Source organism: Oncorhynchus kisutch, linkage group LG17 (assembly GCF_002021735.2).
Source record: "Oncorhynchus kisutch isolate 150728-3 linkage group LG17, Okis_V2, whole genome shotgun sequence".
Classification (NCBI taxonomy): Eukaryota; Metazoa; Chordata; class Actinopteri; order Salmoniformes; family Salmonidae; genus Oncorhynchus; species Oncorhynchus kisutch.
In genome coordinates, this window is record NC_034190.2 from 86,584,577 (window position 1) to 86,728,755 (window position 144,179).

Here is a 144,179-nt window from a genome sequence, read left to right on the forward strand (position 1 = left end):
AGTCCTAGTGGAGGGTAGACTACCAGCAGTACTGTAGTGGAGGGTAGACTACCAGCAGTACTGTAGTCCTAGTGGAGAGTAGACTACCAGCAGTACTGTAGTCCTAGTGGAGGGTAGACTACCAGTAGTACTGTAGTGGAGGGTAGACTACCAGCAGTACTGTAGTCCAGGGTAGACTACCAGCAGTACTGTAGTCCTAGTGGAGGGTAGACTACCAGCAGTACTGTAGTAGAGGGTAGACTACCAGCAGTACTGTAGTCCTAGTGGAGGGTAGACTACCAGTAGAACTGTAGTGGAGGGTAGACTACCAGCAGTACTGTAGTCCTAGTGGAGGGTAGACTACCAGTAGTACTGTAGTGGAGGGTAGACTACCAGCAGTACTGTAGTCCTAGTGGAGGGTAGACTACCAGCAGTACTGTAGTCCTAGTGGAGGGTAGACTACCAGCAGTACTGTAGTAGAGGGTAGACTACCAGCAGTACTGTAGTCCTAGTGGAGGGTAGACTACCAGCAGTACTGTAGTCCTAGTGGAGGGTAGACTACCAGTAGTACTGTAGTGGAGGGTAGACTACCAGCAGTACTGTAGTGGAGGGTAGACTACCAGCAGTACTGTAGTGGAGGGTAGACTACCAGCAGTACTGTAGTCCTAGTGGAGAGTAGACTACCAGGAGTACTGTAGTCCTAGTGGAGGGTAGACTACCAGGAGTACTGTAGTCCTAGTGGAGGGTAGACTACCAGCAGTACTGTAGTGGAGGGTAGACTACCAGCAGTACTGTAGTCCTAGTGGAGAGTAGACTACCAGCAGTACTGTAGTCCTAGTGGAGGGTAGACTACCAGCAGTACTGTAGTCCTAGTGGAGGGTAGACTACCAGCAGTACTGTAGTCCTAGTGGAGGGTAGACTACCGGCAGTACTGTAGTGGAGGGTAGACTACCAGCAGTACTGTAGTGGAGGGTAGACTACCAGCAGTACTGTAGTCCTAGTGGAGGGTAGACTACCAGCAGTACTGTAGTAGAGGGTAGACTACCAGCAGTACTGTAGTGGAGGGTAGACTACCAGCAGTACTGTAGTGGAGGGTAGACTACCAGCAGTACTGTAGTGGAGGGTAGACTACCAGCAGTACTGTAGTGGAGGGTAGACTACCAGCAGTACTGTAGTGGAGGGTAGACTACCAGCAGTACTGTAGTGGAGGGTAGACTACCAGCAGTACTGTAGTCCTAGTGGAGAGTAGACTACCAGCAGTACTGTAGTCCTAGTGGAGAGTAGACTACCAGCAGTACTGTAGTCCTAGTGGAGGGTAGACTACCATCAGTACTGTAGTAGAGGGTAGACTACCAGCAGTACTGTAGTGGAGGGTAGACTACCAGCAGTACTGTAGTGGAGGGTAGACTACCAGCAGTACTGTAGTGGAGGGTAGACTACCAGCAGTACTGTAGTCCTGGTGGAGAGTAGACTACCAGCAGTACTGTAGTCCTAGTGGAGGGTAGACTACCAGCAGTACTGTAGTCCTAGTGGAGGGTAGACTACCAGCAGTACTGTAGTCCTAGTGGAGGGTAGACTACCAGCAGTACTGTAGTCCGAGTGGAGGGTAGACTACCAGCAGTACTGTAGTAGAGGGTAGACTACCAGCAGTACTGTAGTAGAGGGTAGACTACCAGCAGTACTGTAGTCCTAGTGGAGAGTAGACTACCAGCAGTACTGTAGTCCTAGTGGAGGGTAGACTACCAGCAGTTCTGTAGTCCTAGTGGAGAGTAGACTACCAGCAGTACTGTAGTCCTAGTGGAGGGTAGACTACCAGCAGTACTGTAGTAGAGGGTAGACTACCAGCAGTACTGTAGTAGAGGGTAGACTACCAGCAGTACTGTAGTGGAGGGTAGACTACCAGCAGTACTTTAGTGGAGGGTAGACTACCAGCAGTACTGTAGTCCTAGTGGAGGGTAGACTACCAGCAGTACTGTAGTAGAGGGTAGACTACCAGCAGTACTGTAGTAGAGGGTAGACTACCAGCAGTACTGTAGTGGAGGGTAGACTACCAGCAGTACTTTAGTGGAGGGTAGACTACCAGCAGTACTGTAGTCCTAGTGGAGGGTAGACTACCAGCAGTACTGTAGTCCTAGTGGAGGGTAGACTACCAGTAGTACTGTAGTAGAGGGTAGACTACCAGCAGTACTGTAGTGGAGGGTAGACTACCAGTAGTATTGTAGTGGAGGGTAGACTACCAGTAGTATTGTAGTGGAGGGTAGACTACCAGCAGTACTGTAGTCCTAGTGGAGGGTAGACTACCAGCAGTTCTGTAGTAGAGGGTAGACTACCAGCAATACTGTAGTCCTAGTGGAGGGTAGACTACCGGCAGTACTGTAGTGGAGGGTAGACTACCAGCAGTTCTGTAGTGGAGGGTAGACTACCAGTAGTACTGTAGTGGAGGGTAGACTACCAGTAGTACTGTAGTAGAGGGTAGACTACCAGCAGTACTGTAGTGGAGGGTAGACTACCGGCAGTACTGTAGTGGAGGGTAGACTACCAGTAGTATTGTAGTGGAGGGTAGACTACCAGTAGTACTGTAGTGGAGGGTAGACTACCAGTAGTATTGTAGTGGAGGGTAGACTACCAGCACTACTGTAGTGGAGGGTAGACTACCAGCAGTACTGTAGTGGAGAGTAGACTGCCAGCAGTACTGTAGTCCTAGTGGAGGGTAGGCTACCGGCAGTACTGTAGTGGAGGGTAGACTACCGGCAGTACTGTAGTGGAGGGTAGACTACCAGTAGTATTATAGTGGAGGGTAGACTACCAGCAATACTGTAGTCCTAGTGGAGGGTAGACTACCAGCAATACTGTAGTCCTAGTGGAGGGTAGACTACCGGCAGTACTGTAGTGGAGGGTAGACTACCAGCAGTTCTGTAGTGGAGGGTAGACTACCAGTAGTACTGTAGTGGAGGGTAGACTACCAGTAGTATTGTAGTGGAGGGTAGACTACCGGCAGTACTGTAGTGGAGGGTAGACTACCGGCAGTACTGTAGTGGAGGGTAGACTACCAGCAGTACTGTAGTGGAGGGTAGACTACCGGCAGTACTGTAGTGGAGGGTAGACTACCGGCAGCACTGTAGTGGAGGGTAGACTACCGGCAGTACTGTAGTGGAGGGTAGACTACCGGCAGTACTGTAGTGGAGGGTAGACTACCGGCAGCACTGTAGTGGAGGGTAGACTACCGGCAGTACTGTAGTGGAGGGTAGACTACCGGCAGTACTGTAGTGGAGGGTAGACTACCGGCAGTACTGTAGTGGAGGGTAGACTACCGGCAGTACTGTAGTGGAGGGTAGACTACCGGCAGTACTGTAGTGGAGGGTAGACTACCGGCAGTACTGTAGTGGAGGGTAGACTACCGGCAGTACTGTAGTGGAGGGTAGACTACCGGCAGTACTGTAGTGGAGGGTAGACTACCGGCAGCACTGTAGTGGAGGGTAGACTACCGGCAGCACTGTAGTGGAGGGTAGACTACCGGCAGTACTGTAGTGGAGGGTAGACTACCAGCAGTACTGTAGTCCTAGTGGAGGGTAGACTACCAGCAGTTCTGTAGTCCTAGTGGAGGGTAGACTACCAGCAGTTCTGTAGTCCTAGTGGAGGGTAGACTACCAGCAGTTCTGTAGTCCTAGTGGAGGGTAGACTACCAGCAGTTCTGTAGTCCTAGTGTAGGGTAGACTACCAGCAGTTCTGTAGTCCTAGTGAAGGGTAGACTACCAGCAGTACTGTAGTCCTAGTGGAGGGTAGACTACCAGCAGTTCTGTAGTCCTAGTGGAGGGTATAATATCAGGTAGGGCTGTATAATATCAGGTAGGGCTGAATAATATCAGGTAGGGCTGTATAATATCAGGTAGGGCTGTTCTGGTGTATAATATCAGGTAGGGCTGTATAATATCAGGTAGGGCTGTATAATATCAGGTAGGGCTGTACGGCTGTATAATATCAGGTAGGGCTGTTCTGGTGTATAATATCAGGTAGGGCTGTTCTGGTGTATAATATCAGGTAGGGCTGTATAATATCAGGTAGGGCTGTTCTGGTGTATAATATCAGGTAGGGCTGTATAATATCAGGTAGGGCTGTTCTGGTGTATAATATCAGGTAGGGCTGTACGGCTGTATAATATCAGGTAGGGCTGTATAATATCAGGTAGGGCTGTACTGGTGTATAATATCAGGTAGGGCTGTATAATATCAGGTAGGGCTGTTCTGGTGTATAATATCAGGTAGGGCTGTATAATATCAGGTAGGGCTGTTCTGGTGTATAATATCAGGTAGGGCTGTACGGCTGTATAATATCAGGTAGGGCTGTATAATATCAGGTAGGGCTGTACTGGTGTATAATATCAGGTAGGGCTGTATAATATCAGGTAGGGCTGTTCTGGTGTATAATATCAGGTAGGGCTGTACGGCTGTATAATATCAGGTAGGGCTGTACTGCTGAAATGTATTGAGTCAGTAAGTATTCAACCCCTTTGTTATGGGAAGCCTAAATAAGTTCAGGAGTAAAAATAATTTTAACAAGTCACATAAGAAATTGCATGGACTCTCTCTGTGTGCAATAATAGTCTTTAACATGATGTTTGAATTACTACCTTATCTCTGTACCCCATACATACAATTGTCGGTAAGGTCCCTCAGTCAAGCAGTGAATTTCAAACAGAATCAAACACAAAAACCAGGGATATTTTCCAATGTCTCGCAAAGAAGGGCACCTATTGGTAGATGGGTAAAGAAAACAGCAGACATTGAATATCCCTTTGAGCATGGTGAAGTTATTAATTACACTTTGGATGGTGTATCAATACACCCAGTCACTACAAAGATACAGGCGTCCTTCATAACCCAGTTGCTGGAGAGGAAAGAAACTGCTCAGGGATTTCACCATGAGGCCAATGGCGACTTTAAAACAGTGACAGAGTTTAATTGCTGTGATAGGAGAAAACTGAGGATGGATCAACAACATTGTAGTTACTCCACAATATGAACCTAAATGACAGAGTGAAAAGAAGGAAGCCTGTACAGAATTGAAATATTCCAAAATATACATCCAGTTTACAACAAGGCACTAAAGTAAAACTGCACAAAATTTGGCAAAGCAATTAACTTCTTGTCCTGAATAAAAAGTGTTATGTTTGGGGCAAATCCAATGCAACATATTACTGAGTACCATCATCCATATTTTCAAGCATAGTGGTGGCTGCATAATGTTATGGGTATGCTTGTAATTATTAAGGACCGGGGTTTTCAGGATAAAAAAGAAATGGAATGGAGCTAAGCACAGGCAAAATCCTAGAGGAAAACTTGGTTCAGTCTGTTTTCCACCAGACACTGGGAGATGAATTCCCCTTTCAGCAGGACAATATCCCCAAACACAAGGCCAAATCTACGCTTAATTTGCTTACCAAGAAGACAGTGAATGTTCCTGAGTGGCCAAGTTACAGTTTTGACTGAATCTACTTGAAAATCTACAGCAAAACTTGAAAATGGCAGTCTAGCAATGATCAACAACCAATTTGACAGATCTTGAAGTATTTTGAAAAGAATAATGGGTAAATGTTGCACAATCTAGATGTGGAAAGCTCTTAGATACTTACCCAGAAAGACACGCAACTGTAATCCCTCTTAGAGACTATTATTATACTACTTACCCAGAAAGACTCACAGCTATAATCACTCTTAGAGACTCACCCAGAAAGACTCACAGCTGTAATCACTCTTAGAGACTTACCAAGAAACCCTCACAGCTGTAATCACTCTCAGAGACTTACCCAGAAAGACTCACAGCTGTAATCACTCTCAGAGGCTTACCCAGAAAGACTCACAGCTGTAATCCCTCTCAGAGACTTACCCAGAAAGACTCACAGCTATAATCACTCTTAGAGACTTACCCAGAAAGACTCACAGCTGTAATCCCTCTCAGAGACTTACCCAGAAAGACTCACAGCTATAATCACTCTTAGAGACTTACAGCTGTAATCCCTCTCAGAGACGTACCCAGAAAGACACACAGCTATAATCGTTGCCAAAGGTGCTTCTACAAGGTATTGACTCAGGGGTGTAAAAACGTATGTAAAATGAGATATTTCTGTATTTCACTTCCAATACATTTGCCAACATGTATAAAAACTTGTTTTCACATTACACTATGAGGTATTGTGTGTAGTGGATGAGAAACAAAAACTATTTCATCCATTTTGAATTCAGGCTGTAACAACAAAATATGGAATAAGTCAAGGAGTGTGAAAACTTTCTGAACACACTGTAGATAATATCCCCAAAGTCTGAAATAGACATAAAAGTGGCCTGGACAAATGTCCTTCCTATCATCAAAAGGCAGACATGCTTAGTTTCTGTAAAAGAAACCAACCTTAAACTTCCATTTCTTCACCAGCTCAGTGACATTATTTTTATGACAGTTTGTCATCGAGCCACAGATACAATGATATTTGTAAGGAAGGAACTTGCTCAATTTGTGTACCGTTCAAACATGTCATTACAAGTTATTTTAAATCTGGGTTGTGTGGACAAAGAAAAAAGCATGCATTTTGTTTTGTTTGCATTCAGCACTAAGTTTTGGAGGACAGCTTATCCAACCCTGTGGAGGACAGCTTATCCAACCCTGTGGAGGACAGCTTATCCAACCCTGTGGAGGACAGCTTATCCAACCCCGTGGAGGACAGCTTATCCAACCCCGTGGAGGACACCTTATCCAACCCCGTAGAGGACAGCTTATCCAACCCCATAGAGGACACCTTATCCAACCCCATACAGGACACCTTATCCAACCCTGTGGAGGACAGCTTATCCAACCCTGTGGAGGACAGCTTATCCAACCCTGTGGAGGACAGCTTATCCAACCCTGTGGAGGACAGCTTATCCAACCCTGTGGAGGACAGCTTATCCAACCCTGTGGAGGACAGCTTATCCAACCCTGTGGAGGACAGCTTATCCAACCCCGTGGAGGACACCTTATCCAACCCCGTAGAGGACACCTTATCCAACCCCGTAGAGGACACCTTATCCAACCCTGTGGAGGACAGCTTATCCAACCCTGTAGAGGACACCTTATCCAACCCTGTGGAGGACAGCTTATCCAACCCTGTGGAGGACAGCTTATCCAACCCTGTGGAGGACAGCTTATCCAACCCTGTGGAGGACAGCTTATCCAACCCTGTGGAGGACAGCTTATCCAACCCTGTGGAGGACAGCTTATCCAACCCTGTGGAGGACAGCTTATCCAACCCTGTAGAGGACACCTTATCCAACCCTGTGGAGGACAGCTTATCCAACCCTGTGGAGGACAGCTTATCCAACCCTGTGGAGGACAGCTTATCCAACCCTGTGGAGGACAGCTTATCCAACCCTGTGGAGGACAGCTTATCCAACCCTGTGGAGGACAGCTTATCCAACCCTGTGGAGGACAGCTTATCCAACCCCATAGATGACACCTTATCCAACAGAATAACATTCTGTCATCCAAGGCATTTACAACAAGCACGGTTGCCATGGTGCTGTTAATAACGTCTGAATCCAGATTGATTAACATTAAGAAAATCATTTACATACAGAAAATGTAGCCGATAAGTTGACCAGTGATTCGAATAGTTTCTCAAGGGAGCCTGGAAATTAGTCGATAATTATCAAGATCACTACAATCCCAGACCTTACGGAGTGGCAGCATAAAAGCTGCTTTTTACACACTTTAGGGATATTTCCTGATACTAAAGTTCAATATAAAATGTAGTGTTACTGAGCCAACAATGAGAGGCGCTGTGTACTTAATTAAAGACAGGTCCGAATTGTCAGCCCCTAGTGACTTCTGGGTTGTCAATACCTAATAAGGGAGCAGGAACTTCAGTTTCTGTGAGTTTGACTACCGGCTTGACTACCGGTTCCTAAATCACTTGAGGTTGATTGATCATCCATTGAGGCAACTGGAGGCTGTATGAGGGAGGAACAGACAGCTGGAGGCTGTATGAGGGAGGAACAGTCAGCTGGAGGCTGTATGGGGGAGGAACAGACAGCTGGAGGCTGTATGGGGGAAGAACAGACAGCTGGAGGCTGTGTGGGGGAGGAACAGAAGAACAGCTGTAAAATGCTGATTAAAAGAATCACAGAACTTTTTCATTAATTTTAAGGAATGACGCAGGACTCTAAAACTACTTGACTAGACAGGGAGGAATGACGCAGGACTCTAAAACTACTTGACTAGACAGGGAGGAATGACGCAGGACTCTAAAACTACTTGACTAGACAGGGAGGAATGACGCAGGACTCTAAAACTACTTGACTAGACAGGGAGGAATGACGCAGGACTCTAAAACTACTTGACTAGACAGGGAGGAATGACGCAGGACTCTAAAACTACTTGACTAGACAGGGAGGAATGACGCAGGACTCTAAAACTACTTGACTAGACAGGGAGGAATGACGCAGGACTCTAACACTACTTGACTAGACAGGGAGGAATGACCCACCGCTTCAGTGAATTAGCGGTTTTCCAGAATCTAGAGGGATCACTAGCAGTCTGTCATAGCACTAAGGAGTTTCATTCAGCCTGTTTAACAGTCTGTCATAGCGCTAAGGAGTTTCATTCAGCCTGTTTAACAGTCTGTCATAGCTCTAAGGAAGTAGTTTCATTCAGCCTGTTTAACAGAGTCTGTCATAGCTCTAAGTAGTTAGTTTCATTCAGCCTGTTTAACAGTCTGTCATAGCTCTAAGGAAGTAGTTTCATTTGGCTCTGTCTCAGGGGTCTAAGGCTCCGTCTCAGGGGTCTAAGGCTCCGTCTCAGGGGTCTAAGACACTGCATCGCAGTGCTAGCTGTGCCAATAGAGATTCTGGGTTCTAGTCCAGGCTCTGTCGCAGCCAGCCGCGACCGGGAGACCCATGGGGGAGGGTTTGTACGGTGTTTCCTCCAACATATTGGTATGGCTGGCTTCCGGGATAAGCGGGCATTGTGTCAAGAAGCAGTGCGGCTTGGTTGGGCCGTGTTTTGGAGGACGCACGGCTCTCGACCTTCGCCTCTCCCGAGTCCGTACGAGAGTAGCAGCGATGAGACAATTGGATACCACAAAATTGGGGAGAAAAACGGGGTAAAATATTTTTTTTACTGGATGAGCCACAATGGACTTCCTGATTGGATTAAACGTTAGTAGAATAGTAGAAAACAGGTAAATGTGCACAACATTACTGTTGAGGAGCTGGGAGTGAGAAAGGTGAGAGATAGGGGGAGATGGAGAGAGAACGGGAGAGAGATAGGGGGAGATGGAGAGAGATGGGAGAGAGAACGGAAGAGAGATGGGAGAGAGAACGGGAGAGCGATGGAGAGAGATGGGAGAGAGATAGGGGGAGAACGGGAGAGAGATAGGGGGAGATGGAGAGAGAACGGGAGAGAGATAGGGGGAGATGGAGAGAGAACAGGAGAGAGATGGGGAGATGGAGAGAGAACAGGAGAGAGATGGGGAGATGGAGAGAGAACAGGAGAGAGATGGGGAGATGGAGAGAGAACGGGAGAGAGATGGGGAGATGGAGAGAGAACGGGAGAGAGATAGGGGGAGATGGAGAGAGATGGGAGAGAGATAGGGGGAGAACGGGAGAGAGATGGGAGAGAGAACGGGAGAGAGATGGAGAGATGGGAGAGAGAACGGGAGAGAGATGGAGAGATGGGAGAGAGAACGGGAGAGAGATGGAGAGATGGGAGAGAGATAGGGGGAGAACGGGAGAGAGATGGGAGAGAGAACGGGAGAGAGATGGAGAGAGATGGGAGAGAGATAGGGGGAGAACGGGAGAGAGATGGGAGAGAGAACGGGAGAGAGATGGGAGAGAGATAGGGGGAGAACGGGAGAGAGATAGGGGGAGAACGGGAGAGAGATGGAGAGAGAACGGGAGAGAGATAGGGGGAGATGGAGAGAGAACGGGAGAGAGATAGGGGGAGATGGAGAGAGAACGGGAGAGAGATAGGGGGAGATGGAGAGAGAACGGGAGAGAGATAGGGGGAGATGGAGAGAGAACGGGAGAGAGATAGGGGGAGATGGAGAGAGAACGGGAGAGAGATAGGGGGAGATGGAGAGAGAACGGGAGAGAGATAGGGGGAGATGGAGAGAGAACGGGAGAGAGATATGGGAGATGGAGAGAGAACGGAGAGATATGGGGAGATGGAAGAGAAGGGAGAGAGATATGGGGAGATGGAGAGAGAACGGGAGAGAGATATGGGGAGATGGAGAGAGAACGGGAGAGAGATATGGGGAGATGGAGAGAGAACAGGAGAGAGATATGGGGAGATGGAGAGAGAACAGGAGAGAGATATGGGGAGATGGAGAGAGAACAGGAGAGAGATATGGGGAGATGGAGAGAGAACAGGAGAGAGATATGGGGAGATGGAGAGAGAACAGGAGAGAGATATGGGGAGATGGAGAGAGAACAGGAGAGAGATATGGGGAGATGGAGAGAGAACAGGAGAGAGATATGGGGAGATGGAGAGAGAACAGGAGAGAGATATGGGGAGATGGAGAGAGAACAGGAGAGAGATATGGGGAGATGGAGAGAGAACAGGAGAGAGATATGGGGAGATGGAGAGAGAACAGGAGAGAGATATGGGGAGATGGAGAGAGAACAGGAGAGAGATATGGGGAGATGGAGAGAGAACAGGAGAGAGATATGGGGAGATGGAGAGAGAACAGGAGAGAGATATGGGGAGATGGAGAGAGAACAGGAGAGAGATATGGGGAGATGGAGAGAGAACAGGAGAGAGATATGGGGAGATGGGAGAGAGAACAGGAGAGAGATATGGGGAGATGGAGAGAGAACAGGAGAGAGATATGGGGAGATGGAGAGAGAACAGGAGAGAGATATGGGGAGATGGAGAGAGAACAGGAGAGAGATATGGGGAGATGGAGAGAGAACAGGAGAGAGATATGGGGAGATGGAGAGAGAACAGGAGAGAGATATGGGGAGATGGAGAGAGAACAGGAGAGAGATATGGGGAGATGGAGAGAGAACAGGAGAGAGATATGGGGAGATGGAGAGAGAACAGGAGAGAGATATGGGGAGATGGAGAGAGAACAGGAGAGAGATATGGGAAGATGGAGAGAGAACAGGAGAGAGATATGGGAAGATGGAGAGAGAACAGGAGAGAGATAGGGGGAGAGAGAACAGGAGAGAGATAGGGGGAGAGAGAACAGGAGAGAGATAGGGGGAGAGAGAGAGAATGGGAGAGAGATAAGGGGAGATGGAGAGAGAACGGGAGAGAGAGAGAACGGGAGAGAGATAGGGGGAGAGAGAACAGGAGAGAGATAGGGGGAGAGAGAGAGAATGGGAGAGAGATAGGGGGAGAGAGAGAGAATGGGAGAGAGAACGGGAGAGAGATAGGGGGAGAAAGAGAGAATGGGAGAGAGATAGGGGGAGAGAGAGAGAATGGGAGAGAGATAGGGGGAGAATGGGAGAGAGATAGGGGGAGCTGGAGAGTGATAGGGGGAGATGGAGAGAGAATGGGAGAGAGAACAGGAGAGAGATAGGTGGAGAACAGAAGAGAGAGAGTGTCTGAGATAATCATCCCTAATCTTTTCCCTCTGGATCTTACCATCGAAACGTAGCTGTAATTTTGTCCCTAACCTTACTGTAAAGACCAGATGGGAACACATGGGATTCTCACAGCTGAGAGGGAGAGAGGAATTGTATGTATTTTTTGTTTAACCTTTATTAAACTCGGCAAGTCAGTTAAGAACATATTATTATTTACAATGACGGCCTGGGAACAGTGGGTTAACTGCCTTGTTCAGGGGCAGAACGACAGGTTTTTACCTTGTCAGCTCGGGGGATTCCATCTAGCAACCTTTCGGTTAAAGAACTAACACTCTAACCACAAGGCGTCATAGATATTTAAGTTTATTAGCAACAAGTAAAATAAAAAAACTATAAAAAAATAAAAAAATACCCACTTAACATTTACTTTCATTTTCATTGCCTTGAATCTGTACAGGTTATCAATGTGATCTATAATCACAGCTAACATCGCAAGGGAGTTTAAACATCTACATGGCACAAAGACCGTTCTCTAGGCATTTTCACATCCTATTCCAGAAGACGTCTGATGATGGAATCGTTTGGAACTTGATTGACTCCAGAGCTCCCAAAGTATGTTCTCCTCGTCCCAGATCTCCGTGGTCATTGTTCTGCATGACGATTCCACAAGGAGTTGAGACAAGAGAGCACAAACAGCCTGGCACCCAGGCTAGAAGGCACATTACATAACGAGCCAATATAACATCACCCACCCCCCCCCTCTCCCCTTATAAAACTGTACTGACCAGCGTACACATCCTTCATGTTTAACATCACTACCACCTCCAAATGCATCATGGGACTATTGCTAAGCAATTAGTTGATCAGTCTTTGATTGGATTGGTCTAGTCTGTCTGTCACGGATCACTCTGCTCGGGTCATTGACTGCTCTGGTCTGCCATCTCGGTGTCTGAGCTCAGACTCAGCTCTGCGATGTGGTACAGGGCGAAGTCTGGGGAGAGGCGGGACGACAGCGGAGATTGGCTGACCTGGGCGTCCCTGTCTCGTGATTGGACCATGGCCTGACGCAGGCAGGAGATCCACTGCTGCTTGTTGAATGAGTCGTTGGCCTGGAGACTGTGAGACTGGGCCTTGGAGCGCCCCCTACTGGACACCCTGAGACAGTTACGTACTGACAGAGAGAGAGAGAATGAGGATCAGTAACAGTCTAACACTCAGTAACACTCTAACACTCTGTAACACTCTGTAACACTCTGTAACACTCTGTAACACTCTGTAACAGTCTGTAACACCCAGTAACAGTCTGTAACACCCAGTAACAGTCTGTAACACCCAGTAACAGTCTGTAACACCCAGTAACAGTCTGTAACACCCAGTAACACTCAGTAACAGTCAGTAACAGTCAGTAACACCCAGTAACAGTAACACTCAGTAACAGTAACACTCAGTAACAGTAACAGTAACAGTCTGTAACACCCAGTAACAGTCAGTAACAGTCAGTAACACCCAGTAACACTCAGTAACACTCAGTAACACTCAGTAACACTCAGTAACACTCAGTAACACTCAGTAACACTCAGTAACACTCAGTAACACTCAGTAACACTCAGTAACACTCAGTAACACTCAGTAACAGTCTGTAACAGTAACACTCAGTAACACCCAGTAACAGTCTGTAACACCCAGTAACAGTCTGTAACACCCAGTAACAGTCTGTAACACCCAGTAACAGTCTGTAACACCCAGTAACAGTCTGTAACACCCAGTAACAGTCTGTAACACCCAGTAACAGTCTGTAACACCCAGTAACAGTCTGTAACACCCAGTAACAGTCTGTAACACCCAGTAACAGTCTGTAACACCCAGTAACAGTCTGTAACACCCAGTAACAGTCTGTAACACCCAGTAACACCCAGTAACACCCAGTAACACTCAGTAACACTCAGTAACACTCAGTAACACTCAGTAACACTCAGTAACACTCAGTAACACTCAGTAACTCAGTAACACTCAGTAACAGTCAGTAACACCCAGTAACAGTAACACTCAGTAACAGTAACACTCAGTAACAGTCTGTAACACTCAGTAACAGTCAGTAACAGTCAGTAACAGTAACACTCAGTAACAGTCTGTAACAGTAACACTCAGTAACACTCAGTAACAGTCTAACAGTAACAGTCTGTAACAGTAACACTCTGTAACAGTCTGTAACAGTAAGTCTGTAACAGTAACAGTCTGTAACAGTAACTCAGTAACAGTCTAACGGTAACAGTCTGTAACAGTAACAGTCTGTAACAGTAACAGTCTGTAACAGTCTGTAACAGTAACACTCAGTAACACTCCATACCTTTGTCGTTGCCGCTGGTGAAGGCCCCCCTGAAGGCCCCTCCACCGCCGCCCTCCCCGTCGGGTAGGTCTTCTAGGTGGAGTGTGGCGGTGGGGAGGGGCTGGCGGTACACCTGAAAGACCACGCCCCCTTCTTTGTCCTCCACCGAGCGGGTCAGAACCAGACACAGCTCAAACAGGAACACATGGAGCTTCTACAGGAGGACGGATATACAATGTGTTCAGAAAGTATTCAGACCCCTTGACTTTTTCCACATTGTTACATTCATCTTAATTTAAATTTGATTCAATTAATTGTTTTTCTCATCAATCTACACACAATACCCCATAATGACAAAGCAAAAACTGGTATATAGAAATTGTAGTTTTCACTTTGTCATTATGGGGTATTGTGTGTAGATTGATGAGGAAAACAATTAATTGAATCAAATTTAAATTAAGATGAATGTAACAATGTGGAAAAAGTCAAGGGGTCTGAATACTTTCTGAACGCACTGTATATAATATTAACCTCAGGAACAATTGGGGCGGCAGGTAGTGGTTAGAGGCAGGTAGCCTAGTGGTTAGAGGCAGGTAGCCTAGTGGTTAGAGGGGGCAGGTAGCCTAGTGGTTAGAGGGGGCAGGTAGCCTAGTGGTTAGAGGGGGCAGGTAGCCTAGTGGTTAGAGGCGGCAGGTAGCCTAGTGGTTAGAGGCGGCAGGTAGCCTAGTGGTTAGAGGCAGGTAGCCTAGTGGTTAGAGGTGGCAGGTAGCCTAGTGGTTAGAGGTGGCAGGTAGCCTAGTGGTTAGAGGCGGCAGGTAGCCTAGTGGTTAGAGGCAGGTAGCCTAGTGGTTAGAGGCAGGTAGCCTAGTGGTTAGAGGCAGGTAGCCTAGTGGTTAGAGGCAGGTAGCCTAGTGGTTAGAGGCAGGTAGCCTAGTGGTTAGAGGCAGGTAGCCTAGTGGTTAGAGGCAGGTAGCCTAGTGGTTAGAGGCAGGTAGCCTAGTGGTTAGAGGAGGTAGCCTAGTGGTTAGAGGGAGGTAGCCTAGTGGTTAGAGGCAGGTAGCCTAGTGGTTAGAGGCAGGTAGCCTAGTGGTTAGAGGCAGGTAGCCTAGTGGTTAGAGGCAGGTAGCCTAGTGGTTAGAGGCAGGTAGCCTAGTGGTTAGAGGCAGGTAGCCTAGTGGTTAGAGCAGGTAGCCTAGTGGTTAGAGGCAGGTAGCCTAGTGGTTAGAGGGGGCAGGTAGCCTAGTGGTTAGAGGAGGCAGGTAGCCTAGTGGTTAGAGGAGGCAGGTAGCCTAGTGGTTAGAGGAGGCAGGTAGCCTAGTGGTTAGAGGAGGCAGGTAGCCTAGTGGTTAGAGGAGGCAGGTAGCCTAGTGGTTAGAGGAGGCAGGTAGCCTAGTGGTTAGAGGAGGCAGGTAGCCTAGTGGTTAGAGGGGGCAGGTAGCCCAGTGGTTAGAGATTGGCAGGTAGCCTAGTGGTTAGAGGAGGCAGGTAGCCTAGTGGTTAGAGGAGGCAGGTAGTCTAGTGGTTAGAGGAGGCAGGTAGTCTAGTGGTTAGAGGAGGCAGGTAGTCTAGTGGTTAGAGGAGGCAGGTAGCCTAGTGGTTAGAGGAGGCAGGTAGCCTAGTGGTTAGAGGAGGCAGGTAGCCTAGTGGTTAGAGGAGGCAGGTAGCCTAGTGGTTAGAGGAGGCAGGTAGCCTAGTGGTTAGAGGAGGCAGGTAGCCTAGTGGTTAGAGGAGGCAGGTAGCCTAGTGGTTAGAGGGGTTCCCCTATATATATATAGTTTTTTTTTACCCCGTTTCCTCCCCAATTGGTAGTTACAGTCTTGTCTCATCGCTGCAACTTCCGTACAGACTCGGGAGAGGTGAAGGTTGAGAGCCGTGCGTCCTCAGAAACACGACCCAACCAAGCCTCACTGCTTCTTGACACAATGCCCGCTTAACCCGGAAGCCAGCCGCACCAATGTGTCAGAGGAAACACCGTACACCTGGCGACCGTGTCAGCGTGGACTGTGCCCGGCCCGCCACAGGATTAGCTAGTGAGTGATGGGACAAGGACATCCCTGCGGGTCATACCCTCCCCCTAAGCCGGACGACGCCCCCGCATTGGTCTCCCGGTCGCGGCCGGCTGCAACAGAGCCTGGACTCGAACCCAGAATCCTTAGTGGCACAGCTAGCACTGCGATGCAGTGTTTTAGACCCCTGCGCCACTCGGGAGGCCCCAGCGAGTTCTGCAGGTTATTCCAAAAATGGGGGACATTATTTACCTAACTCGGTGGAGACCCGAGGAAAGATAGACAGTACCTGTCCCTTGTTGTTCTTCAGTTCTCCGTGGCAGTAGAGGAATCGTGACAGCTGGATCTCAGGGAGCCTTTGGCCCTCCTCCAGGTAAGCCAAGCCCCTCCTATAGAACTGACACTCCGCCTCCCCGGTCTTTCTGTCCACCTCTGATACGATGGACTGGACCAACTCCAACTGGGGGGGGGGGGGGGGGGGGGGGGACATAAAAAAAAAAAAATGTTTAACATTTATTTAACTAGCAAAGTCAGTTAAGAACAAATTCTTAATTACAATGATGGCCATATCTGATACGATGGACTGGACAAACTGGGGGGGAGTGATGGGAGTGTGTGTATCAACTAATCAATCAGGCGACCCATCAATCAGCCAATAAATAAATGAATGAAACAACCAGTCAATGTGTGTGTATCCTCACAGCGTCAGGCAGTGTGTCTTCATCGGGGTGATCTGGTGGCGTGCTCTTCAGAATCTCCCGTAGCAACAGCGGGTATTTGACCAATCGGCTGCGAGGGAGGTCCAGGAAGTTCCAGAGGTCCAACTTCCTGCTAAAAGACGACTCCTGGCACAGACGAAGGAATTGCTCCACTCGTTTCTGCTGCTTCTTCATGTCCAACAGGGCCTTAATCAATACAATCAATAAACCTTCAAACAGTGCATCAATTAACCAATCCACCAACTGATTAAGCTAAATATAAATCAATCAATCAGCCAATCAGTTAGTCAGTCAATAAATCAGCCAATGAACAGCTAACCTAATATGATGACAGTGACAGGTAAAAACTGGCTAGGAACAAACCTTGACAGGAAACACTCACCTTAGCCTCCACCTGGTTACAACAATATGTCACATACGCCTCTAGACAGGGGAACTATAAAAGAGAGAGAGAGAGAGGGAGATTGGGAGAAAGAGAGAGGGAGGGAGGGAAAAAGAGAGAGAGGGAGAGATTGGGAGAGAGAAATAGAAGGAGAGAGAAATAGAGAGAGAGTGGAGAAATAGAGGCGGAGAGAAATAGAGAGAGAGAAAGAGGGAGAGCAACAGAAGTAGAGAGACAGAGGGGAGAGATAGGGAGAGAGAGAGAGGGGAGAGAGAAATAAGGAGAAGGGAGAAATAGAGGGAGGGAGAGAGACAGAGGGAGGGAGAGATGGAGAGAGAAATAAGGAGAAGGGAGAAATAGAGGGAGGGAGGGAGGGAGAAATAAGGAGAAGGGAGAAATAGAGGTGGGGGGAGACAGAGGGAGAGAGGGAGGGAGGGAGGGATGAAGACATGGTTCACAAAGTGCATTCCCTTCTCCCTCTTCTCTTTCAGTCCTCAGTTTCCATGGTGACGGTTTCTCACCCAATTGAAGAGTGTTACTCCAACTGCCCCAACAGTCTTTTCTGATCCTCTCAGGCGTTCCAGCCGAGCCAAGAGATCTACAACAAGACCAGAGCAAACAAACACAGAACCATCCAGATAAATACACCTTCAATCTGAATACAGACAGGAAATGAGACCTTAAAGAGGAGGATTGTGGGTTACCTTCGTGGAGAGGTATGAGAGAGTCCAGAGTACCAAAGATCTGCCCTAGTTCACTCTCGGTCATGATGTCCAACTTCAGCATGGGCTCATAGTACACCTGGAACACCACAGAGTTAGTTCCTAAAATACCTGGAACACCACAGAGTTAGTTCCTGGAACACCACAGAGTTAGTTCCTGGAACACCACAGAGTTAGTTCCTGGAATACCTGGAACAGCACAGAGGTAGTTCCTAGAACACCACAGAGTTAGTTTCTAGAACACCTGGAACACCACAGAGTTAGTTCCTAGAACACCACAGAGGTAGTTCCTAGAACACCTGGAACACCACAGAGTTGACAGGTACCTTTTTAACCAGACTGAGGTCCTCGATCAGCTGTCTCTCTCCCTCCGTCAACTCATAGATCACCTAGTAGTGGGGAGACACCGAGAGAGAGAGAGAGAGATTATTTACTCAGCACTGACTTTTACATGAGAGGGGACACAAGCCTCATGGGTTACTAGACTGTAGATTCTGTTTAATCCTCATGGGTTACTAGACTGTAGATTATGTTAAAGCCTCATGGGTTACTAGACTGTAGATTCTGTTTAAGCCTCATGGGTTACTAGACTGTAGATTCTGTTTAATCCTCATGGGTTACTAGACTGTAGATTCTGTTTAAGCCTCACGGGTTACTTGACTGTAGATTCTGTTTAAGCCTCACGGGTTACTGGACTGTAGATTCTGTTTAAGCCTCACGGGTTACTAGACTGTAGATTCTGTTTAAGCCTCATGGGTTACTAGACTGTAGATTCTGTTTAAGCCTCACGGGTTACTAGACTGTAGATTCTGTTTAAGCCTCACGGGTTACTAGACTGTAGATTCTGTTTAAGCCTCACGGGTTACTAGACTGTAGATTCTGTTTAAGCCTACACAACCATTGTTCACTGAAAACCAAAACACCTCATCACAAAAAAAATGCAAAAACACACACACTTCCACAGAAACAGGCACACAGAGGTACCACAGTTGATCAGTTAGAATTTCTGAAACAGGAAGTTCTACCAGCTCACTTCCTCATTCATCTCACCCGGCAGAGGCCTTTAACAGGAAATGAAACCGCAACTGATGCCCCACCCAGACAGGACACCGTACAGTCTCTACTACCCTGTACCACACCACAGCCCCAGGCCTGGGTTAGATTACTCAGGCGTGTTTGTTAGTGTTGTGCTGGAACACAACATGCACACACTGGCCTGTAGCTCTCCACAACTACCATAGGAGACCACTTGACCTGGTGCAACGTCATAAACAAGTCTACAACCACATCCCAAGCTCCTAACTGCCTCCCTGAGTGCATCCCAACATTATCTCCCTTCTCCCAAAGTGTTCACTACTTCCTACAAACCTAATAGTGTTCACTACTTCCTACAAACCTAAGTGTTCACTACTTCCTACAAACCTAATAGTGTTCACTACTTCCTACAAACCTAAGTGTTCACTACTTCCTACAAACCTAAGTGTTCACTACTCCCTACAAACCTAATAGTGTTCACTACTCCCTACAAACCTAATAGTGTTCACTACTCCCTACAAACCTAGTGTTCACTACTTCCTACAAACCTAAGTGTTCACTACTTCCTACAAACCTAAGTGTTCACTACTCCCTACAAACCTAATAGTGTTCACTACTCCCTACAAACCTAATAGTGTTCACTACTCCCTACAAACCTAATAGTGTTCACTACTTCCTACAAACCTAATAGTGTTCACTACTTCCCACAAACCTAATAGTGTTCACTACTCCCTACAAACCTAATAGTGTTCACTACTCCCTACAAACCTAAAGGCATTGGATTGGTGTAGACACGGACTAGTGGATTGGTGTAGACACAGACTAGTGGATTGGTGTAGACACAGACTAGTGGACTAGTGGATTGGTGCAGACACAGACTAGTGGACTAGTGGATTGGTGTAGACACAGACTAGTGGACTAGTGGATTGGTGTAGATACGGACTAGTGTAGACACAGACTAGTGGACTAGTGGATTGGTGTAGACACAGACTAGTGGACTAGTGGATTGGTGTAGACACAGACTAGTGGACTAGTGGATTGGTGTAGATACGGACTAGTGTAGACACAGACTAGTGGATTGGTGTAGACACAGACTAGTGGACTAATGGATTGGTGTAGATACGGACTAGTGGATTGGTGTAGACACAGACTAGTGGATTGGTGTAGACACGGACTAGTGGATTAGTGTAGACACAGACTAGTGGACTAGTGTAGATACAGACTAGTGGACTAGTGGATTGGTGTAGACACAGACTAGTGGACTAGTGGATTGGTATAGACACGGACTAGTGGATTGGTGTAGACACAGACTAGTGGATTGGTGTAGATACAGACTAGTGGATTGGTGTAGACACAGACTAGTGGATTGGTGTAGACACAGACTAGTGGATTGGTGTAGACACAGACTAGTGGACTAGTGGATTGGTGTAGACACAGACTAGTGGACTAGTGGATTGGTGTAGATACAGACTAGTGGACTAGTGGATTGGTGTAGACACAGACTAGTGGACTGGTATAGACACGGACTAGTGGACTAGTGGATTGGTGTAGATACAGACTAGTGGATTGGTGTAGACACGGACTAGTGGATTGGTGTAGATACAGACTAGTGGATTGGTGTAGATACAGACTAGTGGATTGGTGTAGATACAGACTAGTGGATTGGTGTAGAGACAGACTAGTGGACTAGTGGATTGGTGTAGATACAGACTAGTGGACTAGTGGATTGGTGTAGATACAGACTAGTGGATTGGTGTAGATACAGACTAGTGGATTGGTGTAGACACGGACTAGTGGATTGGTGTAGACACAGACTAGTGGACTAGTGGATTGGTGTAGACACAAATCAAATCAAATTTATTTATATAGCCCTTCGTACATCAGCTGATATCTCAAAGTGCTGTACAGAAACCCAGCCTAAAACCCCAAACAGCAAGCAATGCAGGTGGAGAAGCACGGACACAGACTAGTGGATTGGTGTAGACACGGACTAGTGGATTGGTGTAGACACAGACTAGTGGATTGGTGTAGACACAGACTAGTGGATTGGTGTAGACACAGACTAGTGGATTGGTGTAGACACAGACTAGTGGATTGGTGTAGACACAGACTAGTGGATTGGTGTAGACACGGACTAGTGGACTAGTGGATTGGTGTAGACACAGACTAGTGGATTGGTGTAGACACAGACTAGTGGATTGGTGTAGACACAGACTAGTGGATTGGTGTAGACACAGACTAGTGGATTGGTGTAGACACAGACTAGTGGATTGGTGTAGACACAGACTAGTGGATTGGTGTAGACACAGACTAGTGGATTGGTGTAGACACAGACTAGTGGATTGGTGTAGACACAGACTAGTGGATTGGTGTAGACACAGACTAGTGGATTGGTGTAGACACAGACTAGTGGATTGGTGTAGACACAGACTAGTGGATTGGTGTAGACACAGACTAGTGGATTGGTGTAGACACAGACTAGTGGAATTCTCACCACCTTGTTTCTTAAAGCAGTTTACTTTTGTTTCCTTTCAAATCAGTGAATGGAAGAGAACGAGTGCACACTTTGGGAGGAAGGAGAAATAATTGGAACCCCTGATCTCCAACCCCTGACCTCCAACCCCTGTAAGACTAAACCCCTGTAAGACTAAACCCCTGTAAGACTAAACCCCTGTAAGACTAAACCCCTGTAAGACTAAACCCCTGTAAGACTAAACCCCTGTAAGACTAAACCCCTGACCTCTTGTCGTTTGATCTCCTTGGCCGTGAGGTCGTGACTGTCCACTGTGTCACTCCAGCATTGGCTACTGCGTCGCCGCGGGAACGACGAGGCCTTCTGCCGCGAGCGAATAGGAGCAGGGGGCAAAGGTCGTGCCTCTGTCCGGAAACTGATGGACCTCTGAGGGGAGAGAGACACACACACACACTAAGAGATGAGACATGCATATTACACATATTTGAATTTAGACATTTAGAATTTAGTTTCCTCAATCTCTGGTGTACTAGAGCGGACTTCCCCAATGCTAGTCTGGAAGATTGTGCGTGTGTATACTTATGTGTAAGAGAGTGTGTGTGTTTTTTATTTTTTTTATTTAACCAGGTAGGCTAGTTGAGAACACCTTTATTTAACCAGGTAGGCTAGTTGAGAACACCTTTATTTAACCAGGTAGGCTAGTTGAGAACACCTTTATTTAACCAGGTAGGCTAGTTGAGAACACCTTTATTTAACCAGGTAGGCTAGTTGAGAACACCTTTATTTAACCAGGTAGGCTAGTTGAGAACACCTTAATTTAACCAGGTAGGCCAGTTGAGAACACCTTTATTTAACCAGGTAGGCTAGTTGAGAACACCTTAATTTAACCAGGTAGGCTAGTTGAGAACACCTTAATTTAACCAGGTAGGCTAGTTGAGAACACCTTAATTTAACCAGGTAGGCCAGTTGAGAACACCTTAATTTAACCAGGTAGGCCAGTTGAGAACACCTTAATTTAACCAGGTAGGCTAGTTGAGAACACCTTAATTTAACCAGGTAGGCCAGTTGAGAACACCTTAATTTAACCAGGTAGGCCAGTTGAGAACAAGTTCTCATTTACAACTGCGACCTGGCCAAGATAAAGCAAAGCAGTGCGACACAAACAACAACACAGAGTTACACATGGAATAAACAAACATACAGTCACTAACACAATAGAAAAAGTCTATGTACAATGTGTGCAAATGAGGCAGGATAAGGGAGTTAAGGCAATAAATAGGCCATGGTGGCGAAATAATTACAATATAGCAATTAAACACTGGAATGATAGATGTGCAGAAGATGAATGTGCATGTAGAGATACTGGGGTGCAAAGGAGCAAAATAAATAAAATAAATAACAGTATGGGGATGAGGTAGTTGGATGGGCTATTTACAGATGGGCTATGAGCAGGTGCAGTGATCTGCTCTGACAGCTGGTGCTTAAAGCTAGTGAGGGAGTGATATGAGTCTCCAGCGTCAGTGATTTTTGCAGTGTGTTCCAGTCATTGGCAGCAGAGAAAGGTGACCGAAGTAGGAATAGGCTTTGAGGGTGACCAGTGAGATATACCTGCTGGAGCGCGTGCTATGTGTGGGTGCTGCTATGGTGACCAGTGAAATATACCTGCTGGAGTGCGTGCTACGGGTGGGTGCTGCTATGGTGACCAGTGAGCTGAGATAAGGTAGGGCTTTACCTAGCAAAGACTTATAGATGACCTGGAGCCAGTGGGTTTGGCGAAGAATATGAAGCGAGGTCCAGCCAACGAGAGCATACAGGTCGCAGTGGTGGGTGGTATATGGGGCTTTAGTGACAAAACGGATGGCACTGTGATAGACTGCATCCAGTTTGCTGAGTAGAGTGTTGGAAGCCATTTTGTAGATGACATCGCCAAAGTCAAGGATCGGTAGGATAGTCAGTTTTACAAGGGTATGTTTGGCAGCATGAGTGAAGGATGCTTTGTTGCGAAAAAGGAAGCCAATTCTAGATTTAATTTTGGATTGGAGATGTTTAATGTGAGTCTGGAAGGAGAGTTTACAGTCTAAGTCAGAACCGTCCAGAGTAGTGATGCTAGTCGGGCGGGAGGGTGTGGGCAGTGATCGATTGAAGAGCATACATTTAGTTTTACTTGCATTTAAGAGCAGTTGGAGGCCACGGAAGGAGAGTTGTATGGCATTGAAGCTCGTCTGGAGGTTAGTTAACACAGTGTCCAAAAAAGGGCCAGAAGTATACAGAATGGTGTCGTCTGCGTAGAGGTTGATCAAAGAATCACCAGCAGCAAGAGCGACATTATTGATGTATACAGAGAAAAGAGTCTGGAACCCTGTGGCACCCCCATAGAGACTGCCAGAGGTCCGGACAACAGGCCCTCCGATTTGACACACTGAACTCGTTCTGAGAAGTAGTTGGTGAACCAGCCCAGGCAGTCATTTGAGAAATCAAGGCTGTTGAGTCTGCTGATAAGAATGTGGTGAATGACAGAGTCGAAAGCCTTGGCCAGGTCGATGAATACAGCTGCACAGTATTGTCTCTTATCGATGATATTGTTTAGGACCTTGAGCGTGGCTGAGGTGTACCCATGACCAGCTCTGAAACCAGATTACATAGCAGAGAAGGTACGGTGAGATTCAAAATGGTCGTTGATTGGTTTGTTAACTTGGCTTTTGAAGACCTTAGAAAGGCAGGGTAGGATAGATATAGGTCTGTAGCAGTTTGGATCTAGAGTGTCTCCCCCTTTGAAGAGGGGGATGACCGCGACAGCTTTCCAATCTTTGGGGATCTCGGACGATACAAAAGAGAGGTTGAACAGGCTAGTAATAGGGGTTGCAACAATTTTGGCTGATCATTTTAGAAAGAGAGGGTCCAGATTGTCTAGCCCAGCTGATTTGTAGGGGTCCAGATTTTGCAGCTCTTTCAGAACATCAGCTATCTGGATTTGGGTGAAGGAGAAATGGGGGAGGCTTGGGCAAGTTGCTGTGGGGGGTACAGGGCTGTTGACCGGGGTAGGGGTAGCCAGTTGGAAAGCATGGCCAGTCGTGGAAAAATGCTTATTGAAATTCTCAATTATCACGGATTTATCGGTGGTGACAGTGTTTCCTATCCTCAGTGCAGTGGGCAGCTGGGAGGAGGTGCTCTTATTCTCCATGGACTTTAGTGTCCCAGAACTTTTTTGAGTTTGTGCTACAGGATGCAAATTTCTGTTTCAAAAAGCTAGCCTTTGCTTTCCTAACTGCCTGTGTATATTGGTTCCTAACTTCCCTGAAAAGTTGCATATCACGGGGGCTATTTGATGCTAATGCAGAATGCCACAGGATGTTTTTTTGCTGGTCAAGGGTAGTCAGGTCTGGAGTGAACCAAGGGCTATATCTGTTCCTGGTTCTACATTTATTGAACGGGGCATGCTTATTTAAGATGGTGAGGAAGTTACTTTTAAAGAATAACCAGGCATCCTCTACTGACGGGATGAGGTCAATATCTTTCCAGGATACCCGGGCCAGGTCGATTAGAAAGGCCTGCTCGCTGATGTGTTTTAGGGAGCATTTGACAGTGATGAGGGGTGGTCGTTTGACCGCAGACCCATTATGGACGCAGGAAATGATTTAATGATCGCTGAGATCCTGGTTGAAGACAGCAGAGGTGCATTTGGAGGGCAGGTTGGTCAGGACGATATCTATGAGGGTGGCCATGTTTACGGATAATTTGTGTGTGATTGAGGCCATCAAGCTTAGATTGTAGGATGGCCAGGATGTGAAGCATGTCCCAGTTTAGGTCACCTAACAGCACGAGCTCTGATGATGGGGGGCAATCAATTCACATATGGTGTCCGTGGCACAGCTGGGGGCAGAAGGTGGTCTATAGCAAACGGCAACCTTGAGACTTGTTTCTAGAAAGGTGGATTTTTAAAAGTAGAAGATCACATTTTTTGAGCATAGACCTGGAGAGTAAGACAGCCTGCAGAGTTCTATCTCTGCAGTAGATTGCAACTCCGCCCCCTTTGGCAGTTCTATCTTGTCGGAAAATGTTATAGTTAGGGATGGAAATTTCAGGGTTTTTGTTGGTCTTCCTAAGCCAGGATTCAGACACGGCTAGGACATCCGGATTGGCAGAATGTGCTAAAGCAGTGAATAAAACATAATAATAAAAACTGAGGGAGGAGGCTTCTAATGTTAACATGCATGAAACCAAGGCTTTTACGGTTACAGAAGTCAACAAATGAGAGCGCCTGGGGAGTGGGAGTGGAGCTAGGCACTGCAGGGCCTGGATTCCCCTCTACATCGCCAGAGGAACAGAGGAGGAGTAGGATAAGGGTACAACTAAAGGCTATAAGAACTGATCGTCTAGTGCGTTTGGAACAGAGAGTAAAAGGAGGTTTCTGGGCACGGTAGAATAGATTTGAGGCATAATGTACAGACAAAGGTATGGTAGGATGTGAATACAGTGGAGGTAAACCTAGGCATTGAGTGATGATGAGAGCGATATTGTCTCTAGAAACATCATTGAAACCAGGAGATGTCATCGCATGTGTGGGGGGTGGAACTGAAAGATTGGATAAGGTATAATGAGCAGGGCTAGAGGCTCTACAGTGAAATAAGCCAATAAACACTAACCAGAACAGCAATGGACAAGGCATATTGACATTAAGGAGAGGCATGCGTAGCCGGGTGATCATAAGGGTCCAGTGAGTGGCTTGGCGGGCTGGAGACACAGCGATTCAGACAGCTAGCAGACGGGCCTTAGAGGGACGTCGCAAAGTCTGTTACGTCGGCAGACCAGTCGTATGCTCTAGACAGCTAGCGGGCCGTGGCTAGCAGGCTAGCAGATAGGCATTCAGGGGACGTCGCGACGGAGGAGCCAGCTGAAAAAACCCCTCGGGCGAATCACGTCAGTAGTCCAGTCGGCGGGGCTCCATGTCGACAGTACATGGGGTCCAGGCAAATTGGCAAAATAGGTATTGTAGCCCAAGGAGTGGTTGATGGACCTCTTTGGCTAGCCGGGAGATGGGCCAAGCAAAGGCTAGCTCCAGGCTAATTGGTTCTTGCTTCAGGACAGACACATTAGCCAGGAGTTGATTACACACAGGTGGATTGTATTTATCATCATTAGTCATTTAGGTCAACATTGGATCATTCAGGGATCCTCACTGAACTTCTGGAGAGAGTTTGCTGCACTGAAAGTAAAGGGGCTGAATAATTTTGCACGCCCAATTTTTCAGTTTTTGATTTGTTAAAAAAGTTTAAAATATCCAATAAATGTCGTTCCACTTCATGATTGTGTCCCACTTGTTGTTGATTCTTCACAAAAAAATACAGTTTTATATCTTTATGTTTGAAGCCTGAAATGTGGCAAAAGGTCGCAAAGTTCAAGGGGGCCGAATACTTTCGCAAGGCACTGTATATACATGGAACACGACAAGACGAAGACAAAAGACGTCTGACTGCTACGCCATCTTGGATTCAGCCATTGTATTCGTGTTCTCTGTGTGCGTGTGTGTTCTCTGTGTGCGTGTGTGTTCCCTGTGTGCGTGTGTGTTCCCTGTGTGCGTGTGTGTTCCCTCTGTGCGTGTGTGTTCTCTCTGTGCGTGTGTGTTCTCTCTGTGCGTGTGTGTTCTCTCTGTGCGTGTGTGTTCTCTCTGTGCGTGTGTGTTCTCTCTGTGCGTGTGTGTTCTCTCTGTGCGTGTGTGTTCTCTCTGTGCGTGTGTGTTCTCTCTGTGCGTGTGTGTTCTCTCTGTGCGTGTGTGTTCTCTCTGTGCGTGTGTGTTCTCTCTGTGCGTGTGTGTTCTCTCTGTGCGTGTGTGTTCTCTCTGTGCGTGTGTGTTCTCTCTGTGCGTGTGTGTTCTCTCTGTGCGTGTGTGTTCTCTCTGTGCGTGTGTGTTCTCTCTGTGCGTGTGTGTTCTCTCTGTGCGTGTGTGTTCTCTCTGTGCGTGTGTGTTCTCTCTGTGCGTGTGTGTTCTCTCTGTGCGTGTGTGTTCTCTCTGTGCGTGTGTGTTCTCTCTGTGCGTGTGTGTTCTCTCTGTGCGTGTGTGCGTGCGTGCGTGTGTGTTCTCTCTGTGCGTGTGTGCGTGCGTGCGTGCGTGTGTGTGCGTGCGTGTGTGTGCGTGTTACCGTTATGCTCTTTCCCAGGCGTTTCAGGGCAGGTGTTTTGACTGGGGTGATGATGCCTGTGACTCCTCCCCCTTTCCCCACTGGCTTAACCCTTTTATTACTCGGCTCCTGCAGAGACGTGGAACATACAGTACCTCAGAGATGTGGAACATACAGTACCTCAGAGACGCGGAACATACAGTACATCAGAAACACGGAACATACAGTACATCAGAAACACGAAACATCCCATTAGACTACACCTCCCCATGGTTGACGTCATCCCCTTAGACTACACCTCCCCATGGTTGACATCATCCCCTAGCCGTTAGACTACACCTCCCCATGGTTGACGTCATCCCGTTAGACTACACCTCCCCATGCTTGACGTCACCCCATTAGACTACACCTCCCCATGGTTGACGTCATCCCCTTAGACTACACCTCCCCATGGTTGACGTCATCCCCTTAGACTACACCTCCCCATGGTTGACATCATCGCCCTTAGCCATTAGACTACACCTCCCCATGGTTGACGTCATCCCCCTAGCCGTTAGACTACACCTCCCCATGGTTGACGTCATCCCCTTAGTCGTTAGTCTACACCTCCCCATGGTTGACGTCATCCCCTAAGACTACACCTCCCCATGGTTGACGTCATCCCCTAGCCGTTAGACTACACCTCCCCATGGTTGACGTCATCCCCTAGCCGTTAGACTACACCTCCCCATGGTTGACGTCACCCCATTAGACTACACCTCCCCATGGTTGACGTCATCCCCTACACGTTAGACTACACCTCCCCATGGTTGACATCATCCCCCTAGCCGTTAGACTACACCTCCCCATGGTTGACATCATCCCCCTAGCCGTTAGACTACACCTCCCCATGGTTGACATCATCCCCCTAGTCGTTAGACTACACCTCCCCATGGTTGACGTCATCCCCCTTAGCCATTAGACTACACCTCCCCATGGTTGACGTCATCCCCTACACGTTAGACTACACCTCCCCATGGTTGACGTCATCCCCTACACGTTAGACTACACCTCCCCATGGTTGACGTCATCCCCCTAGCCGTTAGACTACACCTCCCCATGGTTGACGTCACCCCATTAGACTACACCTCCATGGTTGACGTCATCCCCTACACGTTAGACTACACCTCCCCATGGTTGACATCATCACCCTAGCCGTTAGACTACACCTCGCCATGGTTGACGTCATCCCCCTTAGCCATTAGACTACACCTCCCCATGGTTGACGTCATCCCCTTAGACTACACCTCCCCATGGTTGACGTCACCCCATTAGACTACACCTCCATGGTTGACGTCATCCCCTACACGTTAGACTACACCTCCCCATGGTTGACATCATCCCCCTAGCCGTTAGACTACACCTCCCCATGGTTGACATCATCCCCCTAGTCGTTAGACTACACCTCCCCATGGTTGACGTCATCCCCCTAGTCGTTAGACTACACCTCCCCATGGTTGACGTCATCCCCCTTAGCCATTAGACTACACCTCCCCATGGTTGACGTCATCCCCCTTAGCCATTAGACTACACCTCCCCATGGTTGACGTCATCCCCTTAGTCTACACCTCCCCATGGTTGACGTCACCCCATTAGACTACACCTCCATGGTTGACGTCATCCCCTACACGTTAGACTACACCTCCCCATGGTTGACGTCATCCCCCTTAGCCATTAGACTACACCTCCCCATGGTTGACGTCATCCCCCTAGCCGTTAGACTACACCTCCCCATGGTTGACATCATCCCATTAGACTACACCTCCCCATGGTTGACGTCATCCCCTAGCCGTTAGACTAAACCTCCCCATGGTTGACATCATCCCCTAGCCGTTAGACTACTCCTCCCCATGGTTGACGTCATCCCCTTAGACTACACCTCCCCATGGTTGACGTCATCCCCTTAGTCGTTAGACTACACCTCCCCATGGTTGACGTCACCCCTAGCCGTTAGACTACACCTCCCCATGGTTGACGTCATCCCCCTAGCCGTTAGACTACACCTCCCCATGGTTGACATCATCCCCTTAGACTACACCTCCCCATGGTTGACGTCATCCCCTTAGACTACACCTCCCCATGGTTGACGTCATCCCCTTAGACTACACCTCCCCATGGTTGACGTCATCCCCTAGCCGTTAGAATACACCTCCCCATGGTTGACGTCATCCCCTTAGACTACACCTCCCCATGGTTGACGTCATCCTGTTAGACTACACCTCCCCATGGTTGACGTCATCCCCTTAGACAACACCTCCCCATAGTTGACGTCATCCCCATAGTTGACGTCATCCCCCTAGCCGTTAGACTACACCTCGCCATGGTTGACGTCATCCCCCTAGCCGTTAGACTACACCTCCCCATGGTTGACGTCATCCCCCTAGCCGTTAGACTACACCTCCCCATGCTTGACGTCATCCCCTAGCCGTTCGACTACACCTCCCCATGGTTGACGTCATCCCCTTAGACTACACCTCCCCATGGTTGACGTCACCCCATTAGACTACACCTCCATGGTTGACGTCATCCCCTACACGTTAGACTACACCTCCCCATGGTTGACATCATCCCCCTAGCCGTTAGACTACACCTCCCCATGGTTGACATCATCCCCCTAGCCGTTAGACTACACCTCCCCATGGTTGACATCATCCCCCTAGTCGTTAGACTACACCTCCCCATGGTTGACGTCATCCCCCTTAGCCATTAGACTACACCTCCCCATGGTTGACGTCATCCCCTACACGTTAGACTACACCTCCCCATGGTTGACGTCATCCCCTACACGTTAGACTACACCTCCCCATGGTTGACGTCATCCCCCTAGCCGTTAGACTACACCTCCCCATGGTTGACGTCACCCCATTAGACTACACCTCCATGGTTGACGTCATCCCCTACACGTTAGACTACACCTCCCCATGGTTGACATCATCACCCTAGCCGTTAGACTACACCTCGCCATGGTTGACGTCATCCCCCTTAGCCATTAGACTACACCTCCCCATGGTTGACGTCATCCCCTTAGACTACACCTCCCCATGGTTGACGTCACCCCATTAGACTACACCTCCATGGTTGACGTCATCCCCTACACGTTAGACTACACCTCCCCATGGTTGACATCATCCCCCTAGCCGTTAGACTACACCTCCCCATGGTTGACATCATCCCCCTAGTCGTTAGACTACACCTCCCCATGGTTGACGTCATCCCCCTAGTCGTTAGACTACACCTCCCCATGGTTGACGTCATCCCCCTTAGCCATTAGACTACACCTCCCCATGGTTGACGTCATCCCCCTTAGCCATTAGACTACACCTCCCCATGGTTGACGTCATCCCCTTAGTCTACACCTCCCCATGGTTGACGTCACCCCATTAGACTACACCTCCATGGTTGACGTCATCCCCTACACGTTAGACTACACCTCCCCATGGTTGACGTCATCCCCCTTAGCCATTAGACTACACCTCCCCATGGTTGACGTCATCCCCCTAGCCGTTAGACTACACCTCCCCATGGTTGACATCATCCCATTAGACTACACCTCCCCATGGTTGACGTCATCCCCTAGCCGTTAGACTAAACCTCCCCATGGTTGACATCATCCCCTAGCCGTTAGACTACTCCTCCCCATGGTTGACGTCATCCCCTTAGACTACACCTCCCCATGGTTGACGTCATCCCCTTAGTCGTTAGACTACACCTCCCCATGGTTGACGTCACCCCTAGCCGTTAGACTACACCTCCCCATGGTTGACGTCATCCCCCTAGCCGTTAGACTACACCTCCCCATGGTTGACATCATCCCCTTAGACTACACCTCCCCATGGTTGACGTCATCCCCTTAGACTACACCTCCCCATGGTTGACGTCATCCCCTTAGACTACACCTCCCCATGGTTGACGTCATCCCCTAGCCGTTAGAATACACCTCCCCATGGTTGACGTCATCCCCTTAGACTACACCTCCCCATGGTTGACGTCATCCTGTTAGACTACACCTCCCCATGGTTGACGTCATCCCCTTAGACAACACCTCCCCATAGTTGACGTCATCCCCATAGTTGACGTCATCCCCCTAGCCGTTAGACTACACCTCGCCATGGTTGACGTCATCCCCCTAGCCGTTAGACTACACCTCCCCATGGTTGACGTCATCCCCCTAGCCGTTAGACTACACCTCCCCATGCTTGACGTCATCCCCTAGCCGTTCGACTACACCTCCCCATGGTTGACGTCATCCCCTTAGACTACACCTCCCCATGGTTGACGTCATCCCCTTAGTCGTTAGACTACACCTCCCCATGGTTGACGTCACCCCTAGCCGTTAGACTACACCTCCCCATGGTTGACGTCATCCCCCTAGCCGTTAGACTACACCTCCCCATGGTTGACGTCATCCCCTTAGACTACACCTCCCCATGGTTGACGTCATCCCCCTAGCCGATAGACTACACCTCCCCATGGTTGACGTCATCCCCTAGCCGTTAGACTACACCTCCCCATGGTTGACGTCATCCCCCTAGCCGATAGACTACACCTCCCCATGGTTGACGTCATCCCGTTAGACTACACCTCCCCATGCTTGACGTCACCCCATTAGACTACACCTCCCCATGGTTGACGTCATCCCCTTAGACTACACCTCCCCATGGTTGACGTCATCCCCTTAGACTACACCTCCCCATGGTTGACGTCATCCCCTTAGACTACACCTCCCCATGGTTGACATCATCCCCCTTAGCCATTAGACTACACCTCCCCATGGTTGACGTCATCCCCTTAGACTACACCTCCCCATGGTTGACATCATCCCCCTTAGCCATTAGACTACACCTCCCCATGGTTGACGTCATCCCCCTAGCCGTTAGACTACACCTACCCATGGTTGACGTCATCCCCTTAGTCGTTAGACTACACCTCCCCATGGTTGACGTCATCCCCTAAGACTACACCTCCCCATGGTTGACGTCATCCCCTAGCCGTTAGACTACACCTCCCCATGGTTGACGTCATCCCCTAGCCGTTAGACTACACCTCCCCATGGTTGACGTCACCCCATTAGACTACACCTCCCCATGGTTGACGTCATCCCCTACACGTTAGACTACACCTCCCCATGGTTGACATCATCCCCCTAGCCGTTAGACTACACCTCCCCATGGTTGACATCATCCCCCTAGCCGTTAGACTACACCTCCCCATGGTTGACATCATCCCCCTAGCCGTTAGACTACACCTCCCCATGGTTGACATCATCCCCCTAGTCGTTAGACTACACCTCCCCATGGTTGACGTCATCCCCCTTAGCCATTAGACTACACCTCCCCATGGTTGACGTCATCCCCTACACGTTAGACTACACCTCCCCATGGTTGACGTCATCCCCTACACGTTAGACTACACCTCCCCATGGTTGACGTCATCCCCCTAGCCGTTAGACTACACCTCCCCATGGTTGACGTCACCCCATTAGACTACACCTCCATGGTTGACGTCATCCCCTACACGTTAGACTACACCTCCCCATGGTTGACATCATCACCCTAGCCGTTAGACTACACCTCGCCATGGTTGACGTCATCCCCCTTAGCCATTAGACTACACCTCCCCATGGTTGACGTCATCCCCTTAGACTACACCTCCCAATGGTTGACGTCACCCCATTAGACTACACCTCCATGGTTGACGTCATCCCCTACACGTTAGACTACACCTCCCCATGGTTGACATCATCCCCCTAGCCGTTAGACTACACCTCCCCATGGTTGACGTCATCCCCCTAGTCGTTAGACTACACCTCCCCATGGTTGACGTCATCCCCCTTAGCCGTTAGACTACACCTCCCCATGGTTGACGTCATCCCCCTTAGCCATTAGACTACACCTCCCCATGGTTGACGTCATCCCCCTAGCCGTTAGACTACACCTCCCCATGGTTGACATCATCCCATTAGACTACACCTCCCCATGGTTGACGTCATCCCCTAGCCGTTAGACTAAACCTCCCCATGGTTGACATCATCCCCTAGCCGTTAGACTACTCCTCCCCATGGTTGACGTCATCCCCTTAGACTACACCTCCCCATGGTTGACGTCATCCCCTTAGACTACACCTCCCCATGGTTGACGTCATCCCCTAGCCGTTAGAATACACCTCCCCATGGTTGACGTCATCCCCTTAGACTACACCTCCCCATGGTTGACGTCATCCTGTTAGACTACACCTCCCCATGGTTGACGTCATCCCCTTAGACAACACCTCCCCATAGTTGACGTCATCCCCATAGTTGACGTCATCCCCCTAGCCGTTAGACTACACCTCGCCATGGTTGACGTCATCCCCCTAGCCGTTAGACTACACCTCCCCATGGTTGACGTCATCCCCCTAGCCGTTAGACTACACCTCCCCATGCTTGACGTCATCCCCTAGCCGTTCGACTACACCTCCCCATGGTTGACGTCATCCCCTTAGACTACACCTCCCCATGGTTGACGTCATCCCCTTAGTCGTTAGACTACACCTCCCCATGGTTGACGTCATCCCCTACACGTTAGACTACACCTCCCCATGGTTGACGTCATCCCCCTAGCCGTTAGACTACACCTCCCCATGGTTGACGTCACCCCATTAGACTACACCTCCATGGTTGACGTCATCCCCTACACGTTAGACTACACCTCCCCATGGTTGACATCATCACCCTAGCCGTTAGACTACACCTCGCCATGGTTGACGTCATCCCCCTTAGCCATTAGACTACACCTCCCCATGGTTGACGTCATCCCCTTAGACTACACCTCCCAATGGTTGACGTCACCCCATTAGACTACACCTCCATGGTTGACGTCATCCCCTACACGTTAGACTACACCTCCCCATGGTTGACATCATCCCCCTAGCCGTTAGACTACACCTCCCCATGGTTGACGTCATCCCCCTAGTCGTTAGACTACACCTCCCCATGGTTGACGTCATCCCCCTTAGCCGTTAGACTACACCTCCCCATGGTTGACGTCATCCCCCTTAGCCATTAGACTACACCTCCCCATGGTTGACGTCATCCCCCTAGCCGTTAGACTACACCTCCCCATGGTTGACATCATCCCATTAGACTACACCTCCCCATGGTTGACGTCATCCCCTAGCCGTTAGACTAAACCTCCCCATGGTTGACATCATCCCCTAGCCGTTAGACTACTCCTCCCCATGGTTGACGTCATCCCCTTAGACTACACCTCCCCATGGTTGACGTCATCCCCTTAGACTACACCTCCCCATGGTTGACGTCATCCCCTAGCCGTTAGAATACACCTCCCCATGGTTGACGTCATCCCCTTAGACTACACCTCCCCATGGTTGACGTCATCCTGTTAGACTACACCTCCCCATGGTTGACGTCATCCCCTTAGACAACACCTCCCCATAGTTGACGTCATCCCCATAGTTGACGTCATCCCCCTAGCCGTTAGACTACACCTCGCCATGGTTGACGTCATCCCCCTAGCCGTTAGACTACACCTCCCCATGGTTGACGTCATCCCCCTAGCCGTTAGACTACACCTCCCCATGCTTGACGTCATCCCCTAGCCGTTCGACTACACCTCCCCATGGTTGACGTCATCCCCTTAGACTACACCTCCCCATGGTTGACGTCATCCCCTTAGTCGTTAGACTACACCTCCCCATGGTTGACGTCACCCCTAGCCGTTAGACTACACCTCCCCATGGTTGACGTCATCCCCCTAGCCGTTAGACTACACCTCCCCATGGTTGACATCATCCCCTTAGACTACACCTCCCCATGGTTGACGTCATCCCCTTAGACTACACCTCCCCATGGTTGACGTCATCCCCTTAGTCGTTAGACTACACCTCCCCATGGTTGACGTCACCCCTAGCCGTTAGACTACACCTCCCCATGGTTGACGTCATCCCCCTAGCCGATAGACTACACCTCCCCATGGTTGACGTCATCCCCTAGCCGTTAGACTACACCTCCCCATGGTTGACGTCATCCCCTTAGACTACACCTCCCCATGGTTGACGTCATCCCCTTAGTCGTTAGACTACACCTCCCCATGGTTGACGTCACCCCTAGCCGTTAGACTACACCTCCCCATGGTTGACGTCATCCCCCTAGCCGATAGACTACACCTCCCCATGGTTGACGTCATCCCCTAGCCGTTAGACTACACCTCCCCATGGTTGACGTCATCCCCCTAGCCGATAGACTACACCTCCCCATGGTTGACGTCATCCCGTTAGACTACACCTCCCCATGCTTGACGTCACCCCATTAGACTACACCTCCCCATGGTTGACGTCATCCCCTTAGACTACACCTCCCCATGGTTGACGTCATCCCCTTAGACTACACCTCCCCATGGTTGACGTCATCCCCTTAGACTACACCTCCCCATGGTTGACATCATCCCCCTTAGCCATTAGACTACACCTCCCCATGGTTGACGTCATCCCCCTAGCCGTTAGACTACACCTCCCCATGGTTGACGTCATCCCCTTAGTCGTTAGACTACACCTCCCCATGGTTGACGTCATCCCCTAAGACTACACCTCCCCATGGTTGACGTCATCCCCTAGCCGTTAGACTACACCTCCCCATGGTTGACGTCATCCCCTAGCCGTTAGACTACACCTCCCCATGGTTGACGTCACCCCATTAGACTACACCTCCCCATGGTTGACGTCATCCCCTACACGTTAGACTACACCTCCCCATGGTTGACATCATCCCCCTAGCCGTTAGACTACACCTCCCCATGGTTGACATCATCCCCCTAGCCGTTAGACTACACCTCCCCATGGTTGACATCATCCCCCTAGTCGTTAGACTACACCTCCCCATGGTTGACGTCATCCCCCTTAGCCATTAGACTACACCTCCCCATGGTTGACGTCATCCCCTACACGTTAGACTACACCTCCCCATGGTTGACGTCATCCCCTACACGTTAGACTACACCTCCCCATGGTTGACGTCATCCCCCTAGCCGTTAGACTACACCTCCCCATGGTTGACGTCACCCCATTAGACTACACCTCCATGGTTGACGTCATCCCCTACACGTTAGACTACACCTCCCCATGGTTGACATCATCACCCTAGCCGTTAGACTACACCTCGCCATGGTTGACGTCATCCCCCTTAGCCATTAGACTACACCTCCCCATGGTTGACGTCATCCCCTTAGACTACACCTCCCCATGGTTGACGTCACCCCATTAGACTACACCTCCATGGTTGACGTCATCCCCTACACGTTAGACTACACCTCCCCATGGTTGACATCATCCCCCTAGCCGTTAGACTACACCTCCCCATGGTTGACATCATCCCCCTAGCCGTTAGACTACACCTCCCCATGGTTGACATCATCCCCCTAGTCGTTAGACTACACCTCCCCATGGTTGACGTCATCCCCCTTAGCCATTAGACTACACCTCCCCATGGTTGACGTCATCCCCTTAGACTACACCTCCCCATGGTTGACGTCACCCCATTAGACTACACCTCCCCATGGTTGACGTCATCCCCTTAGACTACACCTCCCCATGGTTGACGTCATCCTGTTAGACTACACCTCCCCATGGTTGACGTCATCCCCTTAGACAACACCTCCCCATAGTTGACGTCATCCCCATAGTTGACGTCATCCCCCTAGCCGTTAGACTACACCTCGCCATGGTTGACGTCATCCCCCTAGCCGTTAGACTACACCTCCCCATGGTTGACGTCATCCCCCTAGCCGTTAGACTACACCTCCCCATGCTTGACGTCATCCCCTAGCCGTTCGACTACACCTCCCCATGGTTGACGTCATCCCCTTAGACTACACCTCCCCATGGTTGACGTCATCCCCTTAGTCGTTAGACTACACCTCCCCATGGTTGACGTCACCCCTAGCCGTTAGACTACACCTCCCCATGGTTGACGTCATCCCCCTAGCCGTTAGACTACACCTCCCCATGGTTGACATCATCCCCTTAGACTACACCTCCCCATGGTTGACGTCATCCCCTTAGACTACACCTCCCCATGGTTGACGTCATCCCCTTAGTCGTTAGACTACACCTCCCCATGGTTGACGTCACCCCTAGCCGTTAGACTACACCTCCCCATGGTTGACGTCATCCCCCTAGCCGATAGACTACACCTCCCCATGGTTGACGTCATCCCCTAGCCGTTAGACTACACCTCCCCATGGTTGACGTCATCCCCTTAGACTACACCTCCCCATGGTTGACGTCATCCCCTTAGTCGTTAGACTACACCTCCCCATGGTTGACGTCACCCCTAGCCGTTAGACTACACCTCCCCATGGTTGACGTCATCCCCCTAGCCGATAGACTACACCTCCCCATGGTTGACGTCATCCCCTAGCCGTTAGACTACACCTCCCCATGGTTGACGTCATCCCCCTAGCCGATAGACTACACCTCCCCATGGTTGACGTCATCCCGTTAGACTACACCTCCCCATGCTTGACGTCACCCCATTAGACTACACCTCCCCATGGTTGACGTCATCCCCTTAGACTACACCTCCCCATGGTTGACGTCATCCCCTTAGACTACACCTCCCCATGGTTGACGTCATCCCCTTAGACTACACCTCCCCATGGTTGACATCATCCCCCTTAGCCATTAGACTACACCTCCCCATGGTTGACGTCATCCCCCTAGCCGTTAGACTACACCTCCCCATGGTTGACGTCATCCCCTTAGTCGTTAGACTACACCTCCCCATGGTTGACGTCATCCCCTAAGACTACACCTCCCCATGGTTGACGTCATCCCCTAGCCGTTAGACTACACCTCCCCATGGTTGACGTCATCCCCTAGCCGTTAGACTACACCTCCCCATGGTTGACGTCACCCCATTAGACTACACCTCCCCATGGTTGACGTCATCCCCTACACGTTAGACTACACCTCCCCATGGTTGACATCATCCCCCTAGCCGTTAGACTACACCTCCCCATGGTTGACATCATCCCCCTAGCCGTTAGACTACACCTCCCCATGGTTGACATCATCCCCCTAGTCGTTAGACTACACCTCCCCATGGTTGACGTCATCCCCCTTAGCCATTAGACTACACCTCCCCATGGTTGACGTCATCCCCTACACGTTAGACTACACCTCCCCATGGTTGACGTCATCCCCTACACGTTAGACTACACCTCCCCATGGTTGACGTCATCCCCCTAGCCGTTAGACTACACCTCCCCATGGTTGACGTCACCCCATTAGACTACACCTCCATGGTTGACGTCATCCCCTACACGTTAGACTACACCTCCCCATGGTTGACATCATCACCCTAGCCGTTAGACTACACCTCGCCATGGTTGACGTCATCCCCCTTAGCCATTAGACTACACCTCCCCATGGTTGACGTCATCCCCTTAGACTACACCTCCCCATGGTTGACGTCACCCCATTAGACTACACCTCCATGGTTGACGTCATCCCCTACACGTTAGACTACACCTCCCCATGGTTGACATCATCCCCCTAGCCGTTAGACTACACCTCCCCATGGTTGACATCATCCCCCTAGCCGTTAGACTACACCTCCCCATGGTTGACATCATCCCCCTAGTCGTTAGACTACACCTCCCCATGGTTGACGTCATCCCCCTTAGCCATTAGACTACACCTCCCCATGGTTGACGTCATCCCCTTAGACTACACCTCCCCATGGTTGACGTCATCCCCTACACGTTAGACTACACCTCCCCATGGTTGACGTCATCCCCTACACGTTAGACTACACCTCCCCATGGTTGACGTCATCCCCCTAGCCGTTAGACTACACCTCCCCATGGTTGACGTCACCCCATTAGACTACACCTCCATGGTTGACGTCATCCCCTACACGTTAGACTACACCTCCCCATGGTTGACGTCATCCCCCTTAGCCATTAGACTACACCTCCCCATGGTTGACGTCATCCCCCTAGCCGTTAGACTACACCTCCCCATGGTTGACATCATCCCATTAGACTACACCTCCCCATGGTTGACGTCATCCCCCTAGCCGTTAGACTACACCTCCCCATGGTTGACATCATCCCCTAGCCGTTAGACTACTCCTCCCCATGGTTGACGTCATCCCCCTAGCCGTTAGAATACACCTCCCCATGGTTGACGTCATCCCCTTAGACTACACCTCCCCATGGTTGACGTCATCCTGTTAGACTACACCTCCCCATGGTTGACGTCATCCCCTTAGACAACACCTCCCCATAGTTGACGTCATCCCCATAGTTGACGTCATCCCCCTAGCCGTTAGACTACACCTCCGCATGGTTGACGTCATCCCCTTAGCCTTTAGACTACACCTCCCCATGGTTGACGTCATACCCCTAGCCGTTAGACTACACCTCCCCGTGGTTGACGTCATCCCCCTAGCCGTTAGACTACACCTCCCCGTGGTTGACGTCATCCCCTTAGACTACACCTCCCCATGGTTGACGTCATCCCCTTAGACTACACCTCCCCATGGTTGACGTCATCCCCTTAGCCGTTAGACTACACCTCGCCATGGTTGACGTCATCCCCCTAGCCGTTAGACTACACCTCCCCATGGTTGACGTCATCCCCCTAGCCGTTAGACTACACCTCCCCATGGTTGACGTCATCCCCTAGCCGTTCGACTACACCTCCCCATGGTTGACGTCATCCCCTTAGACTACACCTCCCCATGGTTGACGTCATCCCCTTAGTCGTTAGACTACACCTCCCCATGGTTGACGTCATCCCCTAGCCGTTAGACTACACCTCCCCATGGTTGACGTCATCCCCTTAGTCGTTAGACTACACCTCCCCATGGTTGACGTCACCCCTAGCCGTTAGACTACACCTCCCCATGGTTGACGTCATCCCCCTAGCCGTTAGACTACACCTCCCCATGGTTGACATCATCCCCTTAGACTACACCTCCCCATGGTTGACGTCATCCCCTTAGACTACACCTCCCCATGGTTGACGTCATCCCCCTAGCCGATAGACTACACCTCCCCATGGTTGACGTCATCCCCTAGCCGTTAGACTACACCTCCCCATGGTTGACGTCATCCCCTAGCCGTTAGACTACACCTCCCCATGGTTGACGTCATCCCCTAGCCGTTAGACTACACCTCCCCATGATTGACGTCATCCCCTAGCCGTTAGACTACACCTCCCCATGGTTGACGTCATCCCCTAGCCGTTAGAATACACCTCCCCATGGTTGACGTCATCCCCTAGCCGTTAGAATACACCTCCCCATGGTTGACGTCATCCCCTAGCCGTTAGACTACACGTTGACATCATCCCGTTAGACTACACCTCCCCATGGTTGACATCATCCCGTTAGACTACACCTCCCCATGGTTGACGTCATCCCCTAGCCGTTAGACTACACCTCCCCATGGTTGACACGTCATACAGCACACACACCTCAGAGTCCTTCATCAGGTCTGACGTCATATCGTCATCATCGTCATCATCCTCGTCATCCTGCCAGAAATAACCAATCACAGAAGAGAATGAAGTCAGTCAAAATCAAAGTTTACTGGTCACGTACACATGGAGCAAGATGATTAAACCAGAAAATAGATATAAATAAATTAAGAAATATCAGAACGAGCAAAGTCAGAGACCAGAATATAAATATATACATATATATAATATCAATCAATCAATGAGCTAGAGGGAGATAGAGACAGAAAGAGGAGAGATGGCGAGAGAGAGATGGCCTAGGGACAGAGACAGAAGATATTGTTGCAGGCTCAGTTCCTGTTTCCTGTGCGAGTCTCTAGAAGAGGAAGAGGAAGACGAGTTGAGTCAAATCTGAAATGGCTGCTGGTAACACTTAGTTACCACGTCTACTACAGCTGCTAGTGACTGAAACACAATCTATTTATATATTGTGTGTGTGTGTGTGTGTGTGTGTGTGTGTGTGTGCGTGTGTGTGTGTGTGTGAGCACCATAATGAAAACATAATCCTGTCCGTTCAGCTATCGGCGATGAGGAGAGGAAAACACGTTTCGGTAGAGACAGAGAGCAGAGATGAACAGAGTGTTCAGTGTTTCTGTCTCAACAGCCTGTTCTGCTGAGGTTTCTGTCTCTGTTCGAGTCTGTGGCTGCAGAGGCGACGCTCAGTTTCCGCTACAACAGACAGAGAGCGAGAAAGAGATTGATGAAGAGAAGGAGAGAGAGAAAGAGCGAGAGGAAAAGAGAGAGCCGGGAAGTGTATAACAGAGATAGAGAGCGAGATGTAGATAGGTTTCTGAGACGGCATATCACTCACTCGGTCCTCTGTGATTCTGACGATGGTCTCAGAACCTGGATCCTGCTTCCTCTTTTTCTACACAGACACAAACTAACTTAGTGATAGACAGAGACCAATCAGGGGTTCTCAGTGGTTAGTATATCAATATCAAATCATTTCTGATAACTATGAAGTACCTTACTATGCAGTGCCTGCCTGAGATAACTATGCAGTGCCTGCCTGAGATAACTATGCAGTGCCTGCCTGAGATAACTATGAAGTACCTGACTGAGAGAACTGTGAAGTACCTGACTGAGAGAACTATGAAGTACCTGACTGAGATAACTATGAAGTACCTGACTGAGATAACTGTGAAGTACCTGACTGAGATAACTATGAAGTACCTTACTGAGATAACTATGAAGTACCAGACTGAGATAACTATGAAGTACCTGACTGAGATAACTATGAAGTACCTGACTGAGATAACTGTGAAGTACCTGACTGAGATAACTGTGAAGTACCTGACTGAGATAACTGTGAAGTACCTGACTGAGATAACTGTGAAGTACATGACTGAGATAACTGTGAAGTACATGACTGAGATAACTGTGAAGTACCTGACTGAGATGACTGTGAAGTACCTGACTGAGATAACTATGAAGTACCTGACTGAGATAACTGTGAAGTACCTGACTGAGATAACTGTGAAGTACCTGACTGAGATAACTGTGAAGTACCTGACTGAGATAACTGTGAAGTACCTGACTGAGATAACTGTGAAGTACCTGACTGAGATAACTGTGAAGTACCTGACTGAGATAACTGTGAAGTACCTGACTGAGATAACTGTGAAGTACCTGACTGAGATAACTGTGAAGTCCCTGACTGAGATAACTATGAAGTACCTGACTGAGATAACTATGAAGTACCTGACTGAGATAACTATGAAGTACCTGACTGAGATAACTATGAAGTACCTGACTGAGATCGTTTTCAATTAAAATGGTAAAAGATAAACCAAAACAATAAACCAAAAGCATAAACCATCATAGCACAAATTACCACTGGAATGAATATTACTAACAGCAGATGAAATAACTTTTGTCCAAGGGATCTGTGGAATAAGATTAAAGTGTATAATACAATGTGATTACCCTGCTATTTCTGTTCTTAACCCTGGGCAACATGAGTATGAGAGGCTCACAGGGATAGTGGTATCCACAGTACTTTTTTTAATAACATAAATGTACTGTTCTTTAAGCTTTAAAAAGTGCAAAGTTCTCTCTGCCTCGTGGCAAAATGTGTAGAAATTGCAGGATATTTAGCTTCAAAAGCTGCAACGACAAATCTCTCTCTGCCCCATGACAAAAACAATTGTGTGGATTTAGCAGGAAATGAGTTTGAAAAGCGCTAAATGTTCTCTCCGACGCCAAGAGGAAAGCCGTCTCAAAAGGTATTTCTCTGGACCCTAGACTTGGTTCGTCCAGCCATGCAGTCATCATAGTAAATAAAACTCCTTGTAGACTTTTTATTGCTATACTTGGTTCTGATTATGATGGAGGGGGGGGGGGGGGGGGTCCCCCTGATGAATGTCCTGCTCACATTAGAGGTAAGCAACCATGATAAACTTACTCCTGCATGGTCTGGGGGGCTGGTGGAGTGGGTAGCCCTTTGTACATCAGACCTACAAAACACATCAAAACAGACACAGAAAGACAAGAGGCAGAATGATGTTAAACTTGCACGTCATTGTTAATATGGTCATTAGAGCAGAAGACAGAAAGCGCAGTGAGAAGTAAAACCAGAAACTACCTACACCTTTAGACGAACCCCAGGCCTCGTCCCAATACTAATAACATGCAGCCCTCCTCCAGGGCCCCGTCCCAATACTAATAACATGCAGCCCTCCTCCAGGGCCCCGTCCCAATACTACTAACATGCAGCCCTCCTCCAGGGCCCCGTCCCAATACTACTAACATGCAGCCCTCCTCCAGGGCCTCGTCCCAATACTAATAACATGCAGCCCTCCTCCAGGGCCCCATCCCAATACTACTAACATGCAGCCCTCCTCCAGGGCCCCGTCCCAATACTACTAACATGCAGCCCTCCTCCAGGGCCTCGTCCCAATACTACTAACATGCAGCCCTCCTCCGGGGCCTCGTCCCAATACTATTAACATGCAGCCCTCCTCCAGGGCTCCGTCCCAAAACTACTAACATGCAGCCCTCCTCCAGGGCCCCGTCCCAATACTAATAACATGCAGCCCTCCTCCGGGGCCTCGTCCCAATACTATTAACATGCAGCCCTCCTCCAGGGCTCCGTCCCAAAACTACTAACATGCAGCCCTCCTCCAGGGCCCCGTCCCATTACTACTAACATGCAGCCCTCCTCCAGGGCCTCGTCCCAATACTACTAACATGCAGCCCTCCTCCAGGGCCCCGTCCCAATACTACTAACATGCAGCCCTCCTCCAGGGCCCCGTCCCAATACTACCAACATGCAACCCTCCTCTCACTTCTTCCTTGTTGTATTTCTAACATGCGCCGACATGAAAAAGTAAAAGTGTCTGGTCCATCTTCAATAGTCAGTAAGACCAAGGAAGTAGGATAGGCATTTGAGATATTGGTACAAGGTCCATTTTAATAACCCCAGCAGACAAAACCTCGTAACAATGCTCTATATGACATCGAGTAGGGTGAGAGAGGAAAGAGAGAGCTCAGTGAGGGGAAACAAGAGAACATACCAGGAAGTCCGAGTGTAGCCTTCAGTCTCATCTCTCTCCATCATCCCTCGCTTTCTCTCTCATCAAAGCATTGTCTCCAACACACAGACCATCCTCCCAAGACACTCTAAAACACAAGTTAAAACAACAACTGGATCCTAACCTCAGTCCTCTCCTCCTTCCAATACGCTCACCTGTCGCTCATCTATTCTGGTTCTTCCCAGAGATGGCGAGAGAGAGAGAGAGAGAGAGAGAGAGAGAGAACAGACTCCTCCCTTCCTCCCCCTCTCTTCCCCTTGCTCTCTCGTACCAAAACCACATCCTCTGACAGAACATCTTCATGTATCCGCTGTGTTCGGTTTCCAACACGAGGCTCAGACAACTGAACCCTGTTAACGCTACTGACTCACACTGTACAGATGACTGGTCAATGAAATGCATCAGAAATACCGATCCTAGAGCCATGACAGTGTTGTCAGATAAAGGAAGTGAGCCAGTTGGCCTAGTTCACGACCTGATAAAGGCTTTGACAACATGAACAAAGCAACATCATATTGGTTCCCCTAGCCTGGTTAGATGTCAGTATGTGCCAAACAGAAGGGGAGGGACCTAGCTAAATTCGGCCAACAATAAACGCTCGTTACTACAGTATGCACTTATGATTACAATCCTGCTGCTCTAAACCACAGTGTTGAGCAGGTACAATCCTGCTGCTCTAAACCACAGAGTGTTGAGCAGGTACAATCCTGCTGCTCTAAACCACAGAGTGTTGAGCAGGTACAATCCTGCTGCTCTAAACCACAGAGTGTTGAGCAGGTACAATCCTGCTGCTCTAAACCACAGAGTGTTGAGCAGGTACAATCCTGCTGCTCTAAACCACAGAGTGTTGAGCAGGTACAATCCTGCTGCTCTAAACCACAGAGTGTTGAGCAGGTACAATCCTGCTGCTCTAAACCACAGAGTGTTGAGCAGGTACAATCCTGCAGCTCTAAACCACAGAGTGTTGAGCAGGTACAATCCTGCAACAGATTTGAAACGTTGAGATACATATGCTGAGTTGCCACAGGCAGCCCCATTCTGATCTTTTATCCACTATCTGACAGATCAGATTAGCTTTTTTGTTGCAAAAGATCAGAATTGAGCTGCCTGTGTAAAGGCAGCCAAAGTAGACAAAGTGACTAATAAAGTTGACCATTTGCTCCTCTGTCATAATACATTTCACAAGGACTTGGCCAAAGCAGAAACAAACCCAAAAGAAACCAGGTTATGGTTCCCTCTCTGAAAATAGCATAATCACAATCAAAATGACTTTGGGTTTTCTAAAAAAGCTGCACTGTACAACTACCCCTGGGTGACTTGTCACATTACACTCACACCCGATGGGTGACTCATCATCACATTACACCACCACCCCATGAGTGACTCGTCACATTACATCACTAGCCCTAGGTGAACCATTAATACCCTACATCACTAGCCCTGGGTGGACCAGTAAATACCCTACATCACTAGCCCTGGGTGGACCAGTAATACCCTACATCACTAGCCCTGGGTGGACCATTAATACCCTACATCACTAGCCCTGGGTGGACCAGTAATACCCTACACCACTAGCCCTGGGTGGACCAGTAATACCCTACATCACTAGCCCTGGGTGGACCAGTAATACCCTACATCACTAGCCCTGGGTGGACCAGTAATACCCTACATCACTAGCCCTGGGTGGACCATTAATACCCTACATCACTAGCCCTGGGTGGACCAGTAATACCCTACATCACTAGCCCTGGGTGGACCATTAATACCCTACATCACTATCCCTGGGTGGACCAGTAATACCCTACATCACTAGCCCTGGGTGGACCATTAATACCCTACATCACTAGCCCTGGGTGGACCATTAATACCCTACATCACTAGCCATAGGTGAACCATTAAAACCCTACATCACTAGCCCTGGGTGAACAATTAAAACCCTACATCACTAGCCCTGGGTGAACCATTAATACAGATCACTAGCCCTGGGTGGACCATTAATACCCTACATCACGAGCCCTGGGTGGACCATTAATACCCTACATCACGAGCCCTGGGTGGACCATTAATACCCTACATCACTAGCCCTGGGTGGACCAGTAATACCCTACATCACTAGCCCTGGGTGAACCATTAATACACATCACTAGCCCTGGGTGAACCATTAAAACCCTACATCACGAGCCCTGGGTGGACCATTAAAACCCTACATCACGAGCCCTGGGTGAACCATTCATACAGATCACGAGCCCTCGGTGGACCATTAATACCCTACATCACGAGCCCTGGGTGGACCATTAATACCCTACATCACGAGTCCTGGGTGGACCATTAATACCCTACATCACTAGCTCTGGGTGGACCAGTAATACCCTACATCACTACAAGACAAACAGATCTGGGACCAGGCTAGAGGATGAAGACAGGACAGACAGATCTGGGAACAGGCTAGAGGATGAAGACAGGACAGACAGATCTGGGACCAGGCTAGAGGATGAAGACAGGACAGACAGATCTGGGACCAGGCTAGAGGATGAAGACAGGACAGACAGATCTGGGACCAGGCTAGAGGATGAAGACAGGACAGACAGATCTGGGACCAGGCTAGAGGATGAAGACAGGACAGACAGATCTGGGAACAGGCTAGAGGATGAAGACAGGACAGACAGATCTGGGAACAGGCTAGAGGATTAAGACAGGACAGACAGATCTGGGAACAGGCTAGAGGATGAAGACAGGACAGACAGATCTGGGACCAGGCTAGCACTGCAATAGAAACCCAGGGCAGGAAGTCCCATATTTGTAGAAGTTGTGTGTGTGTGTGTGTGTGTTAGTGAACAGAACAGAGGAGACACACCATGTTTTACATCTTTATTCATCACTATTCATCACACAAAGTGCTCCCATGACAACTATACCAAAACTACTACACCTCCCACTCTGCCACCACTCTAATGGGTCACTGGAGTTCACAAACAAATCAGGAATCAGGGCTGATGATCCTAAAAGGTGCAGACTAGTCCGTCCCGAAAGGAATCAGGAAACAGCGCTGATGATCCTAAAAGGTGCAGACTAGTCCGTCCCGAAAGGAAACAGGGCTGATGATCCTAAAAGGTGCAGACTAGTCCATCCCGAAAGGAATCAGGAAACAGCGCTGATGATCCTAAAAGGTGCAGACTAGTCCGTCCCGAAAGGAAACAGGGCTGATGATCCTAAAAGGTGCAGACTAGTCCGTCCCGAAAGGAATCAGGAAACAGCGCTGATGATCCTAAAAGGTGCAGACTAGTCCGTCCCGAAAAGGAAACAGGAAACAGCGCTGATGATCCTAAAAGGTGCAGACTAGTCCGTCCCGAAAAGGAATCAGGAAACAAATGGAAAAACAAGCTCAAGTGATGTGACCCCTTTCCCTTAAAGCCTGATAGAAGGCAGTAGTCAGACCTGTTACAGGACCAACCCTGGGGGGGGGGGGGGGTCCCATCTCAGGGGTTAGAGGCCAGGACTGGCAGGGGTTCATTCACCACATATCTGTATTTACAGTCAAACTACAATGCAAGGCAGTGATTTTGATTTGGGAGAAAAATGGTGGTCTTTCTTGTTATACAAATTTGATCATGAAGACCCTGAATGAGTTTTTTTGGCGTAACTGGGTCATGACTTGTGTTTTAAAATGCAAAAAGCAACAGGGGAGAAGAGAGAGAGAGGTAGGGTACAGGGAACCAGAGCGGTCGGGGTACAGGGAACCAGAGCGGTAGGGTACAGGGAACCAGGAGGTAGATGGTACAGGAACCAGAGCGGTAGGGTACGGGAACCAGAGCGGTAGGGTACAGGGAACCAGAGCGGTAGGGTACAGGGAACAGAGCGGTAGGGTACAGGGAACCAGAGCGGTAGGGTACAGGGAACCAGAGCGGTAGGGTACAGGGAACAGAGCGGTAGGGTACAGGGAACCAGAGCGGTTAGGGTACAGGGAACCAGAGCGGTAGGGTACAGGGAACCAGAGCGGTAGGGTACAGGGAACCAGAGCGGTAGGGTACAGGGAACAGAGCGGTAGGGTACAGGGAACCAGAGCGGTAGGGTAAGGGAACCAGAGCGGTAGGGTACAGGGAACCAGAGCGGTAGGGTACAGGGAACCAGAGCGGTAGGGTACAGGGAACCAGAGCGGTAGGGTACAGGGAACCAGAGCGGTAGGGTACAGGGAACCAGAGCGGTAGGGTACAGGGAACCAGAGCGGTAGGGTACAGGGAACCAGAGCGTAGGGTACAGGGAACCAGAGCGGTAGGGTACAGGGAACCAGAGCGGTAGGGTACAGGGAACCAGAGCGGTAGGGTACAGGGAACCAGAGCGGTAGGGTACAGGGAACCAGAGCGGGTAGGGTACAGGGAACCAGAGCGGTAGGGTACAGGACCAGAGCGGTAGGGTACAGGGAACCAGAGCGGTAGGGTACAGGGAACCAGAGCGGTAGGGTACAGGGAACCAGAGCGGTAGGGTACAGGGAACCAGAGCGGTAGGGTACAGGGAACCAGAGCGGTAGGGTACAGGGAACCAGAGCGGTAGGGTACAGGGAACCAGAGCGGTAGGGTAAAGGGAACCAGAGCGGTAGGGTACAGGGAACCAGAGCGGTAGGGTACAGGGAACCAGAGCGGTAGGGTACAGGAACCAGAGCGGTAGGGTACAGGGAACCAGAGCGGTAGGGTACAGGGAACCAGAGCGTAGGGTACAGGTAGGGTACAGGGAACCAGAGCGGTAGGGTACAGGGAACCAGAGCGGTAGGGTACAGGGAACCAGAGCGGTAGGGTACAGGGAACCAGAGCGGTAGGGTACAGGGAACCAGAGCGGTAGGGTACAGGGAACCAGAGCGGTAGGGTACAGGGAACCAGAGCGGTTAGGGTACAGGGAACCAGAGCGGTAGGGTACAGGGAACCAGAGCGGTAGGGTACAGGGAACCAGAGCGGTAGGGTACAGGGAACCAGAGCGGTAGGGTACAGGGAACCAGAGCGGTAGGGTACAGGGAACCAGAGCGGTAGGGTACAGGGAACCAGAGCGGTAGGGTACAGGGAACCAGAGCGGTAGGGTACAGGGAGAGGGTAGAGACACTAAACCCTTAATAGCATTAAAATAAGCAGATACACAGAAAGTCTAAAAAGTCCAATATACAAACTCCTTCATCCCTCAACACATCACATCACAGCGCCTGGTAACACCAGCCCCAATGACACGCTATACAATACAACACTTTGAGTGGTCAAAAGTCGTGCACTATATAGGGAATAGGGTGCCATTTTGGACTCATCCTCTCAACCAATCAGTGCTCCAATAACCATTTAAACCAAGTGACTTATCCAAAGCCTTCTCTTCTCTCCTCCCTCAGTGATTCCCCGGTGTGTGTGTGTGTGTGTGTGTGTTGGTTCAGCGGATGGTGTATCTGACGTAGGGAACCTCCACATCTTCGTCAGTCAGGTCGTTGCAGCACAGCTCAAATACCAGGGCTTTAACATGCTTCCCCAGCTTCTTCTTAGAAACCTTGGTCACAATCTCTGTCATCCTGGAGAGGAGAGAGGAGGTGGGAGCAAGGGAGAGAACAGACTCAACATTTTAAACAAGCCATCTCCACTAAATGGAGAAACTGTTTTAAGTTCTGCTCCTTCCTGTTGTTAACTGTCAATAAAATATTTGATTCTTCCATTTCAGACATGCCTCTCAATCAGGGCTGGAAGTCCCATATTTCTGAACACAAACCACGGAACTCACGGTAACAGCAGCCTCTCCTTGAGTTTAGCTGCAGGCATGAAGAAGGAGTAGAGCATCGAGACTCCCTGAGACAGCATGGTGATCTCCAACTGATGCTCATTCTACAGGGGAGACAGAGAGGAGGAGAGCACCGAGACAGCAGGGTGAGAGGAGGAAGAGCACCGAGACAGCAGGGTAACAGGAGGAAGAGCACCGAGACAGCAGGGTGAGAGGAGGAAGAGAAAGTTCACCGAAGCACAGAAACTCAGGGGTACCTTGAAGTAGTCCAGGAACTGTCGGAGAGTCATCTCCTCTCCATTGGCCTGCAGACCCTTCACCTCAAAACGATCCCACAGAGACCAGTCAATCTCATAGTACTATGGGGGGAGAGGAGAGATGGGGGGAGAGGTGAAGGGAGGGAGGGGTGGAGAGACGGAGAGGGGAGAGAGATGGGGGGGGGGGGGGGAGAGGGGAGAATATCTGTTAGTGCTTCAACACTAAATGATTGGCCTGTCTACTACAGCACTACACAGAGAACCATCTACTACAGCACTACACAGAGAACCATCTACTACAGCACTACACAGAACCATCTACTACAGCACTACACAGAGAACCATCTACTACAGCACTACACAGAGAACCATCTACTACAGCACTACACAGAGAACCATCTACTACAGCACTACACAGAGAACCATCTACTACAGCACTACACAGAGAACCATCTACTACAGCACTACACAGAGAACCATCTACTACAGCACTACACAGAGAACCATCTACTACAGCACTACACAGAGAACCATTTAGATATTGATGAAAGGGTAGATACCGTCTAGGTATTGATCCTGTCTAGGTATTGATACGGTCTAGGTATTGATGAAACAGTAGATCCTGTCTAGGTATTGATACGGTCTAGGTATTGATGAAACAGTGGATCCTGTCTAGGTATTGATGAAACAGTTGATCCTGTCTAGGTATTCATGAAACAGTAGATACTGTCTAGGTATTGATGATACTGTCTAGGTATTGATACGGTCTAGGTATTGATGAAACAGTGGATCCTGTCTAGGTATTGATGAAACAGTAGAAACTGTCTAGGTATTGATACTGTCTAGGTATTGATGAAACAGTAGATACCGTCTAGGAATTGATGAAACAGTAGATCCTGTGTAGGTATTGATACTGTCTAGGAATTGATGATCCTGTCTAGGTATTGATGAAACAGTAGATACTGTCTAGGTGTTGATGAAACAGTAGATCCTGTCTAGGTATTGATGATCCTGTCTAGGTATTGATGAAACAGTAGATACTGTCTCGGAATTGATGATACTGTCTAGGTATTGATGATCCTGTCTAGGTATTGATGAAACAGTAGATCCTGTCTAGGAATTGATGATCCTGTCTAGGTATTGATGAAACAGTAGATACTGTGTAGGTATTGATGATCCTGTCTAGGTATTGATGAAACAGTAGATCCTGTCTAGGTATTGATGAAACAGTAGATCCTGTCTAGGAATTGATGATCCTGTCTAGGTATTGATACTGTCTAGGTATTGATGAAACAGTAGATCCTGTCTAGGTATTGATAAAACGGTAGATCCTGTCTAGGTATTGATGAAACAGTAGATACGGTCTAGGTACTGATGATCCTGTCTAGGTATTGATACTGTCTAGGTATTGATGAAACAGTAGATCCTGTCTAGGTATTGATAAAATGGTAGATCCTGTCTAGGTATTGATGAAACAGTAGATACGGTATTGGTATTGATGATCCTGTCTAGGTATTGATGAAACAGATACCATCTAGGAATTGATGAAACAGATACCATCTAGGAATTGATGAAACAGATACCATCTAGGAATTGATTAAACAGATACCGTCTAGGAATTGATGATCCTGTCTAGGTATTGATGATCCTGTCTAGGTATTGATGAAACAGTAGATCCTGTCTAGATATTGATGATCCTATCTGGGTATTGATGATACAGTGGATCCTGTCCAGGTATTGATGATACTGTCTAGGTATTGATACTGTCTAGGTATTGATGAAACAGTAGATCCTGTCTAGGTATTGATCCTGTCTAGGTATTGATGAAACAGTAGATACCGTCTAGGAATTGATACTGTCTAGGTATTGATACGGTCTAGGTATTGATGAAACAGTAGATCCTGTCTAGGTATTGATACGGTCTAGGTATTGATGAAACAGTAGATACCGTCTAGGTATTGATGATCCTGTCTAGGTATTGATGAAACAGTAGAAACTGTCTAGGTATTGATACTGTCTAGGTATTGATGAAACAGTAGATACCGTCTAGGAATTGATGAAACAGTAGATCCTGTGTAGGTATTGATACTGTCTAGGTATTGATGATCCTGTCTAGGCATTGATAAAACAGTAGATACGGTCTAGGTATTGATGATCCTGTCTAGGTATTGATGAAACGGTAGATCATGTCTAGGTATTGATGAAACAGTAGATCCTGTCTAGGTATTGATACTGTCTAGGTATTGATGAAACAGTAGATACTGTATAGGAATTGATGATACACTCTAGGTACTGATGATCCTGTCTAGGTATTGATGAAACGGTAGATACGGTCTAGGTATTGATGATCCTGTCTAGGTATTGATGAAACGGTAGATCCTGCTTAGGTATTGATGATCCTGTCTAGGTATTGATGAAACGGTAGATCCTGTCTAGGTATTGATGATCCTGTCTAGGTATTGATGAAACGGTAGATCCTGTCTAGGTATTGATGATCCTGTCTAGGTATTGATGAAACAGTGGATCCTGTCTAGGTATTGATGAAACAGTGGATCCTGTCTAGGTATTGATGATCCTGTCTAGGTATTGATGAAACAGTAGATCCCGTCTAGGTATTGATACTGCCTAGGTATTGATGAAACAGTAGATCCTGTGTAGGTATTGATACCATCTAGGTATTGATGAAACAGTAGATCCTGTCTTGGTATTGATGATCCTGTCTGGGTATTGATGATAGTGGATCCTGTCCAGGTATTGATGATACTGTCTAGGTATTGATGAAACAGTAGTTCCTGTCTAGGTATTGATACTGTCTAGGTATTGATGAAACAGTAGATCCTGTCTAGGTATTGATGAAACAGTGGATCCTGTGTAGGTATTGATACTGTCTAGGTATTGATACTGTCTAGGTATTGATGAAACAGTGGATCCTGTCTAGGTATTGATCCTGTCTAGGTATTGATGAAACAGTAGATCCTGTGTAGGTATTGATGATCCTGTCTAGGTATTGATGAAACAGTGGATCCTGTCTAGGTATTGATGAAACAGTAGATACCATCTAGGTATTGATGATCCTGTCTAGGTATTGATCCTGTCTAGGTATTGATGAAACAGTAGATCCTGTCTAGGTATTGATAAAACAGTGGATCCTGTGTAGGTATTGATACTGTCTAGGTATTGATACTGTCTAGGTATTGATGAAACAGTGGATCCTGTCTAGGTATTGATCCTGTCTAGGTATTGATGAAACAGTAGATCCTGTGTAGGTATTGATGATCCTGTCTAGGTATTGATGAAACAGTGGATCCTGTCTAGGTATTGATGAAACAGTAGATACCATCTAGGTATTGATGATCCTGTCTAGGTATTGATCCTGTCTAGGTATTGATGAAACAGTAGATACCGTCTAGGTATTGATGAAACAGTGGATCCTGTCTAGGTATTGATGATCCTGTCTAGGTATTGATGATCCTGTCTAGGTATTGATGAAACAGTAGATAACGTCTAGGTATTGATCCTGTCTAGGTATTGATTAAACGGTAGATCCTGTCTAGGTATTGATTAACACTCATCCAACAGTAACCCATGGACTAGAAGGTTCTAAACCGAGTTTCCACTTTGCAGCACAGGAAAGGTTTTAATGCCCCCGCCCTCCCTAAAGCCCCAGTCTGGAGGATTGTACAGGTCTTATGCCACCGTGTTGCAGTCCAAGACAAAATGTTCACACCGAGGGAAAATGATTGGGTCGTCTGGACTTGTTCAGGGGGGTGGGAAGGCCTCCCCGGTCCTGTACCTTGTGGCTGGGAGCAGAGATGGGTTCTGAGAAGGTGAAGAACGGCAGCGCCAGGTTCATGAAGCCGTTCTTAAACGACTCCACCTTCTTGTGTCCCTGAACGATCTTGATGAGCTCCAGACAGACCAGACCTACGACCGCCGACGTGGTGGTCGCTATCGCAGGAATGATCTTCCCAGCTATCAGCTTACTCTGGAGAGAGGGGGAGAGAAGAGAGAGAAAGAGGAGAGGGAGGAGAGGGAGAGAGGAGGGAGGAGAGAGAGGGGAGAGGGAGAAGAGGGAGGAGAGAGATAGAGAGAGGGAGAGAGAAGAGAGGGATATGAGAGGGAGAGAGAAGAGAGGGATATGAGAGGGAGAGAGAAGAGAGAAGAGAGGGATATGAGGGGGAGAGAGAAGAGAGACAGTATATGGTGGTTGCCATGGCAGAATGATCTTTCTGGAGAGGAGTCAGATAGACATCTGAACAGCCTTCTTGGGGCTTGTTTTGCTCCAGGCCTTCAGTGGAAACAGAAAAGCCTGCATCTGAAGTCAAAAGTCTGGTGGAAATGTGACATCAATGGCTGTGTGAAGGGGCATGTCAGTGTGTGAGTGTTCACCCACCTTGTGTCTGTCGGCAGGGGGAATGTGATAGTTCTCTGCTCGTAGGTTGGACGCCGCCACGATGAAGTCCATGTGGAAATTAGAGTCATCATCCTGGAACACAGTCGCACAGTTAATCAAACACACAAATGGAAAGGGTTGAGGATGTAAGTATGACAGGACTTGAAAGGTGTTGTAGGTGAGAGAGAGAGTAGAGAGAGGGTAGAGTAAAGGGAGAGAGTAGAGTAAAGGGAGAGAGTAGAGTAAAGGGAGAGAGTAGAGTAGAGTAAAGGAGAGTAGAGTAAAGGGAGAGAGATTAGAGTAGAGTAGAGTAAAGGAGAGTAGAGTAAAGGGAGAGAGATTAGAGTAGAGTAAAGGGAGGGTAGAGTAAAGGAGAGTAGAGTAAAGGGAGAGAGTTGAGTAAAGGGAGAGAGTTGAGAGTAGAGAGGGTAGAGTAAAGAGAGAGAGTTGAGTAAAGGGAGAGAGTAGAGTAAAGGGAGAGAGATGAGAGTAGAGTAAAGGAGAGTAGAGTAAAGGGAGAGAGTAGAGTAAAGGGAGAAAGATGAGAGTAGAGTAAAGGAGAGTAGAGTAAAGGGAGAGAGTTGAGTAAAGGGAGAGAGATGAGAGTAGAGTAAAGGAGAGTAGAGTAAAGGGAGAGAGATTAGAGTAGAGTAGAGTAAAGGAGAGTAGAGTAAAGGGAGAGAGATTAGAGTAGAGTAAAGGGAGGGTAGAGTAAAGGAGAGTAGAGTAAAGGGAGAGAGATGAGAGTAGAGTAAAGGGAGGGGGGTAGAGAGAGATCTGTACCTTCTCAAAGTCGATGGCAGTGAGTTTAAAGTGAGAAGAAGCTTCAGGTCCAGGCAGCAGAGCCTTCAGTTCCTCCAGCCTGTTGTCATCTACACACACGCCACGCAGACAGACACACACCATGCAGACAGACACACACACACACCACGCAGACAGACACACACACACACACCACGCAGACAGACACACACACCACACAGACAGACACACACACACACACCACGCAGACAGACACACACACACACACCACGCAGACAGACACACACACCACACAGACAGACACACACCACGCAGACACACACACACACACACACACCACGCAGACACACACACACACACACACACCACGCAGACACACACACACACACACACGCCACGCAGACAGACACACACGCCACGCAGACAGACACACGCCACGCAGACAGACACACACGCCACGCAGACAGACACACACGCCACGCAGACAGACACACACGCCACGCAGACAGACACACACGCCACGCAGACAGACACACACGCCACGCAGACAGACACACACGCGCCACGCAGACAGACACACACGCGCCACGCAGACAGACACGCGCCACGCAGACAGACACACGCCACGCAGACAGACACACGCCACGCAGACAGACACACGCCACGCAGACAGACACACACACACGACACGCAGACACACGCCACACACGCCACGCAGACACACACACACGACACGCAGACACACACACACACGCCACGCCACGCAGACAGACACAAACACCGACACACAAACACCGACAGACAGACAGACACAAACACACCGACAGACAGAGACACACACACCGACAGACAGAGACACACACACCGACAGACAGAGACACACACACCGACAGACAGAGACACACACACCGACAGACAGGGAAAGTGACCAATGAGATATGTAGTAGGGTCATCTCAGATGGGAGACAGTCCGTGGTTATTACACCCTCTTAGGAAGACACTTTAAACACCCGCCTTCAGTCAGAAAGTAACCTGGACGTTTCTCATTCAAACGTTGGGACACACAACTTCATTCAGCAGCAAACACATTGAGCTAGAAATCCTTTCAGAGGACACCTCACGCCTGCGCTCCAACGGGCTCCTACCGGTCCCCTTCAACTACTGTTTACACATCCCTACAGGGACAAGGTTGACCGTCACTAGACCCCACTGTGTTTATACATCCCTACAGGGACAAGGTTGACCGTCACTAGACCCCACTGTGTTTATACATCCCTACAGGGACAAGGTTGACCGTCACTAGACCCCATTGTGTTTATTCATCACTACAGGGAGAAGGTTGACTGTCACTAGACCCCATTGTGTTTATACATCCCTACAGGGACAAGGTTGACCGTCACTAGACCCCATTGTGTTTATACATCCCTACAGGGACAAGGTTGACCGTCACTAGACCCCATTGTGTTTATATATCCCTACAGGGACAAGGTTGACTGTCACTAGACCCCATTGTGTTTATACATCACTAGACCCCATTGTGTTTATACATCCCTACAGGGACAAGGTTGACCGTCACTAGACCCCATTGTGTTTATACATCACTAGACCCCATTGTGTTTATTCATCGCTACAGGGACAAGGTTGACTGTCACTAGAACCCATTGTGTTTATACATCACTAGACCCCATTGTGTTTATACATCCCTACAGGGACAAGGTTGACCGTCACTAGACCCCATTGTGTTTATACATCCCTACAGGGACAAGGTTGACTGTCACTAGACCCCATTGTGTTTATACATCACTAGACCCCATTGTGTTTATACATCCCTACAGGGACAAGGTTGACTGTCACTAGACCCCATTGTGTTTATACATCACTAGACCCCATTGTGTTATACATCACTACAGGGACAAGGTTGACTGTCACTAGACCCCATTGTGTTTATACATCACTAGACCCCATTGTGTTTATACATCCCTACAGGGACAAGGTTGACCGTCACTAGACCCCATTGTGTTTATACATCACTACAGGGACAAGGTTGACCGTCACTAGACCCCATTGTGTTTATACATCACTAGACCCCATTGTGTTTATACATCACTAGACCCCATTGTGTTTATACATCCCTACAGGGACAAGGTTGACCGTCACTAGACCCCATTGTGTTTATACATCACTAGACCCCATTGTGTTTACACATCCCTACAGGGACAAGGTTGACAGTCACTAGACCCCATTGTGTTTATTCATCACTACAGGGACATGGTTGACTGTCACTAGACCCCATTGTGTTTATACATCCCTACAGGGACATGGTTGACTGTCACTAGACCCCATTGTGTTTATACATCCCTACAGGGACAAGGTTGACCGTCACTAGACCCCATTGTGTTTATACATCCCTACAGGTAGAAGGTTGACCGTCACTAGACCCCATTGTGTTTATACATCACTAGACCCCATTGTGTTTATACATCACTACAGTGAGAAGGTTGACTGTCTCTAGACCCCATTGTGTTTATTCAATCTCATCCTCACCGACGTTGGCGTTAGCGCTCTGCAGCTCCTGGTCGGAGACGTGGATCTTGACCCCTGACCTGGGGACGAAGGTGGGCACCGATAGGCTGTCCAGGATCTTAGCCACGCCGACACGGTCAGTAGAGCCCTGCATGCCGTACGACTGGGCAAACAAGTTGGCTCCTGACATCACATAGTCCATATGGAGGTGCTAGAGAGAGAGAGAGAGGAGACAGTCTCCAACCGTGGACAGGGTTGAGACGGGGACAGGGGGGAGACACGGGGACAGGGGGGAAGACACGGGGGGACACGGGGACAGGGGGGAAGACACGGGGACGGAGACACGGGGGGGACACGGGGACAGACACGGGGACAGGGGGGGAGGGACGGAGACAGGGGGGGAGACACGGGGACAGGGGGGGGGGACGGAGACACGGAAGGAGACACGGGGACAGGGGGGGGGGGACGGAGACACGGAAGGAGACACGGGGACAGGGGGGGGAGACACGGAAGGAGACACGGGGACAGGGGGGGGGAGACACGGAAGGAGACACGGGGACAGGGGGGGGAGACACGGAAGGAGACACGGGCACAGGGGGGGGGGGAAACACGGAAGGAGACACGGGGACAGGGGGGGAGACACGGACGGAGACACGGAGGGGAGACGGGGACAGGGGGTAAAGGACTCACGTTGCTGGTACTGAACTCTAGAGGGTGAGGACATCTCTTTGGACCGGACCAGAAGGGGGCGCCAGAGCTGGTCAGCTGAGAGAAGAGCATTGATATCAGTACAACAAAACCACATTCAAACAGTGTGTGTGTGTAACGGTGTGTGTGTGTGTGTGTGTGTGTGTAACGGTGTGTGTGTGTGTGTGTGTGTGTGTGTAACGGTGTGTGTGTGTGTGTGTGTGTGTAACGGTGTGTGTGTGTGTGTGTGTGTGTGTGTGTGTGTGTAACGGTGTGTGTGTGTGTGTGTAACGGTGTGTGTGGTGTGTGTAACGGTGTGTGTAACGGTGTGTGTGTGTGTAACGGTGTGTGTGTGTGTGTAACGGTGTGTGTGTGTGTGTAACGGTGTGTGTGTGTGTGTAACGGTGTGTGTGTGTGTGTAACGGTGTGTGTGTGTGTGTAACGGTGTGTGTGTGTGTGTGTAACGGTGTGTGTGTGTGTAACGGTGTGTGTGTGTGTACGTGTGTGTGTGTAACGGTGTGTGTGTGTGTAACGGTGTGTGTGTGTGTGTGTGTGTAACGGTGTGTGTGTGTGTGTAACGGTGTGTACGGTGTGTGTGTGTAACGGTGTGTGTGTGTGTGTAACGGTGTGTGTGTGTACGGTGTGTGTGTGTAACAGTGTGTGTGTGTGTAACAGTGTGTGTGTGTGTGTGTGTAACAGTGTGTGTGTGTGTAACAGTGTGTGTGTGTGTAACAGTGTGTGTAACGGTGCTCCATGTACCTGTTCTGGGGGGAAGTTGTGCAGTAGTTGACAGATGTTGTTGCTGTACTGACACTGCCAGTGGTGACGGGCCCAGGTGACACAGTCGGCCCAGCTGTGAGGGCAGTCCGTCACCAAGCTCTTATAGACGGCCTCCAACACCTCTAGAGGCTGGGCTCCAGGCAGCTTCAGGGTCCTCTCCAGGAACTTAGCATCACTAGGTCAGGAAACATCAACACAGCCGATACTAAACTGATCCAGACGACCTCCAACACCTCATATCTGGGTCGAGTATCAGAACCACGAGACTACGACAACTTAGAAATAGTTTCAGACGCCACAGAGAGACGGAGTTCATTGAAAAAAACGTATTTATAACTGATGCATTTCTCTTTGCGGTGGCTCCACACAGAACACCGGAATAATTATCACCGCAAACAACTACTGTTCATGTCTCAATCGATCCCCAAAAGGCAATGGGGTTGTCAGCTAGTGATTTGTAATAACGTCCGCCTTCATTCAAACTAGAAGATAACACAAACACACGTCACAACCACAGCAGGTAAAATGTTTAAACATGCTAAATTGGTGGACTTACGTGAGGTACTGCATGGCATTCTCCGATGGCTGTTTAAAGAGACCCTCAAACTCATCACGGGCCCACTGGAGACGAGGGAGAGAGAGAGACCAGAGAGTTACCACACACACTGCATATACAGGACGTCCCCCAGCTTAGAGAAGGATGGAGCGAGGCCGGTTTGAATCCCAGCTTAGAGAAGGATGGAGCGAGGCCGGTTTGAATCCCAGCTTAGAGAAGGATGGAGCGAGGCCGGTTTGAATCCCAGCTGAGAGAAGGATGGAGCGAGGCCGGTTTGAATCCCAGCTTAGAGAAGGATGGAGCGAGGCCGGTTTGAATCCCAGCTTAGAGAAGGATGGAGCGAGGCCGGTTTGAATCCCAGCTTAGAGAAGGATGGAGCGAGGCCGGTTTGAATCCCAGCTGAGAGAAGGATGGAGCGAGGCCGGTTTGAATCCCAGCTTAGAGAAGGTTGGAGCGAGGCTGGTTTGAATCCCAGCTTAGAGAAGGATGGAGCGAGGCCGGTTTGAATCCCAGCTGAGAGAAGGATGGAGCGAGGCCGGTTTGAATCCCAGCTTAGAGAAGGATGGAGCGAGGCCGGTTTGAATCCCAGCTTAGAGAAGGATGGAGCGAGGCCGGTTTGAATCCCAGCTGAGAGAAGGATGGAGCGAGGCCGGTTTGAATCCCAGCTTAGAGAAGGATGGAGCGAGGCCGGTTTGAATCCCAGCTGAGAGAAGGATGGAGCGAGGCCGGTTTGAATCCCAGCTTAGAGAAGGATGGAGCGAGGCCGGTTTGAATCCCAGCTTAGAGAAGGATGGAGCGAGGCCGGTTTGAATCCCAGCTTAGAGAAGGATGGAGCGAGGCCGGTTTGAATCCCAGCTTAGAGAAGGATGGAGCGAGGCCGGTTTGAATCCCAGCTTAGAGAAGGATGGAGCGAGGCCGGTTTGAATCCCAGCATAGAGAAGGATGGAGCGAGGCCGGTTTGAATCCCAGCTTAGAGAAGGATGGAGCGAGGCCGGTTTGAATCCCAGCTGAGAGAAGGATGGAGCGAGGCCGGTTTGAATCCCAGCTTAGAGAAGGATGGAGCGAGGCCGGTTTGAATCCCAGCTGAGAGAAGGATGGAGCGAGGCCGGTTTGAATCCCAGCTTAGAGAAGGATGGAGCGAGGCCGGTTTGAATCCCAGACATGCTCTTGAGTCACTCAAACCCAAACTGCTACGGGACAATGGACAAGTACTCTTCTCCTGCAGGGTGTGTGTGTGTTACCTGCAGGGTGTGTGTGTGTGTGTGTTACCTGCAGGGTGTGTGTGTGTGTGTTACCTGCAGGGTGTGTTCGATGGCGTTGGGGAAGTTCTTCAGCGTGCAGATGGGGATGGATTTCTCCGGGGGGTCCTGGGAGGAGCTGTATGACTCTGTCAGGAAGGGGATGACCACCTGCACGTTTCCTTTGGTTCCCAGAGTCCCGGACTCTAACAGGGGCTTCCTGTAGTAGACACACCTCCGGTCCATATACATACCTACAGGACAGACAATATGACAAACTAACAGGGGCTTCCTGTAGTAGACACACCTCTGGTCCATATACATACCTACAGGACAGACAATATGACAAACTAACAGGGGCTTCCTGTAGTAGACACACCTCCGGTCCATATACATACCTACAGGACAGACAATATGACAAACTAAAAGTATGGCCCTGTAACATCAGTCAACTCAAAAATGAGCCATTTTGGGAAATCTGACATGTGTCCTATTCATAATATATATTTTTTTCTTCTTCTCTCTAAAAAAAGGTTTGTTGTACAATTAAAAAATAAACTCTGCATTTAAAACAGTCAGCGATAATTGAATAAATTCAGGGCTTGTGAACCTCAAGACAAATATAAGCTTTCCACAACCATAAAACACACTGATCATTGAATTATTTAATCAAAAATAGTTTAACCTGCTTTATTTGAAATAATCACTGATCTGGCTTTTAATTCTGTTTATACAAATGCCCTTTTTGTTGTTGTTGTTGTTATTATAAATGTCCCCAGAACCTAATGCATAATGTACATTCACTAATAATGTAGCAGGCATTAGGCTATAGAACATCAACACAGGTTTCATTAATATGGAACACCGTATCAAAATAACACTTTGAGTGTCAAATAAGCTTGTTGACCAATCAGGACCTGAACGTCACATTATACATTTAACGCGTTCATACATGTTTTAGTTTATTACACATTGATTACAGCATCACACGTATTTCATATGTCACAACGATTCATCGATACGCCTGCTATGATGCTGGTAAAGTTGTCTCGCTCACCTACAGTGCTGGTCATAAAATAAAAAGCTAGCTAGCTCATGGAGACAAACAATGTGCTTCCCCAAAAACATAGCAAAACAACATCTGTTTCAGTAGCTATAGTTAGCTAGCTATATAGCTAGGTGTCATCATCTAAAACAACCCTAGTTCTTATTTGATTAATGGTGGTCGGACCCATCTATGTGGAGCTAGCCACAATAAGGATTAGCCACAATAGTGAACTTTGCTGGTTAGCCTTCAAAATAAAAGTATGTAATTGACAGTGATACAAATGAAAACAAATATAATATTCCCATAATTAAATAGATTATGCTAAACGAGGTTGGAATGTTATATAAAAATGTAAAATACAATAATTTGTTAATTTGACAATACACTGGATGTATTATACTTTAGAGTTGCATTGTGGGGGATCCTTATTTCACTGTACAGCCTTACCTATGGATTGTGGATCAATAGCATGGGGCATCAGTCTACTCAGCGACTCCCAGAAAACATTACGGGACCCTGAAACAACTGAATTGAATTGAGACACATTTATTGTCAACCGATGTGTATCGAACACTATCCCAGAGGAAAAACAATACTGCGTGGATGTTTTGGAGTCAGATACCTGGAGGAGGACATGGGGAAAGCATATCTTGGGTAGACTGATACCCCATTCCCACTATTGTGCTTAATTCTTATTGTGGCTAGCTTCACAACACATAACCCGGTCCAGTCGAGCCTCACTAGCCAGATGAAGCCAGCTGGCTGCGTATAACGTTAGCTTTGGGCAACAGGGTTAAGTAGCTGGCTAGCTATTTATTTTAATGAACTGAAGTTCAATTTCAATAGGTGAACAACAAGTGGCTACCTAGCTAATACTTGCTCACAAGGATTCCTAAATCATTGTTAAGGATAATGAAATGTTTTCAGGCTGGTTGTATTGGTGCTATCTAGCAACCAAGCTAAAGCCAGCAACCAAGCTAAAGCCAGCAACCAAGCTAAAGCTAGCAACCAAGCTAAAGCCAGCAACCAAGCTAAAGCCAGCAACCAAGCTAAAGCCAGCTACCAAGCTAAAGCCAGCTACCAAGCTAAAGCTAGCAACCAAGCTAAAGCCAGCAACCAAGCTAAAGCCAGCAACCAAGCTAAAGCCAGCTACCAAGCTAAAGCCAGCTACCAAGCTAAAGCCAGCTACCAAGCTAAAGCCAGCAACCAAGCTAAAGCCAGCAACCAAGCTAAAGCCAGCTACCAAGCTAAAGCCAGCTACCAAGCTAAAGCTAGCAACCAAGCTAAAGCCAGCAACCAAGCTAAAGCCAGCTACCAAGCTAAAGCCAGCAACCAAGCTAAAGCCAGCAACCAAGCTAAAGCCAGCTACCAAGCTAAAGCTAGCAACCAAGCTAAAGCCAGCAACCAAGCTAAAGCCAGCAACCAAGCTAAAGCCAGCTACCAAGCTAAAGCCAGCTACCAAGCTAAAGCTAGCAACCAAGCTAAAGCTAGCTACCCCAGAAGTTGCGGTCAAACAAATAATGCCTTATTACCATTGCGGTATTGTAAACACGTCGTTTGTGGCCGGTGTGTGCTTGTTTGCAGACTTTTTTGTACAGCTTCGACAGTGCTACTGATAGTAGTGGTGGCGCTTGTCTTGCACGTGCCAATTCATCACACACAACATTCTATAATAGAATTGTGTGATTTGACGTGTCGAATTAAAAAGCTTATTTATCTTTTTTTGACACGTAAAGACCCAAACGGCGTTCCATACATCAACAATCTCTCAAGCCCATGTCCTGGTGAGTAGCTAAAACACGGACTAGACAGCTAGTATAACGGCCTTTGGCTAAAATGCTGCTAGCAGTATGTGGTACTGTAATGATGCGCGTAACAGACTGAGAATTAATTTCCCAGAACCTATGCTCATGGATACTCCCGTTTTAGTATGGTCTGTTCAGCACGCAATTTGAGTAGTTAAGACAAACAGGATGCATTTATCCTCTGTTACAGCACATAGGGAGTTGAAACTGCTTGTTTTCAGAGAGGAAGTGATCTCTCATCTTTGCAGTTGTGAGTGGTAGGGGGAGGGGCTTGGGAGAGAGGCAAAGCGAGAGGTTTCACTGTCGCCAACATGTGTCAACAATAAGTCGGAATGAGTTTCTCTGGGTTTATTTTGGACCTCAGCTTGTCGCCTGCCTTCCTGCCTCTGGGACAATGACTCCTGTTAGGTCGGAGAGATGAGCATCCCGTCATTATATACAGATCTCTGGTGTAAAAGGTGCACAGCCCAGAAAGAGTGAACGAGACCATAAAGACAACATGAGAACAAGAGGACATAAACGCTCAGAAATATATATCTCACCTTGTTTAATCATGTAAACCCCAGAAATATATATCTCACCTTGTTTAAGCATGTAAACCCCAGAAATATATATCTCACCTTGTTTAAGCATGTAAACCCCAGAAATATATATCTCACCTTGTTTAAGCATGTAAACCCCAGAAATATATATCTCACCTTGTTTAAGCATGTAAACCCCAGAAATATATATCTCACCTTGTTTAAGCATGTAAACCCCAGAAATATATGCTGTTTTACCATGTAAACCCCAGAAATATATATATCACCCTGTTTAACCATGTAATCCCCAGAAATATCTCACCCTGTTTTACCATGTAATCCCCAGAAATATCTCACCCTGTTTTACCATGTAATCCCCAGAAATATATCACCCTGTTTTACCATGTAAACCCCAGAAATATCTCACCCTGTTTTACCATGTAAACCCCAGAAATATCTCACCCTGTTTTACCATGTAAACCCCAGAAATATCTCACCCTGTTTTACCATGTAAACCCCAGAAATATCTCACCCTGTTTTACCATGTAAACCCCAGAAATATCTCACTCTGTTTTACCATGTAAACCCCAGAAATATCTCACCCTGTTTTACCATGTAAACCCCAGAAATATCTCACCCTGTTTTACCATGTAAACCCCAGAAATATCTCACCCTGTTTTATCATGTGTGGCAGCAACTGATCCTGAAAAAACAGGCCCGTCAATGTTCTACCTCCGTACGTTACACACAGCAACAGGAAGTCTATGTTCTACCTCCGTACGTTACACACAGCAACAGGAAGTCTATGTTCTACCTCCGTACGTTACACACAGCAACAGGAAGTCTATGTTCTACCTCCGTACGTTACACACTGCAACAGGAAGTCTATGTTCTACTTCCGTACGTTACACACTGCAACAAATGGGAACAGGAAGTCTATGTTCTACCTCCATACGTTACACACAGCAACAGGAAGTCTTTAGGGCGCGTCTTACGTGCGTCAACGTTGTCCAGAGCGTTGGCGACTCCGTGGAGGCTCTCGAAGAAGTCGTCATCGTAGACACGCTCGGTGTCGGGCCCGACGCGGTTCTGGTGTCCCGTGATCCGGATGGACGGGTTCATCTGCTTCACCGCCGCCGCCGCCGTCTCGCTCTTCATCTTCGTCACGTCCCACGGCCTGAATACAAACCAAAACACAACTACTTAAACACGCAACACTTTACAAAATAAGTGACAAAAGATGAATAATTACATGGTATCGTCCTCCCTGTATAGGGCACTATGAAATGACCCCAGATCAGTAGTGGTGCACTACGTTTGAAATGACCCCAGATCAGTAGTAGTGCGCTACGTTTGAAATGACCCCAGATCAGTAGTAGTGCGCTACGTTTGAAATGACCCCAGATCAGTAGTAGTGCGCTACATTTGAAATGACCCCAGATCAGTAGTAGTGCGCTACGTTTGAAATGACCCCAGATCAGTAGTAGGGCGCTACGTTTGAAATGACCCCAGATCAGTAGTAGGGCACTATGAAATGACCCCAGATCAGTAGTAGGGCACTATGAAATGACCCCAGATCAGTAGTAGGGCACTATGAAATGACCCCAGATCAGTAGTAGGTCACTATAAAGTAAACAGGGTGTCATTAGGAACACATACAATGTCCATAACAGTCAAAACACTAACTGAAGGCCAAGATAAAAGAGATGGGCTTTTCACACATTATATAAAACCTCCTCATGGTACTAGTCGTCTCCTCCTCCTCTCTCACCTGAAGAGGAACTGTCTGTTGAGGTTGGATTTCTCTATGGTGTCCATGTCCGTCACGATGACCTCACCCTCCCCGCTGGCCAATCCAATCATGGCAAAGTTCTTCAGCAGCTCACAGCCAATAGCGCCAGCCCCAACCAGGAAGTAACGTTGTTTAGCCAACTCCTCTTGCAGCTGGGAGCCAAACACAGCGATCTGGCCGTCATAACGGCTGTTCCTCTGGGGGGGGGAGGGGTTTTATACGTCATTAACAACATGTGTTCTGTATCTGCAGGGTCTGGATGTGTGCGAGTGTGTGTGTGAGTGAGGGTGTGGGGGGGTTGTGCTAGTGTGATAAATAAATCATAACGCAAAAAAAAAAAAATTGTCATACCCCTACAAGACACAACAGAACTAAATATTTACGCATATGATAACCACGACCCAACCAGCTAGTGTGTGTGTGTGGTAGGTGTGTGTGTGGGGTATACTCACAGGGGCACAGTCCTCCTCAGTGAGCATGGCTCCTCCCTCTTCCTCAGACAGACACTCCAGAGCATCAAAATACAACCACTGCATTATGGGCATGAACTTCCCTGTACACGCCTAGGACACACACACACACACACACACACAGTTATAATACTGTACAGCTACTGCATTATGGGCATGAACTTCCCTGTACACGCCTAGGACAGACACAGTTATATACATACTGGAACATGTTCCGATATTCCTCCAATGGCATTGAGGAGTACACCACATCTGTCATTGGCTTCATCAATAAGTGCAACGATGACATCGTCCCCTCAGTGACCGTACGTACATTCCCCAACCAGAAATCATGGACTACAGACAACATCTGCACTGACCTGAAGGCTAGAGCTGCCGCTTTCAAGAAGCGGGACTCTAACCCGGAAGCTTATAACAAATCCCGCTATGCCCTCCGACGAACCATCAAACAGGCAAAGTGTCAATACAGGACAAAGAGTCATACCGGCTCCGAAGCTCGTCGGATGTGGCAGGGCCTGTAAGCCATTACAGAATACAAAAAGGGAAGCACAGCCAAGAGCTGCCCAGTGACACGAGCCTACCAGACGAGCTAAACAATTTTTATGCTAGTTTTGAGGCAAATAACACAAAAGGAACACCTGTGTGAGAATGCTATTCATTGACTACAGCTCAGCGTTCAACACCGTAGTGCCCTCAAAGCTCATCAATAAGCCCCTCGGGGGTGCGTGCTCAGTCACCTCTTGTACTCCCCGTTCACCCACGACTGCGTGGCCAGGCATGACTCGAACACCATCATTACGTTTGCCGATGACACAACCGTGGTAGGCCTGATCACCGACAACGATGAGACAGCCTATAAGGAGGAGGTCAGAGACCTGTCAGTGTGGTGCCAGGACAACAACCCCTCAATCAATGTGATCAAGACAAAGGAGATGATTGTGGACTGCAGGAAAAAGAGGACCAAGCATGCCCCCATTCTCATCGACAGGGCTGTAGTGGAGCAGGTTGAGAGCTTCAAGTTCCTTGTTGTCCACATCAACAAACTAGAATGGTCCAAACACACCAAGACAGTCGTGAAGCGGGCACAACAAAACCTATTTCCCCTCAGGAGACTGAAAAGATTTGTCATGGGTCCTCAGATCCTCAAAAGGTTCTACAGCTGCACCATCGAGAGCATCCTGACTGGTTGCATCACTGCCTGGTATGGCAACTGCATGGCCTGCAAGACACTACAGAGGGTAGTGAGAACAGCCCAGTACATCACCGGGGCCAAGCTTCCTGCCATAGGAACTCTATACCAGGCGGTGTCAGAGGAAGGCCCAGTACATCACTGGGGCCAAGCTTCCTGCCATAGGACCTCTATACCAGTCAGAGGAAGGCCCAAAAAGTTATCAAAGACTCCAGCCAACAGTCAGACTGTTCTCTCCGGTACCGCTTGCCGTGCGGTACCGGAGCGCTAAGTCTAGGTCCAGGAGGCTTCTAAACAGCTTCTACTCCCAAGCCATAAGACTCCTGAACAGCTGATCAAATGGCTACACAGACTATTTGAACCCCACCCCCCTCTCCTACGCTGCTGCTACTCTGTTATTCTCTATGTATAGTCACTTTAATAACTCTACCTACGTGTACACATTACCTCGATTAACCGGTGCTCCTGCACATTGACTCTGTACCGGTACAACCTGTATGTAGCCTCGCTGTCGGTATGTTATTGCTGCTCTTAAATGGCTTGTTCCTTATACTTCTTATTCGTATTTGTTAAACTGCATTGTTGGTAAGTAAGTAAGCATTTCAATGTAAGGTCCTACCACCTGTTGTATTCGATGCATGTGACTAATACAATTAGATTTATTGAGGGAGAACAGACATGATTGCCATATTGTAATTACTTCGCCACCATGGCCTATTTATTGCCTTAACTCCCTTATTTACACTCACTGTACATAGACTTTTCTTTTTTTCTACTGTATTATTGACTGTATGTTTGTTTACTCCATGTGTAACTCTGTGTCGTTGTATCTGTCGAACTGCTATGCTTTATCTTGGCCAGGTCGCAGTTGTAAATGAGAACTTGTTCTCAACTGGCCTACCTGGTTAACCAGTTGATCCTAGGGCTGAATACTGCCCCCTTTGGAGGAAGTGCGTGCCCATAGTAAACTGAAAATATTTTTTTCCAAAATTGCTAATATATGCACATAATAATTATTATTGAATAGAAAACACTAAAGTTTCTAATTTTTAGTTTTTAAATTATGTCTGTATGTAAAGCAGAACTCCCAGGGCAGCCTTTCTTCCAAACTCTCTTGTCAACAGAAAAGTTGGGACAACTTTGACGTCATCGCCCCCACCCTTCCCAACCAGCTACGGATCCAGGAACAGTTTCTATGTGTTCAGCGCGATGTCTGCTTTCAAATGATTTGTGAGAATCTAGCGCGCCCCCGTCCTTTGGCGGGCTAAAACATTTGGGTCACGCGAATATACATGCACTCTGCCTTTTTTTCCATGAAGCACCAATTGACTTCGGTTTGTCCATTCGCGCTGATCTTTGTTTTACACGATTAAAACATCCTTAAGCTCGATTCTGCACTTAGTTTGACCAGTTTAGTCAACATATAATATGTAATTTTGAAGTTTTGATGCGCAAGAGTGCGGGACCAGAAGTCATTTTGGGTGCATTTCAGCTGAAGCTGTTGGCATATGCTAATACAGAGACACACAACTTGAAACCAAACGATGTATTGGGTAAGTATAACTCCTTCCACGTCTTCTGATCGAAGAACATCAAAGGTAAGGGAATATTTATGTGGTTAATTTTGGGTTTCTGTGCTCTCCAAACGTAGAGGAGACATACAGCTAATATCATATTATAGCCTAGTGAACGAATTCTGTAACGTTAAAAATAAATGTATCAGGTTGCATTAAGAAGAAGTGTATCTTTGTAACTATATGTAGAACATGTATATTTAGTCATGTGTATTGCTTGTTATCTGACGTTATCTGTCGGAGCTATCATCATTTCTCCGGACATTTGAGTAGCATTTTTCAAAAATGACGTCATTGTAAACAGAGATTTATGGATATAAATAGCATATTATTGGAAAAAAATAAAATGTACTGTATAACATGTCCTATTACTGTCATCTGATGAAGATTTTCAAAAGGTGAATTATTTATTTTTTAATCCTGCTTTTATCATTTTATATTTTCTGGGACAAAATGGCCGCCTCTTGTCTTTTGTTTCGGTGGTGGTCTAATATAAATGTGTGGTGTGTTTTCGCCGTAAAACATTTTAGAAATCTGACTTGCTGGGTAGATGAACAAGGTGTTTATCTTTCATTTGAGCTATTGGACTTGTATAGGTGTGCATTTTGCGTTATGGTAATGAGCTGAGCCTGTAGTCACGATCCCGGATCCGGGATGGGTAGGATCAACTGGTTTTAAATAAAGGTGTTCTCAACTGGCCTCCCTGGCTAAATAAAGGTGTTCTCAACTAGCCTACCTGGTTAAATAAAGGTGTTCTCAACTAGCCTACCTGGTTAAATAAAGGGGTTCTCAACTAGCCTACCTGGTTAAATAAAGGTGTTCTCAACTAGCCTACCTGGTTAAATAAAGGTGTTCTCAACTGGCCTACCTGGTTAAATAAATGTGTTCTCAACTAGCCTACCTGGTTAAATAATGGTGAAATAAAACCAAAACATGATTCTCTCCCCCACAGTAACAAGGTGTCGGACAACATAAAGAACACATCAGAGAGCAGAAACAGCTCTGACCGGAAGTGAGCGGCTCCTTACCTTCAGAACTTCCTGTGCGGCCAGTCCACCAATGAAAGCGTTGAGTGGTGCCAGGTCGCCGGCGGAGACGAAGGCCAGTTTCTTAATGAGCTTGTCATCCAGCTCGTCCACTTTGGCTGACCCCGTCTGGCCGGAGTTAACCTCTTTAGCCAGGGACACCAACTCCTCTCCATCAGCCTGGAACACAAAGAAAAGCACTCAAACATTTTGAATGGCAGCTAAAAAGCTAGTGGGTGCTACTAAACAACTAGACTAAAGAAGCTAAAACACACTAGGGAAATAGAAAATAAGCTGAACATATTTACTCAGTCACAAGATCCTGCATGAGTTTTCCACAAATAACCAGTCCAATGGAAATGAATAGGATTATCAGTGTGTGTCAGGTAGGGTTGAGCGCTAACCAGATTTACATATCGCCATTCCTTCTATCATCCTTGGATTTACAGTATTACCGGCTACGTACACAAGGGGGTGCCAGAAAACACAAGCCCATTGGGTGTCTATTACCGGAAAGATAGCGCATTTGCTATTACTTGTGCAAATGTTAACAAGCACAAACAGAAAAAAAATATGAAAATTGGCAAGACAGGCAGTTCAACTCAGTCATACATAAATAGATAGGAGCTACCGAAAAATCTAACAGCCATCACAGTGAGGGGCTGCTGCCAACACACAGACTCAAACCTAACAGCCATCACAGTGAGGGGCTGCTGCCAACACACAGACTCAAACCTAACAGCCATCACAGTGAGGGGCTGCTGCCAACACAGACTCAAACCTAACAGCCATCACAGTGAGGGGCTGCTGCCAACACAGACTCAAATCTAACAGCCATCACAGTGAGGGGCTGCTGCCAACACACAGACTCAAACCTAACAGCCATCACAGTGAGGGGCTGCTGCCAACACAGACTCAAACCTAACAGCCATCACAGTGAGGGGCTGCTGCCAACACAGACTCAAACCTAACAGCCATCACAGTGAGGGGCTGCTGCCAACACAGACTCAAACCTAACAGCCATCACAGTGAGGGGCTGCTGCCAACACAGACTCAAACCTAACAGCCATCACAGTGAGGGGCTGCTGCCAACACAGACTCAAATCTAACAGCCATCACAGTGAGGGGCTGCTGCCAACACAGACTCAAATCTAACAGCCATCACAGTGAGGGGCTGCTGCCAACACAGACTCAAATCTAACAGCCATCACAGTGAGGGGCTGCTGCCAACACAGACTCAAATCTAACAGCCATCACAGTGAGGGGCTGCTGCCAACACACAGACTCAAACCTAACAGCCATCACAGTGAGGGGCTGCTGCCAACACAGACTCAAACCTAACAGCCATCACAGTGAGGGGCTGCTGCCAACACAGACTCAAACCTAACAGCCATCACAGTGAGGGGCTGCTGCCAACACAGACTCAAACCTAACAGCCATCACAGTGAGGGGCTGCTGCCAACACAGACTCAAACCTAACAGCCATCACAGTGAGGGGCTGCTGCCAACACAGACTCAAATCTAACAGCCATCACAGTGAGGGGCTGCTGCCAACACAGACTCAAATCTAACAGCCATCACAGTGAGGGGCTGCTGCCAACACAGACTCAAATCTAACAGCCATCACAGTGAGGGGCTGCTGCCAACACAGACTCAAATCTAACAGCCATCACAGTGAGGGGCTGCTGCCAACACAGACTCAAATCTAACAGCCATCACAGTGAGGGGCTGCTGCCAACACACAGATTCAAATCTAATAGCCATCACAGTGAGGGGCTGCTGCCAACACACAGACTCAAGTCTAACAGCCATCACAGTGAGGGGCTGCTGCCAACACACAGACTCAAATCTAACAGCCATCACAGTGAGGGGCTGCTGCCAACACACAGACTCAAGTCTAACAGCCATCACAGTGAGGGGCTGCTGCCAACACACAGACTCAAATCTAACAGCCATCACAGTGAGGGGCTGCTGCCAACACACAGACTCAAATATCTAGACACTTTAATAATGAGATGTAATACATGTATCACTAGCCACTTTAAACTATGCCACTTTATGTTTACATACCCTACATTACTCATCTCAGATGTATATACTGTACTCGATACTATCTACTGCATCTTGCCTATGCCGCTCTGTACCATCACTCATTCATATATCTTTATGTACATATTCTTTATCCCTTTACACTTGTGTGTATAAAGTAGTTGTTGTGAAATTGTTAGGTTAGATTACTTGTTGGTTATTACTGCACGGTCGGAACTAGAAGCACAAGCATTTCGCTACACTCGCATTAACATCTGCTAACCATGTGTATGTGACCATTAACATCTGCTAACCATGTGTATGTGACCATTAACATCTGCTAACCATGTGTATGTGACCAATAACATCTGCTAACCATGTGTATGTGACCATTAACATCTGCTAACCATGTGTATGTGACCATTAACATCTGCTAACCATGTGTATGTGACCATTAACATCTGCTAACCATGTGTATGTGACAAATACAATATGAAATGAACAGTACTGTCTCTGGAGCAGCATGTGTACACACTGTGTGTGCAAAGAAATCAAGATATTGGCATCTGTACAGGGAACTCATCCAAAGGGCTTTGACTTCTCAAACGCGGCAGACAGCCAACCTTCTCAAACGCGGCAGACAGCCAACCTTCTCAAACGCGGCAGACAGCCAACCTTCTCAAACGCGGCAGACAGCCAACCTTCTCAAACGCGGCAGACAGCCAACCTTCTCAAACGCGGCAGACAGCCAACCTTCTCAAACGCGGCAGGCAGCCAACCTTCTCAAACGCGGCAGGCAGCCAACCTTCTCAAACGCGGCAGGCAGCCAACCTTCTCAAACGCAGCAGACAGCCAACACACTAGGAGGCCCAGTCACTTGTTAATTCAGACACTTAGATAACTAACAGGTTAAACTTACATTCTGCATTAATGCAGAAGTCTGCGTTTTTTCACACAAGGGAAAAAAATTAAGCATAAGAAGTTACTAAGCTTGACGCACCAGGGCTTGGGAAGCCTGCTGTTTCCTCCGGTAGCTGCCTGGAAGCCCAGGTACAGAGCTGTGTGTGTGTATGTGTGTGTGTGTACCTGGCACCAGGGCTTGGGAAGCCTGCTGTTTCCTCCGGTAGCTGCCTGGAAGCCCAGGTACAGAGCTGTGTGTGTGTGTATACAGGTGTGTGTGTGTGTGTGTGTACCTGGCACCAGGGCTTGGGAAGCCTGCTGTTTCCTCCGGTAGCTGCCTGGAAGCCCAGGTACAGAGCTGTGTGTGTGTATGTGTGTGTGTGTACCTGGCACCAGGGCTTGGGAAGCCTGCTGTTTCCTCCGGTAGCTGCCTGGAAGCCCAGGTACAGAGCTGTGTGTGTGTGTATACAGGTGTGTGTGTGTGTGTGTGTACCTGGCACCAGGGCTTGGGAAGCCTGCTGTTTCCTCCGGTAGCTGCCTGGAAGCCCAGGTACAGAGCTGTGTGTGTGTATACAGGTGTGTGTGTGTACCTGGCACCAGGGCTTGGGAAGCCTGCCGTTTCCTCTGGTAGCTGCCTGGAAGCCCAGGTACAGAGGTGTGTGTGTGTATACAGGTGTGTGTGTATACAGGTGTGTGTGTGTGTACCTGGCACCAGGGCTTGGGCAGCCTGTTGTGTTTCCTCTGGTAGCTGTGTAGAGCCTGGAAGCCCAGGTACAGAGGTGTGTGTATACAGGTGTGTGTGTGTATACAGGTGTGTGTGTGTGTGTGTACCTGGCACCAGGGCTTGGGAAGCCTGCTGTTTCCTCTGGTAGCCGTGTAGAGCCTGGAAGCCCAGGTACAGGTGTGTGTGTGTGTGTGTGTGTGTGTATACAGGTGTGTGTGTGTGTGTATACAGGTGTGTGTGTGTGTGTGTACCTGGCACCAGGGCTTGGGCAGCCTGTTGTGTTTCCTCTGGTAGCTGTGTAGAGCCTGGAAGCCCAGGTGAAGCTGTCCTGGTCGCTCAAACTTAGCAAAGTCTGTCATCACAAACTCTGGCTCTGCCATGGACACAGTCAGGGGTTTCTACAGAGAGGGGGGAGGAGAGAATGACAGGGGTAAGAGCAGCGTCTGGTTAGTAGTTGGCAGGATAACTACTTGTGGAAAAGCTAAATGCATTCAGATGGGAAAATAGAGTCCCAGTAACAGAGGCTGTGTTGCCCAACTCTGATCGTTTATTTTTTTTAAACACTGACACTTGGTCTTTTGACCAATCAGATCAATTCTTGCAAATAATAGGGCAAATGATCAGAATTGGACTGCTTGTGTAAACGCAGACAAACCACCACACATTCAAACATGATCCACCAAGTACCTGGCCATCACACCATGACATGAAGTCAATGTGGAGGTACTTACGAAGACCACCTTCTGGGGCATCTTGACCTGAGAGACGATGCCTCCCCTGACGTAGTCGGAGAACCCTGTGGTGTCACAGATACTGAAGGTGTAGGGGCCTGGACGGAGAGAGGGGGACAGAGAGAGAGAGAGGGGGACAGAGAGACAGAGAGAGAGAGAGAGAGAGAGACAGAGAGAGAGAGGGGGACAGAGAGACAGAGACAGACAGACAGAGAGAGAGGGGGACAGAGAGACAGAGAGAGAGAGACAGGGGGACAGAGAGACAGAGAGAGAGAGACAGAGACAGAGAGAGAGAGGGGGACAGAGAGACAGAGAGAGAGAGACAGAGAGAGGGGGACAGAGAGACAGAGACAGACAGACAGGGGGACAGAGAGACAGAGAGAGAGAGACAGAGACAGACAGAGAGACAGAGACAGACAGAGAGAGAGAATGCCTTTAGAAGATGTAGCCCAGTTCCCGCGGCAGCAGCCCCGGTTCCCGGTGACCGCGGCAGCCTGGTTCCAGTGACCGCGGCAGCAGCCCGGTTCCAGTACTGTTTGAGCAGACTAGCCACCTCCTATGTCATTGCCATGCCAGTACTAAGTCATGTTAATGGCGCTATATCCCAACCCACAACGACACAAACTGAAGGGTATCCTGGGAAGCAGGTTTGAGTAGTTTGCGAGGTAACTTTGGACAACTGAGTTCAACTCGGGTTAAACGGTCATACGAAAGTGGTTCACCTTTCAGCCAGGAAATATTCAATGGCAACGAATGCTTCAGATTTAAATAGCTCTGGTGCAGGCAAACTCACAGCGAACTCCACTATCCTGAATGAAAGGGCAGCCGCGTGTTGAGGACCAACTAAAAGGGCAGCCGCGTGTCGAGGACCAACTAAAGGACAGCCGCGTGTTGAGGACCAACTAAAGGACAGCCGCGTGTCGAGGACCAACTAAAGGACAGCCGCGTGTTGAGGACCAACTAAAAGGACAGCCGCGTGTTGAGGACCAACTAAAAGGACAGCCGCGTGTTGAGGACCAACTAAAGGACAGCCGCGTTTCGAGGACCAACTAAAAGGACAGCCGCGTGTCGAGGACCAACTAAAGGACAGCCGCGTGTTGAGGACCAACTAAAAGGGCAGCCGCGTGTCGAGGACCAACTAAAGGACAGCCGCGTGTTGAGGACCAACTAAAAGGACAGTCGTGTGTCGAGGACCAACTAAAGGACAGCCGCGTGTTGAGGACCAACTAAAAGGACAGCCGCGTGTTGAGGACCAACTAAAAGGACAGCCGCGTGTTGAGGACCAACTAAAGGACAGCCGCGTGTTGAGGACCAACTAAAAGGACAGCCGCGTGTTGAGGACCAACTAAAAGGACAGCCGCGTGTTGAGGACCAACTAAAGGACAGCCGCGTGTCGAGGACCAACTAAAAGGACAGCCGCGTGTTGAGGACCAACTAAAGGACAGCCGCGTGTCGAGGACCAACTAAAAGGACAGCCGCGTGTTGAGGACCAACTAAAGGACAGCCGCGTGTCGAGGACCAACTAAAAGGACAGCCGCGTGTTGAGGACCAACTAAAGGACAGCCGCGTGTTGAGGACCAACTAAAGGACAGCCGCGTGTCGAGGACCAACTAAAGGACAGCCGCGTGTCGAGGACCAACTAAAGGGCAGCCGCGTGTCGAGGACCAACTAAAGGACAGCCGCGTGTCGAGGACCAACTAAAGGACAGCCGCGTGTCGAGGACCAACTAAAGGGCAGCCGCGTGTTGAGGACCAACTAAAGGACAGCCGCGTGTCGAGGACCAACTAAAGGACAGCCGCGTGTCGAGGACCAACTAAAGGGCAGCCGCGTGTTGAGGACCAACTAAAGGACAGCCGCGTGTCGAGGACCAACTAAAAGGACAGCCGCGTGTTGAGGACCAATGAAATCAGATTTCCTTCCTTGCAATGATTGCATCATCATCCCTTAGAGGAAGAGGCCTTACATATTTATTTATTATTTACATATTTTATTAACCAAAATGTTTGTTATATTATATTGTAATGTTAAAATATGTCATAAAATATGACTCACCCAGGGTCTTGATTTCTATTGGCTGGCAGCCGTATAAAATATGACTCACCCAGGGTCTTGATTTCTATTGGCTGGCAGCCGTATAAAATATGACTCACCCAGGGTCTTGATTTCTATTGGCTGGCAGCCGTATAAAATATGACTCACCCAGGGTCTTGATTTCTATTGGCTGGCAGCCGTATAAAATATGACTCACCCAGGGTCTTGATTTCTATTGGCTGGCAGCCGTATAAAATATGACTCACCCAGGGTCTTGATTTCTATTGGCTGGCAGCCGTATAAAATATGACTCACCCAGGGTCTTGATTTCTATTGGCTGGCAGCCGTATAAAATATGACTCACCCAGGGTCTTGATTTCTATTGGCTGGCAGCCGTATAAAATATGACTCACCCAGGGTCTTGATTTCTATTGGCTGGCAGCCGTATAAAATATGACTCACCCAGGGTCTTGATTTCTATTGGCTGGCAGCCGTATAAAATATGACTCACCCAGGGTCTTGATTTCTATTGGCTGGCAGCCGTATAAAATATGACTCACCCAGGGTCTTGATTTCTATTGGCTGGCAGCCGTATAAAATATGACTCACCCAGGGTCTTGATTTCTATTGGCTGGCAGCCGTATAAAATATGACTCACCCAGGGTCTTGATTTCTATTGGCTGGCAGCCGTATAAAATATGACTCACCCAGGGTCTTGATTTCTATTGGCTGGCAGCCGTATAAAATATGACTCACCCAGGGTCTTGATTTCTATTGGCTGGCAGCCGTATAAAATATGACTCACCCAGGGTCTTGATTTCTATTGGCTGGCAGCCGTATAAAATATGACTCACCCAGGGTCTTGATTTCTACTGGCTGGCAGCCGTATAAAATATGACTCACCCAGGGTCTTGATTTCTACTGGCTGGCAGCCGTATAAAATATGACTCACCCAGGGTCTTGATTTCTATTGGCTGGCAGCCGTATAAAATATGACTCACCCAGGGTCTTGATTTCTATTGGCTGGCAGCCGTATAAAATATGACTCACCCAGGGTCTTGATTTCTATTGGCTGGCAGCCGTATAAAATATGACTCACCCAGGGTCTTGATTTCTACTGGCTGGCAGCCGTTGAGCTCCGTCATGCCCTGGACCTCGGTGAAGGTCACGAAGTCTCCACTTTCAAACCCGTGGCGAGCCTCGTCTAGACACGTCACCACGCCTGAAGCGTCCTACACACACACACATACACGAGAGATTGAGATGACTAGGGGGATTTGATAGGCACAAAATGTCCCATACAAAGACAGAAACTACTCTGAAGCAGGTATGAGTTCAGCACAACATAGAAAACCTAGATGAGTGGTAATCAGATACGAGTACACCAACCAGATATGATCTATCTAGTAGGATACCAGCTTGGGTGATGACAGCACTCAGGGAGTAGGATCTAGGGTGTAGGGATCTAGGGCGTAGGGATCTAGGGCGTAGGGATCTATGGTACTAACCTTGGTGATCATGGAGATCATAGCAGAGAGAGGCTGCTCTCCGTTGGTATCGATCACCAGCATCTCCTCTCCGAAGTCACAGAAGAGCTGTCCGAAGAGTCCCCGTGTGTCAGCGATCACCAGTTTGATGCCGTTACTGTGACAGAAGTCTCCAACACGCTGCTGCTCCTCTAGAGAGGAGTTGGTCAGGACCACAACCTACAACAGAGACATGTTATCACACCCGCTATAGTGCACGACATTAAAGGAACTAATGACTGTGCCCCTGCTTTTCCCTAATGATGACGGTGTGTTCAGTCTTCAATCTTCAGTCGCGTGTAGAATATCTTAAGCCTATTCAATGGTGATGGGCCCTGCTTTTCCGAAGTTGCAAGATATTGAAAGTCAAGAAATTGCTAGATGCAGCATTTGATTGGCGATTGATAGGCCTAGCGCACGGTTCTTGACTGTCTAACCTGGTGGCCGACCTGCCAATACCGTTCCCCTCGCCTCGCTCTAAGTCCCTCGCTATGAAGGATGCGTTTGTGTGTTCTTGGAAGTAACTAAATCACTGTTCTCCCATTCCCCCCAAAAAATACTGAATCTTAGGAGTTGATTCTTAGCGGAATCGAATCTTGACATTCAGAAATGGAAGTCGACAGCTCTTCACCACAGCGTTAACAGTTGGACGGCAGAGGAAAGCGACAGCAGTGAAGTCCAGCAACACTTTGAGAGGTTAAATGAGAAGGAAATGCCCTTATAGTTGGAGTTGAGGTACAGTAGAGGTCGTGCAGGTCAGTAACGGGCATTGTGAATTCACATGGAATTGTACTTCATTTTATTTATCACACAACACCAGTCAATGATTTGAAAATGTTTCCTTTATTTTTAAAACTATTTTCTACATTGTAGAATAATAGTGAAGACATCAAAACTATGAAATAACACATGGAATCACGTAGTAACCCAAAAGAGTGTTAAACCAATCAAAATAAGAGTTTCTTCAAAGTAGCCACCCTTTGCCTTGATGAAAGCTTTGCACACTCTAGGCATTCTCTCAACCAGAATCACCTGGAATGCTTATTCAACAGTCTTGGAGTTTCCACATATGCTGAGTACTTGTTGGCAGGCTTTTCCTTCACTCTGCGGTCAAATTCATCCTAAACCATCTCAATTGGGTTGAGGTCGGGTGATTGTGGAGGCCAGGTCATCTGATGCAGCACTCCATAACTCTCCTTCTTGGTCAAATAGCCCTTACACAGCCTGGAGGTGTGTTGGGTCATTGTCCCGTTGAAAAACAAATGATAGTCCCACTAAGCGTAAAGCAGATGGGATGGTGTATCGCTGCAGAATGCTGTGGTAGCCATGCTGGGTAAGTGTGCCTAGAATTCTAAATAAATCACTGCCAGTGTCACCAGCAAAGCACCTCCACACCATCACACCTCCTCCTCCATGCTTCACAGTGGGAACCACACATGCAGAGATCATACGTTCACCCACACCGCGTCTCACAAAGACACAGCGGCTAGAACAAAAAATCTCCAAATTGGACTCATCAGACCAAAGGACAAATTTCCACCGGTCTAACGTCCATTGCTCATGTTTCTTGGCCCAAGCAAGTCTCTTCTTCTTATCGGTGTCCTTTAGGCCTGATTCACAGTCTGCTCTGAACAGTTGATGTTGAGATGTGTCTGTTACTTGAACTTCGTGAAGCATTTATTTGGGCTGCAATTTCTGAGGCTGGTAACTCTAATGAACTTATCCTCTGCAGAAGAGGTAACTCTGGGTCTTCCTTTCCTGTGGCGGTCTTCATGAGAGCCAATTTCATCATAGTGCTTGATGGTTTTTGCAACTGCACTTGAAGAAACTTTCAAAGTTGTTAAAGTTTTCCAGATTGACTGACCTTCATGTCTTAAAGTAATGATGGACTGTCGTTTCTCTTTGCTTATTTGAGCTGTTCTTGCCATAATATGGACTTGGTCTTTTACCAAATAGGTCTATCTTCTGTATACCCCCCTACCTTGTCACAACACAACTGATTGGCTCAAAAGCATTAAGGAAAGAAATTCCACAAATTAACTTTTAACAAGGCACACCTGTTAATTGAAATGCATTCCATGTGACTACCTCATGAAGCTGGTTGAGAGAATTCCAAGAGTGCGCAAAGCTGTCATCAAGGCAAAGGGTGGCTACTTTGAGGAATCTCATATAAAATACATTTGGCTTTGTTACACACTTTTGTTAGTTACTACATGATTCTATATGTGTTATTTCATAGTTTTGATGTCTTCACTATTATTCTACAATGTAGAAAATAGTAAAAATAAAGAAAAACCCTGGAATGAGTACAGGTGTGTCCAGACTGTTGACTGGTACTGCACCCGTGCGTGCACACACGCACTTATTTAGACCGGTTAGATGGTTAAGAAAAATGGACAATTTGCCACATCCCTCCTCTAGACTACAGTATACACAGTTATTATATTAGTGGTTCGAGCTCCATCTCTTCTACATACTTTATATCTAGCTAGCTAGCTACCATTGAACCCAGTTGGTTGGCTTTAGCTACCCGCAGACTCATACTACAGCATTGCATGCTATGACAATCCGTCTGAACTGTAGCTACTCTATGGGATTATGGTTACTTGTTTGGCTAGGTAGCTAGCTACATGTCGAAACAAAAAGACACAACATGGCCAGATGATTACTTGACCAGTTAGCTAACTTGATGGGTGACCAAAAAGCTGGTCACTCACCCACTCTTCCAATGACACGGCGTCCTCCTAGGTAACATTAGGCTCTGTGTTTATAGCTTGATAATTAGCTACATAACGATATGCTAGCCTATTAGCCACGTTATGACCGACTCGTGATCTTTGACCTCGCTAGTTTAACTCTATTGACATTCCCAGCCTTAGTTTACATTCCTCCGTAACACAAACGGGTAGAGGCAGCAAACCATGTACCAGACCAGCTGGGATTTACAACCAGACAGCAAACATTTTAGGGACTAGCAAGAAATTGGTGAATCTATTCTGCCAACGATGACTTACTGTACATCATGGAATTTTGAGTCAAATAGAACATATTTTTTGGTTTTGTAGCATAAACTGGGAATTTGATATTTTTGACTGATATGATTATTTCATATGTGAGAAGTAGTTCAAATGCTGTCAGTTCCACTTTAACTAGGTGAGGGGGTTGATGGGTAACAGTTTCACCTGGAACTGAGTCAGGTAATCGTCGATGAGGACTCCAGTGTAGGCTACAACAGGTACATAGCTGTTGAGTTCAGCCAGGCGAATCCGAGACACCTCAGCCCTGTTCATCCCCAGGTCCTCCTCACGCAGGTAGAACTGGAGACAGGAGAGAGAGAACGTTACTACAGAGATGGGTCCTCCTCACGCAGGTAGAACTGGAGACAGGAGAGAGAGAACGTTACTACAGAGATGGGTCCTCCTCACGCAGGTAGAACTGGAGACAGGAGAGAGAGAACGTTACTACAGAGATGGGTCCTCCTCACGCAGGTAGAACTGGAGACAAGAGAGAGAGAACGTTACTACAGAGATGGGTCCTCCTCACGCAGGTAGAACTGTGGACAGGAGAGAGAGAACGTTACTACAGAGATGGGTCCTCCTCAAGCAGGTAGAACTGGAGACAGGAGAGAGAGAACGTTACTACAGAGATGGGTCCTCCTCACGCAGGTAGAACTGGAGACAGGAGAGAGAGAACGTTACTACAGAGATGGGTCCTCCTCACGCAGGTAGAACTGGAGACAGGAGAGAGAACGTTACTACAGAGATGGGTCCTCCTCATGCAGGTAGAACTGTGGACAGGAGAGAGAGAACGTTACTACAGAGATGGGTCCTCCTCACGCAGGTAGAACTGGAGACAGGAGAGAGAACGTTACTACAGAGATGGGTCCTCCTCACGCAGGTAGAACTGGAGACAGGAGAGAGAGAACGTTACTACAGAGATGGGTCCTCCTCACGCAGGTAGAACTGGAGACAGGAGAGAGAGAACGTTACTACAGAGATGGGTCCTCCTCACGCAGGTAGAACTGGAGACAGGAGAGAGAACGTTACTACAGAGATGGGTCCTCCTCACGCAGGTAGAACTGGAGACAGGAGAGAGAACGTTACTACAGAGATGGGTAGGAGCACCATTGGCAGTGATTACAGCTGCGAGTCTTTCTGGGTAAGTCTCTAAGAGCTTTTCACACCTGGATTGTGCAACATTGCCCATTATTATTTTCAAAATTCTTCAAGCTCTGTCAAATTGGTTGTTGATCATTGCGAGACAACCATTTTTCAGGTCTTGCGTAGATTTGGCCTGGTGTTTTAGGTTATTGTCCTGCTGAAAGGTCAATTCATCTCCCAGTGTCTGGTAGAAAGCAGACAACCAGGTTTTCTAGGATTTTGCCTGTACTTAGCACCATTCCATTAAGTTTTTAATCCTGAAAACTGCCGCCCTTAATGGTTACAAGCATACCTATAACATGATGCAGTCACCATTATGCTTGAAAATATGGAGAGTGGCAACCAGTATTGTGTTGTATTTTTCACAAACATAACACTTTGTGAATTGCTTTGCCACATTGTTTTGCAGTATATCTTTAGTTCCTGGTTGCAAACAGGATGTACATAGAGCTAAATAACAAACAATGTGACTGGACCTGACAACATAGCCCGTGATTACAACACTCCCATACTGGGACTGAGTGGCCCACGCAGAACGAGAGGAGAGAGAGAGGATGCAGAACGAGAGGAGAGAGAGAGGATGCAGAACGAGAGGAGAGAGAGAGGATGCAGAACGAGAGGAGAGAGAGAGGATGCAGAACGAGAGGAGAGAGAGGATGCAGAACGAGAGAGAGAGGATGCAGAACGAGAGAGAGAGAGGATGCAGAACGAGAGGAGAGAGAGAGGATGCAGAACGAGAGGAGAGAGAGAGGATGCAGAACGAGAGGAGAGAGAGAGGATGCAGAACGAGAGGAGAGAGAGAGGATGCAGAACGAGAGGAGAGAGAGAGGATGCAGAACGAGAGGAGAGAGAGAGGATGCAGAACGAGAGGAGAGAGAGAGGATGCAGAACGAGAGGAGAGAGAGGATGCAGAACGAGAGGAGAGAGAGGATGCAGAACGAGAGGAGAGAGAGAGGATGCAGAACGAGAGGAGAGAGAGAGGATGCAGAACGAGAGGAGAGAGAGAGAATGCAGAACGAGAGGAGAGAGAGAGAGAGAGAGAGGATGCAGAACGAGAGGAGAGAGAGAGAGAGAGGATGCAGAACGAGAGGAGAGAGAGAGGATGCAGAACGAGAGGAGAGAGAGAGGATGCAGAACGAGAGGAGAGAGAGAGAGGATGCAGAACGAGAGGAGAGAGAGAGAGAATGCAGAACGAGAGGAGAGAGAGAGGATGCAGAACGAGAGGAGAGAGAGAGGATGCAGAACGAGAGGAGAGAGAGAGAGGATGCAGAACGAGAGGAGAGAGAGAGGATGCAGAACGAGAGGAGAGAGAGAGAGGATGCAGAACGAGAGGAGAGAGAGAGAGGATGCAGAACGAGAGGAGAGAGAGAGAGGATGCAGAACGAGAGGAGAGAGAGAGAGGATGCAGAACGAGAGGAGAGAGAGAGAGGATGCAGAACGAGAGGAGAGAGAGAGAGGATGCAGAACGAGAGGAGAGAGAGAGAGGATGCAGAACGAGAGGAGAGAGAGAGAGGATGCAGAACGAGAGGAGAGAGAGAGAGGATGCAGAACGAGAGGAGAGAGAGAGGATGCAGAACGAGAGGAGAGAGAGAGAGGATGCAGAACGAGAGGAGAGAGAGAGAGGATGCAGAACGAGAGGAGAGAGAGAGAGGATGCAGAACGAGAGGAGAGAGAGAGAGGATGCAGAACGAGAGGAGAGAGAGAGAGGATGCAGAACGAGAGGAGAGAGAGAGAGGATGCAGAACGAGAGGAAAGAGAGAGAGGATGCAGAACGAGAGGAGAGAGAGAGAGGATGCAGAACGAGAGGAGAGAGAGAGAGGAGAGAGAGGATGCAGAACGAGAGGAGAGAGAGAGAGGATGCAGAACGAGAGGAGAGAGAGAGAGGATGCAGAACGAGAGGAGAGAGAGAGAGGATGCAGAACGAGAGGAGAGAGAGAGAGGATGCAGAACGAGAGGAGAGAGAGAGAGGATGCAGAACGAGAGGAGAGAGAGAGAGGATGCAGAACGAGAGGAAAGAGAGAGAGGATGCAGAACGAGAGGAGAGAGAGAGAGGATGCAGAACGAGAGGAGAGAGAGAGAGGATGCAGAACGAGAGGAGAGAGAGAGAGGAGAGAGAGGATGCAGAACGAGAGGAGAGAGGCCCCATAGAGTACCTGTGAGGAGAGGTCTCTCCACTCGGCCTGTCCCTGGTCGTGCAGGGTAACACTCTTGACTCCTCCCAGGATGACGTTCTTAGCGATCTCCACGCCCAGCCCTCTCAGCCCTGAGACCAGGATGTTGGAGCTCTGCATGCGCTTCATAGCATCATGGCCCAACACGTAGCTATGGAGGAGAGAATACAGGCTTTATAAGACTACATAACACCTCTATAACACTACGTCAGCCCTGAGACCAGGATGTTGGAGCTCTGCATTGGGTTTCATAGCATCACGGCCCAACACGTAGCTATGGAGGAGAGAATACAGGCTTTATAAGACTACATAACACCTCTATAACACTACGTCAGCCCTCTCAGCCCTGAGACCAGGATGTTGGAGCTCTGCATGGGTTTCATAGCATCACGGCCCAACACGTAGCTATGGAGGAGAGAATACAGGCTTTATAAGACTACATAACACCTCTATAACACTACGTCAGCCCTCTCAGCCCTGAGACCAGGATGATGGAGCTCTGCATTGGGTTTCATAGCATCACGGCCCAACACGTAGCTATGGAGGAGAGAATACAGGCTTTATAAGACTACATAACACCTCTATAACACTACGTCAGCCCTCTCAGCCCTGAGACCAGGATGTTGGAGCTCTGCATGGGTTTCATAGCATCACGGCCCAACACGTAGCTATGGAGGAGAGAATACAGGCTTTATAAGACTACATAACACCTCTATAACACTACGTCAGCCCTGAGACCAGGATGTTGGAGCTCTGCATTGGGTTTCATAGCATCACGGCCCAACACGTAGCTATGGAGGAGAGAATACAGGCTTTATAAGACTACATAACAACTCTATGACACTACGTCAGCCCTCTCAGCCCTGAGACCAGGATGTTGGAGCTCTGCATGGGTTTCATAGCATCACGGCCCAACACGTAGCTATGGAGGAGAGAATACAGGCTTTATAAGACTACATAACACCTCTATAACACTACGTCAGCCCTCTCAGCCCTGAGACCAGGATGTTGGAGCTCTGCATGGGTTTCATAGCATCATGGCCCAACACGTAGCTATGGAGGAGAGAATACAGGCTTTATAAGACTACATAACACCTCTATAACACTACGTCAGCCCTCTCAGCCCTGAGACCAGGATGTTGGAGCTCTGCATGGGTTTCATAGCATCACGGCCCAACACGTAGCTATGGAGGAGAGAATACAGGCTTTATAAGACTACATAACACCTCTATAACACTACGTCAGCCCTGAGACCAGGATGTTGGAGCTCTGCATTGGGTTTCATAGCATCACGGCCCAACACGTAGCTATGGAGGAGAGAATACAGGCTTTATAAGACTACATAACACCTCTATAACACTACGTCAGCCCTCTCAGCCCTGAGACCAGGATGTTGGAGCTCTGCATGGGTTTCATAGCATCACGGCCCAACACGTAGCTATGGAGGAGAGAATACAGGCTTTATAAGACTACATAACACCTCTATAACACTACGTCAGCCCTCTCAGCCCTGAGACCAGGATGTTGGAGCTCTGCATGGGTTTCATAGCATCACGGCCCAACACGTAGCTATGGAGGAGAGAATACAGGCCAGGGTTTTTCCTGGATGAAAAAGGGGCGTAAACAAATTAGAGGAGCCTATCCTGGTGGTGAAGAGAAATGTTTCCATTTTTAAGTACAGTTCCTGCAATTCTACACATTTTCCCATGTCTAATGCTACAGTGGATTCAGAAAGTATGTACACCCCTTGACTGTTTCCACTTTCCGTTGCATTATGGGATTAAAATGGATTTCTACAAATTCATTTGAAAGCGATCTACAAAAAAATACTAATGTCAAAGTGTGTGTGGGGGGGGAATGTAAACATTTGCAGAAATAATTTAATGGAAAATAATATGTCGATTAGGTTAAATATTGAACCCCATCAGTCAATACGTTAGAATCAACTTTGGCAGCGGTTGAAGCGGTGAGTGTTTCTGAGTACGTCTCTAAGCTTTCTTTTTTCAATTCTTTACGTTCTCAAGCTGGTTGCCGATCATTGCTAGACATTTTCAAGTCTCGCAACAGATTTTCCAGCCGATTCAAGTCAAAAACTGTTAACTAGGCCACTCAGGAACATTCCATGTCATCTTGGTAAGTAACTCCAGTGTATATTTGGCCTTGTGTTTTAGGTTATCGTCCTGCTGAAAGGTGGATTTGTCTCCCAGTGTGTGGTGGACAGCAGACTGAATAATGGTGCCTGTCAGTGTGTTCAGACATCCCGCAGGTCCTACTAACACCCCCCACACACAGGGGGAGCCCCCACACACAGGGGGAGTCCCCTGCAGCTGTTTCCTCTTCAGACAGTTGCTTTATTTCTGGGCAATTGCACATAAAATCATGATTAAAAAAATAATAATTGCGAACCAAAATAAACTAAAACGCAACCAATCTAAAAATGTGTTGTCGCACTGCCAGCTCAAACGGTCAGACTATTTTGGTCTCAGTATCCAACCTCGTCACAAGTTCTACTGGATGCTCTCACGAGTCTTCCCAAGTACCCCAGGTTGACTGTGTGTTATTGGGCTATAGATACGGTACTTACAGCTGTCTGGAGTACAGGCCTTCGTCGATCTCAGCATCATTGCCATTCTTAGCCATGCCCTGGAGAAAACAACAGGAGTGAGAACCAGTCCCACACACACACGACTGTCAGACAGATCAGTGAAAACAGACAGAGGAGCAGTGTGTGTGTGTGTGTACGTACGTTGGTGGGTGTGTGAGACAGATCAGTGAAGACAGACAGAGGAGCAGTGTGTGTGTGTGTGCGTACGTTGGTGGGTGTGTGAGACAGATCAGTGAAAACAGACAGAGGAGCAGTGTGTGTGCGTGTACGTGAGACAGTTCAGTGAAAACAGACAGAGGAGCAGTGTGTGTGTGTGTGTACGTACGTTGGTGGGTGTGTGAGACAGTTCAGTGAAAACAGACAGAGGAGCAGTGTGTGTGTGTGTACGTACGTTGGTGGGTGTGTGAGACAGTTCAGTGAAAACAGACAGAGGAGCAGTGTGTGTGTGTGTACTTACGTTGGTGGGTGTGTGAGACAGATCAGTGAAAACAGACAGAGGAGCAGTGTGTGTGTGTGTACTTACGTTGGTGGGTGTGTGAGACAGATCAGTGAAAACAGACAGAGGAGCAGTGTGTGTGTGTGTACTTACGTTGGTGGGTGTGTGAGACAGATCAGTGAAAACAGACAGAGGAGCAGTGTGTGTGCGTGTACGTACGTTGGTGGGTGTGTGAGACAGTTCAGTTGTGACAGAGGTAGAGGAGGAGCAGTGGGATCCCGTCTTCGTCTCGGAGTCTGACACGCGACGCTTCTTGGACAGCGGCGAGCTGGACATCTGAAAACAACACACACACCGCTAAGTATACGCCACACACACACACACAGCTGAGCATAGAGCACACACACACAGCTGAGCATAGAGCATACACACACACACAGCTGAGTATACGCCACACACAGCTGAGTATAGAGCACACACACACACAGCTGAGTATAGAGCTCACACAGCTGCGCTGGTAAAACAGCTGACATAACAGTGGTCCTGTTCTACTGGCACTCTGCAGCGCTGGACAGTTCTACTGGCACTCTGCAGCGCTGGACAGTTCTACTGGCACTCTGCAGCGCTGGACAGTTCTACTGGCACTCTGCAGCGCTGGACAGTTCTACTGGCACTCTGCAGCGCTGGACAGTTCTACTGGCACTCTGCAGCGCTGGACAGTTCTACTGGCACTCTGCAGCGCTGGACAGTTCTACTGGCACTCTGCAGCGCTGGACAGTTCTACTGGCACTCTGCAGCGCTGGACAGTTCTACTGGCACTCTGCAGCGCTGGACAGTTCTACTGGCACTCTGCAGCGCTGGACAGTTCTACTGGCACTCTGCAGCGCTGGACAGTTCTACTGGCACTCTGCAGCGCTGGACAGTTCTACTGGCACTCTGCAGCGCTGGACAGTTCTACTGGCACTCTGCAGCGCTGGACAGTTCTACTGGCACTCTGCAGCGCTGGACAGTTCTACTGGCACTCTGCAGCACTGGACAGTTCTACTGGCACTCTGCAGCACTGGACAGTTCTACTGGCACTCTGCAGCACTGGACAGTTCTACTGGCACTCTGCAGCACTGGACAGTTCTACTGACACTCTGCAGCACTGGACAGTTCTACTGACACTCTGCAGCACTGGACAGTTCTACTGACACTCTGCAGCACTGGACAGTTCTACTGACACTCTAACACTCAAAAATACTTGACCACGGTGTGTACACCGAGTTAGTAGATGACACCTTGTTGTGCAATGAGCCTGTCTGGCTAAGAACTCAACAAGCCCTTGTCTGACCAGGTAATGCCAATGGGTAGGAGTAATGGAGGCCTGTAGGGCTGATGTAAAACCATTCCAAGAAACTGACAACAGTCTGTGCCTACAGAACAAGTAACTGACAACAGTCTGTGCCTACAGAACAAGTAACTGACAACAGTCTGTGCCTACAGAACAAGTAACTGACAACAGTCTGTGCCTACAGAACTAGTAACTGAAAATAGTCTGTACCTACAGAACAAGGACTGATGGTGTCTGTCTACACATCTACACTTCTCGAGTACAACACCCTCCCTCCATCTACCCCCCCCTCCATCTATCCCTCTTGATCCCTCATCCATCTATCCTCACTCACTCCCTCATCCATCTATCACTCACTCACTCCCTCATCCATCCATCCCTCCCTCCCTCCCTCCCTCATCCATCCCTCCCTCCCTCATCCATCCAGCCAATCCCAATGTGATAAAACACGGACAAGCCTGGCCCTGGGAACGGATATGAATAACGGCATTATCAGTTCCTTCCAGACGCAGTGAGAGAGAGTAACAGCAAGGCGTGTTGTTTATGTTACGGTATTGTTTACTATAGGAAATGGCTGCCCTGACTTTCCCAGTATTGTTTATCATCTGTAAGGCCACACCCCATCTCTGCCTCAAACACTGTAAAACCGCTGATTCATTAACATTTTACTGCAGTGAACTATAGGGGTGCAACACTTCACAATGCCTCGTGGTTGGGGGGGCTGTAACCAAGGCCGGATAGAGCAACAGGATACAAACATAAAACGCTATTTAACTCTAGCATGCCAGGTTATTGATGACAGTGTAGCCATCACACCAGGAAACGAAACCTAAAGAGAATGGTCAAAGTTCGTTTACAAAGAAAATCACAGTCCATTATTATTTCTAGAAGTAGAGACATAATAAAATGTCTAAGCTACACATTCCAAAACAGGTTACCAGCACATACAAAAAAACGTCTAAAAACGATGAATGAGTCTACCGGTAAATAGCGATCAAGCAATTAGATACCACTCATTCTGGGACAGCGGCAGTAACTTCTAGAATCATGACAACCAGCCAACAACAGTCGGAAATATTGCCTCCACTGAGGCCGTCTAAGCACTGTACTTAGAATTATGAGCACACAAACAACGACTGATGTAGAATGACAACTATTACACTCAACAAATTAAGGCAAGAGAGATTCAACCGTCAAAATGTGAAACCTGTAGCTAAATCAACGCTTGTCAATCTAAAGCTAAACATGAAAATATCACAATGATACAGCAAAGCCCAAGTCTAAAACTCAAGTCATTATATGTGACTTGTTAACGGTGTTAATTCCAGTGAATATTCACTGTCTAAACAACAAACAAACAATCCAGTCCAGACAACAAGGACGTAAAATATTAGCCAACAGCAACAGGTCAAAGGTAAATCACTTAAACCGTGTGCAGGCTAATAACAAGTGATTTGGCGAGCCGCACCCGGTGGGACTCGGTCGGAACATAATGAACTAACGATCTAGCACCGGACTGCCTCACAGTCGGTGACCGGAGAGCAGCGTTTCAGCCGCTGGACTGCGGCCTAGCACACGAAGTGCGGAACTGAACTTATGGCTATGGTGCTAACGTTTCATATATATATATATATATATTTTTTTTTTAAAGCCTCTCAGTAGCAACGTTAGCTAGCAAATATCACAACCCTCCGAGAGTAATGTATTGGCTATGACTAAGCAACTGACATAAAAAGAATAATAAAATCGACCTGAAATAACCGTCTGTAGCTACATAAACGAGTGGCTACTGTAACGTTAGCTAGGAGAAGTAGCTAACACTAGTGCCCATTGATTTGCCTGCCTTACCAATAATCCTTCTCGGTCCCTTCTCAGTGCAAACCGCTCCTCTAGTATCGGATCGGTCTAAAACGTCAAAATAACAACGATGATTGTAGTTCTATGATTGTAGAAAAGGGTGTGTGCGGGGTTGAAAAGGCTTCGGGCTATAATGTCGAGTCACTGGATGAGTCCTTGTGTGTGACTGTAACACGGGTGAACAAAACCAAAATGGCAGAGCGGAGGGCTCGACACTAGTTACCACAGCCACAAAGTCAGACACCCTGCCTTTCCTTTTTTATTAAAATCACATTTTAAAAACCTTATGTTGAAAAAAAAAATATATCAGATTTTAATAACAGAAACCACATTACTAACCTTAAATTAAGACCAAAAAGCTAAATAGTTTTGTTTTCATTCATTTTAACGATATAGACCAATTTGACTGTAGCCGTGGTAACTAGTGGAAACCGGTGCGGAAGGCGGTTGTAAATGTAACAGGAAAGCGAGGCCTCGGTACCCGTTGTTATTATACCCTCCGTGCGCAACACGCTCCGTCCCTCATTGGCTAAGGCAGCCTCAACTTTGTCTAGATCTCACCCACCTGTCGTTCCCTAAAATACTGTATATATAGTGAATAGTCCCCCCATTTGACTCGGGAAGAGATTTCATTCATGCATCTTTACTCTGGACATATGGTCGTAGTAAACTCACATCGGTGATGGAGATGTTAAAATACTAGTTGGGAGGATGTAGATCATTTCATAAACTTGGAAAGATTTGAGTGACAACAGAGCAACCATTTACTGGCATCTGCCTCTAAATATTTTGTTGTGGTTTTCATTAAGGAGCAGTGGTGTGCCTAGAACAATTTAAGGATTCTAGCTTTATTTACCTCTCATTTTTCACTGTTACTCCTACATTTATTTGTGTACTGAGGCGCACATGTTCTCCTTGTAAAAATGTAAAAGGTTAGCTTTGAGCCCTGGACAACACTAGTATATGGAGCAAAGCTGTGTGGGAAAACAAAGAGTGATAAACAGTTCATCATTGAGTTCGGCATGCCTTAAATATACTGTGTGTTCCGTCTACCTCATAACAGTAGTTATGAACAACAGATTCACAACTAGTAATTTGACTGAGTCAATACACCAAATCATTAAATGTTGATGAATCTAATTCTAGACTCGCATAGTTCAACCTTAGAAAAGCACTGACTGAAATGAATCAACTATTACCTCAATTTAAAAATGACCATTTACAAATTGCAAACTGAGAAAAAAATACGACTCTTTTGACTGACTCGGACCTTTGACTCGTTCAGTAAAAATAACTAATCTTTTGAATAATTTAGTTCATTCGAGTCATTAATGCACAGTGCGCGCAGGACATGTATCAATTGAAATGCAAAGCAGCAACATGTGAACAGAGATTGATAGACCGTACATTCCCAAAACGCAGACTGCTTGAAAAAAAAAAAACTGTATGTATCTAAACTAGTAGATTGAATGAAACTAATCGAAATATATTGATTAGGAAGCTGACAAATTAAAACAGGATTCTTACTCCGCTATGAACATTCAAATGGGATATTTAATTCATACACCAGAGCACTAATGAAGTTGAATTGACCCGGATGAGCCAGAGGAAAGTATCAACCCTGCTGTGGGACTCATTGCGGTCAGCACTAGCAGGTCAAATGAATGCCAAAATGAACGTGTCACTCAGAAAAATGAGTCATAACTGGTCAGTAAAAGATTAGTTTAAAAAGAACTCCACATCACTAATAGGCAGAAGTCGCGGCAGAGCGGTATGTGTGACAGATGAAGGACTGAAAGTCTATCTGATAGGATACAAAAGGAAAGTACCGTTAAGACTGTCACTTGAAAGATTCTACCGGTAGGTTGCAGTGCTTGCTCATTCTACCGGTAGGTTGCAGTGCTTGCTCATTCTACCGGTAGGTTGCAGTGCCGGTAGGTTGCAGTGCTTGCTCATTCTACCGGTAGGTTGCAGTGCCGGTAGGTTGCAGTGCTTGCTCATTCTACCGGTAGGTTGCAGTGCTTGCTCATTCTACCGGTAGGTTGCAGTGCCGGTAGGTTGCAGTGCTTGCTCATTCTACCGGTAGGTTGCAGTGCCGGTAGGTTGCAGTGCTTGCTCATTCTACCGGTAGGTTGCAGTGCTTGCTCATTCTACCGGTAGGTTGCAGTGCCGGTAGGTTGCAGTGCTTGCTCATTCTACCGGTAGGTTGCAGTGCCGGTAGGTTGCAGTGCTTGCTCATTCTACCGGTAGGTTGCAGTGCCGGTAGGTTGCAGTGCTTGCTCATTCTACCGGTAGGTTGCAGTGCCGGTAGGTTGCAGTGCTTGCTCATTCTACCAGTAGGTTGCAGTGCTTGCTCATTCTACCAGTAGGTTGCAGTGCTTGCTCATTCTACCGGTAGGTTGCAGTGCCGGTAGGTTGCAGTGCTTGCTCATTCTACCGGTAGGTTGCAGTGCCGGTAGGTTGCAGTGCTTGCTCATTCTACCGGTAGGTTGCAGTGCTTGCTCATTCTACCGGTAGGTTGCAGTGCCGGTAGGTTGCAGTGCTTGCTCATTCTACCGGTAGGTTGCAGTGCCGGTAGGTTGCAGTGCTTGCTCATTCTACCGGTAGGTTGCAGTGCCGGTAGGTTGCAGTGCTTGCTCATTCTACCGGTAGGTTGCAGTGCCGGTAGGTTGCAGTGCTTGCTCATTCTACCAGTAGGTTGCAGTGCTTGCTCATTCTACCAGTAGGTTGCAGTGCTTGCTCATTCTACCAGTAGGTTGCAGTGCTTGCTCATTCTACCGGTAGGTTGCAGTGCCGGTAGGTTGCAGTGCTTGCTCATTCTACCAGTAGGTTGCAGTGCTTGCTCATTCTACCGGTAGGTTGCAGTGCTTGCTCATTCTACCAGTAGGTTGCAGTGCTTGCTCATTCTACCGGTAGGTTGCAGTGCTTGCTCATTCTACCAGTAGGTTGCAGTGCTTGCTCATTCTACCGGTAGGTTGCAGTGCTTGCTCATTCTACCGGTAGGTTGCAGTGGCGGTAGGTTGCAGTGCTTGCTCATTCTACCGGTAGGTTGCAGTGCCGGTAGGTTGCAGTGCTTGCTCATTCTACCGGTAGGTTGCAGTGCTTGCTCATTCTACCGGTAGGTTGCAGTGCTTGCTCATTCTACCGGTAGGTTGCAGTGCCGGTAGGTTGCAGTGCTTGCTCATTCTACCGGTAGGTTGCAGTGCCGGTAGGTTGCAGTGCTTGCTCATTCTACCGGTAGGTTGCAGTGCTTGCTCATTCTACCAGTAGGTTGCAGTGCTTGCTCATTCTACCAGTAGGTTGCAGTGCTTGCTCATTCTACCGGTAGGTTGCAGTGCTTGCTCATTCTACCGGTAGGTTGCAGTGCCGGTAGGTTGCAGTGCTTGCTCATTCTACCAGTAGGTTGCAGTGCTTGCTCATTCTACCGGTAGGTTGCAGTGCCGGTAGGTTGCAGTGCTTGCTCATTCTACCGGTAGGTTGCAGTGCTTGCTCATTCTACCGGTAGGTTGCAGTGCTTGCTCATTCTACCGGTAGGTTGCAGTGCTTGCTCATTCTACCGGTAGGTTGCAGTGCCGGTAGGTTGCAGTGCTTGCTCATTCTACCAGTAGGTTGCAGTGCTTGCTCATTCTACCGGTAGGTTGCAGTGCTTGCTCATTCTACCAGTAGGTTGCAGTGCTTGCTCATTCTACCGGTAGGTTGCAGTGCCGGTAGGTTGCAGTGCTTGCTCATTCTACCAGTAGGTTGCAGTGCTTGCTCATTCTACCGGTAGGTTGCAGTGCTTGCTCATTCTACCGGTAGGTTGCAGTGCTTGCTCATTCTACCGGTAGGTTGCAGTGCTTGCTCATTCTACCGGTAGGTTGCAGTGCTTGCTCATTCTACCGGTAGGTTGCAGTGCTTGCTCATTCTACCGGTAGGTTGCAGTGCCGGTAGGTTGCAGTGCTTGCTCATTCTACCGGTAGGTTGCAGTGCTTGCTCATTCTACCGGTAGGTTGCAGTGCTTGCTCATTCTACCGGTAGGTTGCAGTGCCGGTAGGTTGCAGTGCTTGCTCATTCTACCAGTAGGTTGCAGTGCTTGCTCACTAGTACGGGGGCAGGGATGTGCATGCTTGTGAAAGACCACATCACTGGGTCGAAATGAGTTGATACGGTACTTGATTTTCTGTAATGGTCGAATGTTTTTCTACATTCTATTGCAAACAATAGCCGGCTATGATAGATTTAGCTCACAAGCCAAGTGAATATGGAAGTACTTAGCCATATTTTAGGGTTATGGGGGTGAGCATCCTTAGTATAATAGAGGCGAATTAATGTTAGGGGGGGAGGGGGTGGTTGGCAAATGACACAAAGGCCCAAGTGGGCCGCTTCTTCTCGGGTGCAGAGGAGGAGGAGAGGAGAGGGGAGGGGAGGAGGAGGAGGAGGAGGAGGAGAGGAGAGGGGAGGAGGAGGAAGGGGGAGAGGAGGAGGAAGGGGGAGAGGAGGAGGAGGGGGGGGGAGAGGAGGAGGAGGGGGGGGGAGAGGAGGAGGAGGGGGGGAGGAGGAGGAGGAGGGGGGGGAGAGGAGGAGGAGGGGGGGGAGGAGGAGGAGGGGGGGGAGGAGGAGGAGGAGGGGGGGAGAGGAGGAGGAGGGGGGGGAGGAGGAGGAGGGGGGGGAGGAGGAGGGGGGGGGGGGGAGGAGGAGGAGGGGGGGGGGAGGAGGAGGGGGGAGGAGGAGGGGGGAGAGAGGCCGTGGCAAAGGGTTCGGATCTCTGTCGCAGTAGAAATTCAAATGGACCCCTTTTATGTTAGCTTAGACTAATCACCCCCAACAACAACAACAACAAATATTCTACAAGCGTTAAAACACATTCATTACACACACGACTTGTGAATGTTCCTGTAACGTTTACCACACGAGTTGGTCAATAACGTTAAATTAACGACATGGGTATAGCTAACTAGCTAAATAACTAACTAGCTGCTCCTGGCTTCATGTTCTAACAAAGCCGAAGATTGTAACACAAGCTAACCAATTTCAATATTGCTATCTAGTGAACTGAATCCGTCAATTCCGAGCTGGATAGCTGGCAATGGACTCAAATTAGCATCGTGCTAGCTAACCAAGCCAACAGTAACGTAGATTACCGTTGGCTAGCCAGTGGTTTGCTAACGACGTTAGCTATACTAAAGTTGGCCCAAGTAGTTGCCGTTAACCTGTTTAATGTATGTAGCGAGCAGGCTGTCAAAGAAAGGACTGTCGCCATGGCTAAAAATGTAGTACATTTATAGTGTTTTTTTTGTTGGTCTAAGTAACTAACGTTAATTGACCGGTTAACGTTGATACATTGGACTTGTGTCGTTAGCAAGTAGCTACATCTAGCTAACTAAATTAGCACCACTGTTAACTAGCATTAGCGACATAGTATGAATAACTCACCACATCCGATATTATTCAGGCCTGATCCGTAGTATCAAAAACAAACAAAACCTTGTCTAGGTAAAAAAAACACAAAAAAACTACAAACGTAACAATTAATCTCAACGATAAAAAAAAAAAAGATCAATGTCTGTCAAAGTTGTGGGATCTGAGTGAGTTTTTCACACTGCTGGACGGTTGCCTGGCCGGCTATTCCCATAGACATTAGGGTTTTTTCCAGCACCGTTTAGCAGTTCTTCAGATGAAAAGCAAAGCAGCAACATGTGCACGGGTAGAATGAACGACCGCTCATGTCCAAAACGTGGTAGTGCTTGAACAAAATAAAAATGTAGGTATCTTAGCTAGTAAATTTAAATAAACGAATTGAAATGTATTGATTAGAACACTGACAAAATCAACACATTTTTTTTATTTTTTATTCCGCTATGAACATTCAAAATTGTATTTTTTGTGTGAAAATGTATTAGAAAATATTTGACCACCCCCCCGTACTTTTGGCATACATTAGTCTGGCCCAGAAGTGTCATGACGCAATGACTGCCTGATGGGACATGTAGGCACAAGAAAGACTGGAATTTAGTTGAGACATCGGGCTTGTTTGAGTGGTAAGGCAGAGGAGGCACATCTGCGACAGCCGAAAGTCGGACACTGATGTGGTTTTCCAACAGCAATGCTCAATGCAACATAAGTGTGTTTTATAATGTCGCAATAAACACCTCTCCAACCAACATATCACTCACTCAAACTGAAAATATGTGTACAATCAATTGGTGATAGAGACTCGTCACATTCATTCGTAAGTTTCCACTGTATAGGCCTACATAAATTGTTGCTAAATTAGTTTCTGTTTCGGTCACATTTGCATGGGTCAAACAAAAACACTTTACTGATTGGTTGACAATAGAGCCTCCCACAATGCAGGCGAAGGATGATGTTGGTGAAGCAACTACAGAAACGTTGATCACTAAAGTTCATGCAGTGAACATGCAAAGTAGGACCATTTTTACCCCCATAATGTAACACTCTGAAAGGACTTGACAAAAGTGATCTGGTCTTGACCAATGATGGTCACCGTCTTGACAAAAGTGATCTGGTCTTGACCAATGATGGTCACCGTCTTGACAAAAGTGATCTGGTCTTGACCAATGATGGTCACCGTCTTGACAAAAGTGATCTGGTCTTGACCAATGATGGTCACCGTCTTGACAAAAGTGATCTGGTCTTGACCAATGATGGTCACCGTCTTGACAAAAGTGATCTGGTCTTGACCAATGATGGTCACCGACTTGACAAAAGTGATCTGGTCTTGACCAATGATGGTCACCTTCTTGACAAAAGTGATCTGGTCTTACCCATTCCAGCAATTTATCTTCTTAACAGGTAACTCTCAACCCCAATTTCTGCTTTTTCCCAACCCCTTATAAAAGAAAGAAATGCATTCAGGTGAGAAGTTGTGGGTGGGGATAATTCCTCATAAATATACATTTTGGGGGTGGATAAATGTAGATGTACCTGATCCCAACACTTTCTCATTATATACAGTGCCTTGCGAAAGTATTCGGCCCCTTGAACTTTGCGACCTTTTGCCACATTTCAGGCTTCAAAAACAAAGATATAAAACTGTATTTTTTTGTGAAGAATCAACAACAAGTGGGACACAATCATAAAGTGGAACGACATTTATTGGATATTTCAAACTTTTTTAACAAATCAAAAACTGAAAAATTGGGCGTGCAAAATTATTCAGCCCCTTTACTTTCAGTGCAGCAAACTCTCTCCAGAAGTTCAGTGAGGATCTCTGAATGATCCAATGTTGACCTAAATGACTAATGATGATAAATACAATCCACCTGTGTGTAATCAAGTCTCCGTATAAATGCACCTGCACTGTGATAGTCTCAAAGCGCAGAGAGCATCATGAAGAACAAGGAACACACCAGGCAGGTCCCAGATACTGTTGTGAAGAAGTTTAAAGCCGGATTTGGATACAAAAAGATTTCCCAAGCTTTAAACATCCCAAGGAGCACTGTGCAAGCGATAATATTGAAATGGAAGGAGTATCAGACCACTGCAAATCTACCAAGACCTGGCCGTCCCTCTAAACTTTCAGCTCATACAAGGAGAAGACTGATCAGAGATGCAGCCAAGAGGCCCATGATCACTCTGGATGAACTGCAGAGATCTACAGCTGAGGTGGGAGACTCTGTCCATAGGCCATGGGCCTGCTTTTCTTCAGCAGGGACAGGGAAGATGGTTAAAATTGATGGGAAGATGGATGGAGCCAAATACAGGACCATTCTGGAAAAGAACCTGATGGAGTCTGCAAAAGACCTGAGACTGGGACGGAGATTTGTCTTCCAACAAGACAATGATCCAAACATAAAGCAAAATCTACAATGGAATGGTTCAAAAATAAACATATCCAGGTGTTAGAATGGCCAAGTCAAAGTCCAGACCTGAATCCAATCGAGAATCTGTGGAAAGAACTGAAAACTGCTGTTCACAAATGCTCTCCATCCAACCTCACTGAGCTCGAGCTGTTTTGCAAGGAGGAATGGGAAAAAATTTCAGTCTCTCGATGTGCAAAACTGATAGAGACATACCCCAAGCGACTTACAGCTGTAATCGCAGCAAAAGGTGGCGCTACAAAGTATTAACTTAAGGGGGCTGAATAATTTTGCACGCCCAATTTTTCAGTTTTTGATTTGTTAAAAAAGTTTAAAATATCCAATAAATGTCGTTCCACTTCATGATTGTGTCCCACTTGTTGTTGATTCTTCACAAAAAAATACAGTTTTATATCTTTATGTTTGAAGCCTGAAATGTGGCAAAAGGTCGCAAAGTTCAAGGGGGCTGAATACTTTCTCAAGGCGCTGTATCTTTTAAAAAATCTCATAATAAATAACATTTATAAAAAGTTATTTAATATATTTTTGACCCCCCCCCAATTTTGTGATATCCAATTGGTAGTTAGTCTTTTCTCATCGCTGCAACTCCCATACGGACTCGGGACAGACGAAGGTCGAGGGCAAACCGTGCTTCTACACCTGCATTGCTTGCTGTTTGGGGTTTTAGGCTGGGTTTCTGTACAGCACTTTGAGATATCAGCTGATGTACGAAGGGCTATATAAATACATTTGATTTGATTTAATTTGAATGTGTCCTCCAAAACACGACCATGCCAAGCCGCACTGCTTCTTGACACACTGCTCGCTTAACCCGGAAGCCAGCCGCACCAATGTGTTGTAGGAAACACCGTCCAACTGGCGCCCGGCCCGCCACAGGAATCGCTAGAGCGCGATGGGACAAGGACAACCCGGCCAAACCCTACCCTAACCCGGACGACGCTGGGCTAATTGTGTGCTGCCTCATGGGTCTCGCGGCCAGCTACAACACAGCCCGGGAGCATGGATCTGCAGTGGCGCCTCTAGCGCTGCAATGCAGTGCCGTAGACCACTGCGCCACTCGGGAGGCCCCCACTAAAGCATATTTACCAGAAGTCCACTGGCTCGCTCTAATAATACACTTATGTACAGCGCAAGCAAATACACAAGTGTCCAACTGCAGCCCACAATTCAGGGTTCCTGCATGACCCCCCCCCCTCAAGCATCCCATTGGTTCCTGCATGACCCCCCCCTCGAGCATCCCATTGGTTCCTGCATGACCCCGCCTCAAGCATCCCATTGGTTCCTGCATGACCCCCCCTCGAGCATCCCATTGGTTCCTTTATGACCCCCTCTCGAGCATCCCATTGGTTCCTTTATGACCCCGCCTCAAGCATCCCATTGGTTCCTGCATGACCCCCCCTCGAGCATCCCATTGGTTCCTTTATGACCCCCTCTCGAGCATCCCATTGGTTCCTTTATGACCCCCCCTCGAGCATCCCATTGGTTCCTGCATGACCCCCCCTCAAGCATCCCATTGGTTCCTTTATGACCCCCCTCTCGAGCATCCCATTGGTTCCTTTATGACCCCCCCCTCGAGCATCCCATTGGTTCCTGCATGACCCACCCCCATTGGTTCCTGCATGAACGTCCCCCCTCAAGCACGACATCTTCATGCTTGTGACTGTGGGTCAAAAGTGAAATAAAAGTATATAATTTTCACCCCGTCTGCTGTTTACCGGAGTCCTCTTTTCTAGCTAGCAGAAGACGCAAGGCGGTGTCCTTCACGCCCGTCTGCGGAACATCTACCCTCACAGTCTTTAAGAGAACGGTGGGAAAATAGTCCTCGACAGGCGAAGGACACCGTCTATCGGTACACAGCAGGTGTGAGGCGGGGGCGACACCGTGTGCTAGCGACACTGTGTGCTGCTAGCTAGCTAATAGTCCTCGACAGGCGAAGGACACCGTCTATCGGTGTCGCCCCCGCCTACCTCTAGCTATTCCGGTACACAGCAGGTGTGAGGCGGGGTTGACACTGTGTGCTGCTAGCTAGCTAATAGTCCTCGACAGGCGAAGGACACCGTCTATCGGTACACAGCAGGTGTGAGGCGGGGGCGACACCGTGTGCTAGCGACACTGTGTGCTGCTAGCTAGCTAATAGTCCTCGACAGGCGAAGGACACCGTCTATCGGTACACAGCAGGTGTGAGGCGGGGGTGACACCGTGTGCTAGCGACACTGTGTGCTGCTAGCTAGCTAATAGTCCTCGACAGGCGAAGGACACCATCTATCGGTACACAGCAGGTGTGAGGCGGGGGCGACACCGTGTGCTAGCGACACTGTGTGCTGCTAGCTAGCTAATAGTCCTCGACAGGCGAAGGACATCGTCTATCGGTACACAGCAGGTGTGAGGCGGGGGCGACACCGTGTGCTAGCGACACTGTGTGCTGCTAGCTAGCTAATAGTCCTCGACAGGCGAAGGACACCGTCTATCGGTACACAGCAGGTGTGAGGCGGGGGCGACACCGTGTGCTAGCGACACTGTGTGCTGCTAGCTAGCTAATAGTCCTCGACAGGCGAAGGACACCGTCTATCGGTACACAGCAGGTGTGAGGCGGGGGCGACACCGTGTGCTAGCGACACTGTGTGCTGCTAGCTAGCTAATAGTCCTCGACAGGCGAAGGACACCGTCTATCGGTGTCGCCCCCGCCTACCTCTAGCTATTCCGGTACACAGCAGGTGTGAGGCGGGGGCGACACTGTGTGCTGCTAGCTAGCTAATAGTCCTCGACAGGCGAAGGACACCGTCTATCGGTACACAGCAGGTGTGAGGCGGGGGCGACACCGTGTGCTAGCGACACTATGTGCTAGCTAGCTAGCAGCACACAGTGTCACCTCCCTCCTGCTGTGTACCGGAGTGCTCCTTTTAAAAAAAAAATTATTTATTTTTTTAACCTTTATTTTACTAGGCAAGTCAGTTAAGAACAAATTCTTATTTTCAATGACGGCCTAGGAACAGTGGGTTAACTGCCTGTTCAAGGGCAGAACGACAGATTTTGTACCTTGTCAGCTCGGGGATTTGAACTTGCAACCTTTCGGTTACTAGTCCAATGCTCTAACCACTAGGCTACACTGCCGCCCCAAGGACTAGCTAGCACACAGTGTACTTCACTCACGCTTGCCCTCGCCGTCGTTAACAGAAAAGCGGGAAAACAGTGTCTGACAGGTGGGGTGAAGGACACTACCCCCACCAATAGGGCGGTGCACAATTGGCCCAGCATCGTTCAGGTTAGGGTTTGGCTGGTGTAGGCCGTCATTGTAAATAAGAACTTGTTTTTAACTGACTTGCCTACTAGTTAAATAAAGGTTAATATATGGAGCCCTTATTGTATGGATCTTCCTTCCATCTCATATCGCTCAAATAAACAGCAAACCTGGTTTCAAAAAACAGATAAAGCAACACCTCACGGCACAACGTCTCTCCCCTATTTGACCTAGATAGTGTGTGCCCTCAATTTTTTTTATGTAGTTCTGTCCTTGTCTAATGATGTTCTGTATTATGTTTCATGTTTTGTGTGGACCCCAGGAAGAGTAGCTACTACTTTTGCAACAGCTAATGAGGATCCTCATAAAATACCAAAACCAAATAAATATCGGCGGGTGGCATCCAACATTATGGTGCATTACCGCCATCTACTGTACTGGAGCGCCCCTGACTACGTTTTAATTGAACAAGGCAAGTCAGTTTAAGAACAGATTCTTATCTACAATGACAGCTTAGGAACAGTGGGTTAACTGCCTTGTTCAGAGTCAGAACGACAGATTTGTTTTACCTTGTCGGGTCGGGGGATTCGATCTAGCAACCTTTCGGTTACTAGTCCAACGCTGTGTGATGGAGTCGTAGCTTAAAAATGGACCCAAAAAGTATAGAGATTCGTGCAGATGCGGGAACGTCCCTTCTCAAATCACACGAAGACGCCTGTCAAAGGCGTGACATTATTTTGCGAGAGTCAATGCATAGAGTATGCCAACGTAAATGGTCATACATCCATAATAAACATGTGTATTTGTTAGCTATTTATCCCCGGGGAGTTCTTGTTGCGAGTTCCTTTTGACTCACCTTAAAAATGTCCTACGGGAGCCACCGTTCCTGTGTTAAAGTGTTGTTACTTTGCTAGCTCAAGAGGATGCTAATAAACCCGAGTCGTTTCTAAAACAACCAAGTCTCGTACTTCTACATGAACAGTACTGGACTTGCCGTTGCCTGCCTAGGCTTTATGCCCATGATGGAAATCAACATACGTAGGCTGAAAATTTTTTAAAATATGTAACCTATTTGACTGATAAACTTTCGCTTACAGCCCAAAAGAGTCACGTCATTTATTCGCTTATTTTACCAGCATTGCTCCGCGCAGGCGCGAGAAAAATAATCTTGCTATGACGCAGTTCATGCTCGCGGCCCGTCTCTTCTTCGGCGGTTGGCATCTAATAAATGCTGCATTACCGCCGCCTACTATTTTTCCGTTATTTAACTTTTATTTAACTAGGTAAGTCAGTTAATTAAGAACAAATTCTGTAACTCTGATGTCAAGTCTAGTACACCCAAATACTTCTCTGCAGCTGCCACCACAACCTCACTTTTCTGCGACTTACCTTCCATCCCTGCAGGACAGTTGATAACATTGCTATAAATGCTATAAATCCAATCTTACTGAAACATATATCACTTGTTGGTTTATCCCTCTGTACGGGTACAGATCTACTAGTCACTCCACTCCTCTCAGGATCCCTCCCTCTGTTCTGGTAGAGATCTACTACACCAGTCCTCTCAGGATCCCTCCCTCTGTTCTGGTACAGATCTACTAGTCACTCCACTCCTCTCAGGATCCCTCCCTCTGTTCTGGTACAGATCTACGGCCTGAGAGGATGGGCCGCCACCACTCAACACACCCTGTAAATCTCCTGAAGTCTCCATATACCCAAATACTTCTCTGCAGCTGCCTCTACAACATCAATTTAATGTGATTCACTGCGGTACAGTTGATAACCATTGCTATGAATGCTAAGAAGCCAACCTTACTGAAGCATATACAGTTGTAGTCGGAAGTTTACATACACCTTAGTCAAATACATTTAAACTCAGTTTTTCACAATTCCTGACATTTAATCCTAGTAAAAATTCTTATGAAATGTGAAATATGCAAACTCTGACTCACTGGGAATGTGAAATGTCAGAATAATAGTAGGAAGAATGATTTATTTCAGTTTTTATTTCTTTCATCACATTCCCAGTGGGTCAGAAGTTTACATACACTGAATTAGTATTTGGTAGCATTGCATTTAAATTCTTTAACTTGGGTCAAACGCTTTGGGTAGCCTTCCACAAGCTTCCCACGATAAGTTGGGTGAATTTTGGCCCATTCCTCCTGACAGAGCTGGTGTAACTGAGTCAGGTTTGTAGGCCTCCTTGCTCGCACACGCTTTTTCAGTTCTGCCCACAAAGTTTCTATAGGATTGAGGTCAGGGCTTTGTGACGGCCACTCCAATACCTTGACTTTGTCTTCCTTAAGCCATTTTGACACAACTTTGGAAGTATGCTTGGGGTCATCGTCCATTTGGAAGTCCCATTTGGCTAGCTGCTACACCAAGCAGCCCCTCAGACCCGGGCTTGGTCGGCAAGATCACGGGATAGATAGTAGCGGTCCCAGCAACTGATGCCAACCGTCTCACGGTATCCAAACTCAAAAGGTAGCTAGCTAGTAACCAAACCTTTTCAAGAGACTTTAAAAACTTCCCAAAAACAACAAACCGAGCTCTCCCTCGTTTTACATTCAACAGGTGTATCAATACATCAGTTGCTGGAGAAGAAGGAAACCACTCAGGGATTTCACTAATGGTAACTTTAAAATAGTTACGGAGTTTAATGACTGTGATAGGAGAAAACGAGGGATTGATCAACAACATTTTACACTGAACAAAAATATAAAACGCAACAATTTCTAATATTATACTGTTACAGTTTATATGAGGAAATCAGTCATCTGAAATAAATTCATTAGGCCCTAATGAATTTAGGTCGCAGTTGCAAATGAGAACTTGTTCTCAACTAGCCTACCTGGTTAAATAAAGGTGAAATAAAAAATAAAATCTATGGATTTCACTGACTGGGAATGCTAATATGCAAATCGCATAAGATCTCCTAAGCCTGCGTTTACCTCAGAAGTTACCTTAAATGTTTATCCCAAAACCCTCAAATTTGGGGGGGGACCTATGTTACTGTGACCTTTTCTCGGTTACTGCAGTCTTGCAATGATCCATAAGTACTATAGCTGTCAAATTATCTATTGTTTAGTCTGTGTGTGTGTGTACATACAGTCGTGTTAAGGGTAAATATTGGCTATCTGACACATTTCACGAGATGCAGAGAGCACCGGCATGCATATCAGAATCAGAGAGCCACAGCACCTAAAAAAGGAAGAAGTGTTTTAGACTTTTTATTGAAAGACTTGCAGCCAGACATCTGAAAATAGTAACAGTAATATAATATCTGATCTAGAGGAGAGAAACACAAAACCCAGTCTTACTCGGTCACACAACTCAGAGACTACGTTTGAAATTGTACTCTATTCCCTAATTAGTGCACTACGTTTTGACCAAAAAGGTCCTGGTAGTGCACTGAACAGGCAATAGGGTGCCAGACAGGGAGGGAGGGACCACATACAGTCTCCAGAAAGAAAACAAAGAGAGTATTCACATCAGAAAGAGAGGATCAATAGACAGTAGAATCAATTCAACAAATCAAGAGAAAAGGAACAAAAGTGTGTAAAATAAGTATTTGGGACTGTGGAAGTGTCTCACAGACGGACAGAGTATACAGAGACCTAAAAAGGTCAGTCAGTGAACTTAAATACCAGTAGTGTAAAGTACTTAAGTAGTACTTTCAAGTATTTTTACTGAAGTCACACTGAAGTCGTTTTTTTAGGGGGGGGGGGGGGGGATCTAAATATCAACACACCCAACATGCTTTCTGAAGATCAATGCCCACTCTGCCAGATAACATGTAAAACTATTCTGTACTCGTGTACATACTATAGATGTCCCAACTAGTCATGACACAGGGAACAACGTTTAAATAATAGTTAAATATACTGTACGTATACTGAGTTTACAAAACATTAAGAACACCATCTCTTTCCATGATATAGACTATAGACCATGTGAATCCAGGTGAAAGCTATGAGCTGTTGGTATTAATCTTCCTGTGGACCCCCCTTCCCAGGAAGAGTAGCTTTTGCAACAGCTAACGGGGATCCTAAGAAAGAACTAAGACACCAAAACTTCAATCAGAGGAGATGAAGAGGAGACGGGTTCATTAAAGAAGGATTTTTAAGCGACACGGATTGTGTATGTGTGCCATTCAGAGGATGAATGGGTAAGACAAAATATTTAAGTGTCTTTGAACGAGGTATGGTAGTAGGTGCCAGGCACACCGGTTTGTGTAAAGAACTGCAACGCTGCTGGGTTTTTTCCCACGCTGAACAGTTTCCCCATATATATCAAGAATGGTCCACCACCCAAAGGACATCCAGCCAACTTGACACAACTGTGGGCAGCGTTGGAGCACCCCTGTGGAACACTTGACACCTTGTAGAGTCCATGACCCACATTTTTTGAATTTTTTAATTTAATTAAATTAGGCAAGTCAGTTAAGAACAAAATGTTATTTACAATGATGGCCTAGGAACAGTGGATTAACTGCCTTGTTCCGGTGCAGAATGACAGATTTTTATCTTGTCAGGGGATTCGATCTAGCAACCTTTCGGTTAGTGGCCCAACGCTCTAACCACTACCTAACCACTACCCAACGCTCTAACCTCTACCTGTCGCTGTTATGAGGGTAAAGGGGGGGTGGGGGTGGGGGGTGCAACTCTTTATTATAAAAGTGTTCTTAATGTTTTGTCCACTCGGTGTAGCCTTTCTATCGGGGACAGCTGATGGTTGAAAACCCTTTCAGGAGGACAAGGAGGAGCAGGAATCCAGTCTGTTTCTTTTATTGACACTTTGGAAAAGGGAATGTGTTCTGTATGTGTGGAGGGAAGCATCCTATCATCATCCGGTCACTTTGAATCTCTCCTGGACAGACTACAGATGTTGGATCTTAAGTTGACCCATTTTGTGGAAAGGAGGAAAATAATCCTGCTGCAGGAGGATTTGAATGAATATTTAATATTTAGAATCACGGCCAGAGGGCAGCTGGAAGCGGTGGTTGCAGGCTATACAATGCAGTACCGTACCCAGGGGGAAGCTGGAAGGGGTGGTTGCAGGCTATACAATGCAGTACAGTACCCAGGGGGAAGCTGGAAGCGGAGGTTGCAGGCTATACAATGCAGTACCGTACCCAGGGGGAAGCTGGAAGCGGAGGTTGCAGGCTATACAATGCAGTACCGTACCCAGGGGGAAGCTGGAAGCGGAGGTTGCAGGCTATACAATGCAGTACCGTACCCAGGGGGCTATGGTTGGGGGAAGACTCTGCAAACCAACCAACCTCAGACCATCAAGTATAATCAAGTATTCTCAGGGCTTGCTAGATCATTGTGAACTGCCATAGCGCAGTGGTCTGAGCAGCTCGCTTCGGCTTCGAGCATCACGAGTTCGTGCTCAGTGCTGGGAAATCGTTTTGACACTTTCTATGAACGGAAACTAACGTTGGTGTGGCCTACTGTTATTATTGAACAATCCAAAAGACTGCCGTCTCCCTGTCTCCCTCCAAAGACTGCCGTCTCCCTGTCTACCTCCAAAGACTGCCGTCTCCCTGTCTACCTCCAAAGACTGCCGTCTCCCTGTCTCCATAAGCTGCCGTCTCCCTGTCTGTCTCCAAAGACTGCCGTCTCCCTGTCTACCTCCAAAGACTGCCGTCTCCCTGTCTACCTCCAAAGACTGCCGTCTCCCTGTCTGCCTCCAAAGACTGCCGTCTCCCTGTCTACCTCCAAAGACTGCCGTCTCCCTGTCTCCACAAGCTGCCGTCTCCCTGTCTACCTCCAAAGACTGCCGTCTCCCTGTCTCCACAAGCTGCCGTCTCCCTGTCTACCTCCAAAGACTGCCGTCTCCCTGTCTCCTAAGACTGCCGTCCACCTCCAAAGACTGCCGTCTCCCTGTCTACCTCCAAAGACTGCCGTCTCCCTGTCTACTTCCAAAGACTGCCGTCTCCCTGTCTACCTCCAAAGGCTGCCGTCTCCCTGTCTACCTCCAAAGACTGCCGTCTCCCTGTCTCCACAGGCTGCCGTCTCCCTGTCTACCTCCAAAGACTGCCGTCTCCCTGTCTACCTCCAAAGACTGCCGTCTCCCTGTCTACGTCCAAAGACTGCCATCTCCCTGTCTACCTCCAAAGACTGCCGTCTCCCTGTCTGCCTCCAAAGACTGCCGTCTCCCTGTCTACCTCCAAAGACTGCCGTCTCCCTGTCTACCTCCAAAGACTGCCGTCTCCCTGTCTCCACAAGCTGCCGTCTCCCTGTCTACCTCCAAAGACTGCCGTCTCCCTGTCTACCTCCAAAGACTGCCGTCCACCTCCAAAGACTGCCGTCTCCCTGTCTACCTCCAAAGACTGCCGTCTCCCTGTCTACCTCCAAAGACTGCCGTCTCCCTGTCTACCTCCAAAGGCTGCCGTCTCCCTGTCTACCTCCAAAGACTGCCGTCTCCCTGTCTCCACAGGCTGCCGTCTCCCTGTCTACCTCCAAAGACTGCCGTCTCCCTGTCTACCTCCAAAGACTGCCGTCTCCCTGTCTACGTCCAAAGACTGCCGTCTCCCTGTCTACCTCCAAAGACTGCCGTCTCCCTGTCTACCTCCAAAGACTGCCGTCTCCCTGTCTCCACAAGCTGCCGTCTCCCTGTCTAACTCCAAAGACTGCCGTCTCCCTGTCTCCAAAGACTGCCGTCCACCTCCAAAGACTGCCGTCTCCCTGTCTACCTCCAAAGACTGCCGTCTCCCTGTCTACCTCCAAAGACTGCCGTCTCCCTGTCTACCTCCAAAGACTGCCGTCTCCCTGTCTACCTCCAAAGACTGCCGTCTCCCTGTCTACCTCCAAAGGCTGCCGTCTCCCTGTCTACCTCCAAAGGCTGCCGTCTCCCTGTCTACCTCCAAAGACTGCCGTCTCCCTGTCTACCTCCAAAGACTGCCGTCTCCCTGTCTACCTCCAAAGACTGCCGTCTCCCTGTCTACCTCCAAAGACTGCAGTCTCCCTGTCTACCTCCAAAGACTGCCGTCTCCCTGTCTGCCTCCACAGACTGCCGTCTCCCTGTCTACCTCCGAAGACTGCCGTTTCCCTGTCTACCTCCAAAGACTGCCGTCTCCCTGTCTACCTCCAAAGACTGCCGTCTCCCTGTCTCCACAGGCTGCCGTCTCCCTGTCTACCTCCAAAGACTGCCGTCTCCCTGTCTACCTCCAAAGACTGCCGTCTCCCTGTCTACCTCCAAAGACTGCCGTCTTCCTGTCTCCACAAGCTGCCGTCTCCCTGTCTACCTCCAAAGACTGCCGTCTCCCTGTCTACCTCCAAAGACTGCCGTCTCCGTCTACCTGCAAAGACTGCCTGTCTCCCTGTCTACCTCCAAAGACTGCCATCTCCCTGTCTACCTCCAAAGACTGTCGTCTCCCTGTCTACCTCCAAAGACTGCCGTCTCCCTGTCTCCAAAGACTGCCGTCTCCCTGTCTCCACAGACTGCCGTCTCCCTGTCTACCTCCAAAGACTGCCGTCTCCCTGTCTACCTCCAAAGACTGCCGTCTCCCTGTCTACCTCCAAAGACTGCTGTCTCCCTGTCTCCACAGGCTGCCGTCTCCCTGTCTACCTCCAAAGACTGCCGTCTCCCTGTCTACCTCCAAAGACTGCCGTCTACCTCCAAAGGCTGCCGTCTCCCTGTCTACCTCCAAAGACTGCCGTCTCCCTGTCTACCTCCAAAGGCTGCCGTCTCCCTGTCTACCTCAAAAGGCTGCCGTCTCCCTATCTGTCTCCACAGGCTGCCGTCTCCCTGTCTACCTCCAAAGACTGCCGTCTCCCTGTCTACGTCCAAAGACTGCCGTCTCCCTGTCTCCACAGACTGCCGTCTCCCTGTCTACCTCCAAAGACTGCCGTCTCCCTGTCTACCTCCAAAGACTGCCGTCTCCCTGTCTCCACAAGCTGCCGTCTCCCTGTCTAACTCCAAAGACTGCCGTCTCCCTGTCTAACTCCAAAGACTGCCGTCCACCTCCAAAGACTGCCGTCTCCCTGTCTACCTCCAAAGACTGCCGTCTCCCTGTCTACCTCCAAAGACTGCCGTCTCCCTGTCTACCTCCAAAGACTGCCGTCTCCCTGTCTACCTCCAAAGACTGCCGTCTCCCTGTCTACCTCCAAAGGCTGCCGTCTCCCTGTCTACCTCCAAAGGCTGCCGTCTCCCTGTCTACCTCCAAAGACTGCCGTCTCCCTGTCTACCTCCAAAGACTGCCGTCTCCCTGTCTACCTCCAAAGACTGCCGTCTCCCTGTCTACCTCCAAAGACTGCCGTCTTCCTGTCTCCACAAGCTGCCGTCTCCCTGTCTACCTCCAAAGACTGCCGTCTCCCTGTCTACCTCCAAAGACTGCCGTCTCCGTCTACCTGCAAAGACTGCCGTCTCCCTGTCTACCTCCAAAGACTGCCATCTCCCTGTCTACCTCCAAAGACTGTCGTCTCCCTGTCTACCTCCAAAGACTGCCGTCTCCCTGTCTCCAAAGACTGCCGTCTCCCTGTCTCCACAGACTGCCGTCTCCCTGTCTACCTCCAAAGACTGCCGTCTCCCTGTCTACCTCCAAAGACTGCCGTCTCCCTGTCTACCTCCAAAGACTGCTGTCTCCCTGTCTCCACAGGCTGCCGTCTCCCTGTCTACCTCCAAAGACTGCCGTCTCCCTGTCTACCTCCAAAGACTGCCGTCTACCTCCAAAGGCTGCCGTCTCCCTGTCTACCTCCAAAGACTGCCGTCTCCCTGTCTACCTCCAAAGGCTGCCGTCTCCCTGTCTACCTCAAAAGGCTGCCGTCTCCCTATCTGTCTCCACAGGCTGCCGTCTCCCTGTCTACCTCCAAAGACTGCCGTCTCCCTGTCTACGTCCAAAGACTGCCGTCTCCCTGTCTCCACAGACTGCCGTCTCCCTGTCTACCTCCAAAGACTGCCGTCTCCCTGTCTACCTCCAAAGACTGCCGTCTCCCTGTCTCCACAAGCTGCCGTCTCCCTGTCTAACTCCAAAGACTGCCGTCTCCCTGTCTAACTCCAAAGACTGCCGTCCACCTCCAAAGACTGCCGTCTCCCTGTCTACCTCCAAAGACTGCCGTCTCCCTGTCTACCTCCAAAGACTGCCGTCTCCCTGTCTACCTCCAAAGACTGCCGTCTCCCTGTCTACCTCCAAAGACTGCCGTCTCCCTGTCTACCTCCAAAGGCTGCCGTCTCCCTGTCTACCTCCAAAGGCTGCCGTCTCCCTGTCTACCTCCAAAGACTGCCGTCTCCCTGTCTACCTCCAAAGACTGCCGTCTCCCTGTCTACCTCCAAAGACTGCCGTCTCCCTGTCTACCTCCAAAGACTGCAGTCTCCCTGTCTACCTCCAAAGACTGCCGTCTCCCTGTCTGCCTCCACAGACTGCCGTCTCCCTGTCTACCTCCGAAGACTGCCGTTTCCCTGTCTACCTCCAAAGACTGCCGTCTCCCTGTCTACCTCCAAAGACTGCCGTCTCCCTGTCTCCACAGGCTGCCGTCTCCCTGTCTACCTCCAAAGACTGCCGTCTCCCTGTCTACCTCCAAAGACTGCCGTCTCCCTGTCTACCTCCAAAGACTGCCGTCTTCCTGTCTCCACAAGCTGCCGTCTCCCTGTCTACCTCCAAAGACTGCCGTCTCCCTGTCTACCTCCAAAGACTGCCGTCTCCGTCTACCTGCAAAGACTGCCGTCTCCCTGTCTACCTCCAAAGACTGCCGTCTCCCTGTCTCCACAGACTGCCGTCTCCCTGTCTACCTCCAAAGACTGCCGTCTCCCTGTCTACCTCCAAAGACTGCCGTCTCCCTGTCTACCTCCAAAGACTGCTGTCTCCCTGTCTCCACAGGCTGCCGTCTCCCTGTCTACCTCCAAAGACTGCCGTCTCCCTGTCTACCTCCAAAGACTGCCGTCTACCTCCAAAGGCTGCCGTATCCCTGTCTACCTCCAAAGACTGCTGTCTCCCTGTCTACCTCCAAAGGCTGCCGTCTCCCTGTCTACCTCAAAAGGCTGCCGTCTCCCTATCTGCCTCCAAAGGCTGCCGTCTCCCTGTCTGCCTCCAAAGGCTGCCGTCTCCCTGTCTGCCTCCAAAGGCTGCCGTCTCCCTGTCTGCCTCCAAAGGCTGCCGTCTCCCTGTCTGCCTCCAAAGGCTGCCGTCTCCCTGTCTGCCTCCAAAGGCTGCCGTCTCCCTGTCTATCTCCAAAGGCTGCAGTCTCCCTGTCTCCAAAGACTGCCGTCTCCCTGCCTCCAAAGACTGCCGTCTCCCTGTCTTCCTCCAAAGACTGCCGTCTCCCTGTCTGCCTCCAAAGGCTGCCGTCTCCCTGCCTCAAAAGGTTGCAGTCTCCCTGTCTACCTCCAAAGGCTGCCGTCTCCCTGCCTCCAAAAGTTGCCGTCTCCCTGTCTACCTCCAAAGGCTGCCGTCTCCCTGTCTGCCTCCAAAGGCTGCCGTCTCCCTGTCTGCCTCCAAAGGCTGCTGTCTCCCTGCCTTCAAAGGCTGCCGTCTCCCTGTCTACCTCCAAAGACTGCCGTCTCCCTGTCTACCTCCAAAGACTGCCGTCTCCCTGTCTACCTCCAAAGACTGCCGTCTCCGTCTACCTGCAAAGACTGCCGTCTCCCTGTCTACCTCCAAAGACTGCCATCTCCCTGTCTACCTCCAAAGACTGCCGTCTCCCTGTCTACCTCCAAAGACTGCCGTCTCCCTGTCTACCTCCAAAGGCTGCCGTCTCCCTGCCTCCAAAGGCTGCCGTCTCCCTGTCTGCCTCCAAAGACTGCCGTCTCCCTGTCTGCCTCCAAAGGCTGTCATCTCCCTGTCTACCTCCAAAGGCTGCCGTCTCCCTGTCTACCTCCAAAGGCTGCCGTCTCCCTGTCTACCTCCAAAGGCTGCCGTCTCCCTGTCTACCTCCAAAGACTGCCGTCTCCCTGTCTACCTCCAAAGACTGCCGTCTCCCTGTCTACCTCCAAAGACTGCCGTCTCCCTGTCTACCTCCAAAGACTGCCGTCTCCCTGTCTACCTCCAAAGACTGCCGTCTCCCTGTCTACCTCCAAAGACTGCCGTCTCCCTGTCTGCCTCCACAGACTGCCGTCTCCCTGTCTACCTCCAAAGACTGCCGTCTCCCTGTCTACCTCCAAAGACTGCCGTCTCCCTGTCTACCTCCAAAGACTGCCGTCTCCCTGTCTACCTCCAAAGACTGCCGTCTCCCTGTCTACCTCCAAAGACTGCCGTCTCCCTGTCTCCACAGGCTGCCGTCTCCCTGTCTACCTCCAAAGACTGCCGTCTCCCTGTCTACCTCCAAAGACTGCCGTCTTCCTGTCTCCACAAGCTGCCGTCTCCCTGTCTACCTCCAAAGACTGCCGTCTCCCTGTCTCCAAAGACTGCCATCCACCTCCAAAGACTGCCGTCTCCCTGTCTACCTCCAAAGACTGCCGTCTCCCTGTCTACCTCCAAAGACTGCCGTCTCCGTCTACCTGCAAAGACTGCCGTCTCCCTGTCTACCTCCAAAGACTGCCGTCTCCCTGTCTACCTCCAAAGACTGCCGTCTCCCTGTCTACCTCCAAAGACTGCCGTCTCCCTGTCTACCTCCAAAGGCTGCCGTCTCCCTGTCTACCTCCAAAGACTGCCGTCTCCCTGTCTACCTCCAAAGACTGCCGTCTCCCTGTCTACCTCCAAAGACTGCCGTCTCCCTGTCTCCACAGGCTGCCGTCTCCCTGTCTACCTCCAAAGACTGCCGTCTCCCTGTCTACCTCCAAAGACTGCCGTCTACCTCCAAAGGCTGCCGTCTCCCTGTCTACCTCCAAAGACTGCCGTCTCCCTGTCTACCTCCAAAGGCTGCCGTCTCCCTGTCTACCTCCAAAGGCTGCCGTCTCCCTGTCTACCTCCAAAGGCTGCCGTCTCCCTGTCTACCTCCAAAGGCTGCCGTCTCCCTATCTGCCTCCAAAGGCTGCCGTCTCCCTGTCTACCTCCAAAGGCTGCCGTCTCCCTGTCTACCTCCAAAGGCTGCCGTCTCCCTGTCTACCTCCAAAGGCTGCAGTCTCCCTGTCTCCAAAGACTGCCGTCTCCCTGCCTCCAAAGACTGCCGTCTCCCTGTCTTCCTCCAAAGACTGCCGTCTCCCTGTCTGCCTCCAAAGGCTGCCGTCTCCCTGCCTCAAAAGGTTGCAGTCTCCCTGTCTACCTCCAAAGGCTGCCGTCTCCCTGCCTCCAAAGGTTGCCGTCTCCCTGTCTACCTCCAAAGGCTGCCGTCTCCCTGTCTGCCTCCAAAGGCTGCCGTCTCCCTGTCTACCTCCAAAGACTGCTGTCTCCCTGCCTTCAAAGGCTGCCGTCTCCCTGTCTACCTCCAACGACTGCCGTCTCCCTGTCTGCCTCCAAAGGCTGTCGTCTCCCTGTGTACCTCCAAAGGCTGCAGTCTCCCTGTCTACCTCCAAAGGCTGCCGTCTCCCTGTCTACCTCCAAAGGCTGCCGTCTCCCTGCCTCCAAAGGCTGCCGTCTCCCTGTCTGCCTCCAAAGACTGCCGTCTCCCTGTCTGCCTCCAAAGGCTGTCGTCTCCCTGTCTACCTCCAAAGGCTGCAGTCTCCCTGTCTACCTCCAAAGGCTGCCGTCTCCCTGTCTACCTCCAAAGACTGCCGTCTCCCTGTCTACCTCCAAAGACTGCCGTCTCCCTGTCTACCTCCAAAGACTGCCGTCTCCCTGTCTACCTCCAAAGACTGCCGTCTCCCTGTCTACCTCCAAAGACTGCCGTCTCCCTGTCTACCTCCAAAGACTGCCGTCTCCCTGTCTGCCTCCACAGACTGCCGTCTCCCTGTCCACCTCCAAAGACTGCCGTCTCCCTGTCTACCTCCAAAGACTGCCGTCTCCCTGTCTACCTCCAAAGACTGCCGTCTCCCTGTCTCCACAGGCTGCCGTCTCCCTGTCTACCTCCAAAGACTGCCGTCTCCCTGTCTACCTCCAAAGACTGCCGTCTCCCTGTCTCCAAAGACTGCCGTCCACCTCCAAAGACTGCCGTCTCCCTGTCTACCTCCAAAGACTGCCGTCTCCCTGTCTACCTCCAAAGACTGCCGTCGCCGTCTACCTGCAAAGACTGCCGTCTCCCTGTCTACCTCCAAAGACTGCCATCTCCCTGTCTACCTCCAAAGACTGCCGTCTCCCTGTCTACCTCCAAAGACTGCCGTCTCCCTGTCTCCACAGACTGCCGTCTCCCTGTCTACCTCCAAAGACTGCCGTCTCCATGTCTACCTCCAAAGACTGCCGTCTCCCTGTCTCCACAGGCTGCCGTCTCCCTGTCTACCTCCAAAGACTGCCGTCTCCCTGTCTACCTCCAAAGACTGCCGTCTCCCTGTCTCCACAGGCTGCCGTCTCCCTGTCTACCTCCAAAGACTGCCGTCTCCCTGTCTACCTCCAAAGACTGCCGTCTACCTCCAAAGGCTGCCGTCTCCCTGTCTACCTCCAAAGACTGCCGTCTCCCTGTCTACCTCCAAAGGCTGCCGTCTCCCTGTCTACCTCCAAAGGCTGCCGTCTCCCTGTCTACCTCCAAAGGCTGCCGTCTCCCTATCTGCCTCCAAAGGCTGCCGTCTCCCTGTCTACCTCCAAAGGCTGCCGTCTCCCTGTCTACCTCCAAAGGCTGCCGTCTCCCTGTCTACCTCCAAAGGCTGCAGTCTCCCTGTCTCCAAAGACTGCCGTCTCCCTGCCTCCAAAGACTGCCGTCTCCCTGTCTTCCTCCAAAGACTGCCGTCTCCCTGTCTGCCTCCAAAGGCTGCCGTCTCCCTGCCTCAAAAGGTTGCAGTCTCCCTGTCTACCTCCAAAGGCTGCCGTCTCCCTGCCTCCAAAGGTTGCCGTCTCCCTGTCTACCTCCAAAGGCTGCCGTCTCCCTGTCTGCCTCCAAAGGCTGCCGTCTCCCTGTCTACCTCCAAAGACTGCTGTCTCCCTGCCTTCAAAGGCTGCCGTCTCCCTGTCTACCTCCAAAGACTGCCGTCTCCCTGTCTACCTCCAAAGACTGCCGTCTCCCTGTCTACCTCCAAAGACTGCCGTCTCCCTGTCTGCCTCCAAAGGCTGTCGTCTCCCTGTCTACCTCCAAAGGCTGCAGTCTCCCTGTCTACCTCCAAAGGCTTCCGTCTCCCTGTCTACCTCCAAAGGCTGCCGTCTCCCTGCCTCCAAAGACTGCCGTCTCCCTGTCTACCTCCAAAGACTGCCGTCTCCCTGTCTACCTCCAAAGACTGCCGTCTCCCTGTCTACCTCCAAAGACTGCCGTCTCCCTGTCTACCTCCAAAGACTGCCGTCTCCCTGTCTACCTCCAAAGACTGCCGTCTCCCTGTCTGCCTCCACAGACTGCCGTCTCCCTGTCTAACTCCAAAGACTGCCGTCTCCCTGTCTACCTCCAAAGACTGCCGTCTTCCTGTCTCCACAAGCTGCCGTCTCCCTGTCTACCTCCAAAGACTGCCGTCTCCCTGTCTCCAAAGACTGCCGTCCACCTCCAAAGACTGCCGTCTCCCTGTCTACCTCCAAAGACTGCCATCTCCCTGTCTACCTCCAAAGACTGCCGTCTCCCTGTCTACCTCCAAAGACTGCCGTCTCCCTGTCTCCACAGACTGCCGTCTCCCTGTCTACCTCCAAAGACTGCCGTCTCCCTGTCTACCTCCAAAGACTGCCGTCTCCCTGTCTCCACAGGCTGCCGTCTCCCTGTCTACCTCCAAAGACTGCCGTCTCCCTGTCTACCTCCAAAGACTGCCGTCTACCTCCAAAGGCTGCCGTCTCCCTGTCTACCTCCAAAGACTGCCGTCTCCCTGTCTACCTCCAAAGGCTGCCGTCTCCCTGTCTACCTCAAAAGGCTGCCGTCTCCCTGCCTCCAAAGACTGCCGTCTCCCTGTCTCCCTCCAAAGGCTGCCGTCTCCCTGCCTCCAAAGACTGCCGTCTCCCTGTCTACCTCCAAAGGCTGCCGTCTCCCTGTCTGCCTCCAAAGGCTGCCGTCTCCCTGTCTACCTCCAAAGACTGCCGTCTCCCTGTCTACCTCCAAAGGCTGCCGTCTCCCTGCCCCCAAAGACTGCCGTCTCCCTGTCTACCTCCAAAGACTGCCGTCTCCCTGTCTACCTCCAAAGACTGCCGTCTCCCTGTCTCCACAGGCTGCCGTCTCCCTGTCTACCTCCAAAGACTGCCGTCTCCCTGTCTACCTCCAAAGACTGCCGTCTACCTCCAAAGGCTGCCGTCTCCCTGTCTACCTCCAAAGACTGCCGTCTCCCTGTCTACCTCCAAAGGCTGCCGTCTCCCTGTCTACCTCCAAAGGCTGCCGTCTCCCTGTCTACCTCCAAAGGCTGCCGTCTCCCTATCTGCCTCCAAAGGCTGCCGTCTCCCTGTCTACCTCCAAAGGCTGCCGTCTCCCTGTCTACCTCCAAAGGCTGCCGTCTCCCTGTCTACCTCCAAAGGCTGCAGTCTCCCTGTCTCCAAAGACTGCCGTCTCCCTGCCTCCAAAGACTGCCGTCTCCCTGTCTTCCTCCAAAGACTGCCGTCTCCCTGTCTGCCTCCAAAGGCTGCCGTCTCCCTGCCTCAAAAGGTTGCAGTCTCCCTGTCTACCTCCAAAGGCTGCCGTCTCCCTGCCTCCAAAGGTTGCCGTCTCCCTGTCTACCTCCAAAGGCTGCCGTCTCCCTGTCTGCCTCCAAAGGCTGCCGTCTCCCTGTCTACCTCCAAAGACTGCTGTCTCCCTGCCTTCAAAGGCTGCCGTCTCCCTGTCTACCTCCAAAGACTGCCGTCTCCCTGTCTACCTCCAAAGACTGCCGTCTCCCTGTCTACCTCCAAAGACTGCCGTCTCCCTGTCTGCCTCCAAAGGCTGTCGTCTCCCTGTCTACCTCCAAAGGCTGCAGTCTCCCTGTCTACCTCCAAAGGCTGCCGTCTCCCTGTCTACCTCCAAAGGCTGCCGTCTCCCTGCCTCCAAAGGCTGCCGTCTCCCTGTCTGCCTCCAAAGACTGCCGTCTTCCTGTCTGCCTCCAAAGGCTGTCGTCTCCCTGTCTACCTCCAAAGGCTGCCGTCTCCCTGTCTACCTCCAAAGGCTGCCGTCTCCCTGTCAACCTCCAAAGACTGCCGTCTCCCTGTCTACCTCCAAAGACTGCCGTCTCCCTGTCTACCTCCAAAGACTGCCGTCTCCCTGTCTACCTCCAAAGACTGACGTCTCCCTGTCTACCTCCAAAGACTGCCGTCTCCCTGTCTACCTCCAAAGACTGCCGTCTCCCTGTCTGCCTCCACAGACTGCCGTCTCCCTGTCTAACTCCAAAGACTGCCGTCTCCCTGTCTAACTCCAAAGACTGCCGTCTCCCTGTCTACCTCCAAAGACTGCCGTATTCCTGTCTACACAAGCTGCCGTCTCCCTGTCTACCTCCAAAGACTGCCATCTCCCTGTCTACCTCCAAAGACTGCCGTCTCCCTGTCTACCTCCAAAGACTGCCGTCTCCCTGTCTCCACAGACTGCCGTCTCCCTGTCTACCTCCAAAGACTGCCGTCTCCCTGTCTACCTCCAAAGACTGCCGTCTCCCTGTCTCCACAGGCTGCCGTCTCCCTGTCTACCTCCAAAGACTGCAGTCTCCCTGTCTACCTCCAAAGACTGCCGTCTACCTCCAAAGGCTGCCGTCTCCCTGTCTACCTCCAAAGACTGCCGTCTCCCTGTCTACCTCCAAAGGCTGCCGTCTCCCTGTCTACCTCAAAAGGCTGCCGTCTCCCTGCCTCCAAAGACTGCCGTCTCCCTGTCTCCCTCCAAAGGCTGCCGTCTCCCTGCCTCCAAAGACTGCCGTCTCCCTGTCTACCTCCAAAGGCTGCCGTCTCCCTGTCTGCCTCCAAAGGCTGCCGTCTCCCTGTCTACCTCCAAAGACTGCCGTCTCCCTGTCTACCTCCAAAGGCTGCCGTCTCCCTGCCCCCAAAGACTGCCGTCTCCCTGTCTACCTCCAAAAGCTGCCGTCTCCCTGTCTTCCTCCAAAGGCTGCCGTCTCCCTGTCTGCCTCCAAAGGCTGCCGTCTCCCTGTCTGCCTCCAAAGGCTGCCGTCTCCCTGTCTGCCTCCAAAGGCTGCCGTCTCCCTGCCTCCAAAGGCTGCCGTCTCCCTGCCTCTAAAGGCTGCCGTCTCCCTGTCTACCTCCAAAGGCTGTCGTCTCCCTGTCTACCTCCAAAGGCTGCCGTCTAGCTGTCTACCTCCAAAAGGCTGCCGTCTCCCTGTCTGCCTCCAAAGGCTGCCGTCTCCCTGTCTGCCTCCAAAGGCTGCCGTCTCCCTGCCTCCAAAGGCTGCCGTCTCCCTGCCTCCAAAGGCTGCCGTCTCCCTGTCTACCTCCAAAGGCTGTCGTCTCCCTGTCTACCTCCAAAGGCTGCCGTCTAGCTGTCTACCTCCAAAAGGCTGCCGTCTCCCTGTCTCCCTCCAAAGGCTGCAGTCTCCCTGTCTACCTCCAAAGGCTGCCGTCTCCCTGTCTACCTCCAAAGACTGCCGTCTCCCTGTCTACCTCCAAAGGCTGCCGTCTCCCTGTCTGCCTCCAAAGGCTGCCGTCTCCCTGTCTGCCTCCAAAGGCTGCCGTCTCCCTGTCTACCTCCAAAGACTGCCGTCTCCCTGTCTACCTCCAAAGGCTGCCGTCTCCCTGCCTCCAAAGACTGCCGTCTCCCTGTCTACCTCCAAAGACTGCCTGTCTCCCTGTCTGCCTCAAAAGGCTGCCGTCTCCCTGTCTACCTCCAAAGACTGCCGTCTCCCTGTCTACCTCCAAAGGCTGCCGTCTCCCTACCTCCAAAAACTGCCGTCTCCCTGTCTACCTCCAAAGGCTGCCGTCTCCCTGCCTCCAAAGGTTGCCGTCGCTCTGTCTGCCTCCAAAGGTTTCCGTCTCCCTGTCTATCTCCAAAGACTGCCGTCTAGCTGTCTACCTCCAAAGGCTGTCGTCTCCCTGTCTACCTCCAAAGGCTGCCGTCTAGCTGTCTACCTCCAAAAGGCTGCCTTCTCCCTGTCTGCCTCCAAAGACTACCGTCTCCCTGTCTCCTAAGACTGCCGTCTCCCTGTCTACCTCCAAAGACTGCCTGTCTCCCTGTCTGCCTCAAAAGAATGCCTTCTCCCTGTCTGCCTCCAAAGACTACCGTCTCCCTGTCTCCAAAGACTGCCGTCTCCCTGTCTACCTCCAAAGACTGCCGTCTCCCTGTCTGCCTCCAAAGGCTGTCGTCTCCCTGTCTACCTCCAAAGGCTGCAGTCTCCCTGTCTACCTCCAAAGGCTGCCGTCTCCCTGTCTACCTCCAAAGGCTGCCGTCTCCCTGCCTCCAAAGGCTGCCGTCTCCCTGTCTGCCTCCAAAGACTGCCGTCTTCCTGTCTGCCTCCAAAGGCTGTCGTCTCCCTGTCTACCTCCAAAGGCTGCCGTCTCCCTGTCTACCTCCAAAGGCTGCCGTCTCCCTGTCAACCTCCAAAGACTGCCGTCTCCCTGTCTACCTCCAAAGACTGCCGTCTCCCTGTCTACCTCCAAAGACTGCCGTCTCCCTGTCTACCTCCAAAGACTGACGTCTCCCTGTCTACCTCCAAAGACTGCCGTCTCCCTGTCTACCTCCAAAGACTGCCGTCTCCCTGTCTGCCTCCACAGACTGCCGTCTCCCTGTCTAACTCCAAAGACTGCCGTCTCCCTGTCTACCTCCAAAGACTGCCGTCTTCCTGTCTCCACAAGCTGCCGTCTCCCTGTCTACCTCCAAAGACTGCCGTCTCCCTGTCTCCAAAGACTGCCGTCCACCTCCAAAGACTGCCGTCTCCCTGTCTACCTCCAAAGACTGCCATCTCCCTGTCTACCTCCAAAGACTGCCGTCTCCCTGTCTACCTCCAAAGACTGCCGTCTCCCTGTCTCCACAGACTGCCGTCTCCCTGTCTACCTCCAAAGACTGCCGTCTCCCTGTCTACCTCCAAAGACTGCCGTCTCCCTGTCTCCACAGGCTGCCGTCTCCCTGTCTACCTCCAAAGACTGCCGTCTCCCTGTCTACCTCCAAAGACTGCCGTCTACCTCCAAAGGCTGCCGTCTCCCTGTCTACCTCCAAAGACTGCCGTCTCCCTGTCTACCTCCAAAGGCTGCCGTCTCCCTGTCTACCTCAAAAGGCTGCCGTCTCCCTGCCTCCAAAGACTGCCGTCTCCCTGTCTCCCTCCAAAGGCTGCCGTCTCCCTGCCTCCAAAGACTGCCGTCTCCCTGTCTATCTCCAAAGGCTGCCGTCTCCCTGTCTGCCTCCAAAGGCTGCCGTCTCCCTGTCTACCTCCAAAGACTGCCGTCTCCCTGTCTACCTCCAAAGGCTGCCGTCTCCCTGCCCCCAAAGACTGCCGTCTCCCTGTCTACCTCCAAAAGCTGCCGTCTCCCTGTCTGCCTCCAAAGGCTGCCGTCTCCCTGTCTGCCTCCAAAGGCTGCCGTCTCCCTGCCTCCAAAGGCTGCCGTCTCCCTGCCTCCAAAGGCTGCCGTCTCCCTGTCTGCCTCCAAAGGCTGCCGTCTCCCTGCCTCCAAAGGCTGCCGTCTCCCTGCCTCCAAAGGCTGCCGTCTCCCTGTCTACCTCCAAAGGCTGTCGTCTCCCTGTCTACCTCCAAAGGCTGCCGTCTAGCTGTCTACCTCCAAAAGGCTGCCGTCTCCCTGTCTCCCTCCAAAGGCTGCAGTCTCCCTGTCTACCTCCAAAGGCTGCCGTCTCCCTGTCTACCTCCAAAGACTGCCGTCTCCCTGTCTACCTCCAAAGGCTGCCGTCTCCCTGTCTGCCTCCAAAGGCTGCCGTCTCCCTGTCTGCCTCCAAAGGCTGCCGTCTCCCTGTCTACCTCCAAAGACTGCCGTCTCCCTGTCTACCTCCAAAGGCAGCCGTCTCCCTGCCTCCAAAGACTGCCGTCTCCCTGTCAGCCTCCAAAGGCTGCCGTCTCCCTGTCTGCCTCCAAAGGCTGCCGTCTCCCTGTCTGCCTCCAAAGGCTGCCGTCTCCCTGCCTCCAAAGGCTGCCGTCTCCCTGTCTGCCTCCAAAGGCTGCCGTCTCCCTGTCTGCCTCCAAAGGCTGCAGTCTCCCTGTCTGCCTCCAAAGGCTGCCGTCTCCCTGTCTGCCTCCAAAGGCTGCCGTCTCCCTGTCTGCCTCCAAAGGCTGCCGTCTCCCTGTCTACCTTCAAAGACTGCCGTCTCCCTGTCTCCAAAGACTGCCGTCTCCCTGTCTACCTCCAAAGACTGCCTGTCTCCCTGTCTGCCTCAAAAGGCGGCCTTCTCCCTGTCTGCCTCCAAAGACTACCGTCTCCCTGTCTCCAAAGACTGCCGTCTCCCTGTCTACCTCCAAAGACTGCCTGTCTCCCTGTCTGCCTCAAAAGAATGCCTTCTCCCTGTCTGCCTCCAAAGACTACCGTCTCCCTGTCTCCAAAGACTGCCGTCTCCCTGTCTACCTCCAAAGACTGCCTGTCTCCCTGTCTGCCTCCAAAGGCTGCCTTCTCCCTGTCTGCCTCAAAAGGCTGCCTTCTCCCTGCCTCCAAAGGCTGCCATCTCCCTGTCTACCTCCAAAAACTGCCGTCTCCCTGTCTACCTCCAAAGGCTGCCGTCTCCCTGCCTCCAAAGGTTGCCGTCGCTCTGTCTGCCTCCAAAGGTTTCCGTCTCCCTGTCTATCTCCAAAGACTGCCGTCTAGCTGTCTACCTCCAAAGGCTGTCGTCTCCCTGTCTACCTCCAAAGGCTGCCGTCTAGCTGTCTACCTCCAAAAGGCTGCCTTCTCCCTGTCTGCCTCCAAAGACTACCGTCTCCCTGTCTCCAAAGACTGCCGTCTCCCTGTCTACCTCCAAAGACTGCCTGTCTCCCTGTCTGCCTCAAAAGAATGCCTTCTCCCTGTCTGCCTCCAAAGACTACCGTCTCCCTGTCTCCAAAGACTGCCGTCTCCCTGTCTACCTCCAAAGACTGCCTGTCTCCCTGTCTGCCTCCAAAGGCTGCCTTCTCCCTGTCTGCCTCAAAAGGCTGCCTTCTCGGCTTCATGGGTTGTGCCGTGGCGGAGATCTTTGTGGGCTATACTCAGCCTTGTCTCAGGATGGTAAGTTGGTGGTTGAAGATATCCCTCTAGTGGTGTGGGGGCTGTGCTTTGGCAAAGTGGGTGGGGTTATATCCTTCCTGTTTGGCCCTGTCCGGGGGTGTCCTCGGATGGGGCCACAGTGTCTCCTGACCCCTCCTGTCTCAGCCTCCAGTATTTATGCTGCAGTAGTTTATGTGTCGGGGGGCTGGGGTCAGTTTGTTATATCTGGAGTACTTCTCCTGTCCTATTCGGTGTCCTGTGTGAATCTAAGTGTGCGTTCTCTAATTCTCTCCTTCTCTCTTTCTTTCTCTCTCTCGGAGGACCTGAGCCCTAGGACCATGCCCCAGGACTACCTGACATGATGACTCCTTGCTGTCCCCAGTCCACCTGGCCATGCTGCTGTTCCAGTTTCAACTGACCTGAGCCCTAGGACCATGCCCCAGGACTACCTGACATGATGACTCCTTGCTGTCCCCAGTCTACCTGGCCATGCTGCTGCTCCAGTTTCAACTTCCACCTGACTGTGCTGCTGCTCTAGTTTCAACTGTTCTGCCTTATTATTATTCGACCATGCTGGTCATTTATGAACATTGAACATCTTGACCATGTTCTGTTATAATCTCCACCCGGCACAGCCAGAAGAGGACTGGCCACCCCACATAGCCTGGTTCCTCTCTAGGTTTCTTCCTAGGTATTGGCCTTTCTAGGGAGTTTTTCCTAGCCACCGTGCTTCTACACCTGCATTGCTTGCTGTTTGGGGTTTTAGGCTGGGTTTCTGTACAGCACTTTGAGATATCAGCTGATGTACGAAGGGCTATATAAATAAATTTGATTTGATTTGATTTGATTCTCCCTGCCTCCAAAGACTGCCGTCTCCCTGTCTACCTCCAAAGACTGCCGTCTCCCTGTCTACCTCCAAAGACTGCCGTCTCCCTGTCTCCAAAGGCTGCCGTCTCCCTGTCTCCAAAGACTGCCGTCTCCCTGTCTACCTCCAAAGACTGCCGTCTCCCTGCCTCCAAAGGCTGCCGTCTCCCAGCCTCCACAGGCTGCCGTCACCCTGCCTCGGAGGTTTGAACTTGCAACCTTCCGGTTACTAGTCCAACGCTCTAACCACTAGGCTACCCTGGCGCATTGTAATATCATTGATGCCCTTCTCTCTCATTGATTGGATGACCTGCAGACCCCAGATGACCCCGCCTTTCAATGACAGCCTAGGAACAGTGGGTTAACTGCCTCAGAACCAGAAACACGTGGAGACATAAACACTTGGCATTTTCAATTTAAAAAATGCAAATGTTTATTGGTTTTCCTGTATGTGTGCATGAGTCCTTTAAACACAGTCCATTGTAGAAAATAATTCCCAACTGAGGGACATCTCAAGGAAATGAACTTCCAACATTCATAAACTTGTTCAGTACATGAGTGCAAATGTAGTTATGACAGCCATTTTTCTTTTGATGGGACAGGAGTTTCACAGGTTTTTGTACCAGCTCTTCACAAACACCTAATTCAACTAATTGTGGTCTAAATTGAAGACTTGAACACAGTTCAAATCCCCTGGGACAGAAATCACATCTGTATTTTAGAATGAGCTTCATAAGTTACTATGTCCTGACAAATCTGCACGATAAACAATAACATGAGTGCATCTATTTCTCTCTGACATTGTGATGTCACACGCTCCTGAATAATACCCTGGTGGCCGGGTGGTTCACAACAAGGTGTTAACATCTACAGAGTGACAGGATATCCTTCAACCTGGAACAAGCAGAGACGAGGGGAGAAATTAACCTCACTGCTCACATTTTAGTGCTGGTTCAAGTTTCTGAAGCCACAACTGCATTTATTAGTGTGCAATCATCATGTTAACAGTTTAGCATATTTTAGACTTGGTCAAGTTGTTTACAGTAAGAGTAGAATAACATAGCCTATAATTTTTTAACTAGTAGCACGAACCGCAATGGTCCAACACAATAGGGGAAGAGACATTTAGCTAGGTGAACAGATACTGCATGCAGCTACCTAGCAAAACAGACTCCTCAACAGAAAACATTACTTGGCTGGCTAGCAGGTCTAGATTGAACACAGCTGGATGCATTTCCTACGTTTAGTTTTTTTCTCCATCAGATGTTAAAATGTCTTACCTCCAAATGAGTCGGGCAGGACTGTTTTCTCCTTCCAAACCAATGCAATGACGTGAAATGCAATCAGGTGCCCACTTTAGTCCCTGAAAACAAATGGGGGGGGGAACGATTTGCTACATGTTTTTAGCTGGGTAGCAAGTTACCAATTCATCATTTAAAAACTGTTTCACAATTGATACATCGCTGAATCTACGATTAGATAGTTTAGTTGTTCATCTCTAAACAGCCGATAAGCAGGTATGAGATTGGCCATCTAGCGAATAGCTATCACATCCCACATTTTAACATCATTTTGTAAATAAAATAAACTTTCTATTTACATTTCGGGAAGTTATTCGTCTGGAAAATGTTATCCCAAGCGGGGACTTCTGTCTGCCAATAAATCAGATGAAAACACTGTTAAGGTGTAACAGGATAGCCTCCCCGGGGAAGGACACGTGGGAAAGAAACATCCCGATGTAGACGCTGTATCGCATTAGTGGGAAACAAGACTGCTCTCAGAAGTGTCTTCTTGTATTTTGTCCCCCTACACCAAACGCGATCACGACACGCAGGTTAAAAATATCAAAACAAACTCTGAACCAATTACATTAATTTGGGGACAGGTCGAAAAGCATTAAACCTTTGTGGCAATTTAGCTAGTTAGCTTGCACTTGCTAACTAATTTGTCCTATTTAGCTAGCTTGCTGTTGCTAGCTAATTTGTCCTATTTAGCTAGCTTGCTGTTGCTAGCTAATTTGTCCTGGAATATAAACATTGAGTTGTTATTTTATCTGAAATGTACAAGGTCCTCTACTCCGACAATTAATCCACACATAAAACACACATAAAATTCCAGGCCTTTTCTTCTCTGGACTTTATATTGCGATTGGCAACTTTCATAAATTAGGTGCATTACCGCCACTGACCTCGTTCATCTTTGAGTTTGAGTTTGAGTTTATTTTTATTTTTACAGGGACAGTGCACATTAATCAACATTTCAGTAAAAGTGCCGGTTTTAGCCAACCGGCTAATTTTCAACCGCAGTCCCTGGGCAGGTTATTAAAAACAATTACAATATAGACAATAGCAACATAGAACAAGCAAGACATAGCATACAGACAGAGCAACATAGGACAAGCAAGACATAGCATACAGACAGAGCAGCATAAAACAAAAAGCAGCAAGACAAAATTCATAAAAGCAACAAAGTGTTTCCACACCTCACAAGCTACAGACAACAGACAACATGGAGTGGCAACACACAGCTAGGGACCATGTTCACAAATCTGATTGACCTTTAGCCATGTCTTCAAGCATTTTGTGAAAGTGTGATATGTGGTGCAGTTATGTGTGTCTGATGGCAGTGTATTCCAGACATGGGAAGCTCTCACAGAGAATGCAGATTTACTAAAGGTGCTTTTCCTTAGGGGAACTATACAGTCACCTCTCATGGCAGACCTTGTGGATCTGCTGCCATATGTCTGGGTTTTCTGTTTAACAAAAATATTGAGTGGAGGGGGAGCCAGGCCATTGAGGATCTTGAATACAAGACATGCGTCGGTGTATTGCACAAGATTTCTAAGGATGTGACAATGATGATGGCTATTGGGCTTCCTATCAAGCACTTTGAGAGCCTGTTTGTAGACAGACTGAATAGGTTTTAATGTTGTACAGCAAGCTTGGGCCCAACTAGTCAAGCAGTATGTTAAGTGGGGGAGTATCATAGATTTGAAGTACACTTTTGCTACCTCTGTAGTCAAACAATTTCGTATAAATCGGAAATTAGCTAGGTTGAATTTGGTTATTTGAATTACCTTTTTCACATGCTTTTTAAAAGAGAGGTTGGAATCAAGTATGATGCCAAGGTACTTAAAATCGGATACCACCTGGAGCTTCTCCCCTGACACATAGACATCTGGCTCAGTAGCATCTGTTGCCCTCTTTGTGAAGAACATGCAAACAGTTTTTTTCACATTGAGATGCAAACACGAGTCACTGAGCCACTTTGTGACCTGGACCATTACAGTAGTGAGTTCTTGTGCAGCTTGTTGTTTGCTCTTTGCATTCACATATATCACTGTATCATCTGCATACATTTCAAATTCAGACCCAGTACAGACAGAAGGCAGATCATTAATGTACAGGCTGAACAGGAGGGGCCCGAGTATTGACCCTTGGGGCACGCCCACATCATAGCTACGAGTGGGCGACAGCTCATTGCTCACTCTGACACACTGAGTTCTGCCTTCAAGGTATGATTTCATCCATCTCAAGGCATCAGGGGAAAAGTTGAACTTGGACAATTTTGTGATGAGAATCTCATGGTTAACAGTATCAAAAGCCTTCCTTAGGTCCAGAAACACAGCCCCAACAGCACCCCCTTTGTCCATCTTGGACTTCGCATTTTCCAGAAGAAAGCAGTTGGCCGTTTCTGTGGAGTGTTTCGCTCTGAAGCCAAACTGCATGGAGTGTAATGTGAAGGGGCTGTTGTTGAGGTGGGCAATCAGTTGTTCTGCTACACACTTTTCAACAACCTTTGACACCACAGGTAATATACTAATGGGCCTGTAGTTACTCACGTTAGCAGGGTCTCCTGATTTAAAGATGGCCGTTATTATGGCCGACTTCCATACCCTTGGAAACACACCGAGACCAATAGATGTGTTGGTGACCTTAGTAATGGGGCCAATGAGTGACTCTTTGTAGTTTTTAAGAAAGGTAGAGTCCATCCCAAACACATCTTTGGCTTTCAGTCACCCACGTGGGTATAACCAATGAGGAGATGGCACGTGGGTACCTGCTTCTATAAACCAATGAGGAGATGGGAGAGGCAGGACTTGCAGCACGATCTGCATCAGAAATAGAACTGACTTCTATTTTAGCCCTTGGCAACGCAGACGCGAGCAGTGTGGGTGCAATAATGGAATAATATAGATTTCTAAATGTATCTTGCAACGCGAGCGATGCGAACAGTGTAGTCAGCCTGTTATAAGGCAGGATTCTTATTATCGCCATGTGATGTCTTGTTAAACCATCAATAGGGCGCTAAATTCACCCACACTTGCAACCAGTTTTGGTCTCCTCATTTACAGCTCCCTAAAAGATGATGTCATAGGGAGGTTCCCACGACGACGAGCAGTTCTCATTTGGTTGAGTGTCAAAGACTCCGGGCAGAGGTTTATGGAGACCGGACGGGTTAGGAGTCGAGGTCACTAGAACTCGGAGGAAGGAAGGATGTGGAATATGAATCGGATGGCGGTGGAAGTAAGGAAGAATGGACCTCTGTACAAAATAATGGGGAAATAAGCAAAGTTGGGATGGGAAGGAAGACTCCTCGTGTGGAGAATACCTGGTGTCTGGCAGGAGTCCAGTTTCTGGGACAATTGGATTGCCATATCTGTTGGAAGTATCCAAGATAGTGGAGAGAGATGTGGGTAAAGTGGAGTCGATGAGGGTCACGAGGAGTGAGTTGATCTTGATTTCTTTGTGTTTCCGCTGAACAGAGGAGGAGTCTGTTGGGTATCAGGCGAATTGATGACCATGCTGTATCATGCTTTAAGCTGAGGAGAAGAGCACCTGTCAAGGGAGTAATTGCTGGAGTATTGAGGAGCTGAGGAGTATTCTTGGAGTGGAGCTTGTCTCTATTCTTGTGTTTTTTGATGTGGAGTCCCTCCGTACCCGAGTGAAGCTGGCGAGGATGGCACCGGAAGAAATGGCAGCAGTTTTACGGGCATCCAACCAATTGTGCTATTATGTTTTTTTTTTTGTTGCGTTATTTTGTACATAATGTTTCTGCAAAAATATCTTACGACAAAAAAAGAGCTTCTGGATATCAGGACAGCGATCACTCACCTCGGATTAAACAAAGAGCTTCTGGATATCAGGACAGCGATCACTCACCTCGGATTAAACAAAGAGCTTCTGGATATCAGGACAGCGATCACTCACCTCGGATTAAACAAAGAGCTTCTGGATATCAGGACAGCGATCACTCACCACGGATTAAACAAAGAGCTTCTGGATATCAGGACAGCGATCACTCACCTCGGATTAGACAAAGAGCTTCTGGATATCAGGACAGCGATCACTCACCACGGATTAAACAAAGAACTTCTGGATATCAGGACAGCGATCACTCACCTCGGATTAAACAAAGAGCTTCTGGATATCAGGACAGCGATCACTCACCTCGGATTAGACAAAGAGCTTCTGGATATCAGGACAGCGATCACTCACCTCGGATTAAACAAAGAGCTTCTGGATATCAGGACAGCGATCACTCACCTCGGATTAGACAAAGAGCTTCTGGATATCAGGACAGCGATCACTCACCTCGGATTAGACAAAGAGCTTCTGGATATCAGGACAGCGATCACTCACCTCGGATTAGACAAAGAGCTTCTGGATATCAGGACAGCGATCACTCACCTCGGATTAAACAAAGAGCTTCTGGATATCAGGACAGCGATCACTCACCTCGGATTAAACAAAGAGCTTCTGGATATCAGGACAGCGATCACTCACCACGGATTAGACAAAGAGCTTCTGGATATCAGGACAGCGATCACTCACCTCGGATTAAACAAAGAGCTTCTGGATATCAGGACAGCGATCACTCACCTCGGATTAAACAAAGAGCTTCTGGATATCAGGACAGCGATCACTCACCTCGGATTAAACAAAGAGCTTCTGGATATCAGGACAGCGATCACTCACCTCGGATTAAACAAAGAGCTTCTGGATATCAGGACAGCGATCACTCACCTCGGATTAAACAAAGAGCTTCTGGATATCAGGACAGCGATCACTCACCTCGGATTAAACAAAGAGCTTCTGGATATCAGGACAGCGATCACTCACCTCGGATTCAACAAAGAGCTTCTGGATATCAGGACAGCGATCACTCACCTCGGATTAAACAAAGAGCTTCTGGATATCAGGACAGCGATCACTCACCTCGGATTAAACAAAGAGCTTCTGGATATCAGGACAGCGATCACTCACCTCGGATTAGACAAAGAGCTTCTGGATATCAGGACAGCGATCACTCACCTCGGATTAAACAAAGAGCTTCTGGATATCAGGACAGCGATCACTCACCTCGGATTAGACAAAGAGCTTCTGGATATCAGGACAGCGATCACTCACCTCGGATTAGACAAAGAGCTTCTGGATATCAGGACAGCGATCACTCACCTCGGATTAGACAAAGAGCTTCTGGATATCAGGACAGCGATCACTCACCTCGGATTAGACAAAGAGCTTCTGGATATCAGGACAGCGATCACTCACCTCGGATTAAACAAAGAGCTTCTGGATATCAGGACAGCGATCACTCACCTCGGATTAAACAAAGAGCTTCTGGATATCAGGACAGCGATCACTCACCTCGGATTAAACAAAGAGCTTCTGGATATCAGGACAGCGATCACTCAACTCGGATTAGACAAAGAGCTTCTGGATATCAGGACAGCGATCACTCACCTCGGATTAAACAAAGAGCTTCTGGATATCAGGACAGCGATCACTCAACTCGGATTAGACAAAGAGCTTCTGGATATCAGGACAGCGATCACTCACCTCGGATTAAACAAAGAGCTTCTGGATATCAGGACAGCGATCACTCACCTCGGATTAAACAAAGAGCTTCTGGATATCAGGACAGCGATCACACACCTCAGATTAAACAAAGAGCTTCTGGATATCAGGACAGCGATCACTCACCTCGGATTAGACAAAGAGCTTCTGGATATCAGGACAGCGATCACTCACCTCGGATTAAACAAAGAGCTTCTGGATATCAGGACAGCGATCACTCACCTCGGATTTAACAAAGAGCTTCTGGATATCAGGACAGCGATCACTCACCTCGGATTAAACAAAGATCTTCTGGATATCAGGACAGCGATCACTCACCTCGGATTAAACAAAGAGCTTCTAGATATCAGGACAGCGATCACTCACCTCGGATTAAACAAAGAGCTTCTGGATATCAGGACAGCGATCACTCACCTCGGATTAAACAAAGAGCTTCTGGATATCAGGACAGCGATCACTCACCTCGGATTAAACAAAGAGCTTCTGGATATCAGGACAGCGATAACTCACCTCGGATTAGACAAAGAGCTTCTGGATATCAGGACAGCGTTCACTCACCTCGGATTAAACAAAGTGCTTCTGGATATCAGGACAGCGATCACTCACCTCGGATTAAACAAAGAGCTTCTGGATATCAGGACAGCGATCACTCACCTCGGATTAAACAAAAGATTTTGGCTATCAGGACAGCGATCACTCACCTCGGATTAAACCAAATATTTTTTTCGTCAACAAGCAAGACTCACAGGACATTCTCCTAACACGCGACAGGGCCAACATCCCCTTTATTTGCAAGAGGATGAAACGCACGTATAGAGGACACAGAGCGGGATGCCTCGTGAGGACCCGCCGACGGCGAGTGGGAAAGCTGCCGTTAACCTCAATATTACTCGCCAACGTGCCATCATTGGACAATAAATTAGACGAGGTACGATCACGAATATCCTACCAACGGGACATCAACAACTGTAATATCTTATGTTTCACTGAATCGTGGCTGAATGACGACATGGATATTCAGCTAGTGGGATATACGCTGCACCGGCAGGACAGGACAGTAAGACGACGGGGGGGCTGTCTGTGCATATTTGTAAACAACAGCTGGGGCACGAAATCTGAGGAAGTCTCTAGATTTTGCTCACCTGAAGTAGAGTATATTGTGATACATTGCAGGCCACACTACTTGCCTAGAGAGTTTTCAGATATACCGCTCTACTGTTTATAGCCTCTCTACTGTATATAGCCTCTCTACTGTATATAGCCTCTCTACTGTATATAGCCTCTCTACTGTATATAGCCTGTCTACTGTATATAGCCACTCTACTGTATATAGCCCCTCTACTGTATATAGCCTCTCTACTGTATATAGCCTGTCTATTGTATATAGCCTCTCTACTGTATATAGCCTCTCTACTGTATATAGCCTCTCTACTGTATATAGCCTCTCTACTGTATATAGCCCCTCTACTATATATAGCCTCTCTACTGTATATAGCCTCTCTACTGTATATAGTCTCTCTACTATATATAGACTCTACTGTATATAGCCTCTCTACTGTATATAGCCCCTCTACTGTATATAGCCCCTCTACTGTATATAGCCCCTCTACTGTATATCGCCCCTCTACTGTATATTGCCTCTCTACTGTATATAGCCCCTCTACTGTATATAGCCCCTCTACTGTATATAGCCTCTACTGTATATATCCCCTCTACTGTATATAGCCCCTCTACTGTATATAGCCTCTCTACTGTATATAGCCTCTCTACTGTATATAGCCTCTCTACTGTATATAACCTCTCTACTGTATATAGCCTCTCTACTGTATATAGCCTCTCTACTGTATATAGCCTCTCTACTGTATAGAGCCTCTCTACTGTATATAGTCTCTCTACTGTATATAGCCCCTCTACTGTATATAGCCCATCTACTGTATATAGCCCCTCTACTGTATATAGACTCTCTACTGTATATTGCCTCTACTGTATATAGCCCCTCTACTGTATATAGCCCCTCTACTGTATATAGCCCCTCTACTGTATATAGCCTCTACTGTATATATCCCCTCTACTGTATATAGCCCCTCTACTGTATATAGCCTCTCTACTGTATATAGCCTCTCTACTGTATATAACCTCTCTACTGTATATAGCCTCTCTACTGTATAGAGCCTCTCTACTGTATATAGCCCCTCTACTGTATATAGCCCCTCTACTGTATATAGCCCCTCTACTGTATATAGCCCCTCTACTGTATATCGCCCCTCTACTGTATATTGCCTCTCTACTGTATATAGCCCCTCTACTGTATATAGCCCCTCTACTGTATATAGCCTCTACTGTATATATCCCCTCTACTGTATATAGCTCCTCTACTGTATATAGCCTCTCTACTGTATATAGCCTCTCTACTGTATATAGCCTCTCTACTGTATATAACCTCTCTACTGTATATTGCCTCTCTACTGTATATAGCCTCTCTACTGTATAGAGCCTCTCTACTGTATATAACCTCTCTACTGTATATAGCCTCTCTACTGTATATAGCCTCTCTACTGTATAGAGCCTCTCTACTGTATAGAGCCTCTCTACTGTATATAGTCTCTCTACTGTATATAGCCCCTCTACTGTATATAGCCCATCTACTGTATATAGCCCCTCTACTGTATATTGCCTCTCTACTGTATATAGCCCCTCTACTGTATATAGCCCCTCTACTGTATATAGCCTCTACTGTATATATCCCCTCTACTGTATATAGCCCCTCTACTGTATATAGCCTCTCTACTGTATATAGCCTCTCTACTGTATATAACCTCTCTACTGTATATAGCCTCTCTACTGTATAGAGCCTCTCTACTGTATAGAGCCTCTCTACTGTATATAGCCCCTCTACTGTATATAGCCCCTCTACTGTATATAGCCTCTACTGTATATAGCCCCTCTACTGTATATAGCCTCTCTACTGTATATAGCCTCTCTACTGTATATAGCCTCTCTACTGTATAGAGCCTCTCTACTGTATATAGTCTCTCTACTGTATATAGCCCCTCTACTGTATATAGCCTCTCTACTGTATATAGCCCCTCTACTGTATATAGCCCATCTACTGTATATAGCCCATCTACTGTATATAGACTCTCTACTGTATATAGCCCCTCTACTGTATATAGCCCCTCTACTGTATATAGCCCCTCTACTGTATATAGCCTCTACTGTATATATCCCCTCTACTGTATATAGCCCCTCTACTGTATATAGCCTCTCTACTGTATATAGCCTCTCTACTGTATATAACCTCTCTACTGTATATAGCCTCTCTACTGTATAGAGCCTCTCTACTGTATATAGCCCCTCTACTGTATATAGCCCCTCTACTGTATATAGCCCCTCTACTGTATATCGCCCCTCTACTGTATATTGCCTCTCTACTGTATATAGCCCCTCTACTGTATATAGCCCCTCTACTGTATATAGCCTCTACTGTATATATCCCCTCTACTGTATATAGCCCCTCTACTGTATATAGCCCCTCTACTGTATATAGCCCCTCTACTGTATATAGCCTGTCTACTGTATATAGCCTCTCTACTGTATATAGCCTCTCTACTGTATATAGCCTGTCTACTGTATATAGGCTCTCTACTGTATATAGCCTCTCTACTGTATATAGCCTCTCTACTGTATATAGCCCCTCTACTGTATATAGTCTCTGTTGATGAGAGCCTGTAAGTCAGCATTTCACCTGTTGTATTTGGCGCACGTGATAAATAGACGTTGATTTGACATGCATACATTACTGTAAGAAATTGTATTTCCAGGCCGTTGCAGTGTAAACGGTGTAGAGTGTTTGGACATTTAGAGAGAGACTGCAGGCGGAGGAATCCCAGATGGAGAAGTTGTGGAAAAGAAAGTCACGGTGTATGTAATGAAGAAGCCGTGAAGTGTCGAAAGAGAATGAGGTTTGCCAAAGTCAGGGCCGTCCAGAACGTTTCACATGCAGAGGTTGTCGAGAAGAGTGGAGGGAATGAAAAGGTACTCTTTGAGGACTCCATGGTGTTGGGAAGGTCTTCAATGGAGGCTGTAGAGTTGGCTTCCCTCCAGCATTATTCATGGATGTTACGCGTAAAGAAAGTGGACTGGAAAGTCCAGGAAGATGGACTGTGGACGCCGCAGAGCAGTTCCTGGGATAAAAGATTTCTCAGGGAAGGAGTTACATGAGGCGCTGTCATGAGCAGTGATACCCTCTAAATCCGCAGAGCCTGGGAGCTATGGAAGTCTGAAGAAATGAGGGATATAGGTTTTGTTAAGTTATTTTTGTTATGTTATAAAGCTATATCAAACCGCGGTTGTTGTTGATGTGTAGGGTTGCATTCAGATACAATTTTAGTACATTTGAATGTTTCAGTAGGAAGACATTTGAGTGAGCGAGAGAGAACATTATTTTGATAGCAGGCCCTGATCCCAAAGACTAGACTGCCCCCCGATGGAGAGAAAGAGAACTACTCATTTTCAACCACTCACAAGTAAGGTTGCAAAATTCTGTGAACTTTCAATAAATTCCCTGGTTTTCCTGAAATCCTGGTTGGAGGATTACAGATGTCCTGCTTATTTCTCTCCTGATTCTGTGAATCCTCCAATTGGGATTTCTGGAAAATCAGGGAATTTATTGAAAGTTCACAGAATTTTGCTATCCTACTCACAAGGCTCATTTGAATTTCCTGATGCATCAGGAAAATACTCTGCGACGAGAGATCAAGTTAAGATCCAACATCTTTACGTAAACAAACTGCATCGTAGATCTGTCATGATGATACAACAGGATGTGTGAAATAATGAGAAGCATTCGTTCCGGTGCTTTGGACAAATCTTTAGCAGGTGTTAGCATCTTTCAAATTTCGTAAGAGGAGGGTACATAAAGGGACATAGACTCACCCATAAGAGGAGGGTACGTACAGGGACATAGACTCACCCATAAGAGGAGGGTACATACAGCATACAGGGACATAGCCTCACCCATAAGAGGAGGGTACGTACAGGGACATAGACTCACCCATAAGAGGAGGGTACGTACAGGGACATAGACTCACCCATAAGAGGAGGGTACGTACAGGGACATAGACTCACCCGTAAGAGGAGGGTACGTACAGGGACATAGCCTCACCCATAAGAGGAGGGTACATAAAGGGACATAGCCTCACCCGTAACTTGCAAAGAGAGAGGGTGGATCTCTGTTACGGTTCTCTTTGTACCGATCTCTTAACACTTGTGGACTCAGAATTACATAGAGCATCTGACCAATTACGCAAGACTTTAATCTGAGATTACTGAACTATGAGATAGGGAAGATTTAGTTGTCTGAGATTACTGAACTATGAGATAGGGAAGATTTAGTTGTCTGAGATTACTGAACTATGAGATAGGGAAGATTTAGTTGTCTGAGATTACTGAACTATGAGAGAGGGAAGATTTAGTTGTCTGAGATTACTGAACTATGAGAGAGGGAATCAGGGGTGGGATCAATTCCATTTCAATCCAATCAATACAGGAGATTCATTTCAATTAAATATAATTTCTGATTCTTCAATTTAATTGAACAATCTGTATCTCGTGTTTCTGGTGTAGTGTGTCTGGTATGAACGCTCGTTCGATTGGAAAAACCCATCTGTTGCTCTGTTCCAATATCCACTGGCATACAACTTAGAATGCAGCAATGTATTAGACATTCTAGAATCCAAGAGGTTTTCTAGTGTGGATATTGGAACGTCATAACAACCCCAAGCACCCTCCTGCCCACCTCATAGGCCCTTCCCTGGCCTCACGGATGGGGATTGGCTGGAATGGACTGCTCCTCTCTGTCCGTCTCTCTCCTTGTGCTCACCGATTGGCTGACCAGGGGAGCGGGTGGGCAGGGAAGGAGGCGGGTAGGATGGAGGGGGGATGGTGAGGTGGGGGAGGGAGGGAAGAGGTGGTCTGGGAGATGTGGGGAGGGGTGGGGGTGTAGCAGTGGAGGTGAGGGAGGAGGTGGAGGAGTGAGATGGTTGGTGTTGGGAGGAGCGGGAGCGTGAGGAGGGGGAGGTGTGTGTGCTGCGGGGGGGTTCGGGAGGCGGGGGGCAGTCACTGATCTGTTCCAGGAGAGAGGGCATGTCCCCCTCGATCTTCTCCAGCACCGCCGCCATTTGCTTCTCGATCTGTTCGATCACGCTGTCCATCTGCCAATCAGCAGTACTACTACCATGACCTCTGACCCCAACACCTCCGTGCTCCAGTCCCCCATACATCCTCCCTCCACCCCCACTGCCGTACAGAGAGGAGCAGTAGGAACCCCCGTACCCCCCCAGCTCAACCTCCTGGCTGTATGCGGTGGTGTGTCGGCCTAGACAACGGGAGCTTCCCAGTGCCCCTATGGTATAACTGTAGCCCCCCTCGGACGGTTCGGGTTCCCCCCTGGACTCTACACTGTGCCTGTCTGCCCTCTGGTCTCTACCAATGGGGCTCGCGTCACCTCTTGGCCCTATCCCAGTTCTCACTGTTGACCCTGCTCCAGATGCCCCTCCCCCTCCCATCTCAATCCCAGTTCCTCCCCCTACTCCCCCACCTCCAGCAGGCCTCTCAGCTACAGCCTCAGGGAGCTGGGTCTGACACCAGCTACTGTCACCCAGCTTCTTCTCCTCTACTGGAGCCTGCACTGCCGGCCTCCTGTCAGCAGGTGGGGCTATGGCTGCAGCAGTAGTAGTAGTAGCAGCAGCAGGGCCTGGGCCCATGTTGGGGAGTTGGGCGTCCATCTTGTGTCGTTGAGTCGTTGGAGTCTCAGGAGTGACATAGGTTGGTTGCTTCTTCTTGGCATTGCTAAGCAACGATGGTGCTGCTGTGTCGTGGTCAGAGACAGTGACGGGGTCCTGGGGCTTGGTGAGGTCAGGGGTTACGATGGGGGTAGGAGGTGTTTTGGTCTCTGTTGTTGTTTTGGTTTGACCCAATGCGGCGGCCATTTTGCCTGACGTCTTCTTCACGGCTGGCTTCTTTGGCTCGTCCCCCAGAGGTTTGGAGCTGGCATTTGATTGGTTGGGAGGCTGGGAGAGTGGTTCATTATTGGTGGAAGGAGAGATCCCTACAGAGGGACTCAAAGGGTTTCTCCCCCCTCCTCCCCTCTCCTCTCCCCACCTCCTCACCCCTACTCCCCCGTTCCTCTCCTCACGCTCCGGATTAGTTCCAACCATCACCTCTGGTGTCACCCCTCCTCCCTTACTCTGCCCTCCTCCTCCCTGGTCCTCCCCCCTTCCTTCCCCCTGCCCTCCTGCCTCCACTTCAGCGGCAGCAGTCTCAGACGCACGAAGACGCTGCATGAAGGTGGTGACTCTGATCGCTTTCTGTGAAAGAGAGAGGGGGGAGAGAGAGAGAGGGGGGGAGAGAGAGAGAGGGGGGGGAGAGGGGGGGGGAGAGAGGGGGGGGGAGAGAGAGAGGGGGGGAAGAGAGAGAGAGAGAAGGAGGGGGGAGAGAGAGGGGGGGAGAGAGAGAGAGAGAGAGGGGGGGAGGAGAGAGAGAGAGAGAGAGAGAGAGAGAGAGAGAGAGAGAAGAGAGAGAGAGGAGGGGGGGGGGGGAGAGAAGGAGGGGGGGGAAGAGAGAGAGAGAGGGGGGAGAGAGAGAGAGAGAGAGAGAGAGAGAGAAGGGGGGGAGAGAGAGAGGTGGGGAGAGAGAGGGGGAGGAGAGAGACAGGGAGGGAGAGAGAGAGAGAGGGGAGAGAGAGAGAGGGGGGAGAGAGAGAGAGGGGGAGAGAGAGAGAGGGGGAGAGAGAGAGGGGGAGAGAGAGAGGTGGGAAGAGAGAGAAGGAGGGGGGGAGAGAGAGAGAGAGAGAGAGGGAGAGAGAGAGAGGGGGGAGAGAGAGAGAGGTGAGGAGAGGAGAGAGAGGTGAGGAGAGGAGAGAGAAAGGGGGGGAGAGAAGTGGGGAGAGAGAGAGGGGGAAGAGAGAGAGAGAGATAGGGGGGAGAGAGAGAGTGAGGGGGGGAGAGAGAGAGGGGGGGATAGAGAGAGGGGAGAGAGAGAGAGGGGAACATTGGTAGGAGGGAGGGTGACCAGGGGGGGTGGGGGAGAAAGATGTAATCAGACAATACATCCCAGAACTGGACTGTAATAATTTTTTGGGGGGAGAAAAACATGATTCTTATATGGAGAAACTGTGTGTTTCAGACCAAATATTGAGTGAAACACTGATGTCACTGAAGTATAGCAGTTATAAACACTGCAGACACAGAGTCACCTTTCTCTAGCGTTTAGACCTGTGGGATTCTGTGTGACTTCTTCCTCAAGCACCACATGTATGGGTCAATGAACCAGGAGCCCCCATAGAGGAATGAGACGGGGCCGGGAGACTGCATCTCAATAGTCAAATGTTGCTTCCTTCTTTTCCTCAGCTCCTTTCCTTGTCTAGTCGACAGATTTTTCACTTTGTCGCTCTAACCGCTAGGCTACCTACCGTTCTCCTTTCCTTCGTCTGAGCCGTAGAGATCCGCAAGGCTGTAACTACACTAATATATATATATATATGTGTATATATATATACACAGAAGTATGTGGACACCCCTTCTTGCGACTAGCAATCCCGGATCCGGGGGCGTAATCATAGCCTCAAACGAATTAGCATAACGCAGCGGACATAAATACCCCTAGAAACTTTTCCTATTCATGAAAATCGCGAATGAAATATATTCAAACACAAGCTTAGACTTTTGTTAATCACACTGTGATCTCAGATTTTCAAAATATGTGTTACAGCCAACGCTAGACAAGCATTTGTGTAAGTTTAGCATGGCATAATGCTATGCTAGGCTCTGCTGGCAGCAGGCAACATTTTCACGAAAATAAGAAAAGCAACCAAATTAAATAATTTACCTTTGAAGAACTTTGGATGTTTTCACTCAGGAGACTCCCAGTTAGATAGCAAATGTTCCTTTGTTCCAAAAATATTATTTTTGTAGGCGAAATAGCTCCCGTTTGTTCATCATGCTTGGCTGAGAAATCGACCGGAAAATGCTACAACTATAACACCAAACATTTTTCAAAATTAGCTCCATAATATCGACAGAAACACGACAACGTTGTTTAGGATCCATCCTCAAGGTGTTTTTAACATATATATTCGATAATATATCCGTCGAGGCAATTGGTTTCTCATAAGAAGCGATTGGAAAAATGGCTTCCTCAGTATTTTACGCAAGATTTTCTGTGGGAGACACCATGTGACCACTTGCTAAATATGGTCCCTTATGGCTATTCTTCAATGGAAATGCATATAAAGACGGCACAATGCTGTAGACACCTTGGGGAATACGTGGAAAACGTAAGCTCATTCGTAGCTCATTCACAGCCATATAAGGAGTCATTGGCATGAGGCGGTTTCAAAAAATGTGGCACTTCCTGGTTGGATTTTTATCTGTGTTTCGCCTGTAACATCAGTTCTGTTGCACCCACAGACAATATCTTTGCAGTTTTGGAAACGTCAGAGTGTTTTCTATCCAAAGCTGTCAATTATATGCATAGTCGAGCATCTTTTCGTGACAAAATATCTTGTTTAAAACGGGAACGTTTTTCATCCAAAAATTAAAATAGCGCCCCCTAACACCATAAAAATTTGTGGATTCGGCTATTTTAACCACGCCGTTGCTGACAGGTGTATAACATCGAGCACAAAGCCATGAAATCTCCATAGACAAACATTGGCAGTAGAATGGCCATTACTGAAGAGCTCAGTGACTTTCTACGTGGCACCGTCATAGGATGTCACCTTTCCAACAAGTCAGTTTCTGCCCTGCTAGAGCTGCCCCCTGTCAACTCTAAGTGCTTTTGTTGTGAAGTGGAAACATCTAGGAGCAACAACGGCTTAGCCACGAAGTGGTAGGCCACACAAGCTCACAGAACGGGACCGCTGAAGCTTGTAGCGTGGAAAAATCATCTGTCCTCAGTTGCAACACTCACTACCGAGTTACAAACATCCTCTGGATGCAACGTCAGCACAATAACTGTTCGTCAGGAGCTTCATGAAATGGGTTTCCATGGCCGAGCAGCCGCACACAAGCCTAAGATCACCATGAGCAAAGCCAAGCGTTGGCTGGAGTGGTGTAAAGCTCGCCGCCATTGGACTCTGGAGCAGTGGGAAGGCGATCTCTGGAGTCATGAATTACGCTTCACTATCTGGCAGTCCGACAGACGAATCTGGGTTTGGCGGATGCCAGGAGAACGCTACCTGCCCGAATGCATAGTGCCAACTGTAAAGTTTGGTGGAGGAGGAATTTATGGTATATGGCTGTTTTTCAATGTTTGGGCTTGGCCCCTTATTTCCAGTGAAGGGAAATCGAAACACTATTGCATAGAATGACATTCTAGACGATTCTATGCTTCCAACTTTTGTGGCAACAGTTTGGGGAAGGGCCTTTCCTGTTTCAGCATGACAATGCCCTGGCCATAAAGCAAGGTCCATACAGAAATGTTTAGTCGAGATCAGTGTGGAAGAACTTGACTGGCCTGCACAGAGCCCTGACCTCAACCCCATCGAACACCTTTGGGATGAATTGGAATGCAGACTGCGAGCCAGACCTATTCGCCCAACATCAGTGCCCAACCTCACTAATGCTCTTGTGGCTGAATGGAAGCAAGTACCCGCAGCAATGTTCCATCATCTAGTGGAAAGCCTTCCCAGAGGAGTGGAGGCTGTTGTAGCAGCAAAGGGAGGACCAATTCCATGTTAATGCCCATGATGTTGGAATGAGATGTTTGATGAGCAGGTGTCCATATACTTTTGCAGTGTACAGTTGAAGTCGGAAGTTTACATACACTTTCAACCACTCCTTACATTTCTTGTTAGTTAAAATGTATTTGGGACTGGGGGGCTGTATTGAGTAGCTTGGATGAATAAGGTGCCCAAAGTAAACTGCCTCCTACTCTGTCCCAGATGCTAATATATGCATATTATTAGTAGATGTGGATGGGAAACACTCTGACGTTTCTAAAACTGTTTGAATGATGTCTGTGAGTATAACAGAACTCATATGGCAGGCAAAAACCTGAGAAAAAAATCCAACCAGGAAGTGGGAAATCTGAGGTTTGTTGTTTTTCAACTCATTCCCTATCGAAACACAGTGTCTATGGGGTCATATTGCACTTCCTAAGGCGTCCACTAGATGTCAACAGTCTTTAGAACCTTGTTTGGTGCAAATTGGTGAAATTTCGCCTGGACCTACCCGCGCGTCGTGAGTTTGGATTGTTTACTAAACGCGCAAACAAAAGGAGGTATTTGGACATAAATGAGGGACTTTACCGAACAAATCAAACATTTATTGTGGAACTAGGATTCCTGGGAGTGCATTCTGATGAAGATCATCAAAGGTAAGTGAATATTTATAATGTTATTTCTGACTTCTGTTGACTGCACAACATAGTGGATATCTGTTTGGCTGTTTTGTTGTTTTAGCGCTGTACTCAGATTATTGTTGTCTGAACGCTGTACTCAGATTATTGTTGTCTTAACGCTGTACTCAGATTATTGTTGTTTTAGCGCTGTACTCAGATTATTGTTGTTTTAGCGCTGTACTCAGATTATTGTTGTCTTAGCGCTGTACTCAGATTATTGTTGTTTTAGCGCTGTACTCAGATTATTGTTGTCTTAGCGCTGTACTCAGATTATTGTTGTTTTAGCGCTGTACTCAGATTATTGTTGTTTTAGCGCTGTACTCAGATTATTGTTGTCTTAGCGCTGTACTCAGATTATTGTTGTTTTAGCGCTGTACTCAGATTATTGTTGTTTTAGCGCTGTACTCAGATTATTGTTGTTTTAGCGCTGTACTCAGATTATTGTTGTCTTAGCGCTGTACTCAGATTATTGTTGTCTTAGCGCTGTACTCAGATTATTGTTGTCTTAGCGCTGTACTCAGATTATTGTTGTCTTAGCGCTGTACTCAGATTATTGTTGTTTTAGCGCTGTACTCAGATTATTGTTGTTTTAGCGCTGTACTCAGATTATTGTTGTCTTAGCGCTGTACTCAGATTATTGTTGTCTTAGCGCTGTACTCAGATTATTGCATGGTTTGCTTTTTCCATAAAGCTTTTTTGAATCTGACACAGTGGTCAGGTTCAAGGTTCATCCTTGGGAGCAATTTCCAAACGCCTGAAGGTACCACAATCATCTGTACAAACAATAGTATAAACACCATGGGACCACGCAGCCGTCATACCACTCAGGAAGGAGACATGTTCTGTCTCCTAGAGATTAATGTAATTTGGTGTGAAAAGTGCAAATCAGTCCCAGAACAACAGCAAAGGATCTTGTGAAGATGCTGGAGGAAACAGGTACAAAAGTATCTATATCCACAGTAAAACGAGTCCTGTATTGACATAACCTGAAAGGCTGCTCAGCAAGGAAGAAGCCACTGCTCCAAAAACCACCATAAAAAAGCCAGACTACGGTTTGCAACAGAGAGAGAGAGAGACCCCCAAACTTGGGTTTGGGACCTGAGAAAATCTATACTAAAACTCAAACCCTGGCCCTGCCCTCTAAGTAAATCCCCATCATAGTCTCCAGCCGTTCATCTAATCTGTGTTCCCTAGATCAGTGCAGATGGAGAAAGGAAACAAGGGAAGGATTCAAGGAAAGGAAGTCACTTGAGATGCACCCGAAGAAGAGGAGCGGGGCAGAGCAGATGGAACTCTTCGGGGATTGGCTGAGTGACGTTGGGCTGGATCAGAGTGGGATGGGTTTAGGGAAGAGAGTCTTCATCTCACCAATCAGCCATTATCAACACATTTCCTCTCTCTGTGTTCCTCTCTCTCTCTGTGTTCCTCTCTCTCACTGTGTTCCTCTCTCTCTGTGTTCCTCTCTCTCTGTGTTCCTCTCTCTCTCTCTCTCTCTCTCTCTCTCTCTCAGTTCCTCTCTCTCTCTCAGTTCCTCTCTCTCTCAGTTCCTCTCTCTCTCTCTCTTCCTCTCTGAATCTCCTTTGAGACTCCTAGGGATGCGCCCCAAATGGCACCCTATTCCCTATATAGTGCACTATCTTTGTCTAGGCCCTATAGTGCTCTGGTCAAAACCAGTGCAAGCGAATGCAGCACTATCGTCTTCAGCTGGTGTTCAGCCAGGTGATTCTGAACACTTTTACAATAATGACATGATTTGCCATGTAGATTAGGAGTGAGATTAGCCGTGAGATTA

At 48.7% G+C, this 144,179-nt stretch overlaps 3 protein-coding genes and 2 long non-coding RNA genes across 16 annotated transcripts in view; all 5 read right to left on the reverse strand.

Annotated features, from left to right (window-relative positions):
- Nucleotides 1–11,881: 11,881 nt before the first annotated feature.
- arhgef3l (Rho guanine nucleotide exchange factor (GEF) 3, like) lies at nucleotides 11,882–44,679 on the reverse strand. Its single transcript, XM_031794885.1, has 14 exons — nucleotides 44,389–44,679; nucleotides 43,278–43,329; nucleotides 41,682–41,738; nucleotides 40,829–40,888; nucleotides 27,335–27,442; nucleotides 21,465–21,623; nucleotides 18,016–18,078; nucleotides 17,672–17,768; nucleotides 17,489–17,565; nucleotides 16,968–17,021; nucleotides 16,568–16,771; nucleotides 16,156–16,326; nucleotides 13,882–14,074; nucleotides 11,882–12,705 (listed from the first exon to the last, which is right to left on the reverse strand). Exons 1-14 carry the CDS (start codon nucleotides 44,430–44,432, stop codon nucleotides 12,452–12,454), a joined length of 1,593 nt encoding a protein of 530 aa, XP_031650745.1. The 5' UTR covers nucleotides 44,433–44,679; the 3' UTR covers nucleotides 11,882–12,451.
- LOC116354454 (uncharacterized) lies at nucleotides 30,546–34,296 on the reverse strand. 4 transcript variants are annotated; one of them, XR_004203766.1, is made up of 6 exons: nucleotides 34,062–34,296; nucleotides 33,680–33,827; nucleotides 33,202–33,244; nucleotides 32,904–33,074; nucleotides 31,455–31,602; nucleotides 30,546–30,630 (listed from the first exon to the last, which is right to left on the reverse strand). It is a non-coding gene; the product is annotated as an uncharacterized LOC116354454 (long non-coding RNA). The 4 variants fall into 4 exon arrangements; XR_004203764.1 differs by lacking the exon at nucleotides 30,546–30,630 and adding an exon at nucleotides 30,753–30,825; XR_004203765.1 differs by lacking the exon at nucleotides 30,546–30,630 and adding an exon at nucleotides 31,080–31,143.
- On the reverse strand, nucleotides 36,611–37,276 carry LOC116354455 (uncharacterized). The gene is made up of 3 exons (XR_004203767.1): nucleotides 37,059–37,276; nucleotides 36,781–36,823; nucleotides 36,611–36,654 (listed from the first exon to the last, which is right to left on the reverse strand). It is a non-coding gene; the product is annotated as an uncharacterized LOC116354455 (long non-coding RNA).
- Nucleotides 44,680–49,057: 4,378 nt separating the features above from the next.
- uba1 (ubiquitin-like modifier activating enzyme 1) lies at nucleotides 49,058–103,739 on the reverse strand. 8 transcript variants are annotated; one of them, XM_031794887.1, is made up of 25 exons: nucleotides 103,715–103,739; nucleotides 88,297–88,413; nucleotides 87,621–87,679; nucleotides 85,019–85,187; nucleotides 81,888–82,022; nucleotides 78,688–78,885; nucleotides 78,279–78,411; nucleotides 75,149–75,246; nucleotides 74,723–74,815; nucleotides 74,399–74,452; nucleotides 70,769–70,945; nucleotides 66,960–67,070; nucleotides 66,487–66,704; nucleotides 65,711–65,892; nucleotides 61,399–61,595; nucleotides 60,104–60,168; nucleotides 59,527–59,722; nucleotides 58,771–58,845; nucleotides 58,102–58,291; nucleotides 55,579–55,667; nucleotides 54,796–54,888; nucleotides 54,196–54,387; nucleotides 50,403–50,504; nucleotides 50,149–50,249; nucleotides 49,273–49,942 (listed from the first exon to the last, which is right to left on the reverse strand). In XM_031794887.1, exons 2-25 carry the CDS (start codon nucleotides 88,411–88,413, stop codon nucleotides 49,807–49,809), a joined length of 3,180 nt encoding a protein of 1,059 aa, XP_031650747.1. In that variant the 5' UTR covers nucleotides 103,715–103,739; the 3' UTR covers nucleotides 49,273–49,806. The 8 variants fall into 8 exon arrangements, with proteins under 8 accessions (XP_031650746.1, XP_031650750.1, XP_031650751.1 ...); XM_031794886.1 differs by lacking the exon at nucleotides 74,399–74,452 and having other exon boundaries at nucleotides 49,058–49,942; nucleotides 74,669–74,815; XM_031794890.1 differs by lacking the exons at nucleotides 74,399–74,452; nucleotides 103,715–103,739 and adding an exon at nucleotides 103,182–103,353 and having other exon boundaries at nucleotides 49,058–49,942; nucleotides 74,669–74,815.
- Nucleotides 103,740–124,207: 20,468 nt separating this feature from the next.
- The window catches only part of camkvl (CaM kinase-like vesicle-associated, like), a 113,919-nt gene continuing 93,947 nt past the window's right edge, over nucleotides 124,208–144,179 (reverse strand). The window contains exons 11-13 of one of the 2 annotated variants that reach the window (XR_004203768.1): nucleotides 136,785–138,354; nucleotides 125,408–125,490; nucleotides 124,208–125,021 (exon numbers count right to left, since the gene is read on the reverse strand). Coding sequence is in view for 1 of the 2 variants with exons in the window: in XM_031794894.1 (XP_031650754.1) it covers nucleotides 136,786–138,354 (1,569 nt within the window). In the remaining variant the exon portion in view is untranslated. Of the gene's footprint in view, nucleotides 125,491–136,784; nucleotides 138,355–144,179 lie in introns of both variants that reach the window. The other variant, XM_031794894.1, reaches the window with a different exon arrangement.

Bases quoted from the DNA above. Each gene is read 5' to 3' on its own strand.
- arhgef3l (XM_031794885.1), bottom strand. From the start codon at position 44,432: ATGATGGAGAGAGATGAGACTGAAGGCTACACTCGGACTTCCTG. The intron at 41,739-43,277 runs GTAAGTTTATCA...GTGTCTGTGTAG, and splicing joins GCCCCCCAGACCATGCAGGA to AAAAAGAGGAAGCAGGATCC. The intron at 40,889-41,681 runs GTGAGTGATATG...TATTTCTGGCAG, and splicing joins TCAGAATCACAGAGGACCGA to GATGACGAGGATGATGACGA.
- uba1 (XM_031794886.1), bottom strand. From the start codon at position 88,413: ATGTCCAGCTCGCCGCTGTCCAAGAAGCGTCGCGTGTCAGACTCCGAG. The intron at 75,247-78,278 runs GTGAGTCATATT...CTCTCCGTCCAG, and splicing joins AGTAGAAATCAAGACCCTGG to GCCCCTACACCTTCAGTATC. The intron at 61,596-65,710 runs GTAAGACGCGCC...TCTGTCCTGTAG, and splicing joins TCTGGACAACGTTGACGCAC to GTATGTATATGGACCGGAGG.